The sequence below is a fragment of the Anomaloglossus baeobatrachus genome, chromosome 1, assembly GCF_048569485.1.
Source record: "Anomaloglossus baeobatrachus isolate aAnoBae1 chromosome 1, aAnoBae1.hap1, whole genome shotgun sequence".
NCBI classification, from domain to species: Eukaryota; Metazoa; Chordata; class Amphibia; order Anura; family Aromobatidae; genus Anomaloglossus; species Anomaloglossus baeobatrachus.
Window position 1 is genome coordinate 901177136 of NC_134353.1, and position 144179 is coordinate 901321314.

General features: G+C 49.1%; 3 protein-coding genes and 6 non-coding genes across 12 annotated transcripts in view; all 9 read left to right on the forward strand.

Moving 5' to 3' along the window:
• Nucleotides 1-21554: 21554 nt before the first annotated feature.
• On the forward strand, nucleotides 21555-21623 carry LOC142258749 (small nucleolar RNA SNORD58). The gene has a single exon (XR_012727862.1). It is a non-coding gene; the product is annotated as a small nucleolar RNA SNORD58 (small nucleolar RNA).
• A 35-nt stretch (nucleotides 21624-21658) lies between these two features.
• RPL17 (ribosomal protein L17) lies at nucleotides 21659-69924 on the forward strand. 2 transcript variants are annotated; one of them, XM_075327212.1, is made up of 7 exons: nucleotides 21659-21752; nucleotides 21912-21952; nucleotides 23194-23328; nucleotides 31515-31613; nucleotides 41862-42053; nucleotides 62647-62718; nucleotides 69839-69924. In XM_075327212.1, exons 1-6 carry the CDS (start codon nucleotides 21713-21715, stop codon nucleotides 62692-62694), a joined length of 555 nt encoding a protein of 184 aa, XP_075183327.1. In that variant the 5' UTR covers nucleotides 21659-21712; the 3' UTR covers nucleotides 62695-62718; nucleotides 69839-69924. The 2 variants fall into 2 exon arrangements, with proteins under 2 accessions (XP_075183327.1, XP_075183332.1); XM_075327217.1 differs by having other exon boundaries at nucleotides 62647-62703.
• On the forward strand, nucleotides 21988-22052 carry LOC142258742 (small nucleolar RNA SNORD58). The gene has a single exon (XR_012727860.1). It is a non-coding gene; the product is annotated as a small nucleolar RNA SNORD58 (small nucleolar RNA).
• Nucleotides 23417-23484, forward strand: LOC142258713 (small nucleolar RNA SNORD58). The gene has a single exon (XR_012727850.1). It is a non-coding gene; the product is annotated as a small nucleolar RNA SNORD58 (small nucleolar RNA).
• Nucleotides 41629-41695, forward strand: LOC142258720 (small nucleolar RNA SNORD58). Its single transcript, XR_012727853.1, has one exon. It is a non-coding gene; the product is annotated as a small nucleolar RNA SNORD58 (small nucleolar RNA).
• LOC142258728 (small nucleolar RNA SNORD58) lies at nucleotides 62426-62492 on the forward strand. Its single transcript, XR_012727856.1, has one exon. It is a non-coding gene; the product is annotated as a small nucleolar RNA SNORD58 (small nucleolar RNA).
• LOC142258735 (small nucleolar RNA SNORD58) lies at nucleotides 69618-69684 on the forward strand. The gene has a single exon (XR_012727859.1). It is a non-coding gene; the product is annotated as a small nucleolar RNA SNORD58 (small nucleolar RNA).
• Nucleotides 69925-96735: 26811 nt separating the features above from the next.
• On the forward strand, nucleotides 96736-108318 carry C1H18orf32 (chromosome 1 C18orf32 homolog). The gene is made up of 3 exons (XM_075343060.1): nucleotides 96736-96813; nucleotides 104724-104908; nucleotides 108008-108318. The coding sequence occupies exons 2-3, from the start codon at nucleotides 104729-104731 to the stop codon at nucleotides 108080-108082; spliced, it is 255 nt and encodes an 84-aa protein (XP_075199175.1). The 5' UTR covers nucleotides 96736-96813; nucleotides 104724-104728; the 3' UTR covers nucleotides 108083-108318.
• A 21864-nt stretch (nucleotides 108319-130182) lies between these two features.
• DYM (dymeclin) overlaps nucleotides 130183-144179 on the forward strand; it is a 363276-nt gene continuing 349279 nt past the window's right edge. For 2 of the 3 annotated variants that reach the window (XM_075327226.1, XM_075327240.1), the window contains exon 1: nucleotides 130183-130279. The gene's annotated coding sequence lies outside the window, so the exon portion shown is untranslated. Of the gene's footprint in view, nucleotides 130287-144179 lie in introns of all 3 variants that reach the window. The other variant, XM_075327233.1, reaches the window with a different exon arrangement.

The following is a 144179-nucleotide window of genomic DNA, read 5'->3' on the forward strand; positions in this document are numbered from 1 at the left end:
AATTTTCATATCCAGCACAGGAACAGGCTGCAACCCTCAGCTGTCTCTTTGCTGGTTATCCAAAATAGAGGGGATCCCATGCTTATTTTATTAATTATTTGAATAAATATTTTTTTAAAAAAAGGTGTGGGGTCCCCCATTTTTCAAAAACCAGCCAAGATACAGCAGACAACTGGGGGCTGATATTATTATTATTATTATGGGACATGATTACTTGGCCCTTCCCAGCCTAACAATAGCAGCCCACAGCCATCCCAAAAGTGGCGAATCCAATGTTCCAATTCTTGTGCTATACTTGGCTCTTCCTGTTGCTCTGAGCATTGGCAAATGAGGTAATATATGGGGTTGAACCCAGCTGTGAATGGCCAGCTGGCATCAAGCCCTGGTATTAGTAATGCGTGGGCGTCTAGTAGATGCACCCCATTACTAATTCCAGTTGGAGTTAAAAAAAAAAAAATATTTGGACAAACAAAACCCCGACTCAAGTCCTCCCTCACCAATTTATTACAAAAAAATCCCCCAAAATTTCCAACATAATCCATAGCGACGTCCCACAACCCACGACAATTCATTAGGTAATCCCTAATTTTTCGGGAACCTAACCTTAATGCCTCTCTAATGTTTATTATCTTTATTATAGTCATGTATTTTAAGCTAGCACCTAATTCACAGATATAGGTGTTCCAGTCAGTCTTTTTTCTGAGTAGCATGCAGTTTCTTCTGATTGAGAACCCAGAACCCCGCCCTATTACCAGACCGTATTCATGATCCTATATAGCCAGGAGCCTGTCTGCCCATACTTGCAGATTTTTAATAGCACATAGAGAGGCATTAAGGTTATGTTCCCGAAAAATTAGAGATGACCTTGTTGTTGGTGTTTGGTCTCATTTGCATTGATCCATACATTTGCTAAACATCTCTACTACTTTCAAATATTCATAGCAGTTTTGCAATACCATTTTTCATGTATTTCATTTTTTCCAGATAGCTAAATGTATTTTTCATTGTTCATAGTATCCCTATAGCAGTAATGCTTTACCATTTTTCATGTTTATATTTTTATAGTGGTTAGTGTGCAGGTGATTCTGCTGTCAAAGAGGAGAGGTAGGATCACTGTTCTGTATTTCCAATGCCGAAGTGATGAGAGGTCAGTGCTGAGCTGACAGCCAATGAGTGTGCAGAAGGCGGGGCTGGACAGTGAGGCCGGGCGGTGCCAGCTCTGACTGTGAAGTTCGGCAACCAAGCACAGGAAGATATCATGTTTGCTTGAGCTGCAGGTAAATAAAGTGATAATTCAAGAGGAACCAAAGTCAGAAACAAAAAATAAAATGTGGGGGTGTTGTATATGATAATACAGCAAAGATTAGCTTAAAAAAAATGTTGGAGTTTATGATCGGATAACTCCTTTAAATAAACAAAACTATACATGTTTGGCATCTGTGTACTTGTACCGACCTGGAGAATCATATTGTCCAATTAGTTTTACCATAAAGTGAACATGGTAAAAAAAAATATATATATATGTATGTATGTGTATATATATATATATATATATATATATATATATAATGTGTATATATATATATATATGTATATGTGTGTATATATATATATATATATATATATATATATATACATATATATATATATAATCTATATATAGTGGAATTGCACTTATTCTTTTTTTTGCAATTTCAGCGCATTTGGAATTTTTTCCCGCTTTCCAGTGCGTCACATGATAAAATGAACGGTGTCATTCAACAGCCTACAACAACACACAATGGTGGTTACAATTGCACCCATTACTCAGGATAGAAGACATGAAAACCCCTAGTTAACATACAACTCAAGCAAACAAGTGCTAATTACTTAGCCTGAGGCTGAGCAAGAAAGAGACCATTTTTTTTTTCTTCTACTTGATAGGAGACATGCTGAAGGCTATCTCTGCAATTTTGGATCCTTTTTTACCCAATGTGTTTGTGTCCCTCAATTTCTATGTACAATACTCCCCCCACCCCCGCAAACACCCTCAGTTTCACAACCTGTGAACTTGTCCCTTGGGTTGCGGGTCATTTCCACACATTTATTGTGTGTTTCTGGACTGTGTACTATGAGAATCTGGTCCCTTGGCTCTATGAGCCCTGTGGCATATACAAAGGGTGAAATATGTATTGAACACATCACCAATTTTCTAAGTCTATTTCTAAAGGTGCTTATGACATGAATTTCTCACCAGATGTCGGTAACAACCCATCCAATCTACACAGGCAAAGAGATCAAATCATAGATGTCCGTAAATTTAGTAATTGTTTAAGGCTGCAGTCACACTTGGATAGAAATACATGCAGCTGCACACTCCTGCCGGGTGATACGACTCGAGCCTTGCGTGAGTCACTCACAAGTGTCACTTCAGCCTAAAAAACAGAAATGACACAGGGAAAAAGTATTGAATACATGGGAAAAAGAGAGGCGCAAAAAGCCATGGAAAATCATGACACCAGCTGAAATCTATCAGTAATCAGAAAACAATCCTGACATTTAGAGAAAAATATCAGCTGATTCAACTGGAGACCTATAAAAATTTGTCTCATTACCAATGTGCCACACAAGAAACATCTCATGATGGTTAAAACCAGTGAGCTGTCTCAAGACCTTTGCAACCTTATTGTTGCAAAACATAGTTATAGCATTGGTTAAAGAAGGATTTCTATACTATTGAAGGTGCCAATGAGCAATGTTCGGGCCATAATCCGGAAGTGGTAAGAACAACATTTCACCATAAACCATCCACGACCAGGTGCTCCCTGCAAGATTTCAGACAGATGAATGAAAAGAATTATCAGAAGAGTTGTCCAAAAGCCAAGGACCACTTGTGGAGAGATACAGAAAGACCTGGAATGAGCAGGTACAATTGTTCCAAAGAAAACAATAAGTGATGCAGTCCCCCTCCATTACCTGTATGTATGCTCCTGTCTGCATGCTCCTGTCTGCACACTTCTACTTGAGTGTGCACTGACCTTCAGTGAGTGAGGAATTCGTTGAGTATCAGTAATCCAGGTGATACGAACGCCAGAGCCCAGACTGTTAGACTAAACCCCTCTCCTTGGGGGACACATTTAGTCAATCTGCAATGGATCCCGCGTGTCACAGTCGCAGGGGTGACCCTTAGGGTCAGAATCTTCAAATTGGGTTTCTTGTCAGTAAATCTCCTCAGGGACTCTCCTACCCCCTCCCCATTGTCTCTTACCCCTTTCCTCCTCCTAGTACTACTCTTTCCCTGCCACCCAGGTGCCAGGACAACTGTGCTGCAACACTGCCACCTGGTGGTGATATTACACAAGGCATTTACTTTTTTGTTTTGTTTCACAGGACATCAGTGTGTCGGCTACCAGGGCTGTGGAGTCGGTAAGCCAAACCTGCAACTCCGACTCCTCAATTTCCCTTGAACCGACTCCGACTCCTCGACTCCGACTCCCACATATATTGCTTATATTTAAGTGAAAAATGTATTGTAGTACAATGTGAACATCAGACATTTAATCATTTTTATGATACAATAATCAAGATATTTAGAAAAAAATATATCTATTGGAATACAACTTTAGAACACAAAAAACTGTCATAAATTGTAAATTTGTAATACACTATGTACTATAGATTTTATATATATATATATATATATATATATATATATATATATATATATACTGTGTGTGTATATATATATATATAAATATAAATAACACTAAGTAATAGACTATGTAAGTGGCAAAAAAACAGTTTTCAACAAAAACATACTAAATAACATTTGTGCAGTCTATGAATTTGTTGTAAGAAATAGAATTGCCTCCATCAGATCCACCTTCGCAGATGAACTCAAATCTGACCTCATACTTTTAGGGGTACTTTGCACACTACAACATCGCAAGCCGATGCTTGCGATGCCGAGTGCGATAGTCCCCGCCCCCGTCGCAGCAGCGATATCTTGTGATAGCTGCCGTAGCGAACATTATCGCTACAGCAGCTTCACATGCACTCACCTGCCCTGCGACGTCGCTCTGGCTGGCGACCCGCCTCCTTCCTAAGCGACGTCACATGGCAGGCGGCCAATAGAAGCGGAGGGGCGGAGATGAGCGGGACATAAACATCCCGCTCACCTCCGTCCTTCCGCATAGCCGGCGTGAGCCGCGGTGACGCAGGTAAGCTGATGCTCCTGCGGCTTCTCACACAGCGATGTGTGCTGCCGCAGGAACGAGGAACAACATCGTACCATCGCTGCAGCTAAATTATGAAAATGTCGGACACTACACCGATGATACGATTACGATGCTTTTGCGCTCGTTAATCGTATCAGAAAGGATTTACACACTACGATATCGACAGCGACGCCGGATGTGCGTCACTTTCGATTTGACACCACCGACATCGCAGCTGCGATGTCGTAGTGTGCAAAGTACTCCTTAAGGCTAGAGAACAACCTCTCTACACTAACTTGGGTTGGAGGCAAAGCCGTAACCACATGGGCAATATCGCTAACAATTTCCAAGTATAAAGTAATTGCCTCATGCACAGTCAGTTTTGATGAATGGTTGAATTTTTCTATTTCTTTGAGAGCAAGTGAAAAACTTTGCTGAAATCTGGTCAATCTGCTGCTATAGGAGACGGAGTGAAATCTTTTTCCTTGTAGCAACGTTTGCCTGCTCCATGTTATCCAAATAGTTGTCAAAAGTTAAACTCCTCATCTGATGAGGATGAAGATATGGCAGCAGTAGCACTGTCAGGCCCCAAGTCCTCTTGCGCCTGGCAATCTTATAGGCCACTCATCCTAACTGCTACCTCAGTCAGAGCTTCTTTTCCTTTAGTAAGCTGTTGATCATCAAGCAGTATACAATAACTTGGGTCCACATAAACAGCTGCCAGAAGAATGTTATTTTCCAATAGCTTTGTCTCTCTCTGTTTCATTGAAGCAGAAATGCCATCTGCGATTAAACCTCCTCTTTAAGATAGGCAAAATAGCAAGTTCTTCTACTCCCTTATGAAAATGCCAGGAGTTAAATCCTCAGCTTGTAATTTTTTAGTCACGGTAAATGGGTGATTAAGCAATTCCTTCAATTCTGCCACCTGTGTCCATTGACCTTAATTTAGGGTTACCTGAGGGTTCGCCATATCTATAAGAAACGGTTTTAGTTCAAGCAATCGCTCAATCATTAAATAAGTGCTGCCCCACCGAGTGTCTTGATCGACAATTGCCCCTTTCCCAGCACGTCGCTTCAAGATGGAATCAATTTTAGGGGTTCTGGCGGCAATAACCAATTTCCTCACTTTTCCAATTAGATTTCCAGCATGTCCCTCTTGGAGACTCTCTCTTATTGCCAGCTGCAGCGTGTGCACAACACAGCACATGTGATGAATATGAAAGTGTTTTGAAGCAGCTTCAACAAGATCATCTAATCCTAAAGTATCATTTTGCTGTTCTTCTGATGTAATATCTGTTTGTTCCTCAGTTACATGAGCAGCGCTGTGGCTCCATCTCACACATACTGAATCCTAAATGTTCTTCTAGCTGTTGCTCATTACTCTCATTCATCAGTTTAATTGTACTTATCATGTTTGAAGCATTGTCCGTTATTTTTCTAATCTGCTTTTGCTATTGAAAACATTATTTATGAGCTTAAAAACCTTTCAGGTGATGCGGTTTTTTAAAAAGCTGATCTGCTTTTGGAGCTGATATCCTCAAAAAATGCAGCAAAAACGCTGTGTGTGAATGCAGCCTTAGATCAGGAATAGAACAGCCATTTATAGGACATTTCATACCTTTCCCAAATTCCTATGAAAAAATATCCAGCACATTCTGCATTGCACTACTGTCCCCAATTTATTATATATTTGAGGAGTCGGAGTCGGTCCATTTTATACCGACTCCACCAAAATGAACAGAACTCCGACTCCACGACTCCGACTCCACAGCCCTGCCGGCTACACATGCAGGGGTGGGCCTAACCCTAACCCCCCCTACACAGCCATGTTTCCGCTCATCTTTACGCTTTTGAAAAGCGGATTCTGGAAGCTCTCTCTGCACCAAAACTTCCTATCCAAGACAAATGTCTCTATCCCGACCTGTCCAAGCTTCACTTAACCCTGCTGTTCTGTTCGCATTTGCTATACTCTTGTACTGTTCCCGGGTCAATATGACCCGACCTATTAATTCTTGATTTTTAGCTACTCCAATTGTTTTATTTGAATACTTTTTTCATTGAAATACTGTATGTGAACATGGTTGATCATAAACAAATGAAAAATTTAAATTCAAACTTAATTTTTTTTTTTTTTCATAAAAAGGTTACACAGGCTTTTTGCAAATATCTTCGATTCTTGATATTCTGCACACAAATAATAAAGAAGCTTTACATTACTATTACTAAAACATGAAATTTAACTTTTTGAAAACAAATTTTATAAATCAATAAATGAAAAATCATAAAAACTTCAACCTTTTTAGAAAGAAAAAACTGAACATGTTCATGCGTTTTTACACTGAACACAATAATAAGACACATGTCCTTTACACAGATATTTTGAACATCCAGCACATGTCAGATTAGTCTTATTGTCACAGGAAGATGGACAGAAGCTACATCTCTTTTTTTGCTGGTAGCTGTGCTGGTGGAGGCCGTGGATGTGGACTCTCTTTCTTGAGCATGCTGGACACTTTTTACAATGGCTGTTGCTCCATCACTTCTGGGGGTCACTTTTCTGCTCCCAATATATGGCCTCACCAGGGAGTTTCCCAATTCCTCAAGAAATAATCTTCTTTTATGCAGCTTATTCCGGTTCCAATCGGGGTCGATTTCTCTCCATGAGACAAATGCATTGTATGCAGAAACGTCCAGTATAAAATAAAATAATTGGCCACCGATTGGTTTTGCGTTTGCGTGTATATGTTGATATTGCTTGGTCTAAAGTATCAACTGCTCCCTTTGTGGCATTATAATCCAAAATAATGTCAGGCTTTCTGTCTTCTCTATCACTTACGGCATTGCCATGGTGCATTGTGCTCATTAGAATTACCTGTTTGGGTTTTTTTGGAACATAAGATACAACAGTTGTATTTCCAGAAAAATAAAAAGTAGAACTGTACACCTCTCTCTTGCTAAGGCTAAATTGCGGTAGTTCAGGTTTGTTTTTTGTCATAGTACCCAGCATGGTAAGTTGTTTTTTCTTCAACATCTGGCCTAGTTGATAGGATGTAAAAAAGTTGTCACATGTGACATTTTGTCCTTTTAGTCCATGAGTCAAATCTAGAACAACACGCATACCCTGATTTTTTTCAGGTCTTTCATCAGGGGTTTTTCCTGTATACACCATTTTGAGATGAAGTACACATAAAAAAACATAACTTTTGCAGTCAGAAATAATCAGAGACCTGTAGAACAGTATAAAATGCTATCGGGTCATATTGACCCGAACAGTACAAGTGTAATAATCAGCGTGTAGCAAAAAGTAAACAAAAAAAAAAAAACAAAAAAAAAATGTAGAGCTCCACAAATGAGGAGAGGTCAGGGAACCACTAGTTTCAAATCCTCATTAAAAAAAATCTGCAGGGTCTCAAAAATCATTTCGGGTCATAGTGACCCGAACAGTACAGCAGGGTTAATGGCCTGGAAGCACACTGTCAAGCTGTATTATAGGGTTTGGATGATATTCAGTTCTGTGTGTAACTCTAAAACTTCCCCTCCCGATGTCACAGTCTTCTGTCTGTTGTAGAGTTTAGTGACACGTTCTGGGTCAGAGCCTCACTTTACCTTGTGAGACTCTGCTGATTAAATGGATTGCCTTTCCTTTGGGGAGAAGAGGGTTAATTTCAGTTTACCTTCCAGCAACTCCTGACTCCTGGTCACGTTTTTCCGGTTTGGACCACTCCCAGGTCCTATATATACCCTCTGCTTTCAGCAGAGGGTGCCGGTTATTTTCAATCAGTTGGAAGCTTGGCCAGGAGGTGTAAGGAGCTGGAGAGACCCACTCACTCTCTGTTATGCTTTTTGGCTGCAGCAGTTTGTGGTGTGCTTTTTACAGTATATAAGTTACCCAGTAGTCTATTTACTTCCCCCTTTCATGTTTCCCCTTGTGCACATTTACTGCTCCATTGGGTGTGGATTTGTGTGTACGAGATGTCGCTGTTACTCCTGTTAGTCCTTATTTGTCGGAGGGGTTGTTTACTTCTGCTCTTGCCCCTTCCAGCTGGGTGGTGAGTTGTGGAGGGGGGCCGGTCTTATCATCAGGGACAAGGAAAGGAGATAGGGCCAGGTTGGAGGCACGGACCTCCCTACCTTCAAGGGTACTTCCAGGTGTGAGGGTGAGCGCAGGTGGCCAAGCCTTAGGGAGCTGGGGCCCCTGTTCCCCGGTTCCCTGTGACATCAAACTCGATAGTCTCCATTCTGCAATATAGTCTTGATAAAGGTCTTAGAGCTAACACTTTAAAATCTCAGCTTTCTGCCATTAATGCTTTTCTGCCGGGGAAATATTAAAGTCATGCGCTAATAAAGATGTTTTAGGGCGGTCAATCTTAAATCTGCTTTCCATGCTCCAGTTCCCTCTTGGGGCCTCTCCATAGTCCTGAATTATTGTCTGTTCTCACCATTTGCAGAAACTGCCTCAATCAAACATATTTCTTTCAAGAACATCAGAAAAGAGCAAAGTCCTGCACTACACATGCACTCATACCGCACCATAGGCTCATTCCTCACTGGGATAACACGATCCAGCTGTCAGGTCAGGAAACCGGTTCAGTGTGCAGGTTGGCACAGGAACAGTCAGTCCCAATAATACCAAAGAAGAAGAATACGACCGCACCAACTGTGATTTTTCATCCGGTGAATCTTTATTCCATTTTAACGGTGTGCTATGCAGGCGGGTGGAGGAGACCTGGATGCAGCCCCTCGCTGCGGACGACGGCCGTTTCGCCTCTGAATGGGCTTCTACGGGTCCACATGTGGGGTGAGGCAAGCTCTCTTTAAATAGGAGTGCACATCCAGGTGTCCTCCCCGCACATACATTGTAATCAAGTGAAGTGTGTAATACAATAAAAGATACTATGCCTCCAACAATCGGCTACATAATGTATCATATTAAAACCAATCTTACAAGTAAACCAGAATCGGATTATACACAAAAGTACAGAGTATCTTACTGCTCCTTCAATACATTAATTTGTACATAATTTTTTTATACATATATATGCATTCTTTTTATGTGCAAACCACAATATATATACATCTTAATTTTTTTTCTTTTTTTTTTCTTCCAAAAAGGTCACATCATCGACATACCTTAAATAATGCCTAATATGTTTTAAATAGAGGTTGTCGGTAGTGTACACATATTTTCTTTCAAAATACCCCAAAAAAATGTTCGCCATGGCGCACGAGACGGGGGTACCCATCGCGGTACCCCCGCATTGCACATACCATTTCTCCAAAAACATAAAGGCATTTTTTGACAAAACAAAATTCAGTGCCTCACCCACAAATTCACAGAACAGTGTACATTATTTAAGGTATGTCGATGATGTGTTCATGGTGTGGGATGGAACAGATGAGGATTTTTCCAACTTTGTTTCCTACCTTAACACCGCCAACACCATGAACATGTCGTTCACCTCTACCTATGGGGGCAACTCCATTCATTTTTTGGACGTTGAAGTTGGAATAATTGATGGGGTGATAACCACCAGGGTTTATAGAAAACCCACAGCTTCAAATTCGGTCCTACATTATGACAGTGCCCATCCACAACACACAAAAACAGCCTTGCCTTACTCCCAATTTTTGAGGGTAAAAAGAACTAATAGTACCTGTGTGACCTTTTTGGAACAGGCGGGAGAATTAAAACAGAGATTACAAGAACGGGGTCATCCTGACACCATCATTGATGCAGCATATAAAAAAACTGTTACTTGTTAGTTACTTGCCCTTGCGGGAGATTTTATATAGGAAAAACTATCAGATGCCTATATATTCGGTTTAGGGAGCACTATAATTCCATTACAACAGGGAAGGGCTCCCCTAGACTGATAGAACATGTACGAGAAATGCATAATGCTTGTCCTGACATCCTCAATTTTGCTGGTTTAGAAAGGGTCTCACTCCCCCCACAGGGAGGGAACCTGCACAAATTATTGTTACAGATGGAAGCAAAATTAATCATTAAATATGGAGCACAAGGAGCATTAGGAACGAATGACCGTAATGATTTGTCAGTATTTTTATAATATAGAAGGTTCTGTTACTGCGGTATTTATAATAATAACATGAAAAAATATACAACACAAAAATATAAATATATATAAAAAATGGATTTATATTGTTAAAGTGAATTCGGACTAATAATTAGTCATAGAGAAGAAAAAAAAAAAAAATTAAGATGTATATATATTGTGGTTTGCACATAAAAAGAATGCCTATATATGTATAAAAAAAATTATGTACAAATTAATGTATTGAAGGAGCAGTAAGATACTCTGTACTTTTGTGTATAATCCGATTCTGGTTTACTTGTAAGATTGTTTTTAATATGATACATTATGTAGCCGATTGTCGGAGGCATAGTATCTTTTATTGTATTACACACTTCACTTGATTACAATGTATGTGCGGGGAGGACACCTGGATGTGCACTCCTATTTAAGGAGAGCTTGCCTCACCCCACATGTGGACCCGTAGAAGCCCATTCAGAGGCGAAACGGCCGTCGTCCGCAGCGAAGGGCTGCATCCAGGTCTCCTCCACCCGCCTGCATAGCACACCGTTAAAATGGAATAAAGATTCACCGGATGAAAAATCACAGTTGGTGCGGTCGTATTCTTCTTCTTTGGTATATTTCTTTCAAGACTTTATTGCATTACATCCGCCAAAAGAATAAGTGAACTTCAAGACTTTTCTTCTAAGGAACCCGATGTCAGAGATGGTACTAACCACTTAGTTGTTAGATTGATGCCGGTTTCCTTCTAACCGTCAATTCTTCTATCTATATAAATCAAGAAATGTATCTTCCTGTTTTCTTTCCTGACTCTCAGAATGTAGAACAGGAGAAAGTCCATCTTCTAGATGTTTGAAAAATCATTCTCATATATATATTAACAGGAATCTTCCATTCAGAAACACAGAAGACTTATTTTTTCAGTTCTCAGATCTGAGCCATCTGAGGATTCACATTCAGCTAAAATGTATTGTGGCGCAGAGACCGCCGGGTTCCTGCACTGCAAAACACACTGCTGGCCAATCAGAGACAGGCAGCTGACATCAGCGTGCCGGTCACAGGTGGCGCATGGCATTGGCATCACGTGCTTCCTATCACGGGCACGCTGAAGTCATTTGACTTCTGTTCTGCAATGCCTATAGAGGAGCACCTTGCTCGTCATGCAAGTGGGGGAAGGTAAGAACAATCGTATATATATTTTTTTTTCACATTTGTTGGAGAAGAGTGGCAGAACAGGGACATTATTGCTGGAAGGGGCTCTGGATAGAGGACATTTTACCAGGAAGGAAGACATTGTACTAGGTTGGGGGACATTATACTAGGATGTGAGACATTATACCAGGATAGGGGATACTATACTAGAAAAACACCCAGAATGGGGGATATTATTACTGAAAGGGACACAATACAGGAGAGTATACCAGGAAGGGGCACAGAATTTTGGAAATATTATTACAGGAAGGGGCACAGGATGAAGGCATTATACCAGGAAGGGGCAAGGATGGAGCACATTATACCTGAAAGGGGCAAGGATGGAGCACACTATACCTGGAAGGGGCCAGGATGGAAGACATTATATCTGGAAGGAGCCTGGATGGAGAATATTATACCAGTAAGTGGCCCAGGATCAAGGACATTATACCATGAAGGGGCCAGGATGGAGGAAATTATACCAGGAAAGGGCCAGGATGGGGTACATTATACTAGGAAGGGACCAAGATGGAGGACATTACATCTGGAAGGACCCCGGATGGAGAATATTATACCAGGTAGGGGCCCAGGATCAAGGATATTATACTATAAAGGGGCCAGGATGGAGGACACTATACCAGGAAAGGGCCAGTATGGGGTACTTTATACTAGGAAGGAACCAAGATGGAGGACATTATACCAGGAAGGGGCCTAAGATTCGGGAAATTATAACAGGAAGGGGCCCAGGATGGGGAACATTATTACAGGATAGAGATTATTATTACATAAGAGCGAACACGTGTATTTTCATAGGATCTGGAACTCTGGGAGGGGCCAGGATGGAGGACAGGGGATAATTATAGGTCTTTTGCACTGCTAGGGGCAAGAAAAAGCAGAAAAATTACACTATACACACTGATATGACTCTGTATACATCTGAGCTCTACAGTTACGCCCTGGTTTGTGAGGAAGACGCCATACTACCGTGTTTTTTGTAAATAAACCCTCCCTGGTTCTAGAGTCACTTTTTTCCTTTTGCATACTTGAAATGGTAATTTGCTAGAGTCAGTAGACAGCACACAATGAGGGCGAATACTGGACCCTTAAGGCCCCGTCACACTAAGCAACATCGCTAGCAACATCGCTGCTAACGAACAACTTTTGTGACGTTGCTAGCGATGTCGCTGTGTGTGACATCCAGCAACAACCCGGCCCCTGCTGTGAGGTCGTTGGTTGTTGCTGAATGTCCTGGGCCATTTTTTAGTTGTTGCTGTCCCGCTGTGAAGCACAGATCGCTGTGTGTGACAGCGAGACAGCAACAACTAAATGTGCAGGCAGCAGGAGCCGGCTTCTGCAGAGGCTGGTAACCAATGTAAACATCGGGTAACCAAGAAGCCCTGTCCTTGGTTACCCGATATTTACCTTTGATACCAGCCTCCGCCGCTCTCACTGTCAGTGCCGGCTCCTGCTCTGTGCACATGTAGCTGCAGGACACATCGGGTTAATTAACCCGATGTGTGCTGTAACTAGGAGAGCAAGGAGCCAGCGCTCAGTGTGCGCTGCTTCCTGCTCTCTGCACGTGTGGCTGGACACTGGTTGCTGGTGAGCTCACCAGCAACTCGTGTAGCCACGCTCCAGCGATCCCTGCCAGGTCAGGTTGCTGGTGGGATCGCTGGAGCGTCGCAGTGTGACATCTCACCAGCAACCTCCTAGCAACTTACCAGCGATCCCTATCGTTGTTGGGATCGCTAGTGTGACTGGACCTTTACTCAGGATAGAAGATATGTAACTAAACAGTGAAAACACTTAATTAACATAGCAATCAAGTTAACAAATGCTGATTGCACAACATAAAAAGGCTGAGGAGGAAAGAGACTATGTATGATAAGCAGCAAAAAGAATTCCTGAAAGTTGGGAAAACTGGTGCTGCCTGCGGACTCCAGGATATTAACATTTCAGATAAGTAAATTTTCTTCTTTTCTGGACATTCTAGAGCAGAACAGAATGGTACTTGAAAAGCAATAAAACAAGGGTGTGTAAACTAACGCTGGGTTCACACACAACGACGTCGCTGTTATGTCACCATTTTCTGTGACGCAACAACGACCTAGTAAGTCGCTGTTATGATCGCTGTTTAGCTGTCAAACACAGCAGACGCAGCAGCGATCATAACGACACGCGTCGCTGTGGAAGCCATGCTGCACTTGGTAACTAAGGTAAATATCGGGTAACCATTACCCGATATTTACCTTGGTTACCAGCGCACACGCTTAGCGCTGGCTCCCTGCTCTCCTAGCCAGGGTACACATCGGGTTAATTACCCGATGTGTACTCTGGCTCCGGCTACGTGTGCAGGGAGCCAGCAGTGTGCTCTCACGCTGCCAGTGCCGGCTCCCTGCTCACGTAGCTGGAGTACGCATCGATTAATTAACCCGATGTGCACTGTGGCTAGGAGTGCAGGGAACAGGGAGCCAGCACTGGCAGCGTGAGAGCGGCAGTGCTAGTAACTAATGTAAATATCAGGTAACCAAGGAAAGGGCTTCTTGGTTACCCGATGTTTACCTTGGTTACAGCTTACTGCAGGCTTTCCAGAGATGCTAGAGAAGGTCTAGTCTCAGTGGCGTAACAATAGTCCAATGGGCCCAGGTGTAAAATTTGGATCTGCATGTTTTATGGGCCCTTATAGAGATAAAGATCCTATGAAGATATATGTGTAATAATGATCAACATCTTTTAATAATGTCCCCCATCCTGGCCCTTTCCTCTAATAATGTCCTTGATTATGGGCTCCTTTCTGGTATAATGTCTTCCATCCTGGCCCCTTCCTGTAATAATGTCCTTGATGAAAACCCAAAAGTCTTTATCTCAGAAAATTAAAATCTATATATATAATTGTCTTATTCTGTCTGTCTATCTGTCTGCCACCAAAATGACGTCATTACAGTGACAACCGTCGCATTGGCCGCTGGGCTCGGCCTGGCCCTGCCCCCCCGCACGGATTGGCCGCTCAGCTCGGCCTGGCCCCACCCCCCCGCACGGATTGGCCGCTCGTCCAGGCCCGCCACCCGCACGCATTGGCCGCTTGGCCAGGCCCCGCCCCCTCACGCATTCCCCGACCCCACACGGAGCCCTGACTCCCAGGTGACTGCTGCACCCCCGGAAGCCCACACCGGCAAGACAAAGTGGAGAAAAGGCCAAATGTGTGAAACCACTAGCTTACCCCGGCTCCCGGCACACGTGTGCCGGAGCCGGCGTAGGCTGATAACTATGGTACACATCGGGTAACTATAGAAACTGCTTTCCTTAGTTACCCGATGTATAACATGGTTACTAGCTTACCCCAGCTCCCTGCACACGTGTGCCGGAGCCGGCGTACACTGGTAACCATGGTACACATCGGGTAACTATGGAAACCGCTTTGCATAGTTACCCGAGCCCCAACCCCGTATGGATTAGCCGCTCAGCCAGGCCCCGCCCCCGCACACATTAGACGCTCGTCCTGGCCCTGCCCCCCGCACGCATTAGACGCTCGTCCTGGCCCCGCCCCCCGCACGCATTCCCCGAACCCACGCGGAGCCCCAACTCCCAGGTGACTGCTGCACCCCCGGAAGCCCACACCGGCAACTCAGTAGAGACATACCGTTGCGTTGCTGGGATCGTGCCGGAGCCGGCATACGCTAGTAAACATGGTACACATCGGGTAACCATGGAAACCACTTTGCTTAGTTACCAGATTGTGTACCTTGGTTACCAGTGTATGCCGACTCCCTGCCCATTATGATCGTTGCTCTCCCACTGTCAAACACGCCAATGCGTGCTGCACAGCAGGAGACCAACAAACAAAAATGAACCAGCACTGTCACTTTGAATAGTTACCCGATGTGTACCATGGTTACTAGCTTACCCCGGCTCCCGGCACACGTGTGCTGGAGGCGGCGTACACTGTTAACCAATGTAAACATCGAGTAACTATGGAAACCGCTTTGCATAGTTACCCGATGTGTACCATGGTTACTAGCTTACCCCGGCTCCCTGCCCATTCAGATCGTTGGTCTCCCGCTGTCAAACACGCTGATGTGTGCTGCACAGCAGGAGACCAACAAGCACAAAATTAACCAGCACTGTCGCTTTGCATAGTTACCCAATGTGTACCATAGTTACCAGCTTACCGACGTACGCTGGTAGCTATGGTACACAATCCTGTAACTATGGAAAGCGCTTTGCTTACTTACCCGAATGTGTACCATGGTTACCAGCTTACCCCGGCTCCGGGCACACGTGTGCTGGAGCCGGCGTATACTGGTAACCATGGTACACAATCAGGTAACTATGGAAAGCGCTTTGCTTAGTTACCCGATTGTTTACCATGGTTACCAGCGTACGACGGCCTGCTAACCTACATACACATTCTAGACTACCCGATACGTTAGAATCGGGCCACCTTCTAGTATTATATAAGACCAACTGAAAAAATGATTTTACACTCAGAAATGTTGGCGCCTACTGAAATGTCTGTATAGTAAATGCCTCAATACTTGGTCGGGCTCCTTTTGCATGAATTACTGCATCAATGAGGCAATGTAGCATGGAGGTGATCAGCCTGTGGCACTGCTGAGTTATGGAAGCCCAGGTTGTTTTGATAGCAGCCTTCAGCTCGTCTGCATTGTTGGGTCTGGTGTCCCTCATCTTCCTCTTGACAATACTCCATAGACTCTCTATGGGGTTTAGGTCAGGAGAGTTTGCTGGCCAATCAAGCCCAGTGATTCTGTGGTTAGTAAACCAGGTATTGGTACTTTTGGCAGTGTGGACAGGTGTCACGTCCTGCTGGAAAATGAAATGTCCATCTCCAAAAAGCTTGTCGGCAGAAGGAAACATGAAGTGCTTTAAAATTTCCTGGTAGACGGCTGCGCTGACTTTGGTCTTGATAAAACACAGTGGAGCTACACCAGCAGATGACATGGCTCCCCAAACCATCACTGATTGTGGAAACTTTACACTAGACCTCAGCAGCTTGGATTGTGGCCTCTCCACTCTTCCTCCAGACTCTGGGACCGCGATTTCTAAATGAAATGCAAAATTTACTTTCATCTGAAAACAACACCTTGGACACTGAGAACAGTCCAGTTCTTTTTATCCTTGGCCCAGGTAAGACACTTCTGGTGTTGTCTATTGGTCATGAGGAGCCTGACACAAGGAATGCGACACTTGTAGCCCATGTCCTTGATACGTCTGTGTGTGGTGGCTCTTGCAGCGCTGACTCCAGCAGCGTCCACTCCTTGTGAATCTCCCCCAAATTTATAAATGGCCTTTTCTTAACAATCCTATTAAGGCTGCAGTTGCTTGTGCACCTTTGTCTACCACACTTTTTCCTTCCACTTAACTTTCCATTAATATGCTTGGATACAGCACTCTGTGAACAGCCAGCTTCTTTAGAAATGACCTTTAGTGGCTTACCATCCTTGTTGAGTGTGTCAATGACTGCCTTCTGGACATCTGTCAAGTCAGCAGTCTTACCCATGATTGTTTAGCCTACTGAACCAGACTAAGGGACCATTTTAAATGCTTAGGAAGACTGTGCAGGTGTTTTGTAGTAATTATTCTAGTTTTCTGAGATAATGACTTTTGGGTTTTCATTGGCTGTAAGTCATAATCATCAACATTAACAGAAATAAATACTTGAGATAGGAGGTGCAGGTGAGGAAGTCACTAATAGGACGAAACGCACGTCGGGGTCAGCAGCATACAGGTTCCACTGACCATTTACTTAGGTAAAGCAATATGGATCCGTATCTTACAACTATATAATCTTGTTCACATCAGCGCATTTACTAGCTGCTATCATGTGTGCTTTTTAACAGCCTACTTGAATTTGTGTTCTCTTCGGGTACATATCCCCTGCACTAGCACACTTTATATTAAATGTACTTTTCCTAATATTATTTTGCTACATTCAGTACTAGCATTAGAAAAAAGTATAAAATAATTTAGGCAGGTGCATTTTTTATGCCTTTATATATATATATGTTCGGATATAAAATTTAAATTGCCTTCTAATTATATTATATGGTCCTTTTTGCACTGCTATTTATACCTGCTTCGCTGTACATAGGGTACATATCTATCTTTTATTAAGCATGGATTTACCGTATATATTTTTTAAAAAAAAAATCTATTCTAATAAAATGTAATATTTTATCATATACAATCTTTCTTTACACTATGTCCTCATCAAGGTGATCTTGCCTACACCAATCTTGGGGATTTTTTTGATTTGTCATATTTCTAAGTGACCGCACATGGAGTTTTTTGATTCTTTGTTGTTTGTACACCCCTTTTTTTGCCACATTAAAATTTTGAATATTCACTCTTGCAAATTTGAGTGCCGGATTCTTTGTATGCTTATAGTGCGGAATTGGATCCTCTCCGGGCACCACACCATACCAAGAGTGCTGTAATTTGATCTACACAGCTCTTTCTCGCTCTCTCTCTCTCTCTGCCTGTCTCTGTCTCTCTATGTCTTTCTGTCTGTCTCTCGATATCTCTGTCTTTCTGTCTGTCTGTTTCTCTGTCTGTCTCTCTATGTCTCTCTATCTGTATCTCTATGTCTGTCTGTCTCTACATCTCTGTCTGTCTCTACCTCTCTGTCTCTCTATGTCTCTCTGTCTGTGTGTCTGTGTCTGTGTGTGTCTGTGTCTCTGTGTGTATCTCTGTCGCTGCATGTCTCTGTGTGTATCTCTGTCGCTGCATGTCTCTGTGTGTCTCTGTCTCTCTATGTCTTTTTGTTTGTCTCTCGATATCTCTCTGTCTTTCTGTTTCTCTGTCTGTCTCCACCTCTCTGTCTCTACCTCTCTGTCTGTCTCTCTATGTCTGTCTGTATCTGTATCTTTGTTTCTGTGTCTGTCTGTGTGTCTGTCTCTGCATGTCTCTATTTCTGTGTATCTCTGTGTGTGTCTGTCTCTAATGATATCATATTACCTCACACATAAGCTTCTTATACTAAGAATGTCCTTCTTGCCTATAGCAACCAATCACAGCTCCTATTAATAACGTGTAGCTCCCAGCTCCATTCACTGTAATGTAAGCAGGTTTTTTGGCAAATAACTGTAAAGCGCAGGGTTAAATTTTCCCCTCAAAGCATAGTCTATGATGTTCCCTGAGTCAAATGAGGTGTTTGTGCAAAATATCATGACACACACATTTTCTCAGCGTTATATATTACACTAGCTGTAGAACCTGGCATTGCCCGGGATAGTAACTAAGTGTCTTTCTATCTCTCTCCCATGCCCTCTCTTTGTCTATCCGTTTCTCTCTCTCCTTGTCCGCCTCACTCCATGTCCACCTCTCTATCTCTTTTTGTCTCTCTGTCTGTATTTGTCTCTCTCTCTCTGTCTATCTCTCTATGTCTCTGTCTTCGTCTCTATTTCTCTCTGTCTGTGTCTCTCTCTGTATGTTTCTGTCTGTCTCTGTCTCTATCTTTGTGTCTGTCTCTGTCTCTTTGTCTGTCTGTATGTGTCAATCTCTCTCTGTCTCTCGATGTCTTTTTGTCTCTCTGTCTGTCTTTCTGTCTCTATTTCTGTGTGTCTCCCTCTCTGTCTGTCTCTGTCTAATTAATTCTCTATCAGTTTCTGTCTCTATTTCTCTCTCTGTCCATGTCTCCACCGATTATCATATTACCTCACACATAAGTTTCTTAGACTAACAATATCCTTCGTTGCCTATAGCAACCAATCACAGCTCCTATTAATGACCTGTAGCTCCCAGCTCTTTTGACTTTCATGTAAGCAGGTTTTTTAATGTAAGCCACAGTAAATCCTGAATATGATGAAGCCGCAATGTGACGTGTTGGGATACTAAGGCTATGTGTCCACGGTAGAATGTACCTGCGGACTTTTCTGCCTGAAAATCCGCGACTTTCGCGGCAAATCCGCACCCGCGGATTTACCGCGGATTTGCCGCGGATTTTGATGCGGATTTTTTTTTTTTTTTCCCATTCTATACCCAAATCCGCACCAAAATCCGCAACAAACAATTGACATGCTGCAGATTTTTCCGCATCAAAATCCGCGGCAAATCCACAGCGGAAAAATCCGCAGCATGGACACAGCATTTCCAAAATGCCATTGAAATGGCTTGGAAGTGCCGCTGCTGCAGATTTTCGGCAAATCCGCGGTAAATCCGCGGCTAATGTCCATTTTTAGTAGGTGATTATGGATCTACCTTATGTCATCCAGACGGAATAATTGGAAATGACCTGGACCTTTTGTGGGTCATTCCCGGTCTGTGATTTCACCCAGGATGTCAATGGGAAACACTATGAATTCTGGTTACTGGACTTTTCATTAACCCTTTTCACTGACATCTTGGGTGAAATCATAAACCGGGCAAAACCAAAATTGGATCCGGATCATTTCCAATTATTCCGTCTGGACGACATAAGGTAGATCAATAATCATCTACTGCAAATGGACGTCAGTATCCCAACTCGTCACATTGCGAGTACACGGGATCTGTGGGGGCTTCACATCATCTGATCGCTCCACTGAATATGTATTTTTTCATTTCTTTTTATTGGTGGTCTTATCTGCAAACACATAATAAAGATGCAATACTGCAGATGTAGCGTTATGGGGGGTATAAATGTCTTATATGAAGAGCTTATTAGTAATTTAACTCTTTGAGTGCTGGATCATTATTCCATCATTCATAAAGGGACCCGGTCACTTTGGAAAATGCTATGACCTTGCAGATATGGGGCCGTCAGCTCATTATAACCACACAGTCAATATCATAACACAAAACCCGAAAAATAATGGCGGAATTGTGTTTTTATTTCTTTACCATATCAGCGCACTTGGATTTTTTTTTCTTATTTTTCACAAGGTTAAAATGTAATTACGAAAAAACCCTCTACAACTCATTTTGCAAAATAAACAAGCCCCCATAAAGAGATGTAGAAGAAATATATGCAAAAAAAAGAAAAGTGATGGCTCTTGGAGGAAAAAGGGCAAGTTGTGGCGTAAATCACATATCAGACGATGGTTGGTTGGCGCAGTGGTTGGCAAAGTGGCCGCCGCTTTCCACGTGCACTGCTCAGACGTCGCTTGGTTGGCGCCGTGGTTGGCAAAATGGCCGCCGCTTTCCACGTCCACTGCTGCTCTCGCGAGATTTGGCGGCGCAATACCACTCCCAGAATCCTTTGCCAGTCCTCTTCCTGCGCGGCCTGAGGTGAGTGAGACATGGTTGTTGAGAGCGGCTCCGGGATCCGGCCTAGATCTCCGCCATCCTGCCCCGGGTTGGGGCTTCTCGGTGACGGGGAGTGGGAGGAACGCGCTTGGGTGCGGGAAGTGGAGGTATGAGGCGCCTCAGGGGGTGTGAAGGCTCCCGGCCAGAGGCCTGAGGAGAGGCCGGGGCTCCGGCCTGTAGTCCGGGTGCCATGGTGGACAGGTGGCGGGGGAGGACTACTACGTCCAGTAGTGCACCCGCTGTGTACGGTGAGGAGCGGGCTCTGCAGGCAGGTGCTGGTGGTGACGTTCCCCCCCGTGTGTGTTGAATGGTAGTGGCTCTGCCATACTTTAGACCTGTGTTCTGGACTGATCCATTCCTGGAATGGGGGTGCTGCATGTCTGTTTGGGTGCTGGATCTGCAGGGCTGGCAGCCTCTTGTGTATATAGGGCAGATGTGTTCGACCTGTGTACAATGCAGACATAGACCACATACCAAGGGTGCCAGCTGTGTTACACAGCCCACACCTGAGCAAAACTGATCATCCAGTCACAGCAGATGACTGCTTGCATGCTGTGGCATGTGAGGTTGTGTATAATCCAGGCGGTACGTAGTGGTATATACCCTGGAGAAGCCTCATGTTTTTGTAGTTAATAAGGGGGTGTCTGCTCTGTAGAGCCCACTTCTGACCAGTGTTAACCGGATGTATCTCCATTTTTGCCTCTAGCAGCGGACACCCCTGTAGTTGGCCCGTTGGGTGAGCCCTGGCTATAAAGCACTACTAGTCCCTGACCTGCTAGGACTGTACCATGATAAATATTGAGTGGGGGGGGGTAGTTGCTTGAAGTGTGCCACTTTCTATGGTGCAGGGACTTGTTTAGGATTCCAGCTGCGGTGATGACTTCTTAGGACACCTTTGGAAATAAAAAAATGAAAATACCTTTCAGATCTGAGCAGCTGTGATACGAGCCGGGCCGACTACTTAACACGTTGCTTTACAAAGTCTAAATGATGTTTTCTTTTTTTTTCTCCAGGTAAAATCTCAAAATGGTCCGCTACTCACTCGACCCGGAAAACCCCACAAAGTGTAAGTGACGTGTTATTCGGCTGCATAGATGGGTCATTGCTCCTTAGGGGTTTTGGAACTACATCTACTAAGCTGCTGGGAGTTGTAGTTTCTCAGCCCCTCGGGGATCCACATGTTAGAGATTATTAACATAACTAACTTCTTGCTTGTCTTTTGCAGCATGCAAGGCCCGGGGCTCCAACCTGCGAGTGCACTTCAAGGTAAGCACCAGGCGTCTCAGGTTCCTGCTTCTTCGCTGCTGTGATGTTTTCTTAGGACACCTTTGGATCAACCATGAAACTAACAAGAATTTTGAGCAGCCAACATTTGTGTTCTGTTTTATTACCAATGTGATGTTTATATGATGTGTATGGGTTGCAGACATTTAAGCACACTGCCGGGTGGCTGCCGGCCGCACACTGCCGGGTGGCTGCCGGCCGCACACTGCCGGGTGGCTGCCGGCCGCACACTGCCGGGTGGCTGCCGGCCGCACACTGCCGGGTGGCTGCCGGCCGCACACTCCGCCGTACCCTTGCGTGTTCTCTAGGAGAAAGCTGCCGATTAATGCATCGGCTGACGGTTTATCTTAGGGAAAACCGTGCAGTTGGCAGTTCAAAATCAGACACCTATGATCCATATCTCCCCCAGCCAGTGCCCCCATACACATTGGACAGTCGTCCGAACCCGTCAATATTGGTCCATTTTTTATGGAGGCCATTAGGCTTGGCGTTCTGTGGGTTTATTTTAATGGGGGATATGTTTCTGTTAAACCCCGGGTGGCGGTTTATCTTCCATGGAAACAGGGTTCATCCCATATACAAAGATTGGTGACTGATACAAAAGTTGCCATGTTCTGACTGCCGATGTTTGGTCAGCTCTAGGGGTGCACTGGTTTGGTAGATTAGTAAATATTCCCGTATTTGTCCTCGCAGTCACACGTGCTCTGTTCACATTTCATCTTTTTACTTTTCGTTATTTTCTAAGTAGGTAAAAAAAAGCAATCATGATTGTGTACCTCTGTGTGCCCACATAATGGCATAAATCAGAGGCCTTGCTATAGGGATATACGTCTGATGTACTGCAAAGTGTGAACAGACCCTACTACATGCACGGGTTCACTTTAGGCTTTTATAGACTGTTGTGACGGTACAGTAGTGGTTTATGGCATAGTGTGGGCTTATAAGCTACAAGAATTGTTTTCTCCATCTGATGTATTTGAGTCAAATTTGCACCATCTCCATATCACTCTGTACCTAAAAGGTCTGCAATGGTTGGGTGTTGGTGGCTGTTATATACTAGAGCCCTCGATATTGATATTGTTGGTTATATAGTGGTCACACAGTTCGTTGGCTTAAACCAGTCCGGCATTGGTTCTGATGGCCGTTGTGGGTTATTCTTAATTTGTATAGTTCTGTATTTGTCCTTTTTAGATTGGATGTGACATGTATTTTTCTCTTTGCAGAACACTCGTGAGACTGCTCAGGCCATTAAGGGCATGCACATCCGCAAGGCCACCAAATACTTAAAAGATGTAACCGTGAAGAAGCAGTGCGTCCCCTTCCGTCGTTACAATGGAGGCGTTGGCCGCTGTGCTCAGGTCGGTATAAGCACGTTGTATATGGCGCTCCCAATACAATATTACAGGTTTTGCAGGAGGATCACAGTGTAGTCAGGTTTTTTAGGAGTTGCAGTGATGACCATCTTAGGACACCTTTGGAATAACCATGAAAACAACCATAATGTTCTGAGCAACTCAAGAAGTTTACAAAGTGTGACCTCACAATGTCTGAAGTGTCCACGGCTGTGAAATCTGCACCAAACGGCAGGCATTTAGCTGGGCAATGTGGTGCATTTACTGCAGATTTACACGGATTGTCCACCTTCAATGACTATTCTTGAATGCAATCATCTTTATCATTGGGTTTAATTAAGAACTTTACACTTTTTTGCTTTCTAAAGACCTTTTTATGCCTGTACATTCAACTTTGATGCGGTCTGTAGTCCTAAATCAGCTGCGAAGAGGTCAGGAAAAAAACAAGGGTTACAAACGTTGTCATACTGTGATAGCAAGCTCACTGACAGATTCTCTGTCAACTCCTTCTACAGCCGGCAATAGATGGTATGGTGCAATACAAAGAAGCTTTCGAAAGCAAAATATGTAAAGTTTTTAACCAAACCCAATTGTAAAAAAACGTTTTGGGTTGTTTTTAGCCTCAATTACATGCACTTAAAAAAAAAAGCGCTATCATAAAACTTCTTGGCTAGGATGTATATGTAGGGTAGGTGCGGTAATATACTCACCCATCACCGCTTTCCAGGTCCTCTCCTCACTTGTTTAATTTCTATTCCGACTTCCAAAATCTGGCAAGTCGAAAAAGAAGTCGTGTGACCCAGAAAAGGACCGGACCGGTGCTGGGGAACCACGAAGACCGCAATGGGAGAGTATGTTACTGCACCTACCCTACATATACATCCACACAGGTTTAGGCAATAAAGTCTTGTGGGGTAGAAAAAATGTCTAAGGAAAATGGACAACTTCTTTTAAGCCTTTAACACTAGATGTCCCAGAGAGGGGTCATTTAACATTTCTTCAGCGCTCTATTGGGAGACCCAGACGATTGGGGTATAGCTACTGCCCTCTGGAGGCCACACAAAGCACTACATTAAAAGTGCAAGGCCCCTCCCCCTCTGGCTATACCCCCCCCGTGGTATCACGGGTTCTCCAGTTTTAGCTTTGTGTGCGAAGGAGGTCAGACATTCCATGCATAGCTCCACAGATTTTAGTCAGCAGTAGCTGCTGACTATTTCGGATGGAAGAAAAGAGGACACATATAGTGTCCCCAGCATGCTCCCTTCTCACCCCTGGATGGTGTTGTAAGGTTGAGGTACCTATTGCTGGTACAGGGCTGGAGCCTGACATGCTGTTTTCCTTCCACATCCCCTGGTAGGGCTCTGTGGAAGTGGGATCCTGCCGGCCTCTCAGCTCTGACGCCGGGCTCCATCCACAGACCCATTAGAACCTGATGGAGACGGAGCAGGAGTACGATCAGGGACAGGCCCTGCATCATACAGGTACTCTGTGTCCCCGGCAGGCACAGACACACTCCGGGCTGGCTGGGTGTTGTAGTGCGCCGGGGACCGCAACGTTGGAGTTAGTGTCCCTACAGATTACTGGGGGATTTTTTGTGTATGGGAACGCAGCGCCGACCCCCTCTGGACCGGGCGGCGCTGCTGTGACTTGTGGTGCGCCGGGGATCCGCCGTCCGCGCTTTTACGGCGGCGGCGGTTATAAATTGAGTCCCCGGCTTTTTGGGCCTAGGACGCCGGCAGCTCCGATTCGTTCCCGCCCCCACCCTGTCATTCAGGGTAGGGGAGAGACGCTGTTCGCTAGCAGCGACGAGGGCTGGAGCCTGATTTACATGCTCCAGCCCTCACACTAGGCACAGAGGGAAGCAGGCTTCCCGCTCTTAGCCAGGAACGCCCAGGGCCCGCCCCCCTTCTCTCTCAGGACGCCGGCAGCCATTACATGCAGTCTGGCTGGAGGAAGGACGCAAGGCTCTGGGAGACCTGGACTAGGGGCTATCTGGCGACCACACACCCGCTTTTTAAGCGGGCGGTAAGCGATTTTTCTGTGCTGGTCCCTCTAGTGCCTCACGGTGTATCGGTGTACTGTGTAGGATATAGAGATATTGTATTTCTTGCACTGTGAGGTCGCTTCTGGCTGCATCTCCCAGATCCCTCTGTGGAAGCAACAACATGCCATCCTCAAAACGCAAGGCTGCCAAGGCTAGGGCTGTGTATACTGCGTGTGCTGCATGTGGGGCTAATCTACCAGCAGGCTCCGATGACCCCCATTGTGTGCAATGCTCCGACCCGGTGCTGCTTCGCCAGCCGGAGTCAGGAGAGGTAGTGACCCAGGCTGAGACGCTTGTAAGTCCTGCCCCGGTGTCAGGGACAGACTTTGCAGTTTTTGCTGATAATATGTCTGTGTCTATGGCAAAAATCCTTGAAACCTTGCAATCTATGCATGGGGCTCAGTCTTTGGGCACGGCGAGGCCTCTGTCCTCAGGTCCCCCTCACTTGGAATTAATCCAGCCCACAGGGGGGTCCCCGGCTTCACAGGCCGAGGATTATGACTCAGATGATAGCCCCAGCCACCCTAAGCGAGCTCGCTGGGAAAGACCCTCGACGTCATCACACTGCTCAGGGTCTCAGCGCAATCAGTCTCCCTGTGATGTGTCTGATGAGAGTGATCAGGAATCCATTCCTGGAACCCCTCTCAACCTGGATACCCCTGATGGGGATGCCATGGTAAACGACCTTATCTCAGCCATCAATAGGCTGTTGGATATTTCTCCCCCAGCCCCTTCAGCAGAAGAGGCGGCTGCGGAGCAGGAGAAGTTTCGTTTCCTTTATCCCAAGCGTAAATTGAGTGCTTTGTTGGATCACGCTGACTTCAGAGAATCAATCCAGAAGCACGACGCTCACCCAGAAAGGCGTTTCTCTAAACGATCTAAAGATACGCGTTTCCCTTTCCCCCCTGAGGTGGTCAAGCGCTGGACACAGTGTCCAAAGGTAGACCCCCCGATTTCCAAACTCGCAGCTAGGTCCATAGTTGCAGTGGAGGATGGCGCTTCACTTAAAGATGCCAATGACAGACAGATGGACCTTTGGTTAAAATCTGTCTATGAAGCTATCGGCGCGTCGTTTGCTCCGGCATTCGCAGCCGTATGGGCACTCCAGGCTATTTCAGCTGGCTTAGCAAAAGTGGATGCTATCATACATCCAGCAGTGCCGCAAGTGGCGCACCTTACCACGCAGATGTCGGCGTTTGCGTCTTACGCTATCAATGCGGTCCTAGAATCTACCAGTCGCACCTCAATGGCGTCCGCCAATTCGGTAGTTTTGCGCAGAGCCTTGTGGTTAAAGGACTGGAAAGCAGATGCTGGTTCCAAAAAATGTTTAACCAGTTTGCCTTTATCTAGAGATAGACTGTTTGGCGAGCCATTGGCTGATATCATTAAGCAGTCTAAGGGTAAAGACTCCTCTTTACCACAACCCAGAACAACCAAACCTCAGCAGAAAAAGTGGCAGCAGAGGTTTCAGTCCTTTCGAGGTTCGGGCAAGACACCGTTTACCTCGTCCAAAGGGACTCAGAGGACGCAAAGAAACTCAGATTCGTGGCGGGCTCACACGCGCCCCAAGAAAGCAAATGGAGGTACCACTTCCAAAGCGGCTACCTCATGACTTCCAGCCCCCTCCCTCCGCATCGCCGGTCGGGGGCAGGCTCTCCCGCTTTTCCGGCATTTGGATGTCACAGGTCAAAGACCGGTGGGTGACGGACATTTTGTCTCGCGGGTACAGAATCGAGTTCAATTCTCGTCCTCCAGCTCGGTTCTTCAGAACCTCCCCACATCCAGACCGAGCAGATGCTCTGCTGCAGGCGGTGGACTCCCTAAGAGCGGAAGGAGTGGTGATCCCAGTCCCTCCTCAGGAACAAGGGCAAGGGTTTTACTCCAATCTCTTTGTGGTTCCAAAAAAGGACGGCTCGTTCCGTCCTGTTCTGGACCTAAAACGGCTCAACAAACATGTGCACGCCAGGAAGTTCCGGATGGAAACCCTGCGTTCTGTCATTGCCTCAATGTCCAGAGGAGACTTCCTTGCCTCAATAGACATCAAAGATGCTTATCTCCACGTGCCAATTGCTACAGAACATCAACGTTTTCTACGTTTTGTGATAGGAGACGACCATTTTCAGTTCGTAGCTCTGCCATTTGGTCTGGCGACAGCCCCACGGGTCTTCACCAAGGTCATGGCGGCGGTGGTAGCAGTCTTGCACTCTCAGGGACACTCGGTGATCCCTTACCTAGACGATTTATTGGTCAAAGCTCCCTCTCAAGAGGCATGTCAGCGCAGCCTGAATGCTACGCTGGAGACCCTACAGTCTTTCGGATGGATCATCAACTTTCCAAAGTCGATCCTATCACCGACTCAATCACTAACGTATCTTGGCATGGAGTTTCATACTCTAGCAGCGATAGTGAAGCTTCCGCTGAACAAGCAGCGGTCACTACAGACAGGGGTGCAATCTCTTCTGCAGGGCCAGTTGCATCCCTTGCGGCGCCTCATGCATTTCCTAGGGAAGATGGTGGCAGCCATGGAAGCAGTTCCCTTTGCGCAGTTTCATCTGCGCCCACTTCAATGGGACATTCTCCGCCAATGGGACGGGAAGTCAACGTCCCTGGACAGGAAAGTCTCGCTTTCCCAGACGGCCAAGGACTCCCTACAATGGTGGCTCCTTCCCACCTCATTGTCTCAGGGAAGATCCTTCCTGCCCCCATCCTGGGCAGTAGTCACGACAGATGCGAGTCTGTCAGGGTGGGGAGCAGTATTTCTCCACCACAGGGCTCAGGGGACGTGGACTCCGCAGGAGTCCACCCTTCAGATCAATGTTCTGGAGATCAGAGCAGTGTATCTTGCTCTACTGGCCTTCCAACAGTGGCTGGAAGGAAAGCAGATCCGAATCCAATCGGACAACTCCACAGCGGTGGCATACATCAACCACCAAGGAGGGACGCGCAGTCGGCAAGCCTTCCAAGAAGTCCGGCGCATTCTAATGTGGGTGGAGGACAGAGCATCCACCATATCCGCGGTTCACATCCCAGGCGTAGAAAACTGGGAAGCAGACTTCCTCAGTCGCCAGGGCATGGACGCAGGGGAATGGTCCCTTCACCCGGACGTGTTTCAGGAAATCTGTCGCCGCTGGGGAGTGCCGGACGTCGACCTAATGGCATCCCGGCACAACAACAAGGTCCCGGCATTCATGGCGAGGTCGCGCGATCAAAGAGCTCTGGCGGCAGACGCCTTGGTTCAAGATTGGTCGCAGTTTCAGCTCCCATACGTGTTTCCGCCTCTGGCGCTCTTGCCCAGAGTGCTACGCAAGATCAGATCCGAGTGCAGCCGCATCATACTCGTCGCTCCAGACTGGCCGAGGAGGTCGTGGTATCCGGATCTGTGGCATCTCACGATCGGTCGACCGTGGTCACTGCCAGACCGACCAGACTTACTGTCCCAAGGGCCGTTTTTCCATCAGAATTCTGCGGCCCTGAACCTGACTGTGTGGCCATTGAGTCCTGGATCCTAGCATCTGCAGGATTATCTCAAGGAGTCGTTGCCACAATGAGACAAGCTAGAAAGTCGAATTCGGCTAAGATCTACCACAGAACGTGGAAGATTTTCTTATCCTGGTGCTCTGCTCAGGGAGTGTCTCCCTGGCCATTTGCATTGCCCAAGTTTCTTTCCTTCCTGCAATCGGGGTTAGAAAAGGGCTTGTCGCTCAGCTCCCTTAAAGGGCAAGTTTCGGCACTATCCGTGTTTTTTCAGAAGCGTCTAGCACGTCTTTCTAAGGTGCGCACGTTCCTGCAGGGGGTCTGTCATATTGTGCCCCCGTACAAGCGGCCGTTAGATCCATGGGATCTGAACAGGGTACTAGTTGCTCTCCAGAAGCCGCCCTTCGAGCCTCTGAAGGAAGTTTCCTTTTCTCGGCTGTCACAGAAAGTGGCGTTTCTTGTTGCGATCACATCGCTTCGGCGAGTGTCTGAGCTGGCAGCTCTGTCATCCAAGGCTCCCTTCCTGGTGTTCCACCAGGACAAGGTAGTGCTGCGCCCTATTCCGGAGTTTCTCCCTAAGGTCGTATCCTCTTTTCATCTTAATCAGGATATATCCTTGCCTTCTTTTTGTCCTCATCCGGTTCACCGGTATGAAAAGGACTTACGTTTGCTAGATCTGGTGAGAGCACTCAGAATCTACATTTCCCGCACGGCGCCCATGCGCCGTGCCGATGCACTTTTTGTCCTTGTCGCTGGTCCGCGCAAGGGGTTGCAGGCTTCTAAAGCCACCCTGGCTCGATGGATCAAAGAACCAATTCTAGAGGCCTACCGTTCTGCGGGGCTTCCGGTTCCTTCAGGGCTAAAAGCCCACTCAACCAGAGCCGTGGGTGCGTCCTGGGCATTACGTCACCAGGCTTCGGCTCAACAGGTGTGCCAGGCAGCTACCTGGTCCAGTCTGCACACTTTCACCAAGCATTATCAGGTGCATACCTATGCTTCGGCGGATGCCAGCTTAGGTAGAAGAGTCCTGCAGGCGGCAGTGACACCCCCGTAGGGGAGGGCTGTTTTACAGCTCTAACATGAGGTATTTCTTTACCCACCCAGGGACAGCTTTTGGACGTCCCAATCGTCTGGGTCTCCCAATAGAGCGCTGAAGAAGAAGGGAATTTTGTTACTTACCGTAAATTCCTTTTCTTCTAGCTCTTATTGGGAGACCCAGCACCCGCCCTGTTGTCCTTCGGGATGTTTTTTGTTGTTTGCGGGTACACATGTTGTTCATGTTGAACGGTTTTTCAGTTCTCCGATGTTATTCGGAGTTAATTTGTTTAAACCAGTTATTGGCTTCCTCCTTCTTGCTTTGGCACTAAAACTGGAGAACCCGTGATACCACGGGGGGGGTATAGCCAGAGGGGGAGGGGCCTTGCACTTTTAATGTAGTGCTTTGTGTGGCCTCCAGAGGGCAGTAGCTATACCCCAATCGTCTGGGTCTCCCAATAAGAGCTAGAAGAAAAGGAATTTACGGTAAGTAACAAAATTCCCTTCTTCTACCATTGGAACCCTATGGAGCTCGAAATTCCTGGGACTTCTAGTGTTAAATAGGTTTTGCAGGGCCAGACAATTTTTGCTTTGCTTTTTCTTACAATCTAACCCACAGTGGTTTCTGCAGCCGATTTCTTGACTGAAAGACGATTACATAGACCTAACCTAAGGGTCCTGGGTTCAAATCCCACCAAGGACACCATCGGCAAGGAGTTTGTATGTTCTCCCCGTGTTTGCGTGGGTTTCCCCCGGGGTCTCCGGTTTCCTCCCACACTCCAAAGACATACTGATAGGGACTCTAGATTGTGAGCCCCAATGGGCACAGTGTTGCCAATGTATGTAAAGTGCTGTGGAATTAATAGCGCTATATAAATGAATATTATTATTATTATTATTATACATGGTTCCTTATAGTTTTTGCTTGGTTTCTCCTGTAGTGATATCCATTGTAAGGGTTTTCCCATTAATATGTAGCTGTTGTGCTGCGGTCTGTACTCGCTGCTGTTTGTTTGTAGTAAGTGCACCATGCGGCGTCTCCTCATAGTAAGGCCGGGGCCACATGGGGGACTAATGCGATCCTCGCATGACACTCGGCTCACACTCTCAGCACAACGGGAGCCGAGTGTCACTGCGACTGAGGTTTGATCAAGCGATCAGACCTCAGCTGCGGGGGGCAGGCCGGTGCTGCGGAGGGGAGGGAGCGATTTATCTCCCTCTCTCCTCCGTTGCTGGCTATTGAGATTCTCGCCCTGCACTTGCGGAACACCGGTGTACTGCGAGTGCAGTACGATTTTTCTCTCGCCCCATAGACTTGAAGGGTGCGAGAGAAACTAGGATCGCAATAGTCACAGCATGCTGCGATTGTTTTCTCAGTCAGATTAGGGCTGAGAAAATAATCACTCGTGGGTGCTGGGACACAGGCTAATATTGGTCCGAGTAGAATGTGATGTTTTATCGCACTCCACTCGCTCCGATTTTCATGCCGTGTGTCTTAGGCCTAACACTTAGCCGTGGAGACTTGTGAACCTGAAAAGTTCTTGACGGTCACTTGTTAGCAGACCATTGCTGATACTTATTATACTTTAGGTTATAAATCTGAAGGATGTACACTACTATTTTCCTATTTCTCCTGCAGGCCAAGCAGTGGGGCTGGACACAGGGACGTTGGCCCAAGAAAAGCGCAGAGTTTCTCTTGCACATGTTGAAGAACGCAGAGAGCAATGCAGAACTGAAGGTGAGCCGCACTTTGAATCTTATCAAAATCTGCAACGTAAGGTTTTGTTCACACTTGCAGGAGGCGCCATCATAGGTTCCAATTCCTACAGGAAGAGTAGGCACTTGGGTTTCCATTTCGATGGAAAATCCAACAAACATCCAATCGACCCGATTATAGTCAGTTTTGTTCATCAGGACATGCAAATGATTACTGTATTTTTCTCGTTTTATAAGACACCCTAAATTTATACAAAAAAGGGGGGAAAAATGGGGTCAGTCTTATAAACCGGTGGTGTCTTACTGGGGGCGATGGTGGTGGAGCGGAATTACAGGAGGCACAGGCGGTGATGCAGCAGGGCGATGCCGCCGCCAGCGGGTGTCCCGGATGCTCTCTGTGGGCACTGTAAAGCAGTAACTTCCAGAAACTATTGGCGGTGCGGGCTTCAAAGAAATGGTGCCCATAGTCTGCACTTGCACAGATTGAGCAATCTGCTCAATGACGAGCCAAGATCTCATCTGCGCACGCGCCATTTTCTTTAAGTCTGCTGCTGGGAGATCATTAGGCCAGAGGCGGCGTGTGTGCAGATGAGATCTGGAGCCCAAGTTCTCAGTCTGCACACACACCGACTTTAAGCGCCGTTATTTGAAGCCCGCACCACCGACCTTTTCAGGATGGCCCCTGCTTCACCACCCGCAGTGACCACTAGCACTGCACACAGTGCACAGCATTGTTCCTGCCTCCTGTGACCATTCTCCACCAACCTCTGGTAAGCTGCATTCCTCTAAGACTCGCCACTCATTTCTTTTTCGCTCCTAATTGGGAGACCCAGACAGTGGGTGTATAGCTACTGCCCTCTGGAGGCCGCACAAAGAACTACACTTAAAAGTGTAAGGCCCCTCCCCTTCTGGCTATACACCCTCCCGTAGGAGTACAGATTCCTCAGTTTTAGCTTTGTGCGCAAGGAGGTCAGACACGCACGCATAGCTCCATTGTTTTTAGTCAGCAGCAGCTGCTGACTATGTCGGATGGAAGAAAAGAGGGCCCATAAACAGGGCTCCCAGCATGCTCCCTTCTCACCCCACTGTATGTCGGAGGTGTTTGTAAGGTTGAGGTACCCATTGCGGGTACGGCGGCAGGAGCCCACATGCTGATTCCTTCCCCATCCCTTTTTACAGGGCTCTGGGTGAAGTGGGATTTACTGGTCTCCAGGCACTGAGACCGGGCTCCATCTACAGCCCCTGGAGAAGATGCTGGATGGAGCGGAGTACATCAGGGACATGGCCCTGCTTCCTCAAGGTACTCTGTGTCCCCGTGCATTTGGCGCTCACACCGCAGCATGCTGGGTGTTGTAGTGCGCCGGGGGACATCTGCGCTACGGCGCTTGTGCCATGGCCTCATTCAGCTTAGCTGAAGCAGGCACACTTCCAGGAATCGGTCGCGCCGGCCGCTGGGACTGCGGCGCGGCTGGCACTTGTGGTGCGCCGGGGACTTCAGCGCGGCCCGCGCTTTTACGGCGGCCGCGCTGATAACTCGAGTCCCCGGCTTTTGCGGCCTGCTTCCGTTCGTTCCCGCCCCCGGACCTGCCAGTCAGGAGAGGGGCGGGACGCTGGCCACGTTTAGGATTCGGTCATGCCGGCCGCTGGGACTGCGGCGCGGCTGGCACTTGTGGTGCGCCGGGGACTTCAGCGCGGCCCGCGCTTTTACGGCGGCCGCGCTGATAACTCGAGTCCCCGGCTTTTGCGGCCTGCTTCCGTTCGTTCCCGCCCCCAGACCTGCCAGTCAGGAGAGGGGCGGGACGCTGGCCAGTGCATCAGCGCTGAGGGCTGGAGTCGTTTTTACATACTCCAGCCCTCCCAATCGGCACAGAGGGGACACTGTTTCCCGCACTTTTGTTTGGGAACTCCCACGGACCGCCCCTCTCCACAGACGCCGGCAGCCATTCCTGCTGACACGCTGAGCTGCAGAGGGGAGCCGGGGAGACCCAGACAAGGAATTCTGCAGCCTCTTACCCGCTATTCAGCGGGCGGTAAGCAGCCCTCAGGGCTCACCCCCTCTTGTGCCAGTACTATTCTTAGTATTTTGTTGCTACAAATACTTTGTATTGCATAGCGCTGGTCGCCCTTTGGCTATAGACTCTCTCACATTGCAGAGAGCCAGCAGCATGTCGTCCGCAAAACGCAAGGGTGCCAAAGCACAGACATTATATGCTTCCTGCACCGCATGTGGGACTTTTCTACCGGCAGGCTCCACGGACCCCCATTGTGTGCAGTGCTCGGCCCCTGCGGCGCTTGCACAGTCGGGACCTCTGCTGGACGTGACCCAGGGTGTACCACCTGTGAATGCTGTCCAGGTGACAGGAACTGAGTTTGCAGCTTTTGCTGACAGAATGTCTCTCACTATGTCACAAATTCTTGACACATTGCGAGCTAGGCCTGTACTTCAGGCCACGGACACTGTGCAATCATTGCCCCCTGGTCCCCCTCAGCTCCAAGCTCCGGGACGGGCATATACACCTCAGGGTGAAGACTCTGACTCGGATGATGGCCCCGGGCAGCCTAAGCGGGCTCGCTATGACGGGCCTTCACATTCATCTCAATGGTCAGGATCCCAGCGAGATGAATCTATGGGTGATGAGGCGGACGTAACTGATCAGGATTCTGATCCTGGGACCGCTCTCAATCTAGATACACCAGATGGTGACGCCATAGTTAATGATCTTATATTTAACATCAATAAGATGTTAAATATTTCCCCACCAGCTCCTCTTGTGGAGGAGTCAGCTTCGCAGCACGAGAGAATCCATTTCAGATACCCTAAGCGTACTTTAAGCACTTTTCTGGACCACGCTGACTTTAGAGACGCAATCCAGAAACCCCACGCTTATCCTGAAAGGCGTTTTCCTAAACGGCTTAAAGATACACGCTATCCTTTTCCCCCTGAGGTGGTCAAGGGTTGGACCCAGTGTCCAAAAGTGGATCCTCCAATTTCCAGGCTTGCAGCTAGATCCTTGGTTGCAGTTGAAGATGGAGCGGCACTTAAAGATGCCACTGACAGGCAGATGGAGCTCTGGCTGAAATCCATCTATGAAGCGATTGGAGCGTCATTGGCGCCTTCTTTTGCAGCCGTATGTTCACTCCAAGCTATCTCAGCCGGGCTTGCGCGAGTTGACTCCGTCACACGTGCATCTGCCCCGCAGGTAGCACCATTGACCTCGCAAATGGCGGCATTCGCGTCGTACGCGATTAATGCTGTTCTTGACGCTACAAGCCGCACGGCAGTGGCGTCAGCCAACTCCGTTGTTTTGCGTAGGGCCCTGTGGTTGAGACATTGGAAAGCAGATTCTCATTCCAAGAAGTGCTTAACCAATTTGCCTTTTTCTCGTGACCGATTGTTTGGAGAGCGTTTGGATGAAATCATCAAACACTCCAAGGGTAAGGACTCATCCTTACCGCAACACAGACAAAACAAACCCCAACAGAGGAAGGGTCAGTCTGGTTATCGGTCCTTTCGAGGACCGGGCAGGTCCCAATTCACCTCGTCAAAAAAGACTCAAAAGGACCAGAGACGCTCAGATTCTTGGAGGTCTCAGTCACGCCCAAAAAGGGCAGCCGGAGGAACCGTTGCCAAGACGGCGTCCTCCTGACTTGCGGTCTCCGATTCCCACACCCGCGGTCGGTGGGAGGCTTTCCCACTTTGGCGACATCTGGCTGTCACACGTCAAAGACCGTTGGGTGAGGGATATTCTGTCTCACGGGTACAGGATAGAGTTCAGTTCTCGTCCGCCAACTCGTTTCTTCAGAACTTCTCCCCCACCAGACCGAGCCGATGCTCTGTTGCAGGCGGTGGCCGCTCTAAAAGCGGAAGGAGTGGTGACCTCCGTCCCTCTTCAGGAACAAGGTCACGGTTTTTACTCCAATCTGTTTGTGGTCCCAAAAAAGGACGGATCGTATCGGCCCGTCCTGGATCTAAAGTTGCTCAACAGACACGTAAAAGTCAGGAGGTTCCGGATGGAATCCCTACGCTCCGTCATAGCCTCAATGTCTCAAGGAGATTTTCTAGCATCAATAGATATCAAAGATGCGTATCTCCACGTGCCGATCGCACCAGAGCATCAGCGTTTCCTACGCTTCGTCATACACGACGAACACCTGCAGTTCGTAGCGTTACCTTTCGGTCTGGCAACAGCCCCCCGGGTCTTCACCAAGGTCATGGCAGCAGTAGTAGCTGTTCTGCACTCGCAGGGTCACTCGGTCATCCCGTATCTAGACGACCTGCTTATAAAGGCACCCTCTCAAGAGGCATGCCAACACAGTCTGAAGGTGGCACTAGACACTCTCCAGAGTTTCGGGTGGATTATCAACTTTCCAAAGTCTCATCTAACCCCGACCCAATCTCTGACTTATCTTGGCATGGAGTTTCATACTCTCTCAGCGATAGTGAAGCTTCCACTGGACAAGCAGTGCTCGCTACGGACTGGAGTGCAATCTCTCCTTCAGAGCCAGTCGCACTCACTGAGGCGCCTCATGCATTTCCTAGGAAAGATGGTAGCAGCAATGGAGGCAGTCCCGTTCGCGCAGTTTCATCTGCGCCCTCTACAATGGGACATTCTACGCCAATGGGACGGGAAATCGACGTCCCTCGACAGGACTGTCTCCCTCTCTCAGACTGCCAAGGACTCTCTGCGTTGGTGGCTTCTCCCCACCTCATTGTCACAGGGAAAGTCGTTCCTTCCCCCGTCCTGGGCAGTGGTCACGACGGATGCGAGCCTATCAGGGTGGGGAGCGGTGTATCTCCACCACAGGGCTCAGGGGATGTGGACTCTGGAAGAGTCCACCCTGCAGATCAATGTTCTGGAAATCAGAGCAATCTATCTTGCCCTGCGAGCCTTCCAACAATGGCTGGAAGGCAAGCAGATTCGGATTCAGTCGGACAATTCCACGGCGGTGGCGTACATCAACCACCAAGGGGGAACACGCAGTCGCCAAGCTTTTCAAGAAGTCCATCGGATTTTGACGTGGGTGGAAAGCAGAGCGTCCACCATATCCGCAGTTCACATCCCAGGCGTGGAAAACTGGGAAGCAGACTTTCTCAGTCGCCAGGGCATGGACGCAGGAGAATGGTCCCTTCACCCGGACGTGTTTCAGCAGATCTGTTGCCGCTGGGGGACGCCGGACGTCGATCTGATGGCGTCACGACACAACAACAAGGTCCCAGTTTTCATGGCACGGTCTCACGATCACCGAGCACTGGCGGCAGACGCCTTGGTTCAGGATTGGTCGCAATTCCGACTCCCCTATGTGTTCCCACCTCTAGCATTGTTACCCAGAGTTCTCCGGAAAATCAGGTCCGACTGCCATCGAGCCATACTCGTCGCTCCAGATTGGCCAAGAAGGTCGTGGTACCCGGATCTGTGGCATCTCACGGTAGGCCAACCGTGGGCACTACCAGACCGTCCAGATTTGCTGTCTCAAGGGCCGTTTTTCCATCTGAATTCTGCGGCCCTGAACCTGACTGTGTGGCCATTGAGTCCTGGATCCTAGCGGCCTCAGGTTTATCTCAAGAAGTTGTTGCCACAATGAGACAGGCTAGAAAACCATCCTCAGCTAAGATCTATCACAGAACGTGGAAGATATTCTTAGCGTGGTGCGTGGCTCAAGGGTTTTCTCCCTGGCCATTTGCATTGCCAACTTTTCTTTCCTTCCTGCAGTCTGGGTTGGAAAAAGGTTTGTCGCTTAGCTCTCTTAAGGGTCAAGTCTCCGCGCTATCCGTATTCTTTCAGAAGCGCTTGGCACAGCTTTCTAAAGTACGCACGTTTCTCCAAGGAGTTTGTCATATTGTTCCTCCTTACAGACGGCCATTGGAACCCTGGGATCTGAACAAGGTTCTCATTGCTCTCCAGAAGCCGCCTTTCGAGCCTTTGAAAGAGGTTCCCCTTTCTCGGCTTTCACAAAAGGTAGTTTTTCTTGTGGCGGTCACGTCTCTTCGAAGAGTGTCCGAGCTAGCGGCGTTATCTTGCAAATCTCCCTTCCTGGTGTTTCACCAAGACAAGGTAGTACTGCGTCCAATTCCAGAGTTTTCTCCCAAGGTGGTTTCTTCCTTTCATCTCAATCAGGATATCACTTTACCATCTTTGTGTCCGCATCCAGTTCACCAATTTGAAAAGGGTTTACATCTGTTGGACCTGGTGAGAGCACTCAGGATTTACATTTCTCGCACGGCGGCTCTACGCCGTTCTGATGCGCTCTTTGTCCTAGTCGCTGGTCAGCATAAGGGATCGCAAGCTTCCAAATCCACCCTGGCGCGGTGGATCAAGGAACCAATTCTTCACACATACCGTTCTGCTGGGCTTCCGATTCCATCTGGACTGAAGGCCCATTCTACCAGAGCCGTGGGTGCGTCCTGGGCATTGCGGCATCAGGCTACGGCTCAGCAAGTGTGCCAGGCGGCTACCTGGTCGAGTCTGCACACGTTTACCAAACACTATCAAGTGCATACCTACGCTTCGGCAGATGCCAGCCTAGGTAGACAAGTCCTTCAGGCGGCGGTGGCCCACCTGTAGGAAGAGGCTGTCTGACAGCCCGTTCATGTGGTATCTTTTTACCCACCCAGGGACTGCTTTTGGACGTCCCACTGTCTGGGTCTCCCAATTAGGAGCGAAAAAGAAGAAGGGAATTTTGTTTACTTACCGTAAATTCCTTTTCTTCTAGCTCCAATTGGGAGACCCAGCACCCGCCCTATTTGTTCTTAGGGTTTCGTTTTTCGGGTGCACATGTTGTTCATGTTGTTTCTTAAGTTCTCCGATCATGTTATCGGATTGAATTTGTTTTTGAAACTGTTATTGGCTTTCCTCCTTCTTGCTTTGGTACTAAAACTGAGGAATCTGTACTCCTACGGGAGGGTGTATAGCCAGAAGGGGAGGGGCCTTACACTTTTAAGTGTAGTTCTTTGTGCGGCCTCCAGAGGGCAGTAGCTATACACCCACTGTCTGGGTCTCCCAATTGGAGCTAGAAGAAAAGGAATTTACGGTAAGTAAACAAAATTCCCTTCTTTCCTCCCAAATTTTTGGGAGGAAAAGTGCGTCTTATAATCCGAAAAATATGGTAGCCTGAGTTCAGCTTATCTGGATATTCTATCCTCAGCATGTCAATTTATTTTGTGAATTTTCACTTCTTGCAATGCGAAGAATGAAATCCTATTCACGATTTGTCCCTGAGGCTCTTCCCTTTCTTTGTCGCTCCATTGGGAGACCCAGACAATTGGGTGTATAGCTTCTGCCTCCGGAGGCCACACAAAGTATTACACTTAAAAGTGTAAACCCCTCCCCTTCTGCCTATACACCCCCCCGTGCATCACGGGCTCCTCAGTTTTTATGCTTTGTGCGAAGGCGTGCCGATTGCACCAGAGCATCAGCGCTTCCTGCGTTTCGCCATAGGGGACGAACGCCTGCAGTTCGTGGCACTGCCTTTCGGCCTGGCGACAGCCCCACGGGTCTTCACCAAGGTCATGGCAACAGTGGTAGCAGTCCTACACTCTCAGGGACACTCGGTGATCCCTTACTTAGACGATCTGCTTGTCAAGGCCCCCTCTCAGGTGGCATGCCAACACAGCCTGAACATTGCTCTGGAGACTCTCCAGAGATTCGGGTGGATCATCAATTTCCCAAAGTCAAAACTGACACCGGCCCAATCACTGACATATCTCGGGATGGAGTTTCATACTCTCCCAGCGATAGTGAAACTTCCGCTGGACAAACAGCGTTCACTACAGACAGGGGTGCAATCTCTCCTTCATGGTCAGTCACACCCCCTGAGGCGCCTCATGCACTTCCTAGGGAAGATGGTGGCAGCAATGGAGGCAGTTCCTTTTGCGCAGTTTCATTTCGTCCACTTCAATGGGACATTCTCCGCAAATGGGACAGGAAGTCGACGTCCCTCGACAGGAACGTCTCCCTTTCTCGGGCAGCCAAGGCCTCCCTTCAGTGGTGGCTTCTTCCCACTTCCGTTGTCGAAGGGGAAATCCTTCCTACCCCCATCCTGGGCGGTGGTCACGACGGACGCGAGTCCTGTCAGGGTGGGGAGCGGTTTTTCTCCACCACAGGGCTCAGGGGACCTGGACTCAGCCAGAGTCCCTCCCCTTCAGATCAATGTTCTGGAGATAAGGGCAGTGTATCTTGCCCTAAAGGCGCATTAGACGCATTAGTTCAGGATTGGTCGCAGTTTCAACTGCCTTATGTGTTTCCTCCTCTGGCACTGCTGCCCAGAGTGTTACGCAAGATCAGGTCCGACTGCCGCCGTGCCATCCTCGTCGCTCCAGACTGGCCGAGGAGGTCGTGGTACCCGGATCTGTGGCATCTCACGGTGGGCCAACCGTGGGCACTACCAGACCGACCAGACTTACTGTCTCAAGGGGCCATTTTTCCATCTGAATTCTGCAGCCCTCAACCTGACTGTGTGGCCATTGAGTCCTGGATCCTAGCGTCTTCAGGGTTATCTCAAGAGGTCATTGCCACTATGAGACAGGCCAGGAAACCAACGTCCGCCAAGATCTACCACAGGACGTGGAGGATCTTCTTATCCTGGTGCTCTGATCAGGGTTTTACCCCCTGGCCATTTGCCTTGCCCACTTTTCTGTCCTTCCTTCAATCCGGATTAGAAAAGGGTTTGTCTCTCGGCTCTCTTAAGGGACAAGTCTCGGCGCTCTGTGTTTTTTCAAAAGCGCCTAGCCAGACTTCCACAGGTACGCACGTTCCTGCAGGGGGTTTGTCACATCGTCCCTCCTTACAAGCGTCCGCTAGAACCCTGGGATCTGAACAGGGTGCTGACGGCTCTTCAGAAACCACCTTTCGAGCCAATGAGGGATATTTCTCTTTCACGCCTTTCGCAGAAAGTGGTCTTCCTAGTGGCAGTCACATCACTTCGGAGAGTGTCCGAGCTAGCAGCGCTGTCATGCAAAGCCCCCTTCCTCGTGTTTCACCAGGACAAGGTGGTTCTGCGTCCGGTTCTGGAATTTCTCCCGAAGGTGGTATCCCCTTTTCATCTCAATCAGGATATCTCCTTACCTTTTTTTTGTCCTCATCCAATTCACCAATGTGAAAAAGATTTGCACTTGTTAGATCTGGTGAGAGCACTCAGACTCTACATTTCTCGTACGGCGCCCCTGCGCCGCTCGGATGCACTCTTTGTCCTTGTCGCTGGCCAGCGTAAAGGGTCGCAGGCTTCCAAGTCAACCTTGGCTCGGTGGATCAAGGAACCAATTCTTGAAGCCTACCGTTCTTCTGGGCTTCCGGTTCCCTCAGGGCTGAAGGCCCACTCTACCAGAGCCGTGGGTGCGTCCTGGGCTTTGCGGCACCAGGCTACGGCTCAGCAGGTGTGTCAGGCGGCTACATGGTCGAGCCTGCACACTTTCACGAAACACTATCAGGTGCATACCTATGCTTCGGCAGATGCCAGCCTAGGTAGGCGAGTCCCTTCAGGCGGCGGTTGCCCACCTGTAGGAAGGGGCCGTTTTACGGCTCTATTACGAGGTATTATTTTACCCACCCAGGGACTGCTTTTGGACGTCCCAATTGTCTGGGTCTCCCAATGGAGCGACAAAGAAGGGAATTTTTGTTTACTTACCGTAAATTCCTTTTCTTCTAGCTCCAATTGGGAGACCCAGCACCCGCCCCCTGTTCCCTTCGGGCTGTTGTTCTTTTGTGTACACATGTTGTTCATGTTGAATGGTTTTCAGTTCTCCGAACATCCTTCGGATTGAATTTACTTTAGACCAATTTATAAGTTTCCTCCTTCCTGCTTTTGCACCAAAACTGAGGAGCCCGTGATGCACGGGGGGGGGGGTGTATAGGCAGAAGGGGAGGGGCCTTACACTTTTTAGTGTAATACTTTGTGTGGCCTCCGGAGGCAGAAGCTATACACCCAATTGTCTGGGTCTCCCAATTGGAGCTAGAAGAAAAGGAATTTACGGTAAGTAAACAAAATTCCCTTCTTTTGATCTTTCCTTGTCCAGCTTACCAGAAACAAATTTTGTATATTGGCAGCAATGATGACCATCTTAGGACACCTTTGGAATCAAACATGAAACCAACCTTTGTTCTGAGCTGCCAGTGTCCATGTTTTATATTCAGTTATGGTCTTTCCCTTCCTTTATACTGCAGATGCATTACTTGTTGTGTATGCAGATGCATTACTTGTTGTGTATGCAGATGCATTACTTGTTGTGTATGCAGATGCATTACTTGTTGTGTATTCACTTTCTTCTGGTTTCCAGGGGTTGGATGTCGATTCTCTGGTCATCGAGCACATTCAGGTGAACAAAGCCCCCAAGATGCGCAGACGAACTTACCGCGCTCATGGCCGCATCAACCCTTACATGAGCTCCCCCTGCCACATTGAGATGATTCTGACCGAAAAGGAGCAGATCGTCCCCAAACCAGAGGAGGAGGTCGCTCAAAAGAAAAAGGTGAGGCTTGGGTTCCCTGCTTTAGGCTGCCAAAAAGTTCATTACTGGGATGGGACAGTGCTAGGTGGCTTCCATGTAGTTTAGTATACACCTTCAGATAAGTGCGTGCGTTACAGTGAGGATCCAGCGAGTTGCAGTTCTTTAACTTTTTTCAAAAACGCTACTTGTAGCGTTTTTGAGCTGCGTCCAAATACTGCAAATCACTGGATCCTGACTAAACAGCACGCAAACGCATGTGAACGCTGGCATGCTGATAGGCAGGATCCTGCTTGCTCTACTGAGCGTGCCCAGAAGCCAGCCTCGCGTGATCAGTCTCCCTCTCCCCCCCCTCCCCCTTCTCCTCCCTCTCCCCCCCCCCTTCTCCTCCCTCTCCCCCCCCTTCTCCTCCCTCTCCCCCCCCTTCTCCTCCCTCTCCCCCCCCTTCTCCTCCCCTCTCCCCCCCTTCTCCTCCCTCTCCCCCCCCCCTTCTCCTCCCTCTCCCCCCCCTTCTCCTCCCTCTCCCCCCCTTCTCCTCCCTCTCCCCCCCCCCTTCTCCTCCCTCTCCCCCCCCTTCTCCTCCCTCTCCCCCCCCCTTCTCCTCCTCACCCCCCCCCATCTCCTCCCTCTCCCCCCCCCTTCTCCTCCCTCTCCCCCCCCCTTCTCCTCCTCTCCCCCCCCCATCTCCTCCCTCTCCCCCCCCCTTCACCTCCCTCTCCCCCCCCCATCTCCTCCCACTCCCCCCCCTACTCCTCCACTCCCCCCCCCCTTCTCCTCCCTCTCCCCCCCCTTCTCCTCCCTCTCCCCCCCCCCTTCTCCCTCTCCCCCACCCCCCTCTCCTCCCTCTCCCCCCCCCTTCTCCTCCCTCTCCCCCCCCCCCTCTCCTCCCTCTCCCCCCCCTTCTCCTCCCTCTCCCCCCCCCTTCTCCTCCCTCTCCCCCCCCTTCTCCTCCCTCTCCCCCCCCCTTCTCCTCCCTCTCCCCCCCCTTCTCCTCCATCCCCCCCCCCCCTTCTCCTCCCTCTCCCCCCCCCATCTCCTCCCCACTCCCCCCCCCTTCTCCTCCCTCTCCCCCCCCCTTCTCCTCCCTCTCCCCCCCCTTCTCCTCCCTCTCCCCCCCCCTTCACCTCCCTCTACCCCCCCCCCTTCTCCTCCCTCCCCCCCCCTTCTCCTCCCTCACCCCCCCCCCCTTCTCCTCCCTCTCCCCCCCCTTCTCCTCCCTCTCCCCCCCCCTTCTCCACCCTCTCCCCCCCCTTCTCCTCCCTCTCCCCCCCCTTCTCCTCCCTCTCCCCCCCCTTCTCCTCCCTCTCCCCCCCCTTCTCCTCCCTCTCCCCCCCCTTCTCCTCCCTCTCCCCCCCCTTCTCCTCCCTCTCCCCCCCCTTCTCCACCCTCTCCCCCCCCTTCTCCTCCCTCTCCCCCCCCTTCTCCTCCCTCTCCCCACCCCCCTTCTCCTCCCTCTCCCCCCCTTCTCTTCCCTCTCTTCCCCCCCCTTCTCTTCCCTCTCTTCCCCCCCCCCCTTCTCCTCCCTCTCCCCCCCCCCCTTCTCCTCCCTCCCTCCCCCCCTTCTCCTCCCTCTCCCCCCCCTTCTCCTCCCTCTCCCCCCCCTTCTCCTCCCTCTCCCCCCCTTCTCCTCCCTCTCCCCCCCCTTCTCCTCCCTCTCCCCCCCCCTCTCCTCCCTCTCCCCCCCCCTTCTCCTCCCTCTCCCCCCCCCTTCTCCTCCCTCTCCCCCCCCTTCTCCTCCCTCTCCCCCCCCCTTCTCCTCCCTCTCCCCCCCCTTCTCCTCCCTCTCCCCCCCCCCCTTCTCCTCCCTCTCCCCCCCCTTCTCCTCCCTCTCCCCCCCCTTCTCCTCCCTCTCCCCCCCCCTTCTCCTCCCTCTCCCCCCCCTTCTCCTCCCTCTCCCCCCCCTTCTCCTCCCTCTCCCCCCCCTTCTCCTCCCTCTCTCCTCCCTCTCCTCCTCTCTCCTCCCTCTCCCCCCCTTCTCCTCCCTCTCCCCCCCTTCTCCTCCCTCTCTCCTCCCTCTCCCCCCCTTCTCCTCCCTCTCCCCCCCTTCTCCTCCCTCTCTCCTCCCTCTCCCCCCCTTCTCCTCCCTCTCCCCCCCCCCTTCTCCTCCCTCTCCCCCCCCCCCTTCTCCTCCCTCTCCCCCCCCCCCTTCTCCTCCCTCTCCCCCCCCCTTCTCCTCCCTCTCCCCCCCCTTCTCCTCCCTCTCCCCCCCTTCTCCTCCCTCTCCCCCCCCTTCTCCTCCCTCTCCCCCCCCTTCTCCTCCCTCTCCCCCCCCCTTCTCCTCCCTCTCCCCCCCCCTTCTCCTCCCTCTCCCCCCCCTTCTCCTCCCTCTCCCCCCCCCTTCTCCTCCCTCTCCCCCCCCTTCTCCTCCCTCTCCCCCCCCTTCTCCTCCCTCTCCCCCCCCTTCTCCTCCCTCTCCCCCCCCTTCTCCTCCCTCTCCCCCCCCTTCTCCTCCCTCTCCCCCCCCTTCTCCTCCCTCTCCCCCCCCCTTCTCCTCCCTCTCCCCCCCCTTCTCCTCCCTCTCCCCCCCCTTCTCCTCCCTCTCCCCCCCCTTCTCCTCCCTCTCCCCCCCCTTCTCCTCCCTCTCCCCCCCCCTTCTCCTCCCTCTCCCCCCCCTTCTCCTCCCTCTCCCCCCCCCTTCTCCTCCCTCTCCCCCCCCTTCTCCTCCTCTCTCCCCCCCCCTTCTCCTCCCTCTCCCCCCCTTCTCCTCCCTCTCCCCCCCCTTCTCCTCCCTCTCCCCCCCTTCTCCTCCCTCTCCCCCCCCTTCTCCTCCCTCTCCCCCCCCTTCTCCTCCCTCTCCCCCCCCTTCTCCTCCCTCTCCCCCCCCTTCTCCTCCCTCTCCCCCCCCCTTCTCCTCCCTCTCCCCCCCTTCTCCTCCCTCTCCCCCCCCCTTCTCCTCCCTCTCCCCCCCCCTTCTCCTCCCTCTCCCCCCCCCTTCTCCTCCCTCTCCCCCCCCTTCTCCTCCCTCTCCCCCCCCTTCTCCTCCCTCTCCCCCCCCCCTTCTCCTCCCTCTCCCCCCCCCTTCTCCTCCCTCTCCCCCCCCTTCTCCTCCCTCTCCCCCCCCTTCTCCTCCCTCTCCCCCCCCTTCTCCTCCCTCTCCCCCCCCCCTTCTCCTCCCTCTCCCCCCCCCCCCCCCTTCTCCTCCCTCTCCTCCCCCCCCCCTTCTCCCTCCCCCCCCTTCTCCTCCCTCTCCCCCCCCTCCTCCTCCCTCTCCCCCCCTCCCTCGAGCTGCGGGGGCTCGTAACCAAGGTAAATATCGGGTAACTTGCTTGGATACCCGATGTTTACCTTGGTTACGTGTGCAGGGAGCCCGGCTCCTAGCGGCTGCAGACGCTCGTAACCAAGGTAAATATTGGGTATCCAAGCAAGTTACCCAATGTTTACCTTGGTTACGAGCCTCCGCAGCTGTCAGATGCCGGCTCCCAGTCTATCACGTTCAGTTCCACTGAATCCCGATCACATAACTCCAATGCCCGCCTATAAACTTCAAGTGACAGGATCCTGCAAAATAACACATGTGTTTTTCTCTCCAAAAACAGGATCCGCTTTTGCAGCAAAAAAACGGTCATGACGCATGCTAAAAAAATGTAGTGTGAAAGCCGCCTTATGCATATAGTTTCTATTGATGGCAGCAGTTGTAGTTTCAGTAACCTGACGACTGCTGGTGCATAGCTTGTCCTGATGAGGTTGATGTACGTACTTTGAAAATCCACATCTAAAAATGGAGCAGTCTCCTTGATGTTAAAATGAGCTACATTCATTGATCAGTTTAATGATCATATTTTACTCCCATTCAAAGCCAGCACATCGGCCTCATCAGGTCTAAGATTTATTAATCAATGTAGTTTGTATTGTAACTCAGTCTATTAACGGGACGCAGTCGCTGACGATCATGCACGTGGCTTAGCTGGTGTATGTGGTAACAGGATCGGGAGGCAGCGGTGATACAAGACTCGGCCGGACTTCATCTCCAGCTTTGCCGGGCTCATGGCTGGCCGAGTCCTACGTCACCGCTGCCTCTCTGTGGCATGCGATGTGGGCCAATGAAGCTGGTGATGCTTTTCTGGATCCTGTCAGTTACTCTCCACTGTAATGTGATAAGTTCAGGGAAAATCGCTACCCCCTTGACTGGTCACCCACTGATTTCCATATTGCAGGCCAAGTTACAAAAACAATCTGATAGGCAAGCAATGAGCCATTGAAAGTGGCCAGTGTGAAAGTATACTAAGGGTTAAAGAAATTGAAGGTGGTTCGGGGGACCCAGTGTAGCTAAGTTCCCTTGTAACTTTATATATGACTTCCACATAGGGGCTGTGTCCCTGCAGAGCTGTGAGTAGCAGAGCATTGAGTGCAGCTCTGAAGGTGACTTGAATGTAAATCCATCCACAGACATTTTTTCAGTTCCACAGCTTTAAGGCTGTGTGCACACGTTGCTGTTTTGCGTGCTTCTTTACTGCACAGAAAGCATATTTTGGCAGGAAGAAAAGCAGCTGAAAAATTATGTACATTTTCTTCGGCGCTCCATTGGGAGACCCAGACGATTGGGTGTATAGCACTGCCTCCGGAGGCCACACAAAGCATTACACTAAAAAGTGTAAGGCCCCTCCCCTTCTGGCTATACACCCCCAGTGGGATCACTGGCTCACCAGTTTTCTGCTTTGTGCGAAGGAGGTCAGACATCCACGCATAGCTCCACTGTTTAGTCAGCAGCAGCAGCTGACTATGTCGGATGGAAGAAAAGAGGGCCCATACTAGGGCCCCCAGCATGCTCCCTTCTTACCCCACTTGCGGTTTGTAAGGTTGAGGTACCCATTGCGGGTACGGAGGCGGGAGCCCACATGCTGTTTTCCTTCCCCATCCCCCTGAGGGGCTCTGAGGAAGTGGGATCTTACCGGCCTCCAAGCCCTGAGGCCGGGCTCCGTCCACAGACCCATTGAACCTGCTGGATAAGGAGCCGGGGTACCGTTCAGGGACAAGGCCCTGCAACATTCAGGTACTCTGTGTCCCCCTATGGACTGGCCGCGCACACTCCAGACTTGCTGGGTGTGCTAGTGCGCCGGGGACAGTAGCGCTGCGCGCTGGGGTATGAGTCACTGCAGCTTGGCTGAGTGACTTTATGTGTTGGGAACTACCGCGCCGGCCGCTCCGGGAGCGGCGGCGCGGCTGGGACTTGTAGTGCGCCGGGGAGTTAGCGCCGACCGTGCTTTTACGACGGCGGCGCTTATAAATCTAGTCCCCGGCTTTTGCGGCCTAGCTCCGCTTCGTTCCCGCCCCCTCCCTGTCAATCAGGGAAGGGGACAGGCGTTGTGCAATCGTCAGCACCGAGGGCTGGAGCCTTATTTACATGCTCCAGCCCTCTCACTGGGCACAGTGGGACGCAGGTTTCCCGCTTTTTGTCTGAGCACACCCAGGGCCCGCCCCCCCTCCACAGGACGCCGGCAGCCATTCCTGCATGCAGTCTGGCTGGGGAACGGACACAGGCTCTGGGAGACCCAGACAAGGGATTTCTGGCGACCACACACCCGCGTTAAGCGGGCGGTAAGCAGCACATTCGTGCTGGCCCCACTAGTGCCACAGTGTTATTTGGTGTACTTTTTCCTGTACCAGATATATCTATATATATTGCACTGTAAGGTCGCTTCTTGGCTGTATACCCCTATTGCTCTGAGGAGACGACAACATGTCATCTGCAAAACGCAAGGGTGCCAAGACACAGGCTGTGAACGCTGCTTGTGCCGCTTGTGGGGCTAATCTACCGGCAGGTTACAATGACCCCCATTGTGTGCAATGTTCGGTCCCTGTGCCACTTCGTCAGCCGGAGCCTATGGTGGTAGTGGCCCAGGCAGAGTCGCCGGTGAACCCTGTCCCGGTGACGGGGACAGAGTTTGCTGTTTTTGCTGACAGGATGTCTGTCACTATGACAAAAATCCTAGAGACCTTGCAGGCCAGGCCAGTTACTCAGTCCATGGACACTGCTGCGGCAATGTTCCCCGGTCCCCCTCAGTTGGAGTTAATCAGTGCTTCAAGGGGGTCCCAGGCATCTCAGCCTGACGGCTCTGATTCAGATGACAGTCCCAGGCAGCCTAAGCGTGCTCGCTGGGAGAGACCCCCCACGTCATCACGCGGATCAGGGTTTCAGCGAGAAGAGTCTCTACATGATGAGACAGAGGAGGGTGATCAGGAGTCTAATCCTGAAACCGCTCTCAATCTGGATACTCCTGATGGTGACGCCATGGTAAATGACCTTATAGCGGCCATCAATAGACTGTTGGATATTTCTCCCCCAGCCCCTTCTGCAGAGGAGGCAGCTGCACAGCAGAAGTTCCATTTCAGGTATCCCAAGCCTAAACTGAGTACTTTTCTGGACCACGCTGACTTCAGAGAATCAGTCCAGAAACACCATGCCTACCCAGATAAGCGTTTCTCCAAACGTCTTAAGGATACACGTTATCCCTTTCCCCCTGACGTGGTCAAACGCTGGACCCAGTGTCCAAAGGTGGATCCCCCAATCTCCAGGCTTGCAGCTAGATCCATAGTTGCAGTGGAAGATGGGGCTTCACTTAAAGATGCCAATGACAGACAGATGGACCTTTGGTTAAAGTCTGTCTATGAAGCTATTGGCGCGTCGTTTGCTCCAGCATTCGCGGCCGTGTGGGCACTCCAAGCTATTTCAGCTGGCCTGGCACAGGTGGACTCTATCATATGTCCAGCAGTGCCGCGAGTAGCGTCCCTAACCTCGCAAATGTCTGCGTTTGCGACTTACGCTATCAACGCTGTCCTGGACTCTACAAGCCGTACCTCAATTGCGTCTGCCAACTCTGTTGTCTTGCGCAGAGCCTTGTGGTTAAAGGAATGGAAAGCGGATTCTGCTTCCAAAAAATGTTTAACCAGCTTGCCGCTATCTGTAGATAGACTGTTTGGTGAACAATTGGCTGAAATCATTAAGCAATCCAAGGGTAAGGACTCCTCCTTACCCCAGCCCAGATCAAGCAAACCTCAACAGAGGAAGTGGCAGTCGAGGTTTCGGTCCTTTCGAGGCTCCAGCAAGACCCATTTCTCCTCGTCCAAAGGGACTCAGAAGGAGCAAAGGAGCTCAGATTCCTGGCGGGCTCAGTCACGCCCCAAGAAAGCAACCGGAGGAACCGCTTCCAAGGCGGCTGCCTCATGAGTTTCGGCCTCAGCCCTCCGCATCCTCGGTCGGTGGCAGGCTCTCCCGCTTTTGCGACATTTGGCTGCCACAGGTCAAAGACCGGTGGGTAGCAGACATTTTGTCTCACGGGTACAGGATAGAATTCAGTTCTCGTCCTCCGCCTCGGTTCTTCAGAACCTCCCCACATCCCGACCGAGCAGATGCCCTTCTGCAGGCGGTGTGCTCACTAAAAGCAGAAGGAGTGGTGATCCCTGTTCCTCTGCAGGAACAAGAGCAAGGTTTTTACTCCAATCTCTTCGTGGTTCCAAAAAAGGACGGCTCGTTCCGTCCTGTTCTGGACCTAAAGCTGCTCAACAAGCATGTGAACGCCAGGCGGTTCCGGATGGAATCCCTCCGCTCTGTCATTGCCTCAATGTCTCAAGGAGATTTCCTTGCATCAATAGACATCAAAGATGCTTATCTCCACGTGCCGATTGCTACAGAGCACCAACGTTTCCTACGTTTCGTGATAGGAGACGACCATCTCCAGTTCGTAGCTCTGCCATTTGGTCTGGCGACAGCCCCACGGGTTTTCACCAAGGTCATGGCGGCAGTGGTAGCAGTCTTGCATTCTCAGGGTCATTCGGTGATCCCTTACTTAGACGATCTACTTGTCAAAGCACCCTCTCAAGAGGCATGCCAACACAGCCTGAATGTTGCGCTGGAGACTCTCCAGACTTTCGGGTGGATCATCAACTTTTCAAAGTCAAACCTGGCACCGACTCAATCACTAACGTATCTTGGCATGGAGTTTCATACTCTCTCAGCGATAGTGAAGCTTCCGCTGGACAAGCAGCGGTCTCTACGGACAGGGGTGCAGTCTCTCCTTCAGGGTCAGTCGCACCCCTTAAGGCGCCTCATGCACTTCCTAGGGAAGATGGTGGCAGCAATGGAGGCAGTCCCGTTCGCGCAGTTTCATCTGCGTCCACTTCAATGGGACATTCTCCGCCAGTGGGACGGGAAGACAACTTCCCTAGACAGGAAAGTCTCCCTTTCTTCAGCGCTCTATTGGGAGACCCAGACGATTGGGGTATAGCTACTGCCCTCCGGAGGCCACACAAAGCACTACACTAAAAAGTGCAAGGCCCCTCCCCCTCTGGCTATACCCCCCCGTGGTATCACGGGTTCTCCAGTTTTAGCTTTGTGTGCGAAGGAGGTCAGACATCCACGCATAGCTCCACAGATTTTAGTCAGCAGTAGCTGCTGACTATTTCGGATGGAAGAAAAGAGGACACATATAGTGTCCCCAGCATGCTCCCTTCTCACCCCTGGATGGTGTTGTAAGGTTGAGGTACCTATTGCTGGTACGGCGGCTGGAGCCCACATGCTGCTTTCCTTCCACATCCCCCTGAGGGGCTCTGAGGAAGTGGGATCCTGCCGGCCTCAAAGCTCTGACGCCGGGCTCCATCCACAGACCCATTTGAACCTGCTGGATACGGAGCTGGAGTACCGTTCAGGGACATGGCCCTGCATCATACAGGTACTCTGTGTCCCCGTACACACAGGCACAGCACACTCCAGACTTGCTGGGTGTGCTAGTGCGCCGGGGACAGTAAAGGGTTACAGTCACTGCAGCTTTGCTGAGTGACTTTGTGTTTTGGGAACTACCGCGCCGGACGCTCCGGGAGCGGCGGCGCGGCTGGGACTTGTAGTTCGCCGGGGACTGGGCGCCGACCGCGCTTTTACGGCGGCGGCGCTTATAACTCCAGTCCCCGGCTTCTGCGGCCTAGTGCCGCTTCGTTCCCGCCCCCTCCCTGTCACTCAGGGAAGGGGACAGGCGCTGAGCAATCAGCAGCGCCGAGGGCTGGAGCCTTTTTACATGCTCCAGCCCTCTCACTGCACTCTGTCGGACGCCGGATTCCCGCTCTGCCTTGGGGGCACGCCCACGGCCCGCCCCTACTCACACGAGCTGGGGAAGAAGCCGGCAGCCATTACTGCAGTCCGAGCTCGGACTTTCAGCAACCAGGCAGGACGGTGGCGATCATACACCCGCTTATAGGCGGGCGGTAAGCGGCACACATAGTGCTGACCACATATAACTGCAGTGTATACATGTGTTGTTTTTAACTGCATAGGTCGCTATATGCCCGCTTGGGGAGCGACACATCAGCAGCAGGAAAGCAGGTGTGCTAAAGCACAGGCTTTCTAGGCTGCTTGTTTTGCACGACTGAGGTGTTCATTTGTGTTTATGCTGATATGCTATACATTGCACTGTACAGTCGCTAGTCTTAGCTATATTCTTCTGGAATGGCTAGACTACAGCAGCAGAAAACCAAGGGTGCTGGGCACAGGTTTTTTTCTATGCTGCTTGTATTGCATGGGCTGCAGTGTGCATTTGTACTTGTGCTTGTATGCTATACATTGCACTGTATGGTCACTCTTCTGGGCTATATTCCCCTAGATGACCAGTCTACAGCAGCAGAAGAGCAGAGGTGCCAGGGCACAGGCTTCTATGCTGCTTGGATTGCATGTGCTGCAGTGTTCATTTGTACTTGTGCTTGTATGCTATACATTGCACTGTAGGGTCACTCTTATGGGCTATATTCCCCTAGATGACTAGTATACAGCAGCAGAAGAGCAGGGGTGCCAGGGCACAGGCTTCTATGCTGCTTGTATTGCTTGTGCTGCAGTGGTCATTTGTACTTTATGCCTGTATGCTATACATTGCAATGTACGGTCACCAATCTTGGCTATATACTTCTAGATAGCTAGTCGGCAGCGGCAAAAAAGCAACACAGATTTCAGTGCTGTTTTTACTACATGGGATGCTGTTCATGACACCGTCCCATTGTGTGCATGCTCCCCTGTAGCACGTCGTCTGCCGGGGTCTCTAGCACTTCGTCTGCCGGGGCTCTACTAGTTGTGGCCAAAGAAACCTCCTGTCAACCCTGTCCATGGACAGGGACGGAGTAGTCATAATATAGAGACTTGCACCCATGGGCAATCTACTTGACCAAAAGGCAGCTCTTCAGGGCTTTGATACTGACATCGCTCTCAATCCGGATACACCGGGTGGTAACGCCATACGGAATGATCCTATACCGTCCATCAATGGAAGGTTGGATCTTTCTCCCTCAGCTCCCCCAGTGGAGATAGGAGACGAACAGGAGAAGTTCCTTTTCAGTGTCTCACGCAGATATTGAGTATTTTTCTGGCCACGCTGACTTCAGAGAAGCAGTCCAGGAACACCACGCTTACCAGATAAGCGTCTTCTCCAAACGTTTTTAGGATACACGTTATCCCTTTTTTCCCCTGACGTGGTCAGCGCTGGATCCAGGGTCCAAAGGTGGATTCTCCAATCTCCAGGCTTGCATATAGAGCCATAGTTGCACTGGAGATGGGGCTTCACTTCAAGGTGCCATTCACAGACAGATGGACTCTGGTTGAAATCTGTCTAGGAGGCTATCGGCGTGTCGGTTGCTCCGGCATCCACAGCCGTATTGGCAACCTAACCTTTTCTGCTGTTCTTGCGCAGCTGACCTTGAGCAGGGACATCTGTACCGCAGAGGCGTCCGTAACCCCGCAATGTCTGCACTGCGACTTACCCTGTTAATACTGTCCTAAAAGTACAGTCGAGGTTTCGGTCCTTCCCAAGCTCCGGCAGGTCCCAATTGTCCTCGTGCAAAAGGGCTACAAAACCTCAGACGGGCTCAGATTCCGGCCGGGCTCAATCTCGCCCAAGGAAGGCAGTCGGAGGAACCGCTACCAAGGCGGTCTCCTCAGGACTCTCGGCTCTCTCTCTCTCTCTCCGCATCCGCGGTTGATGGCAGACTCCCCCGCCTTTGGCGACATTTAGCTGCCACAGGTCACTGACCGGTGGGTGACGGACATTGTGCTCACGTGCACAGGACAGTGTTCTGTTCTCGTCCTCCGACTCCATTCTTCAGAACGGCCCCACCTCTCCACCGAGCAGATGCCCTGCTGCAGGCGGTGGACGCTCTAAGAGCAGAAGGAGTGGTGATCCCTGTCCCCCCTCAGGAACGAGGGCGAGGGTTTGTACTCCAATCTCTTTGTGGCTCCAAAAATGGACGGTTCCTTCCGTCCTGTTCTGGTTCTGAAACTGCTCAACGAGCATGCGAACGCCAGGCGGTTCCGGATGGGATCCCTCCGATCCGTCATTGCCTCAATGTCTCGAGGAGACTTCCTTGCCTCAACAGACATCAAAGATGCCTATCTCCACGTGCCAATTGCTACGGAGCACCAACGTTTTCTACGTTTTGTGATAGGAGACGAACATCTTCTGTTCGTAGCTCTGCCATTCAGTCTGGCGACAGCCCCACGGGTGGGCACCAAGGTCATGGCAGCAGTGGTAGCAGTCTTGCACTCTCACGGACACCCGGTGATTCCGTACTTGGACGATCTACTCGTCAAAGCAATCCCTCGAGGCATGCCAACGCAGCCTGAATGTTACGCTGGAGACTCTCCAGACTTTCGAGTGGATCATCAATTTGGCAAGGTCAAATCTGTCTCCGACTCAATCACTAACGTATCTCGGCATGGAGTTTCATACTCTATCAGCCATAGTGAAGCTTCCGCTGAACCAGCAGCGTTCACTGCGGACAGAGGTGCAGTCTCTCCTTCAAGGCCAGTCGCACCCCTTAAGGCGCCTCATGCACTTCCTAAGGAAGATGGTGGCAGCCATCGAGGCAGTTCTCTTTGCGCAGTTTCATCTGCGCCAACGGCAATGGGACATTCTCCGCCAATGGGATGGGCAGTCAACCTCCCTGGACGGGAAGTCTCCCTTTCCCTGACGGCCGAGGACTCTCTGCAATAGTGGCTTATTCCCACCTCATTGCCATAGCCCCCATCCTGGGCAGTGGTCACGACAGATACGAGTCTGTCAGGGTGGGGAGCAGTTTGTCTCCGCCACATGGCTCAGGGGACGTGGACTCAGCAGGAGTCCACCCTTCAGTTCGATGTGCTGGAAATCGGGGCAGGGTATCTTACCCTATTAGCTTTCCAAAAGTGGCTAGAAGGGAGCAGATCCGAATCCAGTCGGACATCTCCACAGCGGTGGCATACATCAACCACCAAGGAGGGACACGCAGTCAGCAGCCTTCCAGGAAGTCCGGCGAATCCTCATGTGGGTGGAGGACACAGCATCCACCATATCCGCAGTTCACATCCCGGGCGTAGAAAACTGGGAAGCAGACTTCCTCAGTCGCCAGGGCATGGACGCGGGGGAATGGTCCCTTCACCCGGACGTGTTTCAGGAAATCTGTTGCCGCTGGGGGGGGGCTGGACGTCGACCTAATGGCGTCTCGGCACACCAACAAGGTCCCGGCATTTATGGCACGATCGCGCGATCACAGAGCTCTGGCGGCAGACGCCTTAGTGCAAGATTGGTCGCAGTTCCGGCTCACATATGTGTTTCCACCTCTGGCACTCTTGCCCAGAGTACTGCGCAAAAATCAGATCCGATTGCAGCCGCGTCATACTCGTCGCACCAGACTGGCCGAGGAGATCGTGGTACCCGGATCTGTGGCATCTCACGGTCGGCCGACCGGGGTCACTACCAGACCGACCAGACTTACTGTCTCAATGGCCGTTTTCTCCATCGGAATTCTGCGGCCCTGAACCTGACTGTGTGGCTTGTGTGTCCTGGATCCTAGCGTCTTCAGGATTATCCCAAGGGGTCGTTGCCACCATGAGACAGGCTAGGAAGCCCACGTCTGCTAAGATCTACCACAGAACGTGGAAGATTTTCTTAATCTGGTGCTCTACTCAGGGAGTGTCTCCCTGGCCATTTGCATTGCCTATCTTTCTTTCCTTCCTACAATAGGAGTTAGAAAAGGGCTTGTCGCTAGACTCCCTCAAAGGGCAAGTCTCAGCACTATCCGTGTTTTTTTCAGAAGCGTCTAGCACGTCTTTCTAAGGTGCGCACGTTCCCGCAGGGGGTTTGTCATATCGTACTCCCGTACAAGCGGCCGTTGGATCCATGGGATCTGAACAGGGTTCTAGTTGCTCTCCAGAAGCCGCCTTTCGAGCCTCTGAAGGAAGTTTCCTTTTCTCGCCTGTCACAGGAGGTGGCGTTTCTCGTTGCGATCACATCGCTTCGGCGAGTGTCTGAGCTGGCAGCTCTGTCATCCAAGGCTCCCTTCCTGGTGTTTCACCAGGACAAGGTAGTGCTGCGCATCATTCCGGAGTTCCTCCCTAAGGTAGTATCCTCGTTTCATCTTAATCAGGATATCTCCTTACCGTCCTTTTGCACTCATCCGGTTCACCGGTATGAGAATGATTTACGTTTGCTAGATCTGGTGAGAGCACTCAGAATCTACATTTCCCGCACGGCGCCCGTACGCCGTTCCGATGCCCTTGTCGCTGGTACGCGCAAGAGGTTGCAGGCTTCTAAAGCCACCCTGGCTCGATGGATCAAAGAACCAATTCTGGAAGCCTACCGTTTTGCAGGGCTTCCGGTTCTTTCAGGGCTGAAAGCCCATTCAACCAGAGCCGTGAGTGCGTCCTGGGCGCTACGACACCAGGCTTCGGCTCAACAGGTGTGCCAGGCAGCTACCTGGTCGAGTCTGCACATTTTCACCAAACATTATCAGGTGCATACCTATGCTTCGGCGGATGCCAGCTTAGGTAGAAGAGTCCTGCAGGCGGCAGTGACATCCCCGTAGGGGAGGGCTGTTTTGCAGCTCTAACATGAGGTATCTCTTTACCCACCCAGGGACAGCTTTTGGACGTCCCAATCGTCTGGGTCTCCCAATAGAGCGCTGAAGAAGAAGGGAATTTTGTTACTTACCGTAAATTCCTTTTCTTCTAGCTCTTATTGGGAGACCCAGCACCCGCCCTGTTGTCCTTCGGGATTTCTTGGTTGTTTGCGGGTACACATGTTGTTCATGTTGAACGGTTTTTCAGTTCTCCGACGTTATTCGGAGTTAATTTGTTTAAACCAGTTATTGGCTTCCTCCTTCTTGCTTTGGCACTAAAACTGGAGAACCCGTGATACCACGGGGGGGTATAGCCAGAGGGGGAGGGGCCTTGCACTTTTTAGTGTAGTGCTTTGTGTGGCCTCCGGAGGGCAGTAGCTATACCCCAATCGTCTGGGTCTCCCAATAAGAGCTAGAAGAAAAGGAATTTACGGTAAGTAACAAAATTCCCTTCTTCTCAGACGGCCAAGGATTCTCTGCTATGGTGGCTCCTTCCCACCTCATTAACGCAGGGAAGATCATTCCTGCCCCCATCCTGGGCAGTGGTCACGACAGACGCGAGTCTGTCAGGGTGGGGAGCAGTTTTTCTCCACCACAGGGCTCAAGGGACGTGGACTCAGCAGGAGTCCACCCTTCAGATCAATGTTCTGGAAATCAGGGCAGTGTATCTTGCCCTATTAGCCTTCCAGCAGTGGCTGGAAGGAAAGCAGATCCGAATTCAGTCGGACAACTCCACAGCGGTGGCATACATCAACCACCAAGGAGGGACACGCAGTCGGCAAGCCTTCCAGGAAGTCAGGCGAATTCTCATGTGGGTAGAGGAAAGAGCTTCCACCATATCAGCAGTTCACATCCCGGGCGTAGAAAACTGGGAAGCAGACTTCCTCAGTCGCCAGGGCATGGACGCAGGGGAATGGTCCCTTCACCCGGACGTGTTTCAGGAAATCTGCCGCCGCTGGGGGGTGCCGGACGTCGACCTAATGGCGTCTCGGCACAACAACAAGGTCCCGACCTTCATAGCGCGGTCTCGCGATCAAAGAGCTCTGGCGGCAGACGCCTTAGTGCAAGATTGGTCGCAGTTCCGGCTCCCTTATGTGTTTCCACCTCTGGCACTCTTGCCCAGAGTGTTACGCAAGATCAGATCCGATTGCGGCCGCGTCATACTAGTCGCCCCAGACTGGCCGAGGAGGTCGTGGTACCCGGATCTGTGGCATCTCACGGTCGGCCAACCGTGGGCACTACCAGACCGTCCAGACTTACTGTCCCAAGGGCCGTTTTTCCATCGGAATTCTGCGGCCCTGAACCTGACTGTGTGGCCATTGAGTCCTGGATCCTAGCGTCTTCAGGATTATCCCAAGGGGTCGTTGCCACCATGAGACAGGCTAGGAAGTCCACTTCTGCTAAGATCTACCACAGAACGTGGAAGATTTTCTTATCCTGGTGCTCTGCACAAGGAGTATCTCCCTGGCCATTCGCGTTACCTGTCTTTCTTTCCTTCCTGCAATCTGGGTTGGAAAAGGGCTTGTCGCTCGGCTCCCTTAAAGGGCAAGTCTCAGCGCTATCGGTATTTTTTCAGAAGCGTCTAGCACGACTTTCTCAGGTGCGCACGTTCCTGCAGGGGGTTTGTCATATCGTACCTCCGTACAGGCGGCCGTTAGATCCGTGGGATCTAAACAAGGTCCTTGTTACTCTCCAGAAGCCGCCCTTCGAGCCTCTGAGGGATGTGTCACTTTCTCGACTCTCACAGAAAGTGGCCTTTCTGGTAGCGGTCACGTCTCTTCGGAGAGTGTCTGAACTAGCAGCGCTGTCATCCAAAGCTCCTTTCCTGGTGTTCCACCAGGACAAGGTAGTGCTGCGTCCCATTCAGGAGTTTCTCCCTAAGGTGGTATCCTCTTTTCATCTTAATCAGGATATCTCCTTGCCTTCCTTTTATCCGCATGGAGTTCATCGGTATGAAAAGGATTTACATTTGTTGGATCTGGTGAGAGCACTCAGAATCTACATTTCCCGCACGGCGCCCCTGCGCCGCTCGGATGCGCTCTTTGTCCTTGTCGCTGGTAAGCGCAAAGGGTCGCAGGCTTCCAAAGCCACCCTGGCTCGATGGATCAAAGAACCAATTCTTGAAGCCTACCGTTCTGCTGGGCTTCCGGTTCCATCAGGGCTGAAGGCCCATTCTACCAGAGCCGTGGGTGCGTCCTGGGCATTACGACACCAGGCGACGGCTCAACAGGTGTGCCAGGCAGCTACCTGGTCGAGTCTGCACACTTTCACCAAACATTATCAGGTGCATACCTATGCTTCGGCGGACGCCAGCCTAGGTAGAAGAGTCCTGCAGGCGGCAGTTGCCTCCCCGTAGGGGAGGGCTGTCTTTGCAGCTCTAACATGAGGTATTTCTTTACCCACCCAGGGACAGCTTTTGGACGTCCCAATCGTCTGGGTCTCCCAATGGAGCGCCGAAGAAGAAGGGAATTTTGTTACTTACCGTAAATTCCTTTTTCTTCTAGCTCCTATTGGGAGACCCAGCACCCGCCCTGTTGTCCTTCGGGATTTTTGGTTGTTTTTCGGGTACACATGTTGTTCATGTTGAATGGTTTTCAGTTCTCCGATGTTACTTCGGAGTGAATTTGTTTAAACCAGTTCTTGGCTTTCCTCCTTCTTGCTTTTGCACTAAAACTGGTGAGCCAGTGATCCCACTGGGGGTGTATAGCCAGAAGGGGAGGGGCCTTACACTTTTTAGTGTAATGCTTTGTGTGGCCTCCGGAGGCAGTGCTATACACCCAATCGTCTGGGTCTCCCAATAGGAGCTAGAAGAAAAGGAATTTACGGTAAGTAACAAAATTCCCTTCTTTTTTTTATTGCATTTGTGCATTTTTCCTACGTCTTACAGCATCTCTGGCCGGAGATACTGCCATGGGTGTACTACGTTACTGTGTGACTACACCAGCCAGCGCCAATGATTGTGTGTGAATTGTTTTCACTGTGGACAACACTTTAAGCCTGATTCACCATTGCATTTCCGGCAGGTTTATTGATGTGATTGTGTGCCCGATTCATCAAGATCAGTGTCGTTCACACCAGTCTTGGTGAAGGGCCGTGCTGAAGTCAGACGCACCTGATCTTATGAATTTGGCACAAAAAAGCAACAAAAAAAAAAACGGAATCTGACCCTACAATTTAACCCCTTCACATGAGGTTTTTTTTTGTTTTTCCTTTTTCCTCTACTTCTAAGACCCGTAACTTTTTTTTTTTTTTAATTTTTCTGCCAATCTTGCCGTATAAGGGCTAATTTTTTTGCGGGATGGGTTGTACTTTTAAATGAAACCATTTCGTTTTACCATATAATGTACTGGAAAACGGCAAAATAATTCTAAGTGCAAAAAAATTGTTAAAAAAAAAAAAGTGTGACTGCCCGGCTGTTTTTGGGATATTTTATTCACCATGTTCACTATATGGTAAAACTGATCTGTTGATGTGATGTCTCAGGTCGGTGCGAGTTTGAAGACACCAGACATGTTTACTTTTATGTAAGGGATTAAAAAAAAAAAAATTCACCAGTTTGTCCAAAATAGGCGCACTTTTTGTGCCATTTTCTGCGTTCCATAGCGTTCTCATTTTTCGGGATCTATGGCTCAGTGATGGCTTATTTTCTACATCTCAAGCTGACGTTTTTAATTGTACCATTTTTGCGCAGATGCTACGTTTTGACCGTCTGTTACCGCATCTTGCGCGAAATATGCAGCGACCAAAAAAACGTAATTTTGGAATTTGGATTTTTTGCCGCTAAGCCACTTACCGATCAGATTAATTGATTTTATATTTTGATAGGGCATTTCTGAATGCAGCGATACAAAATGTGATGGTTTTTTTTAACCCTTTTAATTTTCAATATGGGGTGATTTAAAATGTTAGGTGTTTTTTATTTTAATTTTTAAACTGTTTTTAACTTTTTTTTTTAAATTTTATTTTACTAGACCCCCTAGGGGTCTATAAGGATCAGCAGTCTGATCGCTCATTCTTTTATGTTGATCACAGCTACACAGCTGAGACCAGCAGAAAAGCTCACGTCTTGTCAGTGGCAGCAGCCGGCCAAGTGACTCATGACCCTGTGCTACCATCAGATCCTCGTGATCACATCACGTGACCTTCCAATGGCGCTGGGTAAGTGCTGACCACGGCACGCTGTTTCATCTAAGTGTCACATTTTGCTAGCGAGATCCAAAGGGTTAAGAGGCGCGAGTGTAGAGCGAATTGACTCGTGCTTGATAGCTGCACATGTCAGCTGTTCAAATCAGATCGCTGCCGGCTGTTTGTGGGAGCAGATGGGGATTAACTTGATGCGATGACTAGTGCGACCGCACTTAGAATACTGTGTACAATTCTGGTCACCGATATATAAGAAGGACATAGCTGAACTGGAGAGGGTGCAGAGAAGAGCGACCAAGATTATTAGAGGAATGGGTGGGCTGCAATACCAAGACAGGTTATTAAACTTGGGGTTATTTAGTTTGGAAAAACGAAGGCTTAGGGGGGATCTAATCACAATGTATAAATATATGAGGGGACAGTACAGAGACCTTTCCAAAGATCTTTTTACACCTAGGCCTGCGACTGGAACACGGGGGCATCCGCTACGTCTCGAGGAAAGAAGGTTTAATCATAATCACAGACGAGGATTCTTTACTGTACGAGCAGTGAGACTATGGAACTCTCTGCCGCATGATGTTGTAATGAGTGATTCACTACTAACATTTAAGCAGAGCCTGGACGCCTTTCTTGAAAAATTTAATATTACCAGTTATGTATATTAGATTTTATGACAGGGTATTGATCCAGGGAACTAGTCTGATTGCCGGATGTGGAGTCAGGAAGGAATTCTTTTCCCTATTGGCGTTTGTTTGCCACTTTTTTTTTTTTTTGCCTTCCTCTGGATCAACATGTTAGGCTACGGGTTGAACTAGATGGACTTGAAGTCTCCCTTAAACTATGAAACATACCCAGTACGTCATGTCGTGAAGAGACTAACGCCCTATGATGCACATTTTCCTAAGGAACTTTTTTTTTTTTTTATTTTTAGTTGATGGCCTGTCCTTACAATAGGTCATAAATATGTCTGATCAGATGGAGTTCGATACCCCGCACCCCTGCCGATCAGCTGTTTGTGGGCTGTTTCACATCTCCCCTGTCAACTGGTGAATGGTTACTGCATATCCCATTCAGATAAATAGGAGGCGGATGTGCAGTACCCGGCCACTATCAGGAGACGGAGCAGCTCTGGATCTGAGGTTTTCTGGCCAGCCCCAACAACAGCTGATTATGGGGGTGCCGGGTGTCTAACACCAACCAATCACACTATGATGACCTATCCCTAAGGACAGGCCATCAATGTAACAGTAGTGGATAACCCCTTTAAGAAGATAAAGGATATTGACTAAAGCCTGCTTTACATGTTAAGATTCTGCATACGATATCGTATGCAATTTGCAACGCCCCCATCGTATGTGCGGCATGTTCAATTTTGTACTGCGATGTGTGCTGCCCCGGGTACAATGAACAATCTGACGTTCAATTCATGAGGAATGAACGACGTGCGTGCGATGAACATTTTACCGTTCAATCGCATGTAGCTGTTACACACTACAATGTACCTTACGATGCCGGATGTGCGTCACTTACGACGTGACCCCGCCGACACATCATAAGATACATTGTAGTGTGTAAAGCGGGCTTAACTCGAAGAACCACCTCTCAATCACCATCCCCCCCTGCCCCCCTTATATAATAACACCTATCTCCTCGTTAGCGCCGATCCAACAATATTGGTCCATTTCAAATTTCTTTTGCATTAATAAAACCCACATTTAATATATTAAAAAAAAAAACAAAACACCTTTATCAGTGATTTTGCTGAACTAAATGTGTTTTGCGGCTTTTGGCATGCTGGGAATGTTAGTTCTTATAAATGCAGATATACAAGTTGCCTTTTCAGAGAGGATGGGGACTTGAACTCTAGCGCCACCTACTGGAAGTATGGTAGTAATCCTAAAAGTCAATATCGACACATTTTAACGAGACTTGGGATATAAACCAAAGCAGAATCTCAATTTGCAGACTGTGTTTTGGGGAGTTGACGCTTGTTGGTGCAAAGTATCTGATTTTTCTGGGTGAGGGCCAAAGATGGGGGTCTAAGGGGTAAGGTTTCCCCTTGTATGGGGCATACCAGACCTGGCATGTCACTCTACAGAAGCATATACCTTGCCCCTGACCAACCACTACAGATCCCCACATGCCCTGAGGATTGCTGGGCGTTGTTGTTCCACAACAGCTGACTGGCTGATTGGACAGTTCTAATTTGTAACCTTGTTGAGACTTGTGCTTGCTGTCAGTGAATGGCAACATTACCATTTTTCCTAACGCTCTATACGGCTCCTATGATGGCAGGAACACATTGGTGAACTGCTGTTTTACACTTCTTCCTATTACTTTAGCTAATAAGTGGGAAGTTTAGTCTAAAATCCCCCCCCCCCCCTCCCCGGCAGATCCGGTGTGAATCCTGGCGGCAATGATGACCATCTTAGGACACCTTTGGAATCAAAGATGAAACCAACCTATGTTCTGAGCCGCCAGTATTCATCCGATCCGGTTATGGTTCTGTCTGGAGAGGCGGAGGTGACACTGGACCGTCCCTACCCCGAGCAGATGACTTCAATATGGTGCACACTTGTCTTATGATGTTGTGAATTAGTAGTTAATCATAACTTTATTTTTTATATTCCAGATCTCTCAGAAGAAGCTGAAAAAGCAGAAGCTCATGGCTCGGGAGTGAAAATAAAATGTACAGAAATAAAAAGTATTGTCCTTCTATATCCCGCCTGATTTTTGGTGCCACTTTTAAAACTTTACACCAACGTGTTGCCAGCTGGGAACTAAGCCTAAGAAATGGAAACAGGGCTATGTTTCTTGTTTGAGGATGATCATAAAAAGGACAAAAACTAGGAACCCCAGAATGTACCAGAGTGGTTGGCATCTTAGCGAACTGCAGGCTTGCCACTAACACACAACTAGAAGTAGCCGTGGGACGTGCCTACGATGACCTGGTTGCCTCGACACAGCCGGAGATCTAATTATTCCTACAGAGAAAAATACAGGAAAGGCTAATCTTCCTCGGAGCAGTTCCCTAAAGATATAGATAGCCCTCCACATATTAAGATAACAGTGATGTAGGAATACACAAAACACAGGTAGAAAACAGATTCAGCAAAGATGAGGCCCAAACTATCTAAATAGGAAAGGACAGAAAAGAGCACTGTCTGCAGCCGTGCAATACCCTAGAAAAAGAACTAACACGCCTGATAGGGAAAAATACTGAACCCACACGGACTTTCCCCCACTGTATCAGTACTCTGGTGTTACTGGGACCCAAACAAACACTAATATAGTGGAGGGACTGAAATTAGTACCAAGCATGACAAAACAAAGAACGTAGCAGAATATTTAGCAAGGTACACACATTCCCAGCAGGGAATAATCCAACTCCACACAGGCAAAATAGGAATAAGCCTTAGTATCTAAACAGAAAAAACAACCAGAATGTGGAAACCACCAGCAGAGGTACAAGGACCAAACTTATATGAAAGGAGTTCTGGTAGACACAGAAGGAAGGGCTGGCTTCAAAATATCCATAGCACACAGGAGACAACAGTGGGCACTGGCTAGGAACAAGAAAACACTACTCAGTTATATAGGCCCAGTCAGAAGAACCTGATTGCCAATCATCCCCAGCTGTCTGGTTTCTATTCAGCAAGCAAACTTCACTACCAGCACTGACCACAAGAGGGAGCCCCAAACCGGAACCTAGTCCAAATGTATTCACAACAGTTTCTATTTTTTCCTATATATGCAGATTACATGACTGATTTGGTGCAAACTTCATCCATTTGGAGAAGAGAAAAATCCACTATAACTTGGTACAAAGAATAGATTTGCTGCAGTTTCCATGCAGAAAATAGCGGCAACCTGTAGGTGAAATTTACATTTAGCTGGCACTGAATTATGCTGCAGATTTTCTGCAGCAAATATGCAATGTGTGAATTTAGACTAAATGTTGCTACAGCCATAAATAGGGCGTCATGAGTACATAAATAGGTAAAATCTCAAAGTGCTTGTAAAGACAGGAAACTATATAAACTTTACCTCTGTTCTTAATAGGATATTTAATAAGGGGTAAATTACGGTGTACATCAGGTTGCCTAGCTTACCGACCACCATGTAGTGCAGGTCCAGCAGATTTAATGCTTTATTCATATTAATTGGTCCAATAAGGTAGGAACGACTAGTAAAGTGAAAAAAACAAAAGTCCCCCAAGGTATGCATGTCTTTACATGTAAAGCTGAGAGCAACAACTGCGTAATTAAGAGTATAGAGATCAAAAATCGCTTAGAGCAGTGATCCCCCAACTCCAGTCCTTAATAGCCCCCAACGGTGCATGTTTTCAAGATTTCCTTTGAATTATCACCAGTACATTACTATCAGCTGTACAATACTAAGGAAATCCTGAAAACATGCACCGTTGGTGGCGCTAGAGGACTGGAGTTGGGGAATACTGCCTTAGAGGTTAGATGACGTCAAATGCGACCAAATCTCACAGCCAGCGTCCCCCCACACCTCGACTCACGTTTCGCCCTAGCTTACTCTAGGGGTGTTGCCATGATGAATTCTGTGGCCAGCCTATAGGGAGAATGTGAAGTGACTTGAGGTCAGCTGAACATGTCTGTACATGTGGCTGTAACATAATCATGGGTGGTAAAGTGATTTCTTCGGCGCTCCATTGGGAGACCCAGACGATTGGGTGTATAGCACTGCCTCCGGAGGCCACACAAAGCAATTACACTAAAAAGTGTAAGGCCCCTCCCCTTCTGGCTATACACCCCCAGTGGGATCACTGGCTCGCCAGTTTTCTGCTTTGTGCGAAGGAGGTCAGACATCCACGCATAGCTCCACTGTTTAGTCAGCAGTAGCTGCTGACTCTATCGGATGGAAGAAAAGAGGGCCCATATAGGGCCCCCAGCATGCTCCCTTCTCACCCCACTTGCGGTTTGTAAGGTTGAGGTACCCATTGCGGGTACGGAGGCTGGAGCCCACATGCTGCTTTCCTTCCCCATCCCCCTGAGGGGCTCTGTGGAAGTGGGATCTTACCGGCCCCCAAACCCTGAGGCCGAGCTCCATCCACAGACCCAGAGACCCTGCTGGAGGAGCTGAGTACAGTCAGGGACAAGGCCCTGCAACGTTCAGGTACTCTGTGTCCCCGCACAGACAAGCCACGCACACTCCAGGCTTGCTGGGTGTGCTAGTGCGCCGGGGGCACTAGCGCTGCGCGCTCGGGTTAGAGTCACTACAGCTTAGCTGAGTGATTTTATGTCTTGGGAACTACCGCGCCGGCCGCTCCGGGAGCGGCGGCGCCGCTGGGACTTGTAGTGCGCCGGGGACTCGCGCTGCCCGCGCTTTTACGGCGGCAGCGCTCATAAATCTAGTCCCCGGCTTTTGCGGCCTAGTTACGGTTCGTTCCCGCCCCCACCCTGTCACTCAGGGAAAGGGAGAGACGCTGTGCAATAGGCAGCGCCGAGGGCTGGAGCCTTATTTACATGCTCCAGCCCTCTCACTGGGCACAGTGGGGACGCAAGTTTCCCGCTCTTGGTCTCAACACGCCCAGGGCCCGCCCCTCTCCACAGGACGCCGGCAGCCATTCCTGCATGCAGTCTGGCTGGAGAACGGACACAGGCTCTGGGGGACTCAGACAAGGGACTCTGGCGACCACACACCCGCGTTTATGCGGGCGGTAAGCTGCACATAAGTGCTGGCCCCACTAGTGCCACAGTGTTATTTGGTGCATTTTTTCCCTGTACCATATATATTTATATTGCACTGTACAGTCGCTTCTTGGCTTATACCCTCATTGCTCTGAGGAGACAACAACATGTCATCCGCAAAACGCAAGGGTGCCAAGGCACAAGCGGTATGCACTGCTTGTGCCGCATGTGGGGCTAATCTACCGGCAGGTTCCAATGACCCCCATTGTGTGCAATGTTCCATCCCTGTGCCACTTCGTCAGCCAGAGTCTATGGTAGTAGTGGCCCAGGCAGAGACGCCTGTGAACCCTGCCCCGGTGACGGGGACAGAATTTGCAGTTTTTGCTGATAAGATGTCTGTGACTATGACATGAGGTTTATTGATGTGATTGTGTGCCCGATTCATCAAGATCAGTGTCGTTCACACCAGTCTTGGTGAAGGGCCGTGCTGAAGTCAGACGCACCTGATCTTATGAATTTGGCACAAAAAAGCAACAAAAAAAAAAACGGAATCTGACCCTACAATTTAACCCCTTCACATGAGGTTTTTTTTTGTTTTTCCTTTTTCCTCTACTTCTAAGACCCGTAACTTTTTTTTTTTTTTAATTTTTCTGCCAATCTTGCCGTATAAGGGCTAATTTTTTTGCGGGATGGGTTGTACTTTTAAATGAAACCATTTCGTTTTACCATATAATGTACTGGAAAACGGCAAAATAATTCTAAGTGCAAAAAAATTGTTAAAAAAAAAAAAGTGTGACTGCCCGGCTGTTTTTGGGATATTTTATTCACCATGTTCACTATATGGTAAAACTGATCTGTTGATGTGATGTCTCAGGTCGGTGCGAGTTTGAAGACACCAGACATGTTTACTTTTATGTAAGGGATTAAAAAAAAAAAAATTCACCAGTTTGTCCAAAATAGGCGCACTTTTTGTGCCATTTTCTGCGTTCCATAGCGTTCTCATTTTTCGGGATCTATGGCTCAGTGATGGCTTATTTTCTACATCTCAAGCTGACGTTTTTAATTGTACCATTTTTGCGCAGATGCTACGTTTTGACCGTCTGTTACCGCATCTTGCGCGAAATATGCAGCGACCAAAAAAACGTAATTTTGGAATTTGGATTTTTTGCCGCTAAGCCACTTACCGATCAGATTAATTGATTTTATATTTTGATAGGGCATTTCTGAATGCAGCGATACAAAATGTGATGGTTTTTTTTAACCCTTTTAATTTTCAATATGGGGTGATTTAAAATGTTAGGTGTTTTTTATTTTAATTTTTAAACTGTTTTTAACTTTTTTTTTTAAATTTTATTTTACTAGACCCCCTAGGGGTCTATAAGGATCAGCAGTCTGATCGCTCATTCTTTTATGTTGATCACAGCTACACAGCTGAGACCAGCAGAAAAGCTCACGTCTTGTCAGTGGCAGCAGCCGGCCAAGTGACTCATGACCCTGTGCTACCATCAGATCCTCGTGATCACATCACGTGACCTTCCAATGGCGCTGGGTAAGTGCTGACCACGGCACGCTGTTTCATCTAAGTGTCACATTTTGCTAGCGAGATCCAAAGGGTTAAGAGGCGCGAGTGTAGAGCGAATTGACTCGTGCTTGATAGCTGCACATGTCAGCTGTTCAAATCAGATCGCTGCCGGCTGTTTGTGGGAGCAGATGGGGATTAACTTGATGCGATGACTAGTGCGACCGCACTTAGAATACTGTGTACAATTCTGGTCACCGATATATAAGAAGGACATAGCTGAACTGGAGAGGGTGCAGAGAAGAGCGACCAAGATTATTAGAGGAATGGGTGGGCTGCAATACCAAGACAGGTTATTAAACTTGGGGTTATTTAGTTTGGAAAAACGAAGGCTTAGGGGGGATCTAATCACAATGTATAAATATATGAGGGGACAGTACAGAGACCTTTCCAAAGATCTTTTTACACCTAGGCCTGCGACTGGAACACGGGGGCATCCGCTACGTCTCGAGGAAAGAAGGTTTAATCATAATCACAGACGAGAATTCTTTACTGTACGAGCAGTGAGACTATGGAACTCTCTGCCGCATGATGTTGTAATGAGTGATTCACTACTAACATTTAAGCAGAGCCTGGACGCCTTTCTTGAAAAATTTAATATTACCAGTTATGTATATTAGATTTTATGACAGGGTATTGATCCAGGGAACTAGTCTGATTGCCGGATGTGGAGTCAGGAAGGAATTCTTTTCCCTATTGGCGTTTGTTTGCCACTTTTTTTTTTTGCCTTCCTCTGGATCAACATGTTAGGCTACGGGTTGAACTAGATGGACTTGAAGTCTCCCTTAAACTATGAAACATACCCAGTACGTCATGTCGTGAAGAGACTAACGCCCTATGATGCACATTTTCCTAAGGAACTTTTTTTTTTTTTTATTTTTAGTTGATGGCCTGTCCTTACAATAGGTCATAAATATGTCTGATCAGATGGAGTTCGATACCCCGCACCCCTGCCGATCAGCTGTTTGTGGGCTGTTTCACATCTCCCCTGTCAACTGGTGAATGGTTACTGCATATCCCATTCAGATAAATAGGAGGCGGATGTGCAGTACCCGGCCACTATCAGGAGACGGAGCAGCTCTGGATCTGAGGTTTTCTGGCCAGCCCCAACAACAGCTGATTATGGGGGTGCCGGGTGTCTAACACCAACCAATCACACTATGATGACCTATCCCTAAGGACAGGCCATCAATGTAACAGTAGTGGATAACCCCTTTAAGAAGATAAAGGATATTGACTAAAGCCTGCTTTACATGTTAAGATTCTGCATACGATATCGTATGCAATTTGCAACGCCCCCATCGTATGTGCGGCATGTTCAATTTTGTACTGCGATGTGTGCTGCCCCGGGTACAATGAACAATCTGACGTTCAATTCATGAGGAATGAACGACGTGCGTGCGATGAACATTTTACCGTTCAATCGCATGTAGCTGTTACACACTACAATGTACCTTACGATGCCGGATGTGCGTCACTTACGACGTGACCCCGCCGACACATCATAAGATACATTGTAGTGTGTAAAGCGGGCTTAACTCGAAGAACCACCTCTCAATCACCATCCCCCCCTGCCCCCCTTATATAATAACACCTATCTCCTCGTTAGCGCCGATCCAACAATATTGGTCCATTTCAAATTTCTTTTGCATTAATAAAACCCACATTTAATATATTAAAAAAAAAAACAAAACACCTTTATCAGTGATTTTGCTGAACTAAATGTGTTTTGCGGCTTTTGGCATGCTGGGAATGTTAGTTCTTATAAATGCAGATATACAAGTTGCCTTTTCAGAGAGGATGGGGACTTGAACTCTAGCGCCACCTACTGGAAGTATGGTAGTAATCCTAAAAGTCAATATCGACACATTTTAACGAGACTTGGGATATAAACCAAAGCAGAATCTCAATTTGCAGACTGTGTTTTGGGGAGTTGACGCTTGTTGGTGCAAAGTATCTGATTTTTCTGGGTGAGGGCCAAAGATGGGGGTCTAAGGGGTAAGGTTTCCCCTTGTATGGGGCATACCAGACCTGGCATGTCACTCTACAGAAGCATATACCTTGCCCCTGACCAACCACTACAGATCCCCACATGCCCTGAGGATTGCTGGGCGTTGTTGTTCCACAACAGCTGACTGGCTGATTGGACAGTTCTAATTTGTAACCTTGTTGAGACTTGTGCTTGCTGTCAGTGAATGGCAACATTACCATTTTTCCTAACGCTCTATACGGCTCCTATGATGGCAGGAACACATTGGTGAACTGCTGTTTTACACTTCTTCCTATTACTTTAGCTAATAAGTGGGAAGTTTAGTCTAAAATCCCCCCCCCCCCCCTCCCCGGCAGATCCGGTGTGAATCCTGGCGGCAATGATGACCATCTTAGGACACCTTTGGAATCAAAGATGAAACCAACCTATGTTCTGAGCCGCCAGTATTCATCCGATCCGGTTATGGTTCTGTCTGGAGAGGCGGAGGTGACACTGGACCGTCCCTACCCCGAGCAGATGACTTCAATATGGTGCACACTTGTCTTATGATGTTGTGAATTAGTAGTTAATCATAACTTTATTTTTTATATTCCAGATCTCTCAGAAGAAGCTGAAAAAGCAGAAGCTCATGGCTCGGGAGTGAAAATAAAATGTACAGAAATAAAAAGTATTGTCCTTCTATATCCCGCCTGATTTTTGGTGCCACTTTTAAAACTTTACACCAACGTGTTGCCAGCTGGGAACTAAGCCTAAGAAATGGAAACAGGGCTATGTTTCTTGTTTGAGGATGATCATAAAAAGGACAAAAACTAGGAACCCCAGAATGTACCAGAGTGGTTGGCATCTTAGCGAACTGCAGGCTTGCCACTAACACACAACTAGAAGTAGCCGTGGGACGTGCCTACGATGACCTGGTTGCCTCGACACAGCCGGAGATCTAATTATTCCTACAGAGAAAAATACAGGAAAGGCTAATCTTCCTCGGAGCAGTTCCCTAAAGATATAGATAGCCCTCCACATATTAAGATAACAGTGATGTAGGAATACACAAAACACAGGTAGAAAACAGATTCAGCAAAGATGAGGCCCAAACTATCTAAATAGGAAAGGACAGAAAAGAGCACTGTCTGCAGCCGTGCAATACCCTAGAAAAAGAACTAACACGCCTGATAGGGAAAAATACTGAACCCACACGGACTTTCCCCCACTGTATCAGTACTCTGGTGTTACTGGGACCCAAACAAACACTAATATAGTGGAGGGACTGAAATTAGTACCAAGCATGACAAAACAAAGTACGTAGCAGAATATTTAGCAAGGTACACACATTCCCAGCAGGGAATAATCCAACTCCACACAGGCAAAATAGGAATAAGCCTTAGTATCTAAACAGAAAAAACAACCAGAATGTGGAAACCACCAGCAGAGGTACAAGGACCAAACTTATATGAAAGGAGTTCTGGTAGACACAGAAGGAAGGGCTGGCTTCAAAATATCCATAGCACACAGGAGACAACAGTGGGCACTGGCTAGGAACAAGAAAACACTACTCAGTTATATAGGCCCAGTCAGAAGAACCTGATTGCCAATCATCCCCAGCTGTCTGGTTTCTATTCAGCAAGCAAACTTCACTACCAGCACTGACCACAAGAGGGAGCCCCAAACCGGAACCTAGTCCAAATGTATTCACAACAGTTTCTATTTTTTCCTATATATGCAGATTACATGACTGATTTGGTGCAAACTTCATCCATTTGGAGAAGAGAAAAATCCACTATAACTTGGTACAAAGAATAGATTTGCTGCAGTTTCCATGCAGAAAATAGCGGCAACCTGTAGGTGAAATTTACATTTAGCTGGCACTGAATTATGCTGCAGATTTTCTGCAGCAAATATGCAATGTGTGAATTTAGACTAAATGTTGCTACAGCCATAAATAGGGCGTCATGAGTACATAAATAGGTAAAATCTCAAAGTGCTTGTAAAGACAGGAAACTATATAAACTTTACCTCTGTTCTTAATAGGATATTTAATAAGGGGTAAATTACGGTGTACATCAGGTTGCCTAGCTTACCGACCACCATGTAGTGCAGGTCCAGCAGATTTAATGCTTTATTCATATTAATTGGTCCAATAAGGTAGGAACGACTAGTAAAGTGAAAAAAACAAAAGTCCCCCAAGGTATGCATGTCTTTACATGTAAAGCTGAGAGCAACAACTGCGTAATTAAGAGTATAGAGATCAAAAATCGCTTAGAGCAGTGATCCCCCAACTCCAGTCCTTAATAGCCCCCAACGGTGCATGTTTTCAAGATTTCCTTTGAATTATCACCAGTACATTACTATCAGCTGTACAATACTAAGGAAATCCTGAAAACATGCACCGTTGGTGGCGCTAGAGGACTGGAGTTGGGGAATACTGCCTTAGAGGTTAGATGACGTCAAATGCGACCAAATCTCACAGCCAGCGTCCCCCCACACCTCGACTCACGTTTCGCCCTAGCTTACTCTAGGGGTGTTGCCATGATGAATTCTGTGGCCAGCCTATAGGGAGAATGTGAAGTGACTTGAGGTCAGCTGAACATGTCTGTACATGTGGCTGTAACATAATCATGGGTGGTAAAGTGATTTCTTCGGCGCTCCATTGGGAGACCCAGACGATTGGGTGTATAGCACTGCCTCCGGAGGCCACACAAAGCAATTACACTAAAAAGTGTAAGGCCCCTCCCCTTCTGACTATACACCCCCAGTGGGATCACTGGCTCGCCAGTTTTCTGCTTTGTGCGAAGGAGGTCAGACATCCACGCATAGCTCCACTGTTTAGTCAGCAGTAGCTGCTGACTCTATCGGATGGAAGAAAAGAGGGCCCATATAGGGCCCCCAGCATGCTCCCTTCTCACCCCACTTGCGGTTTGTAAGGTTGAGGTACCCATTGCGGGTACGGAGGCTGGAGCCCACATGCTGCTTTCCTTCCCCATCCCCCTGAGGGGCTCTGTGGAAGTGGGATCTTACCGGCCCCCAAACCCTGAGGCCGAGCTCCATCCACAGACCCAGAGACCCTGCTGGAGGAGCTGAGTACAGTCAGGGACAAGGCCCTGCAACGTTCAGGTACTCTGTGTCCCCGCACAGACAAGCCACGCACACTCCAGGCTTGCTGGGTGTGCTAGTGCGCCGGGGGCACTAGCGCTGCGCGCTCGGGTTAGAGTCACTACAGCTTAGCTGAGTGATTTTATGTCTTGGGAACTACCGCGCCGGCCGCTCCGGGAGCGGCGGCGCCGCTGGGACTTGTAGTGCGCCGGGGACTCGCGCTGCCCGCGCTTTTACGGCGGCAGCGCTCATAAATCTAGTCCCCGGCTTTTGCGGCCTAGTTACGGTTCGTTCCCGCCCCCACCCTGTCACTCAGGGAAAGGGAGAGACGCTGTGCAATAGGCAGCGCCGAGGGCTGGAGCCTTATTTACATGCTCCAGCCCTCTCACTGGGCACAGTGGGGACGCAAGTTTCCCGCTCTTGGTCTCAACACGCCCAGGGCCCGCCCCTCTCCACAGGACGCCGGCAGCCATTCCTGCATGCAGTCTGGCTGGAGAACGGACACAGGCTCTGGGGGACTCAGACAAGGGACTCTGGCGACCACACACCCGCGTTTATGCGGGCGGTAAGCTGCACATAAGTGCTGGCCCCACTAGTGCCACAGTGTTATTTGGTGCATTTTTTCCCTGTACCATATATATTTATATTGCACTGTACAGTCGCTTCTTGGCTTATACCCTCATTGCTCTGAGGAGACAACAACATGTCATCCGCAAAACGCAAGGGTGCCAAGGCACAAGCGGTATGCACTGCTTGTGCCGCATGTGGGGCTAATCTACAGGCAGGTTCCAATGACCCCCATTGTGTGCAATGTTCCATCCCTGTGCCACTTCGTCAGCCAGAGTCTATGGTAGTAGTGGCCCAGGCAGAGACGCCTGTGAACCCTGCCCCGGTGACGGGGACAGAATTTGCAGTTTTTGCTGATAAGATGTCTGTGACTATGACAAAAATCCTGGAAACCTTGCAGTCCAGGCCAGTTTCTCAGACCATGGACACTGCTGTGTCTATGCTCCCCGGTCCCCCTCAGTTGGAACTAATCCGTACTTCAAGGGGGTCCCAGGCATCACAGGCTGAAGACTCTGACTCGGATGACAGTCCCAGGCAGCCTAAGCGGGCTCGCTGGGAAAGACCCTCGCCGTCATCACACTGGTCAGGGTCTCAGCGAGACGAGGCTCTGTATGAGGAGACAGAGGTGGGTGATCAGGAATCTACTCCTGACACCGCTCTCAATCTAGATACCCCTGATGGTGACGCTATGGTAAATGACCTTATAGCGGCCATCAATAGACTGTTGGATATTTCTCCCCCAGCCCCTTCAGCAGAGGAGGCAGCTGCACAGCAGGAGAAGTTCCAGTTCCGGTATCCTAAGCGTAAATTGAGTACTTTTCTGGACCACTCTGACTTCAGAGAATCAGTCCAGAAACATCATGCTTATCCAGATAAGCGTTTCTCCAAACGTCTTAAGATTACACGTTATCCCTTTCCCCCTGACGTGGTCAAACGCTGGACCCAGTGTCCAAAGGTGGACCCCCCAATCTCCAGGCTTGCGGCTAGATCCATAGTTGCAGTGGAAGATGGGGCTTCACTTAAAGATGCCAATGACAGACAGATGGACCTTTGGTTAAAGTCTGTCTATGAAGCTATCGGCGCGTCGTTTGCTCCAGCATTCGCGGCCGTGTGGGCACTCAAAGCTATTTCAGCTGGCCTGGCACAAGTGGACTCTAAAGCAGGAGAGAAGCAAAGTCCTGCACCACCGCAGATTACCTGCAATATCGCTTGCGGTACCGCCTGTGCCTGTGCTCGGGTGGAGAGCCTGGAGGGTCCGACAATCCAAAAGCGGGGTGCTGGTCATAAGACAAAGTCCATTGATGAAGCGTGAGAGTAGAAAGAGACCGCACTCAATCCGCTGTGAAGGATTTCTTTATTCAAACACGTGCAGAGTGGAGGGCTGGAGACACACTGTGAGCTGGCTCCTCAAGAATGGACGACAGCTGTCTGTCCACAGGTGGACCTGTGGAAGCCCAATTTGGGCGAAACAGCTGTCGTCCATTCTTGAGGAGCCAGCTCACAGTGTGTCTCCAGCCCTCCACTCTGCACGTGTTTGAATAAAGAAATCCTTCACAGCGGATTGAGTGCGGTCTCTTTCTACTCTCACGCTTCAACAAGTGGACTCTATCATACGTCCAGCAGTGCCGCGAGTAGCGTCCCTAACCTCGCAAATGTCTGCGTTTGCGACTTACGCTATCAACGCTGTCCTGGACTCTACGAGCCGTACCTCAATGGCATCTGCCAACTCTGTGGTTTTGCGCAGAGCCTTGTGGTTAAAGAAATGGAAAGCAGATTCTGCTTCCAAGAAATGTTTAACCAGCTTGCCACTATCTGGAGACAGACTGTTTGGTGAGCAATTGGCTGAGATCATTAAACAGTCCAAGGGTAAGGACTCCTCCTTACCCCAGCCCAGATCGAGCAAACCTCAACAGAGGAAGTGGCAGTCGAGGTTTCGGTCCTTTCGAGGCTCCAGCAAGACTCAATTCTCCTCGTCCAAAGGGACTCAGAAGGAGCAAAGGAGCTCAGATTCCTGGCGGGCTCACTCACGCCCCAAGAAAACAACCGGAGGAACCGCTTCCAAGGCGGCTGCCTCATGAATTTCGGCCTCATCCCTCCGCATCCTCGGTCGGTGGCAGGCTCTCCCGCTTTTGCGACATTTGGCTGCCACAGGTCAAAGACCGGTGGGTAGCAGACATTTTGTCTCACGGGTACAGGATAGAATTCAGTTCTCATCCTCCGCCTCGGTTCTTCAGAACCTCCCCACATCCCGACCGAGCAAATGCCCTTCTGCAGGCGGTGTGCTCACTAAGAGCAGAAGGAGTGGTGATCCCTGTTCCTCTGCAGGAACAAGGGCAAGGTTTTTACTCCAATCTCTTCGTGGTTCCAAAAAAGGACGGCTCGTTCCGTCCTGTTCTGGACCTAAAGCTGCTCAACAAGCATGTGAACGCCAGGCGGTTCCGGATGGAATCCCTCCGCTCGGTCATTGCCTCAATGTCTCAAGGAGATTTCCTTGCATCAATAGACATCAAAGATGCTTATCTCCACGTGCCGATTGCTACAGAGCACCAACGTTTTCTACATTTCGTGATAGGAGACGACCATCTCCAGTTCGCTCTGCCATTTGGTCTGGCGACAGCCCCACGGGTTTTCACCAAGGTCATGGCGGCAGTGGTAGCAGTCTTGCATTCTCAGGGACACTCGGTGATCCCTTACTTGGACGATCTACTTGTCAAAGCACCCTCTCAAGAGGCATGCCAACACAGCCTGAATGTTGCGCTGGAGACTCTCCAGACTTTCGGGTGGATCATCAACTTTTCAAAGTCAAACCTGGCACCGACTCAATCACTAACGTATCTTGGCATGGAGTTTCATACTCTCTCAGCAATAGTGAAGCTTCCGCTGGACAAGCAGCGGTCTCTACAGACAGGGGTGCAGTCTCTCCTTCAGGGTCAGTCGCACCCCTTAAGGCGCCTCATGCACTTCCTAGGGAAGATGGTGGCAGCAATGGAGGCAGTCCCGTTCGCGCAGTTTCTTCTGCGTCCACTTCAATGGGACATTCTCCGCCAATGGGACGGGAAGACAACTTCCCTAGACAGGAAAGTCTCCCTTTCTCAGACGGCCAAGGATTCTCTGCTATGGTGGCTTCTTCCCACCTCATTATCGCAGGGAAGATCATTCCTGCCCCCATCCTGGGCAGTGGTCACGACAGACGCGAGTCTGTCAGGGTGGGGAGCAGTTTTTCTCCACCACAGGGCTCAAGGGACGTGGACTCAGCAGGAATCCACCCTTCAGATCAATGTTCTGGAGATCAGGGCAGTGTATCTTGCCCTATTAGCCTTCCAGCAGTGGCTGGAAGGAAAACAGATCCGAATTCAGTCGGACAACTCCACAGCGGTGGCATACATCAACCACCAAGGAGGGACACGCAGTCGGCAAGCCTTCCAGGAAGTCAGGCGGATTCTGATGTGGGTAGAGGAAAGAGCATCCACCATATCAGCAGTTCACATCCCGGGCGTAGAAAACTGGGAAGCAGACTTCCTCAGTCGCCAGGGCATGGACGCAGGGGAATGGTCCCTTCATCCGGACGTGTTTCAGGAAATCTGCCGCCGCTGGGGGGTGCCGGACGTCGACCTAATGGCGTCTCGGCACAACAACAAGGTCCCGACCTTCATAGCGCGGTCTCGCGATCAAAGAGCTCTGGCGGCGGACGCCTTAGTGCAAGATTGGTCGCAGTTCCGGCTCCCTTATGTGTTCCCACCTCTGGCACTCTTGCCCAGAGTGTTACGCAAGATCAGATCCGATTGCGGCCGCGTCATACTCGTCGCCCCAGACTGGCCGAGGAGGTCGTGGTACCCGGATCTGTGGCATCTCACGGTCGGCCAACCGTGGGCACTACCAGACCGTCCAGACTTACTGTCCCAAGGGCCGTTTTTCCATCGGAATTCTGCGGCCCTGAACCTGACTGTGTGGCCATTGAGTCCTGGATCCTAGCGTCTTCAGGATTATCCCAAGGGGTCGTGGCCACCATGAGACAGGCTAGGAAGTCCACTTCTGCTAAGATCTACCACAGAACGTGGAAGATTTTCTTATCCTGGTGCTCTGCACAAGGAGTATCTCCCTGGCCATTCGCGTTACCTGTCTTTCTTTCCTTCCTGCAATCTGGGTTGGAAAAGGGCTTGTCGCTCGGCTCCCTTAAAGGGCAAGTCTCGGCACTATCCGTGTTTTTTCAGAAGCGTCTAGCACGACTTTCTCAGGTGCGCACGTTCCTGCAGGGGGTTTGTCATATCGTACCTCCGTACAGGCGGCCATTAGATCCGTGGGATCTAAACAAGGTCCTTGTTGCTCTCCAGAAGCCGCCCTTCGAGCCTCTGAGGGATGTGTCACTTTCTCGACTCTCACAGAAAGTGGCCTTTCTGGTAGCGGTCACGTCTCTTCGGAGAGTGTCCGAACTAGCAGCGCTGTCATCCAAGGCTCCTTTCCTGGTGTTCCACCAGGACAAGGTAGTGCTGCGCCCCATTCAGGAGTTTCTCCCTAAGGTGGTATCCTCTTTTCATCTTAATCAGGATATCTCCTTGCCTTCCTTTTATCCGCATGCAGTTCATCGGTATGAAAAGGATTTACATTTGTTGGATCTGGTGAGAGCACTCAGAATCTACATTTCCCGCACGGCGCCCCTGCGCCGCTCGGATGCACTCTTTGTCCTTGTCGCTGGTAAGCGCAAAGGGTCGCAGGCTTCCAAAGCCACCCTGGCTCGATGGATCAAAGAACCAATTCTTGAAGCCTACCGTTCTGCTGGGCTTCCGGTTCCATCAGGGCTGAAGGCCCATTCTACCAGAGCCGTGGGTGCGTCCTGGGCATTACGACACCAGGCTACGGCTCAACAGGTGTGCCAGGCAGCTACCTGGTCGAGTCTGCACACTTTCACCAAACATTATCAGGTGCATACCTATGCTTCGGCGGACGCCAGCCTAGGTAGAAGGGTCCTGCAGGCGGCAGTTGCCTCCCTGTAGGGGAGGGCTGTCTTTGCAGCTCTAACATGAGGTATTTCTTTACCCACCCAGGGACAGCTTTTAGACGTCCCAATCGTCTGGGTCTCCCAATGGAGCGCCGAAGAAGAAGGGAATTTTGTTACTTACCGTAAATTCCTTTTCTTCTAGCTCCTATTGGGAGACCCAGCACCCGCCCTGTTGTCCTTCGGGATTTTTGGTTGTTTTTCGGGTACACATGTTGTTCATGTTGAATGGTTTTCAGTTCTCCGACGTTACTTCGGAGTGAATTTGTTTAAACCAGTTATTGGCTTTCCTCCTTCTTGCTTTTGCACTAAAACTGGCGAGCCAGTGATCCCACTGGGGGTGTATAGCCAGAAGGGGAGGGGCCTTACACTTTTTAGTGTAATTGCTTTGTGTGGCCTCCGGAGGCAGTGCTATACACCCAATCGTCTGGGTCTCCCAATAGGAGCTAGAAGAAAAGGAATTTACGGTAAGTAACAAAATTCCCTTCTTCTTTGTCGCTCCATTGGGAGACCCAGACAATTGGGTTGTATAGCTATGCCTCCGGAGGCCACACAAAGCATTACACTAAAAGTGTAAAGCCCCTCCCCTTCTGCCTATACACCCCCCGTGCTCACGGGCTCCCCAGTTTCATTGCTTTGTGCGAAGGAGGCAGACATCCACGCATAGCTCCACAGCTTAGTCAGCAGCAGCTGCTGACTATGTCGGATGGAAGAAAAGAGGGCCCATAACAGGGCCCCCGGCATGCTCCCTTCTCACCCCACTCTTGTCGGCGGTGTTGTTAAGGTTGAGGTACCCATTGCGGGTACGGAGGCTGGAGCCCACATGCTGTTTTCCTTCCCCATCCCCTTTAGGGCTCTGGGTGAAGTGGGATCCTAATCGGTCTCCAGGCACTGAGACCGTGCTCCATCCACAGCCCCTGGGGATTCTGCTGGACAAGGAGCCGAGTATCGTCAGGGACAAGGCCCTGCTACTTTGAGGTACTCTGTGTCCCCGTGGGGACCGCGCATGGAGCGCTGGTGCCATACACATTACAGCACTGCTGGGTGTGTTAGTGCGCCGGGCATGGAGCGCTTGTGCCAGACACTTTCCAGCTCTGCTGGGTGTGTTAGTGCGCCGGACATGGAGCGTTTGTGCCACACACTTCCAGCTCTGCTGGGTGTGTTAGTGCGCTGGACATTGAGTGCTTGTGCCAGACACTTTCCAGCACTGCTGGGTGTGTTAGTGCGCCGGGCATGGAGCGCTTGGGCCAGACACTTTCCAGCACGGCTGGGTGTGTTAGTGCGCCGGACATTAGTGCCAGACACTTTCCGGCACTGCTGGAGGTTTTAGCGCCGGGGGACCACCGCGCGGCCGCGCTTATTGCCGGCCCGCTTATAACTTTAGTCCCCGGCTTCTGCGGCCTAGTGTCGTTCTTTCCCGCCCACAGGCCTGCCAGTCAGGGGAGGGGCGGGACGCTGCACGGATCGTCAGAGGAGGGCTGGAGCATACATTAGTATCCTCCGCCCTCCTCAATCAGTACAGTGGGGCACTGGATTCCCGCACTTTTCTTGGGCACGCCCACAGTCTCCTCCTTCCCACAGAACGCCGGCAGCCATTCCTGTCGGCGATTCAGACGCTGGAGAGGAGAGACCCAGGCAGGGAATCTGGTGACCACACAACCGCTCTGAGCGGTCGGTAAGCAGCACCTGTGGTGCTGGCCCCACTGAGTACCGAAGTGTATATATATATATAGGCTTATAGGCTATATATTGCACTGTACGGTCGCTCTGCTTGATTTTTGGCTATATACCCTCCTGGTTGTTCTCAGAGGAGACAACATGTCATCTGCAAAAAGCAAGGGTGCCAAAGCACAGGCGTACTTTGCAAACTGTACCTCATGTACAGCTGTACTACCGGCAGGTTCCACTGACCCTCATTGTGTGCAATGCTCGGCCCCTGGGGCACTTGCTCAGCCGGAGCCTCTGCTGCAGGTGGCCCAGGTGGATCCACCTGCTACCACTGTCCAGGTGACAGGGACGGAGTTTGCAGCCTTTGCTGACAAACTGTCTGAGACTATGGATAAATGGTCTGCTAAAATACTGGAAGCATTGCAGTCCAGACCGGTGAACACTGTCCAATCCTTGACCCCAGGTCCCCCTCAATTGGAACAGCAATGTGCCCCGGGGGTAACCCACAGGTTCCAGGGTGAGGTTTCTGACACGGACCGCAGTCCCCGGCCGCCCAAGCGGGGTCGCTGGGAAATTCCCTCCACTTCATCACACTGTTCAGGGTCCCAGCAGGGGGACTCTCTGGAGGATGAAGCGGAGGTATCAGATCAGGATTCTGATCCTGAAGCCGCTCTCAACCTAGATACACCTGAAGGTGACGCAGTAGTGAATGACCTTATAGCGACCATCAATCAGGTGTTGGATATTTCTCCCCCAGCTCCTCCAATTGAGGAGTCTGCTTCTCAGGAGAAATTCCGTTTCAGGTTTCCAAAGCGTACATTAAATATGTTTCTGGATCACTCTGACTTCAGAGAGGCAATCCAGAAAAACCGAGACTGTCCAGACAAGCGTTTTTCCAAGCGCCTTAAGGACACACGTTATCCCTTCCCCCCCGAGGTTGTCAAGGGCTGGACTCAGTGTCCTAAGGTGGATCCTCCAATCTCCAGACTGGCGACTAGATCCATAGTTGCAGTGGAAGACGGGGCTTCACTCAAAGATGCCACTGACAGACAGATGGAACTATGGTTGAAATCCATCTATGAAGCTATAGGAGCGTCTTTTGCACCAGCATTCGCAGCCGTATGGGCACTCCAAGCTATCTCAGCTTGTCAGGCGCAGATTAATGCAGTAACACGTGGGGGCGTGGCCTGGACGGCAATGTGAAGAGACTTGTTTGTGGAGCTCTCCTGCAAACTCCCTTGATAAATCCCTGAATACCGCTGTTATCACTGCCTCAGCCGGCTGTCAGGAAGATAAGGTGGTGAGGACTTATCTGGAGTGAGTCTGGTGGATGCAGAGAGGTGCCATGGTCCGTCACAGGCAAAAAGATAATGGAGGCGGGAAAGTCCCCAGCTCTCAGGATGGTGCCATGATAAGGCAGGAAGCTGAGAAAGTGAATGCAGCCTGTCAGGAGAGGATGCAGGTCGCGGCAAGGCTGGAGAAATTTGCCCGGACTTCAGAGAAATCACATCAGCATACAGATAACAGAGGTGAGGAGGGAGAAGACAATGCCAGCTCTGATGAGATGGGGGATGGTGAACAGCAGCAAGATAAGACAGGAGAAGTAGAGGAAGCACATAGTGCAGACCAGGCTCCAGAAAACCCCACTTTAAAGGACATTTTTGCAGTGGTGTCTTTTTGTAAAGAGGCTCTGACTTCCCTGACGAAGCAAGTTAAGGGATTACAGGCAGAGGTTGCTGACATTAAGAAAGACCTCAAGAAAGCAGACCTGAGAACAACGGCTGTAGAGGAGAGAGTGGGGATAACAGAGGATCATATTACAAAACTACAAAAGTCTGAAAAAACATTTGCACAGCAGATAGCTGAAATCACGGCAAAAAATGATGATTTAGAGAACCGCTCTAGAAGAAATAACATCCGAATTGTCGGCATCCCTGAGAAAGCGGAAGGAAGAAACCCCACTGAATATGTAGAAGACTGGCTCAGGGGGAAAATGGGTGCTAATGTCTTATCCAAGCTCTATGCTGTGGAACGTGCACACAGAGTCCCGATGCAGCCACAACCAGCAGGCAGGGGCCCTCGCACTATGCTAGCCAAGCTCCTCAACTACAGAGACAGGGACACTATACTGCGAAAGGCAAGAGACATGGAGGATCTTATGATTGACGGCCAGAGAATTTCCATATACCTGGACTACTCCATTTCTGTTCAAAATCTACGTATGACTTTTACAGGAGTAAAGAGGCGCCTGCGAGAGATGGGGGTGCAATACTCAATGATGTTCCCGGCAAAGCTAAGAGTGACGGCGTTGGAGCGGGTGCACTTTTTTACAACTCCAGAGGAAGCCATGCAGTGGTTGGACGCAAACGAAAAGCGGATCCGTTTGAAGGAATGAGCTGACTGTCTGAATCTGCAGTGTGTTGGAGAAGGCCGGCTGAGGCTCTACAACATCCTTAGGAGCTTACAGGGGACCCTTCTTGTTTTTCCCTTTTTTTTTCTCCTTCCCTTTGGGATTGAGGTAGTATGCAGGGGGAATGCGAAGGGTTTGATGTGAGCTTCGCAGGACATGGGGACTGCCTAATTTGGCGCGGTGGGGGTATTTACAATTTGAGATTCCAGTTTAATTACTGTTCGCCATTTTACTGTTATATTGGTTGAGTGGAATATGATTATACATAGAAAGGGGGGGAGTGGAGAATTGTTGGAAAAGGGACGAGTTTTAAAATGTGTCTAAGAGGGGAAGGCGAGGGAGGTAGGGGGGAATTTAGTAGGGATTATGGACCAGGTTTGGAAAACCCGATGCTTCACGGGAGTACTCGAAAACAGGAAGTGGTGGGGAGTAGGAGGGGAGGGGAGCAGGGGGGGAGGGGGGAAAGGGGTAGGGTAGAGGCAGCATGGGGAGATACTACAAGGTTTGATGGTTTTACTGGGTGGGATAATGGGGGATAGAATTAAGGTGTTGAGTTGGAATATTAGAGGGTTATCAGATAGGTCTAGGAGAGCGGCAATAATTAAATATGTTCAAGACCAGAACCCGTCAGTAATATGTCTACTAGAAACGCATCTAACAAAGGAGACAACACATGTTTTAAATAGGAGATGGGTGCAGAAGGCCTATCACTCCACCTTTTCCAACTATGCAAGGGGTGTATCACTGCTGATCCATAACTCTGTGCAATATGAAGAGATAGAAGTGTATGTGGATAAAGAGGGACAGTGTGTGGCCGTCAAGTGTAAAATATTTGGCAGACTCATGTGTATAGCTGCAATATATATACCACCTCCATATAAGTGCACCAAACTAAGGGAGATAAGGGAGTTCTCTGAGAAGGGGGGAGTAATCCCTTTTTTACTGGTGGGGGACTTCAATAATGTGATAGATCTGTACTGGGATAGGAGTAGTAGACCTCCAGGTATCCAGGATAGTTGTATGACTTCGTTTGGCACTCTTATTGGGGAACTTGGAATGGTGGATGCCTGGCGAGTGAGGAATGGGAGGGTATCCTGCTTCTCTTGTTATTCGGCTTCACATAACACTCTGTCCCGCATTGACATGGCTCTAGCTAGTGATCTGATGGATGCAATGATAAGCGACGTGCAATATCTGACAAGAGTGATTTCAGATCATAGCCCAATTCTAGTGTCCATACGACGGGGAACCCTGACAGGGGGAAGGAGGGGAGAGTGGAAGCTTCATCCAGCATGGATCCGTCATATTAATATGGGGAATATAGAACGGGATCTTGGGGATTTCTTTATCCACAACGAGGGTAGCACTGGTCCGCTGGTGGTATGGGATGCGATGAAGGCATACCTCAGGGGGCTCCTGTTCAGGGATATCTGTAAACGTAAAACACAGACGAGGCAGGATGAGAAAGATAGCCTGGAGGCCTTAGATAAGGCAGAGCTGGAAGCAATCCGGAGTACTACTACGGACGCGAAGCAAAATCTTAGGCAGGCGCATGAACAGGTTAATAAGATGCTTTTGGAGAAGGCGGTAAGGAAGCAGGCATTCCAAAAATTGCATTTTTATGAGGAGGGGGAAAAAGTTGGTCATCTATTATCGGTCATAGCTGCAGCTCAAAGGAGTAGTTCATTTGTGCATGGTATGGACACGGTGGAGGGGACACAGGTCACTGAGGTTGAGGCGATCCTTGAGGTCTTTAAAGATTTCTATCGCACGCTATATTCTTCTAGCGGAGAGATGAGGGTGGAAGAGGTGGACTCATTTCTTGAGCGAGGTGAGCTTCCTGTGTTGTCTGTGGTGGATAGAGATAAACTGGAGTCACCTATTACTATTGATGAACTGGAGGGCGCTCTGCATGGCATGAGCAATGACAAGGCACCGGGAGCAGACGGGCTACCAGTTGAAATTTATAAACAGTTAGAAGAAATCCTATTACCCAAACTATTGAAAGTCTTTGAGGTGGCGGAGGGGGAAGGTGTATTGCCTGAATCTATGAGAGAAGCAATAATAGTAGTAATTCCTAAGGAGGATAAAAATCCGAGGCTTCCAGACTCATATAGACCCATCTCGTTATTAACAGCGGACGTGAAGCTTCTGGCTAAGGTGTTGTCAAACCGGCTGACTGGAGTTATATCTAACCTAATCCATATGGACCAATCAGGGTTCATGGCCAATAGGTCGACAGCTGCTAATATCAGGAGATTGTACCTTAATCTACAGTTGCCGCCTGACAACCCTGGCCGGAGGGTGATCGCTTCGTTAGATGCCCAGAAAGCGTTCGATAGTGTTGAGTGGGGGCATCTGTGGAAAGTGTTGCAGCATATGGGTTTTGGCCCACGGTTTGTAAAGTGGGTGCAGCTGTTGTATAATAGGCCTACTGCTAAAGTTAGAGTTAATGGTATGACCTCCTCAGCGTTTGAGTTGCACCGGGGAACGAGACAGGGCTGCCCACTATCGCCGCTCCTATTTGCTATTGCAATAGAGCCTCTGGCGGCGGCCATTAGGAAAACAAAGGAGATCCATGGATTTAAGTATGGGCATTTAGAGGAGAAAATAGCTCTTTATGCTGACGATTTATTACTTTTCTTGGGGGATCCATCAGCCTCATTGGATCATGCCATGCAGATAATAGAGAAATTTGGAGAAGTTTCGGGACTGACCATTAATTGGTCTAAATCGAGCCTCTTTAAGGTGGATGGGGAAGTAGCCTGGACAAATGAGGATACTGGGGCTAACAAATTGAAGAATGTGGACAAATTTAAATATCTAGGTATCCAGATATCTCTGCCAGTAGAAAAATACATACAGGTGAACTTATGGCCGCTCCTTAAAAAATTGAGAACCAAGGTGGATGCCTGGAACAAGCTACATTTGTCAGTTGTTGGAAGGGTTAATTTACTAAAGATGGTAGTAATGCCTAAACTCCTATACATACTGCACAATGCCCCTGTTTGTATTTCAAGGAAAAGATTTAAAGGGATAAACTCGCTGTTTAGGGACCTGGTGTGGGGTAAAAAGCAGCCTAGGGTGCGATTAGAGACTTTACAAAGGCCGAAGGATGAGGGGGGTCTAGCAATCCCAAATCCGGAATTGTATTATATAGCGGCGCAATGTCAACACCTCAGGGGTTGGTCTGATCGAGAGAAAGATGGGGGCATTAAAGAAGTACTGGAATACATAGTGGGTAGAAGTCCATTGGTAATGGGACTAGAGGATGGTGCGGTGGGGCTCCTGGGTAGAACATCTCCTACAATGGCACTTATAAATAAGACCTGGGATAGGCTGAAAAGGGTGAGAGGGGTGACCCGGTTAACCAAGTTTACACCTATCTGGAATAACAGTAATCTCCCGGAGATTCAGAAAATGGGGAATATTGAGGAGTGGAGACGCAAGGGTGTAATATACATGCATCAGATATTGGACGGAGGAATTGTGAAATCGTTCCCGCAGTTACAGAGTGAGTTTCAGTTACCGGCGTCCGGCTGGCTCCACTACAGACAATTAAAACATGCGATTGCAGCCCAAGCGGCTAAACAAAGTGTGGCCATACAGACTGACCTGGTACTGGAGTATGTGTGTAAGGGCGGAGGAAGCACTAAAGGGATCATTTCTGGCACGTATAAAGATATACTACATACCTTTCTGTTAGACTACCCAATTAAAGCTAAATCTAAATGGGAGGAGGAAGTTGGGCCGATAACGGAGGAGGTGTGGGAGAGTATCCTGGCGTATGTCCCTAAACTTTCCATGAGCGAACCGGCCAGACTGTCTCACCTATACGTGATTCACCGGGTATATAGGTCTCCCTTACTGATGTTTAAAATGGGGTTGAAAAGGAATTCGGAGTGTCCAAGGTGTCAGGGATCTGACGCAGGTATTTTTCACATGATGTGGTCTTGTCCGAGACTGGTCTCCTTTTGGACTAAGGTTATCCACAAGATAGGAAGAACATATGGGTGTGTCCTCCCCAGGGAACCAGTGATATGCCTATTGGGATATGTTGAGGAGCTTGGGGTGGAAAATACTATGAAAATTGTCATTGCTAGGCTGCTATATGCGGCAAGAAAGCTAATCGCCAGGTCCTGGATTAAAAAAGACCCCCCGACCAGGGGAGAGTACATTAAAAGGGTGAAGTGTATTCTTCAGCTGGAACGGGGAGTATATGAAAGAAGGGGGAATGTTAAAATGTTTGAGAAGCTCTGGTCTCCTTGGCTGCAATGCGGATAGGACGAGGGATGGACCAGTAAACTGATATGGGACGGGGATAGCCGTCTGAGACCTCTGATGTGTATGTTTTGTTTTATTTGTGTTACTAGTTGTTCCTCCTGCACAACGGGATGATTGCTATACTGCAGTTGAAGGGTATTATAAGTGTGTACTATATGGGATGTAGTATTGGGGAGAAGTGTTGCTGCCGGGGTGGGGGAGGGGGCGGGAGGGGGAGTTAAAGGGGTAATAGATGTGATAAATTTAATTTGGATGCCGATTTGTTATTCTGTTGTATGTACTCTGTTTTAATAAAAAAGTATCTGATTTAAAAAAAAAAAAAATGCAGTAACACGTACATCTGCCCCGCAAGTGGTGTCCTTCACCAATCAGGCGTCGGCGTTTGCGTCCTACGCCATTAATGCTATCCTGGACTCTGTGAGCCGTACGGCGGTGGCATCCGCCAACTCGGTGGTACTCCGCAGGGCCATGTGGCTACGTGAATGGAAGGCAGACTCTGCTTCCAAAAAGTTCTTAACTGGTTTGCCATTGGCTGGTGACCGCTTGTTTGGTGAGCGATTGGATGAAATCATTGAACAATCCAAGGGAAAGGATTCATCCTTACCCCAGTCCAAACCAAACAGACCTCAACCACGGAAGGTACAATCGAGGTTTCGGACCGCGGGCAGATCTCAATTTTCCTCGTCCAAAAGGCCTCAGAAAGATCAGAGGAACTCCGATGCATGGCGGTCTAAGTCACGTCCTAAAAAGACCGCCGGAGGAACCGCTCCTAAAGCGGCCTCCTCATGACTTTCGGCCCCCTCAAACCGTATCCTCGGTCGGTGGCAGGCTCTCCCGCTTTTGTGACACCTGGCTGCCACAAGGAAAAGACCGATGGGTGAGAGACATTCTATCTCACGGTTACAGGATAGAGTTCAACTCTCGTCCTCCGACTCGTTTCTTCAGAACATCTCCACCCCCCGACAGAGCCGAGGCTCTTATGCAGGCGGTGGGCACTCTGAAGGCGGAAGGAGTGGTGATCCCGGTTCCTCTTCAGCAACGGGGTCACGGTTTTTACTCCAACTTGTTCGTGGTGCCAAAAAAGGACGGATCCTTCCGTCCCGTTCTGGACCTAAAGCTGCTCAACAAGCATGTGAAAACCAGGCGGTTCCGGATGGAATCGCTTCGCTCCGTCATCGCCTCCATGTCCCAAGGAGATTTCCTGGCATCAATAGACATCAAAGATGCTTATCTCCACGTACCGATTGCGCCAGAGCATCAGCGCTTCCTGCGCTTCGCCATAGGGGACGAACACCTTCAGTTCGTGGCACTACCTTTTGGCCTGGCAACAGCCCCACGGGTCTTCACCAAGGTCATGGCAACAGTGGTGGCAATTCTACACTCTCAGGGACACTCGGTGATCCCTTACTTAGACGATCTACTTGTCAAGGCACCCTCTTGAGGGGCATGCCAACACAGCCTGGACATTGCTCTGGAAACTCTCCAGAGTTTCGGGTGGATCATCAATTTTCCAAAGTCAAATCTGACACCGGCCCAATCACTGACATATCTTGGCATGGAGTTTCATACTCTCTCAGCGATAGTGAAGCTTCCGCTGAACAAACAGCGTTCACTACAGACAGGGGTGCAATCTCTCCTTCATGGTCAGTCACACCCCCTGAGGCGCCTCATGCACTTCCTAGGGAAGATGGTGGCAGCAATGGAGACAGTTCCTTTTGCGCAGTTTCATCTGCGCCCACTTCAATGGGACATTCTCCGCAAATGGGACAGGAAGTCGACGTCCCTCGACAGGAACGTCTCCCTTTCTCGGGCAGCCAAAGCTTCCCTTCAGTGGTGGCTTCTTCCCACTTCTCTGTCGAAGGGAAAATCCTTCCTGCCCCCATCCTGGGCTGTGGTCACGACGGACGCGAGCCTGTCAGGGTGGGGAGCGGTCTTTCTCCACCACAGGGCTCAGGGGACTTGGACTCAGACAGAGTCCTCCCTTCAGATCAATGTTCTGGAGATAAGGGCAGTGTATCTTGCCCTAAAGGCGTTCCAGCCGTGGCTGGAAGGCAAACAGATCCGAATTCAGTCGGACAACTCCACAGCGGTGGCATACATCAACCACCAAGGCGGGACACGCAGTCGGCAAGCCTTCCAGGAAGTTCGGCGGATTCTGCTGTGGGTGGAAGCCACAGCCTCCACCATATCCGCAGTTCACATCCCAGGCGTGGAAAACTGGGAAGCAGACTTTCTCAGTCGCCAGGGCATGGACGCAGGGGAATGGTCCCTTCACCCGGACGTGTTTCAGGAGATCTGTTGCCGCTGGGGCATGCCGGACGTCGACCTAATGGCGTCCCGGCACAACAACAAGGTCCCGACGTTCATGGCACGGTCTCAAGATCACAGAGCTCTGGCGGCAGACGCCTTAGTTCAGGATTGGTCGCAGTTTCAACTCCCTTATGTGTTTCCTCCTCTGGCACTGTTGCCCAGAGTGTTACGCAAGATCAGGGCCGACTGCCGTCGCACCATCCTCGTCGCTCCAGACTGGCCGAGGAGGTCGTGGTACCCGGATCTGTGGCATCTCACGGTCGGCCAACCGTGGGCACTCCCAGACCGACCAGACTTGCTGTCTCAAGGGCCGTTTTTCCATCTGAATTCTGCGGCCCTGAACCTGACTGTGTGGCCATTGAGTCCTGGATCCTAGCGTCTTCAGGATTATCTCAAGAGGTCATTGCCACCATGAGACAGGCTAGGAAACCAACGTCCGCCAAGATCTACCACAGGACGTGGAAAATATTCCTGTCGTGGTGCTCTGCTCAGGGTGTTTCTCCCTGGCCGTTTACCTTGCTCACTTTTCTGTCTTTCCTTCAATCCGGATTAGAAAAGGGTTTGTCACTGGGCTCTCTTAAGGGACAAATCTCCGCGCTCTCTGTCTTTTTTCAGAAGCGCCTAGCCAGACTTCCACAGGTATGCACGTTCCTGCAGGGGGTTTGTCACATCGTCCCTCCTTACAAGCGTTCGTTAGAACCCTGGGATCTGAACAGGGTGCTGATGGTTCTTCAGAAACCACCGTTCGAGCCAATGAGGGATGTCTCTCTCTCACGCCTTTCACAGAAGGTGGTCTTCCTAGTGGCAGTCACATCACTTCGGAGAGTGTCTGAGCTAGCAGCGCTGTCATGCAAAGCCCCCTTCCTGGTGTTTCACCAGGACAAGGTGGTTCTGCGTCCGGTTCCGGAATTTCTCCCTAAGGTGGTATCCCCCTTTCATCTCAATCAGGATATCTCCTTACCCTCTTTTTGTCCTCATCCAGTTCACCAATGTGAAAAGGATTTGCACTTGTTAGATCTGGTGAGAGCACTCAGAATCTACATTTCTCGTACGGCGCCCCTGCGCCGCTCGGACGCACTCTTTGTCCTTGTCGCTGGCCAGCGTAAAGGGACACAAGCTTCCAAATCAACCCTGGCTCGGTGGATCAAGGAACCAATTCTCGAGGCTTATCGTTCCTCCGGGTTTCCGGTTCCCTCAGGGCTGAAGGCCCATTCTACCAGGGCCGTGGGAGCGTCCTGGGCTTTGCGGCACCAGGCTACGGCTCAGCAGGTGTGTCAGGCGGCTACCTGGTCGAGCCTGCACACTTTCACGAAACACTATCAGGTGCATACCTATGCTTCGGCAGATGCCAGCCTAGGTAGGCGTGTCCTTCAAGCGGCGGTTGCCCACCTGTAGGACGGAGCCGGTTGCGGCTCTATTCTGAGGTATTATTTACCCACCCAGGGACTGCTTTTGGACGTCCCAATTGTCTGGGTCTCTCAATGGAGCGACAAAGAAGAAGGGAATTTTGTTTACTTACCGTAAATTCCTTTTCTTCTAGCTCCAATTGGGAGACCCAGCACCCGCCCCTGTTTTTTTGTGTACACATGTTGTTCATGTTGAATGGTTTCAGTTCTCCGATATTCCTTCGGATTGAATTTACTTTAAACCACAGCAGCTGAGAGCAGGGTTCTGATAAAATTCTTGTTTCTGCAAGGAAAATCCATGAAGGATATTCATGGCGATATGTCGCAGACATTGGGGATCAATGCCCTTCATATTCCACAGTTAAGAACCAGATTACCAAATTTAAAACGGGCCACTTCACCACCGATGATGAGAAACGTCCTGGATGACCGAGAGTGGTTGTTGTTCCGGAGATCGTCGATGCTGTGCACAATCTCATACTGGAAAATCCACCAATTTCAGCTAAAGCAATAGCAGACATCATGGGGATTTCCTGTGAACGTGTTTGTGTCATTATCCATGAACATTTGGACATGAGGAAGCGATCTGCAAAGTGTGTCCCCAAATGTCTGACAACAAATCAGAGAAGCAGCGAGTGAAAACATCCTGGTCCATTTGTCAGCGTTTCCAGACTGATAAGAACTTCCTGGATCGACTGGTCACTATGGATGAGACCTGGATTTATTTGTATGACCCTGAAAACAAGGAGCAGTCAAAAGAGTGGAGGCACAGTGGTTCTCTTCATCTAAAGAAGTTCAGGGTGCAAAAACCAGCCACTAAGGTGATTGATGGCGTCTGTGCTCTGGGATAAGGAGGGTGTGCTGCTAGTGGACTACCTTCAAAAGGGTTCCATCATCAATGCAAGGTACAGTGGAATCTTGGTTAACGAGAACAATCTGTTCTGGGACTGTGCTTGTTAACCAAGTTATTCGTTCAGCAAAGCAAGATTTCCCATAGAAAATCATTGCAATGCAGACAATTCGTTCCACAACTTGTTAAATGTCCCATCCTGGTGCCCTATTGTGCCATTCCACACACGCACGCACATATGCTCACCTTACCTTCCGGTCCATCGCCGGTCTCCTGGGACTTGCTGTTCTCTGGTACGGGCTGTGTATCGGGTAACCATCACGACGAGGGAGGAACTTCCGCTGCCAGAGCGCTGACGTCAAAGGCAGGAGATGCTTGCCTCTGATTGGCTAGCGCGCTGCCTTTGAGTAGCGGTGACAGGAAGTTCCGTCGCTATGGTTGCCGATGCACAGCCTGGAGTGGAGCGGCGAACTACAGGACCCAGGAGGCCGGCGATGGAACTGAAGGTACACATATTATGCTCACCTTACCTTCCGTTCCATCACCGGCCTCCTGGATCTTGTAGTTTGTTGCAAGGACGCCGCGATGTACCCGAGAACTACAAGACCCATGAGGCCGGCGGTGGAACGGAAGGTAAGGTGAGCATAATACTGTGTGTGTGTGTGCTTGTGTGGACTGCAGGAGCGGTCAGAGCGCAGTGGATGTACGGAACTGAAAGTGTGTGCGGTGAGAATTTTGCTCATACAGCAAAGCTTTCTCGTAAAGCGGGTTACACATTTACAGAAAGCTTTGCTTGTTAAGCGAAATTCTCGTTAAGTGGGTTACTTGTTAAGCGAGGTACCACTGTACTACATTGAGCTATTGGACCAATTGAAGGCAGCTCTGAAAGCCAAAAGGCACAGTAAGCTGTCCAAAGGAATCTTGTTTCTGCAAGACAATGTCTCCGCTCACACTGCACAAGCTTCCAGCTGGTGACCACCCACCTTATTCACCAGATCTAGCTCCCTCCGACTACCATCTGTTTCCAAACCTGAAGAAACACCTCAAAGTACCACATTTCACACCATTTCTGATGCCATGGCTGCTACGGATACTTGGTTTGAGGCACAACTGAAATCCTTCTTTTTGCTAGGCTTACAGAACTTGGCATACCGATGTAAGAAGTGACATCAGTGGAGAGTATGTGGAATAAATGTAAAGCTTCATCATCCTATCTCGTTTTTGGGTAAAGCCAAAGACTTAGTAGCAGCCCCTCGCAATATACACTACTCAGAAAAGTTAGGGATATATGGCTTTCGGGTAAAGTTTCAGGATGATCCTTAAATGCCCTCTGACCTTTTCAGGTGATCTTAATGCAGGGGTCTCAAACATGTGGGTCGCTTGCAGTCCCTTAGGCTTCTTCTTGTGGCTGGTGCCAGAGGCCGCAGTAGTCAGTGGTTTATTTCATTTGAATGAACTGCTGGCACTGCGCAGAGAAGCTCTATGCAGTGCAGAACTGTATCTAAGGCAGCCGCTGGCCAATCACAGGCCAGCAGCTGACATAGTGATATGTCAGCTGCTGCCATCGGTTTAGGGCTGTGGAGAGCTTTGTGCGGCGACAGTTGTGTATAAAAAATTAAATAAAGCACTGACTCCTGCGGGTAACGGCAGTGATCGTCATGGGGTCTATAAACTAAAATTAAAAAAAAAAATAAAAAATTTAAAAAAGTGATCCTAAGGTGTATAGAAAAAAAATTAAATGGTATTACTAAAAATGTAACCTTATCCTACAAATAATGGTTCCCCAAATATTTTTTTTTTCTATGTGTGACCCATCTACTGAGACTCCTGCCTTAATGTGACCTCTACCCTTTTGGGTGCTCATGTCCAACTTTTCAATGTTTCAGGACTTTTTGCACAACTTGCTGTTCACTAGCAACATGCTTAATAGCAAAATTCACAACAGGTGTTTGAATTGCACAATAAATTTTGGGGTTCAATTAGGATTGGTATTAAACAATCATCATGCTGTTCACAGTTTGACATTCTGAGACAAAGACGATACCTAACAATTAGCAGCATCGCGCCATTGTAAGGCTTAAAGCAGCATTTTTCCCAGATGGAAGTGGCCACTGAGCTTAGAGTGTCACCAGCAGGTTGTACAGAGCTACAGAGAGACTGGAAGAGTCACAGAATGGCAGAGAAGTGGATGTCCTTTGACCACATCCCACACTTAAAGACTAATTTCTTGTGGACAATGCTCTTCAGAGCCAGATGATGAATGTCGCACAACTCCAGGCACACAAAAGGGATGTAAGAGGCACCCAAGTGTGATGTCAGACCATTTGAAACCATTTACAGCAGTGTGGTTTGCGTGCTAGATGACCTTCAAGGTACTTGACCGTACCACCAGAGACAGGCGTCATCTACCCTGGACGAGGGACCAGTGGCCTCAGTGCTCTTCACTGATGAAAGTCTATGCATGCTGAGCAGAAGTAATGGCGACCAACGATGCTGGAGATGTCAAGGTGCGCGCTGCATCAGCAACTAGTGTCACCAGATGAGCCTTTGGTGGTGGTGGTGTTAGGGTATGTGCGCACGTTGCTTTTTACCTGCTTTTTACCTGCTTTTTTGCTGCTTTTTCTTCTGCGCTGTTTAATGCCAAAATGGATGTGTTCTTCTATTCAAGCAAAGTCTATGGGAATTTGGGTTTCTTGTTCACACTATGTTGTTCAAAATGCTGCCTTTTTGTGGCAGAACTTTGGTCAAAAACTCAGCTTTTCAAAGAAGCAACATGTCAATTGTTTTTGCCATTTGGGTTTTGCACTGAAAAGCTGAGTTTTTGACCAAAGTTCTGCCACAAAAAGGCAGCATTTTGAACAACATAGTGTGAACAAGAAACCCAAATTCCCATAGACTTTGCTTGAATAGAAGAACACATCCATTTTGGCATTAAACAGCGCAGAAGAAAAAGCAGCAAAAAAGCAGGTAAAAAGCAGGTAAAAAGCAACGTGCGCACATACCCTTACAGTGTGGGCCGGTGTGTCTGGTCAGTACAGAATGGCCCTACACTGTGAATGGTGCGGTGACAGCCCATACTACTGAAATAACATAATTAATCATTAGTCATTGTGCCTCTGCATGGACAACACTGGCCAAGTTTCATCTCTATTGGTGGCAATGCTCCACCTCAATGAGGTCACATCATTAGGGAACGGCTGCACTTTCTCCAGACCTAAATCCCATAGAAAACCTACGGGATCAGCTGAGTCACCGTGAAGAGGCCATAACTCTGTACCTCAGAACCTCAATGACCTGAGGGCCGTCCTTCAAGAAGAGTGGGACGCCATGCCTCCACAGACAGTAACTCAACTTGTGATCAGTAGGAGGCGTCGTCAGCTGGAATTGATGCTCTTTGTCATTTCTGTTTACATCACATTGAGGTATAGTTTGGTTATAGCGGGTATCGGGTTTTATTTGTTGTACTCTGCCTGCGCCACCCTGAAGTGACATACGAGTATATACGGGATCTCACCAGCCGTCCCCCTGTTCTTCTCTCAGAGGCAAAGCTTCTGTGCTACCAGAGCGCAAGGCTCTGCCAAATCACACACGGCAGGTCCAAACTGACAACCCTCACTTTATGGCTATGTTCACATGCAGCTAAAACCTCTATCATGGCAGGAAAAACGCTCCATTCAAAATGCTTGCCATTGTTGGGTGTATACTACATGTGTGCTTTGTCTACAGTGCATATTCACCGAAGATCCTCAAAAACATTATTTACATAATTTTTTTTTCGGTTTCTAATTGCTTGCTGTGGGTGAAGAATCTGACTGCAGATTTCAAAAACACTGCAGACCCGTCTCACACTGGGGCAGAAGCTCCCGGCCGAGCCCTTCACACGTTACATCCTGTACTATACTCCAGAGCTGCACTCACTATTCTGCTGCTACATACATTACATTACTAATCCTAAGTTACCTCATGTATTATACTCCTGAGCTGCACTCACTATTCTGCTGGTGCAGTCACTGTGTACATACATTACATATCCTGAGTTACATCCTGTATAAGGCTATGTGCGCACTTACCGGATTTTGCCGCGGATTTTCCGCGGATTTGCTGCATGTTTCGCTGCAGAAAATGTTCATAACATCTCTGCAGTGAATCACCAGCAAATCCTATGGAGAAAAAAAATCCTGTGCGCACTGGGCGGAATTTGACAGCTGCATGTTTTGTTGTGGGAATCCCGCAGCAAAAACAAGTGCATGTCACTTCTTTTCCGCACATCGCTGCGGGATTTCCCTCCATTGACTCCAATGTTAATCATGAAATCCCGCAGGGAATAACGCAGGCAGCAAATTCTGTGCGGTTCACTGCGTTTTCCTGCGTTATTCCCTGCGGTATTTCGCGGTTTACCTCCGGTAATGTGCATCGCCTGTCTGCGGTTTGCAGGGAAGTGATGTCATTACAGGAAGAGGAAGCCGTGCAGAGAGTAAACACAAACACATCACACTCACATCACACACACAGATCACACACAGACATCACAGACACAGAACACATCACAGACACACACACACACATCACAGACATAGAACACACATAGAAAGAAAACGGAAATATAGAAAACAAAGAACGTGGGCTCCGCTGCATATTCACCGTCCAGCCGAGGTAAGCACACAGCGGCGGCCCGGTATTCTCAGGCTGGGGAGGGAGAGGGGCAGGGATAATGTCCCCCGCCTCCCTCCCCCCTCCCGCAGCCAAGAATATCAGCCGCAGCTGCCCCGGCACTGTCGCATGCATTATGCAGCAATACCGGCGTGTCCTCGGCTCTTCTTGCCACCGTGTAGCAGTGGCAGCAAGGTAATACAAGGGGTTAATGGTGGGGGATCACCGCCATTAACTCCAGGCTTGATCATGGCAGCGTCTATGTGACAGCTGACATGATCAACCCATAAGTAAAGTGAAAAAAACACAGACACCGAAAAATCCTTTATTTTAAATAAAACAAACAAGCCTCGTTCACCATTTTATTAACCCTCCCCAAACAAAGCTCCGGCATAATCCACACAGCTCCGGCTCCGGCGTCCTGCGCGGCTTCCATCCAGCCGCGACTGACACAGACACAGGCTGAATGCAGCAGACAGCAGAGGTAATTACCGGTCATTTCCCACGGCCGGTAATGTGAACTCACTGCCGACCGTGGGAAATGCAGCGATCTGTCCTCTATCTATCTATCCCTCTGTCTGTCTATCTATCCCTCTATCTATTCTTCTGTCTATCTACTATCTCAGAATTAAATGACTTTTTTTTTTTTTTTTTTCTTCAATGTGCTTTATTGCATTGAATGCAATAAAGCACATCCCAACCCGCACGCGGCAAAACCGCGGCAATACCGCGAGCAATACCGCGGCAAACCGCATGCGGTTTTCGGGTGCGGTTTCCCGCGGTTTTTTACCGCGGGTGCGGTAATCTTTGAGAGCATGCGGAATTTACGCAAGGAAATTTCATTTCCCAGTGCGCACATAGCCTTATACTCCAGAGCTGCACTCACTATTCTGCTGGTGCAGTCACTGTGTACATACATGTACGTTGGCGCTATAGAAATAAAGATTATTATTATTATTATTATTACATACATTACATATCCTGAGTTACATCCTGTATTATACTCCAGAGCTGCACTCACTATTCTGCTGGTACAGTCACAGATATGACACTGAGCGCTCTGGGGCCAGGAGTGGGTGATATGGACATACTGAAAGATATGGAGGGCCAGATCTGTGCAAGGAGAAAACTGAAGCCATCAGTAGCTAATGAGCTGAATGATGGTCGGACAATGCAATGACAGCTCACTGCAGTACTCACAGACCGCCGCTAGGGGAGCGCGCTCACTGCTGCAGCACAGAACGCTCTGGGTTATCTGACGTCACTGGTTACGTCAGTGCCAGTAACTTCCGGTATCAGATCTATTATTGGCGGTGGCGGTGGCAGTGGTCCCTGCGTTGTACCTGTAAGTACCGGAGGGGCTGATGGGGCGGGATTGTGAGGAGGGGGCGCATGAATATGGGGCTCAGTGTGTTATATATCACTATATGTGGGATACTACACTGAAATGGCCACATGGGGGCAGAATATTACTAATGGCCTCATAGTGCAGAGCAGCATAGCTTACTGTTGTATACAGGAGGCACCAGCTTGTACAGAGCGGCAGTGTACAGTCTGTGTGGCCGTGCAGGGCTATATGGGGCGGTGTGTGGGGATATACAGGTGCTGCTGGATACAGATGGTATATAGGAGCAGAAGGGAGCACGTCCAACACAGAGCATTAAAATAGGGAGCGCGTCTGGCTCAGCGCGTCCCAGAAGGGAGGGCGTCCGGCTCAGCGCGTCCCAGAAGGGAGGGCGTCCGGCTCAGCGCGTCCCAGAAGGGAGGGCGTCCGGCTCAGCGCGTCCCAGAAGGGAGGGCGTCCGGCTCAGCGCGTCCCAGAAGGGAGGGCGTTCGGCTCAGCGCGTCCCAGAAGGGAGGGCGTCCGGCTCAGCGCGTCCCAGAAGGGAGGGCGTCCGGCTCAGCGCGTCCCAGAAGGGAGGGCGTCCGGCTCAGCGCGTCCCAGAAGGGAGGGCGTCCGGCTCAGCGCGTCCCAGAAGGGAGGGCGTCCGGCTCAGCGCGTCCCAGAAGGGAGGGCGTCCGGCTCAGCGCGTCCCAGAAGGGAGGGCGTCCGGCTCAGCGCGTCCCAGAAGGGAGGGCGTCCGGCTCAGCGCGTCCCAGAAGGGAGGGCGTCCGGCTCAGCGCGTCCCAGAAGGGAGGGCGTCCGGCTCAGCGCGTCCCAGAAGGGAGGGCGTCCGGCTCAGCGCGTCCCAGAAGGGAGGGCGTCCGGCTCAGCGCGTCCCAGAAGGGAGGGCGTCCGGCTCAGCGCGTCCCAGAAGGGAGGGCGTCCGGCTCAGCGCGTCCCAGAAGGGAGGGCGTCCGGCTCAGCGCGTCCCAGAAGGGAGGGCGTCCGGCTCAGCGCGTCCCAGAAGGGAGGGCGTCCGGCTCAGCGCGTCCCAGAAGGGAGGGCGTCCGGCTCAGCGCGTCCCAGAAGGGAGGGCGTCCGGCTCAGCGCGTCCCAGAAGGGAGGGCGTCCGGCTCAGCGCGTCCCAGAAGGGAGGGCGTCCGGCTCAGCGCGTCCCAGAAGGGAGGGCGTCCGGCTCAGCGCGTCCCAGAAGGGAGGGCGTCCGGCTCAGCGCGTCCCAGAAGGGAGGGCGTCCGGCTCAGCGCGTCCCAGAAGGGAGGGCGTCCGGCTCAGCGCGTCCCAGAAGGGAGGGCGTCCGGCTCAGCGCGTCCCAGAAGGGAGGGCGTCCGGCTCAGCGCGTCCCAGGACGGAGGGCGTCCGGCTCAGCGCGTCCCAGGACGGAGGGCGTCCGGCTCAGCGCGTCCCAGGACGGAGGGCGTCCGGCTCAGCGCGTCCCAGGACGGAGGGCGTCCGGCTCAGCGCGTCCCAGAAGGGAGGGCGTCCGGCTCAGCGCGTCCCAGAAGGGAGGGCGTCCGGCTCAGCGCGTCCCAGAAGGGAGGGCGTCCGGCTCAGCGCGTCCCAGAAGGGAGGGCGTCCGGCTCAGCGCGTCCCAGAAGGGAGGGCGTCCGGCTCAGCGCGTCCCAGAAGGGAGGGCGTCCGGCTCAGCGCGTCCCAGAAGGGAGGGCGTCCGGCTCAGCGCGTCCCAGAAGGGAGGGCGTCCGGCTCTGCGCCAACACAGAGCATTAAAATAGGGAGCACTTCCGGCGTAGCGTGTCACCGAAGGGAGCACAGCCAATACAGAGCATTAAAATAGGGAGCGCGTCACCGAAGGGAGTGCGTCCGGCTCAGCGCGTCCCAGAAGGGAGCGCAGCCTAAGCGTCACGTCACAGAAGGGAGCGCAGCCTAAGCATTATAGAAGAGCAAATGCTCCCCTTGAAATACCAACTCTCTAGAGAAGGGGGCATGGCTGACAGAGATCATTACACCGCGTTCCAAATTATTATGCAAACTAGATTTGTGTCATAAACATCTAATTTTTGTTTTTTCAAATAAACTCATTGGTATTGTGTATCAGGACTCTCTGGACCATTGAAATCAATCTCAAACACCTGTGATTATTTTGCCAGGTGAGCCAAATTAACGGAAAACTGAGAAGGGCGTTCCACATTATTACGCAGCCACACATTTCAAGCAATATGGGGAAAAAAAGGGATCTCTCCGCTGCCGAAAAATGTCAAATTTTGCAATGCCTTGGACAAGATATGAAAACCTTAGATATTTCTCGAAAACTTAAGCGTGATCATCGTACTGTGAAGACATTTGTGGCTGAAAGAGAGCACAGACGGGCTCGGGCAGATAAAGGCAGAATGAGGACGGTTACTGCCCAACAAATTCATCAGATTAAGAAAGCTGCTGAAATACCATTTCAGAGCAGCAAAGAGGTGTTTGAAGCTGCTGGTGCCTCTGGAGTCCCGCGTACCTCAAGGTGTAGGATCCTACATAGGCTTGCCGATGTGGCTACTGTTCAGCCACCCCTAAACAATACTCACCAGGAAAAACGGTTGCAGTGGGCCCAGACATATATGAAGACTAATTTTAAAACCGTATTTTTTACTGGTACGTGTTGTGCCACCCTGGATGGTCCAGATGGATGGAGTAGTGGATGGTTGATGGATGGTCAGCATGTCCCAACAAAGCTGCAACTTCAGCAAGGCGGTGGTGGACTCATGTTTTGGGCCGGAATCATGGACAGAGAGCTGGTAGGCCCCTTTAGGATCCCTGATGGTGTGAAAATTACTTCGGGAAAGTATGTAGAGTTTCTGACTGACCACTTTCTTCCATGGTACACAAAGAAGACTTGTGCTATCCGTAGCAAAATCATCTTCATTCATGACAATTCACCATCTCATGCTGCAAAGAACACTTCCGAGTCATTGGCTTCTATCGGAATAAAAGGAGATAAACTCATGGTGTGGCCACCAGCCTCCCCTGACCTCAACCCTATTGAGAACCTATGGAGTATCCTCAAGCAAAAGATCTATGAGGGTGGGAGGCAGTTCACATCAAAACAGCAGCTCTGGGAGGCTATTCTGACATCCTGCAAAGAAATTCCAGCAGAAACTCTCCAAAAACTCACAAGTTCAATGGATGCAAGAATTGTGAATGTGATATCAAACAAGGGATCCTGTTAGGATGTTTTTGATTGGAAGAGCTTATGATTTCAGTAAATGTGACCTGTGCAAATTCAACACATGACCATTTTCAGTTCTTTGCAACATCTAAAATGTTTGGAATCTCTTCGAATAATTTAGAACAATGCATTTTGAGTTGTTTTTTTGTTTAAGTTTTGAACAAATATTGTTAACATTGGGAGATTTGTTCAATAAAATGTGAATTATATTCAGTTGATGATTTGAACGTTATACTGACACAACCATTTAGGAAAATCAGATAAAAAAAATAGTATTTGCATAATAATTTGAAACATGGTGTACAGTAGGGAGCACGGCCAGGACTAAACATTACAGAAAGGATCACGGCCGACACACAACATTACAGAAAGGAGCACGGCCGACACACAACATTACAGAAAGGAGCACGGCCGACACACAACATTACAGAAAAGAGCACGGCCGACACACATTACAGAAAGGAGCAAGGCCGACACACAACATTACAGAAAGGAGCACGGCCGACACACAACATTACAGAAAGGAGCACGGCCAGGACTAAACATTACAGAAAGGATCACGGCCGACACACAACATTACAGAAAGGAGCACGGCCGACACACAACATTACAGAAAGGAGCACGGCCGACACACAACATTACAGAAAGGAGCACGGCCGACACACAACATTACAGAAAGGAGCACGGCCGACACACAGCATTACAGAAAGGAGCACGGCCGACACACAGCATTACAGAAAGGAGCACGGCCGACACACAACATTACAGAAAGGAGCAAGGCCGACACACAACATTACAGAAAGGAGCACGGCCGACACACAACATTACAGAAAGGAGCACGGCCGACACACAACATTACAGAAAGGAGCACGGCCGACACACAACATTACTGAAAGGAGCACGGCCGACACACAACATTACTGAAAGGAGCACGGCCGACACACATTACAGAAAGGAGCACGGCCGACACACAAAATTACAGAAAGGAGCACGGCAGACACACAAAATTACAGAAAGGAGCACGGCCGACACACATTACAGAAAGGAGCACGGCCGACACACATTACAGAAAGGAGCACGGCCGACACACATTACAGAAAGGAGCACGGCCGACACACATTACAGAAAGGAGCACGGCCGACACACAACATTACAGAAAGGAGCACGGCCGACACACAACATTACAGAAAGGAGCACGGCCGATACACAACATTACAGAAAGGAGCACGGCCGATACACAACATTACAGAAAGGAGCACGGCCGACACACATTACAGAAAGGAGCACGGCCGACACACAGCATTACAGAAAGGAGCACGGCCGACACACAGCATTACAGAAAGGAGCACGGCCGACACACAGCATTACAGAAAGGAGCACGGCCGACACACAGCATTACAGAAAGGAGCACGGCCGACACAGCATTACAGAAAGGAGCACGGCCGACACACAAGATTACAGAAAGGAGCACGGCCGACACACAAGATTACAGAAAGGAGCACGGCCGACACACAAGATTACAGAAAGGAGCACGGCCGACACACAAGATTACAGAAAGGAGCACGGCCGACACACAAGATTACAGAAAGGAGCACGGCCGACACACAAGATTACAGAAAGGAGCACGGCCGACACACAAGATTACAGAAAGGAGCACGGCCGACACACAAGATTACAGAAAGGAACACGGCCGACACACAAGATTACAGAAAGGAGCACGGCCGACACACAAGATTACAGAAAGGAGCACGGCCGACACACAAGATTACAGAAAGGAGCACGGCCGACACACAAGATTACAGAAAGGAGCACGGCCGACACACAAGATTACAGAAAGGAGCACGGCCGACACACAAGATTACAGAAAGGAGCACGGCCGACACACAAGATTACAGAAAGGAGCACGGCCGACACACAAGATTACAGAAAGGAGCACGGCCGACACACAAGATTACAGAAAGGAGCACGGCCGACACACAAGATTACTGAAAGGAGCACGGACGACACAGAGCATTGCGGCATGGAGGACACAGAACATTACCGTAGGGAGCAGGGCCAACACAGAACATTACGGAAGGGTGCACAGACGACACAGAACATTACAGTAGGGAACATTGCCGTCCCAGAATATTACAGAATGTAGCACGGCAGGCACAGAATATAACCGAAGGGAGAATGGCTGGCACAGAACGTTACCAAAGGGAGCAGGGCCAATACAGAATTTTCCGGAAGGGAGCAGGGTCAACACGGAACATTACGGAAGGGAGCACGTCTGACATAAAATGTTACGGAAGGGAGCAGGGCCGACACAGAACATTACGGAAGGGAGCAGGGCCAACAAAAAACGTAACGGAAGGGAGCATGTCCGACATAAAATGTTACGGAAGGGAGCAGGGCCGACGCAGAACATTACGGAAGGGAGCAGGGCCGACGCAGAACATTACGGAAGGGTGCACAGACAACTCAGAACATTACAGTAGGGAACATTGCTGTCCCAAAACATTACAGAATGTAGCACGGCAGGCACAGAATATTACCGAAGGGAGAATGGCTGGCACAGAACGTTACCAAAAGGAGCAGGGCCAATACAGAATTTTCCGAAAGGGAGCAGGGCCGACACGGAACATTACGAAAGGGAGCACGTCCGACATAAAATGTTACGGAAGGGAGCAGGGCCGACACAGAACATTACGGAAGGGAGCAGGGCCGACACAGAACATTACGGAAGGGAGCAGGACCGACACAGAACGTTACGGAAGGGAGCAGGACCGACACAGAACATTACGGAAGGGAGCAGGGCCGACAAAGAACATTACGGAAGGGAGCAGGACCGACACAGAACATTACGGAAGGGAGCAGGACCGACACCGAACACTACAAAAAACATGGCCGACACAGAACAAGAACATTACAGTAGGGAGCATGGCCAACACAGAACATTACTGAAGGGTGCACAGACGATACAGAACATTACAGTAGGGAACATTGCCGTCCCAGAATATTACAGAATTTAGCACGGCAGGCACAGAATATTACCGAAGGGAGAATGGCTGGCACAGAACGTTACCAAAGGGAGAAGGGCCAATACAGAATTTTCCGGAAGGGAGCAGGGCCGACACGGAACATTACGGAAGGGAGCACATCCGACATAAAATGTTACGGAAGGGAGCAGGGCCGATACAGAACATTACGGAAGGGAGCAGGGCCGACACAGAACATTATGGAAGGGAGCAGGGCCGACACGGAACATTACGGAAGGGAGCAGGGCCAACAAAAAACGTAACGGAAGGGAGCACGTCCGACATAAAATGTTACGGAAGGGAGCAGGGCCGACGCAGAACATTACGGAAGGGAGCAGGGCCGACTCAGAACATTACGGAAGGGAGCAGGGCCGACTCAGAACATTACGGAAGGGAGCAGGGCCGACACAGAACATTACGGAAGGGAGCACAGACGACACGGAACATTACAGTAGGGAACATTGCCGTCCCAGAATATTACAGAATGTAGCACGGCAGGCACAGAATATTACCGAAGGGAGAATGGCTGGCACAGAACGTTACCAAAGGGAGCAGGGCCAATACTGAATTTTCCAGAAGGGAGCAGGGCCGACACGGAACATTACGGAAGGGAGCACGTCCGACATAAAATGTTACGGAAGGGAGCAGGGCCCACTCAGAACATTACGGAAGGGAGCAGGGCCGACACAGAACATTACGGAAGGGAGCAGGGTCGACACGGAACATTACGGAAGGGAGCAGGGCCAACAAAAAACGTAACGGAAGGGAGCACGTCCGACATAAAATGTTACGGAAGGGAGCAGGGCCGATGCAGAACATTACGGAAGGGAGCAGGGCCAACAAAAAACGTTACGGAAGGGAGCACGCCCGACATAACATGTTACGGAAGGGAGCAGGGCCAATACAGAATTTTCTGGAAGGCAGCAGGGCTGACACAGAACTTTACAGAAGGGAGCAGGGCCGACACACATCATTACGGAAGGGAGCATGGCTGTCACAGAATGTTAAGAAGGGATCATGGCTGACACGGAACGTTAAGAATGGAGAAGGGCCGACACGGAACGTTAAGAAGGGAGCAGGGCTGACACAGAACATTATGGAAAGGGGCAGGGGCTGACAGAACATTATGAAAGGGCGCATCGCTGGCATCGGGTGCTATCGACCGACTTATGGATGACATCCATTGACAGCCATGGGACTTCAAGACTGTGTGGTGCCAGCTATGCACCCTTTGATACTGCCTGTGTCCAGCTATGTGCCCTTCCATTCTGCCTGACTTATAGGCCCTTTATCCTGCTCCGCTTTAGCTATGCGCCCTTCAGCACTATGTGACATCAGCCATGCACCTTCTATAATGTTCTGTTGTGGCTATGCACTCTTCTGTAACATGCTGAATCTCTATACGGCTCCCTATCTGTTTGTAGCTGGCATCACTCCTTATGTCCCGCTATAACAACCTACCTGCCTACCTGCACTTCCATGTGCCCAGCTATACCCTACCTCTCCATATACCCATAAGCTATGATTCCGTGTACCCCCATATGGTCTAATGCACTGGCTGGTCCTAGGGCAGTACGGATGAGTATATTGTTGCACATGCTGCTATGGGTGGGCGTATACGGCATTGCTGGCCCCTATGTCAGGACATTTTAGTCTCTAGTGGCCATTACATCTGTATCATGTCTGTATGACTCAATGTCCTGTTCTTGCCTCCGGACCAGTGACCATGGTGTGCATCCCTTGCATCGTCATTCCCGTCCTCCTATGGGTCTACAAGAAGTTCCTGGAGCCCATCATCTACCCCGTCATCTCCCCTTTTATCAACCGACTGTGGCCAAGGAAAGCGGTGCAGAGCGACCCGGGCTCAGCGAGCAAGAGCAACACAGAAAGCAACGGCGGCACAAAGGTACGGATCCTCCGTGTAGCTGGAGAGAATGAACGGTATCTACGTCCTGCAATTTGTAGTCCATAAACCGATCATAATAAATATTGTTTTATACTAGGATCAGATATACAGACGTGTTCTCAGGTCACTACACCTTAATAGTTCTGCTTTCAGCACAGTCTCTGGTAATAACCCTTTCCGAGCCATGGGCAGTTTTCGGCACCAGTATTTCTGCTCTCATCCATGGGTTGTGGGTTTTCTGCTGCAGGTCTTAGCCCCTGTGTCAGCTTAAAGCACACCAATCACCAGGATTTTCCTATATAATCTAAAGCCAGTGCTATACTGGCACTATCAGGCTGATTCTATACATACCTGTAGTGGGCAGCTCGGATGTATAGTTTTTGAAACACAAGCAAGTAAAGCTTGTAAAATGAACAGCTTTTTGATTGCCAGCAGCTAATAGCTTGGGTGGGGTTTGGTAGTGATTCCCAACCCCTGCCTGTTCTTCCTCCCGCTATCTATTGTATGCTAATTTCATTATAGAGGCGTTTTACTAATGGTTGTGGCTATAAATTATGGTGGCTAGAAGGACCTTGCTGACATCATACCCATGTGACCAGAATGGGCGGGGCCTCAGCCAACATAGCTGATACCAGGAAGCAACATTATTTTTCTGTTGGCTGAGGCCCCGCCCCTTCTAGTCACATGAGTATGACCTCGGCAAGATCCTTGCTGACATCATACCCATGTGACCAGAATGGGTGGGGCCTCAGCCAACATAGCTGATACCAGGAAGCAACATTATATTTCTGCTGGCTGAGGCCCCGCCCCTTCTGGTCACATGAGTATGACCTCAGCAAGATCCTTGCTGACATCATACCCATGTGACTAGAATGGGCGGGGCCTCAGCCAACATAGCCGATACCAGGAAGCAACATTATTTTTCTGCTAGCTGAGGCCCCGCCCCTTCTGGTCACATGAGTATGACCTCAGCAAGATCCTTGCTGACATCATACCCATGTGACCAGAATGGGCGGGGCCTCAGCCAACATAGCTGATACCAGGAAGCAACATTATCTGTTGGCTGAGGCCTCGCCCCTGGTCACTTGAAGGACTTTGTTGAGGTCATACTCTAGTCACCATGATTTATAGCCACAACCTTCTATAATGGAATTAGCATAAATAACAGGGGGAGGAACAACAGGCAGGGGGGCAGGAATCACTATCAAACCCCACCCCAGCTATTAGCTGCTGCCAATCAAAAAACTGTTCATTTTACAAACTTTCCTTGCTTGTGTTTCAAAACCTATACATCCGATCTCACAACTACAGGTATGTATAGAATTACCACAATAGTTCCAGTATAGTACTGGCTTTAGGTTATATAGGAAAATCCTGCTGATTGGTGCGCTTTAAGTGATATGATTTGGGGGATTCTAAGACTCCTCTGTCTGAATTAAGAGACTACAGAGACATCTAGTTTACTTCCTTCAAAGTATAGACCCTATTCACCCGCTATAGAGTGAACTGCTCCACAGCCCCATTCATTGTGAAGGGAAACTGCTCGAAGGGTCCTCTGTCCTTTGTTCTCATGATGACTGGTAGTCCAGATGTCAGATGCCCAGCTATACTAGCAATCTGACATTGCTTCTCTTCATGGGAACATTACTGTAACTCGGGGGTTATGCAGATATAAAAGGGGTGGTCAGACTAGCAGAAGAGTTATAAGGCTTTTTCCAGGGCGTAGACGCTGATGACCTAGTCTTAGGATAGGTCACTAGAATCGGATTGGTACAAGTCTGACACCTCCCGACCAGATATACAGAGCCGCGTAGGATGGCATGATGTGATGGCCAGGATCAGAGATGCTGTACCCAAGAACGGCCATTGCAATGTGTGGAGACGGTGGTGCTCTGTCACTATATACTGTTTACATATGATCACTGCAGGAGCTGAAAGCAATTGATTGATGGAAGTGATAGGTGCTGGACCACCTCCGATTTGATAGGCCATCAATATCAAAGTCCTGGAAAACCCATTTAAAGGGAGCCAACCAACAGGATTTTCATATATAAAGTAAAGCCAGTGTTATACTGACGCCAGGATGCTGAATATATGCACACCTTTTGTTCAAAGATTGGATGTTTTATTTCAGAAATATGTGCAAGTAAAGTTCCAGGAATGCACTGCTATTTGATTGATAGGTGCAGCAGGAAGGGAATATGTAGCTCTGGTTTTGCTATCTATTCCCGCCCCTGTCTGTCTGCCTGCGCCGGAATTAACGTTTGACGGTATCAGGTGGAAGAAGGCCAGGCAGGCAGACAATGGTGTATGGGAGACATCATAGCAGCCAGGCTCCACCCACCAGCTCAGAAACAGAAGAGCAGGAATCCCTTATGTCTGTGTGTGCTGTGTATGGGAGACATCATAGCAGCTAGTCTCCATCCACCAGCTCAGAGACAGAAGAGCAGGAATCCCTCTTTTCTGTGTGTGATGTGTATAGGATACATCATAGCGGCTAGTTTCCACCCACCAGCTCAGAGACAGAAGAGCAGGAATCTCTCATGTCTGTGTGTGCTGTGTATGGGAGACATCCTAGCAGCCGGCTCCACCCACCAGCTGAGAGACAGGAGATCAGGAATACCTCATGTCTGTGTGTGCTGTGTATGGGAGACATCATAGCAGCCAGTCTCCACCTACCAGCTCAGAGACAGGAGAGCAGGAATCCCTTATGTCTGTGTGTGCTGTGTATGGGAGACATTATAGCAGCTAATCTCCACCCACCAGCTCAGAGACAGGAGAGCAGGAATCCCTTATGTCTGTGTGTGCTGTGTATGGGAGACATTATAGCAGCCAATCTCCACCCACCAGCTCAGAGACAAGAGAGCAGGAATCCCTCATTTGTGTGTGCTGTGTATGGGAGACATTATAGCAGCCAGTCTCCACCCACCAGCTCAGAGACAATTGGAAATTACAGGCAGATGCAAAGGGAAGAACTGATTAAAAAGTATTGTTTCTGTGTGTCTGGAGAAATCGCTGTGTAGCATGTGATGACTGTGTACATTGTGTTTCTTCTCTCCATCCACTTGTCCTCACGCCGGTTCTTACCTCTCTCCGCAGCTGGAGTGTAATGGGGCAGCGAATGAAAGCGCCGTTCAAGAACAGAATGGGACCGCGAATAAAAAGACGGACTGAGCTCATCTGAAAATATTGGATCCTGGACTAATCTCTCTGACCTTCACCTCCACCTTTCTGGGGACATGATGCAGTCTCCATCTCTCGCTCTGCTAATAAGGGATGATTTTATGAATTATGTTAAAATGTTGCGGATCAGATTCCTCGTGTACATAGTATTCTATAGCATTCCAGATCAGGTATAAGAAGAAATTCTTTATAGTCAAGTAACACGAAATAATAAATTATTATTCACAGTGCCGTCTACTCTGTGCTGGCAGAATACGCACGTTCTGTAACGCTTTATCAACGTGACAGTTAAAGGGATCGTCCACTACTTTGATGATGTATCCAGATTGATGAGTTCCTATACCTGCCCCCCCCCCCCCCACGTCAGCTGTGATCTACAGCATCGGGGGCCGGAAATGAACAGTGTATGGCGCCAGAACAGCACAGCGCCATACACTGTGTAGTGGCAGTTCTTGGTACTGCAGTTCAGCTCCTATTGAAGTGAATAGGATCTTAACTGCAGTCCTCCAGGGCAGCTGTTGGAGCAGATTACAGCTGATAGGTGGGGGTGCTGGATATTAGCCACACCCGATCTGGTTGCTCTATAAAGGACCAGGAGATTTTTCCTTTTTGCACTTTTGTTTTTTCCTACCCTTATTCTAAAAACCATAACTTTTTTTTTTTACTTTTCCGTCAATATAGCCTTGTGAGGGACTATTTTTTGCGGGACGAGTTGTACTTTTGAATGACACCATTCATTTTATCATATCATGTAATGGTAAGCGGGAGAAAAATTCCAAGTGTGGCGAAATAGGAAAAAAAATGAAATTCTGCAATTGTTTTTTTCGGTTTCTTTATTTACAGCAGAAGCGGAGAACCTTTTTTTTCTGCTGGGGGCCATCTGGAAATTTTCACCAACCTTCAGGGTCACACAAACTTATCAACTTGAAAATTACCCTGCTATATTGGGTCAAACAATTAACGCACCCCTACAGTGATGGCCGAAGCTGCTTCTCCTTGGTGCGGCTGTGATGTTTGGTGATATTGATCATGTTGCTTCTCACAACTGCTTTTCCAGGTTTGTCTTGGTCTGGAGCGCAGTCAGCTCTTTGTGATAATAAGTTTTGTAAACTATATACATCACAGGAGAGGCTGGGGATATATATATCACAGGAAAGGCTGGGGATATATACATCACAGGAGGGGCTGGGGGCATATAGATCACAGGAGAGGCTGGAGCATATACATCACAGGATAGCCTGGGGGCATATACAGTACATCACAGGAGAGGCTGGGGGCATATACAGTACATCACAGGAGAGGCTGGGGTCATATATATTACAGCAGAGGCTGGGGACATATACATCACAGGAGAGCCTGGGGGCATATACATCACAGGAAGGACTGGGGACAAATACATCACTGGAGAGGCTGGGGCATATACAATCCAGGAGGGTCTGCGGCATATATAGTTGAAACCAGAAGTTTATGTACACTATCTATAAAGACACATCTGCATGTTTTTCTCACTGACATGAAATCAGAATAATCCTTTCCTGTTTTAGGTCAATTAGGAACCAAAATTCTTCATATTTGCCAAATGCCAGAATAATGAGAGAGAGAGAATGTTTTAAGGCATTTTTTATTACTTACTGCAAAGTCAAAAGTTTACATACACTACGAGTACTATGCCTTTAAACACTGTGGGACAGCCCATATGATGTCATAATGTCATGTTATGTCTTTGGAAGCTTTTGATAGGTTTATCGGCAACATCTGAGTTAATTAGAGGCACACCTGTAGATGTATTTTAATACACACCTGAAACACACTCCTTTCTGTAGCATCATGGGAAAGTCAAAAGAAATAAGCCAAGATCTCAGGAAGATATCTGTGGCCTTGCACAAGTCTGGATCATCCTTTTTGTGCCATTTCTAGGTACCTGAAGGTGCCTCATTTATCTGTACAAACAATTATACACAAGTACAAACAAAATGGGAATGTCCAGCCATCATACCGCTCAGAAAGGGATGGGTTCTGTGCACCAGAGATGAATGTGCTTTGGTCAGACGTGCATATCAACCGAAGAACAGAAGCAAAAGACCTTGTGAAGATGCTGGCAGAAGCTGGTAAGATTGTGTCATTATCCACAGTGAAACGAGAACAGTATCAACGTGGGCTGAAAGGCCACTCTGGCGGGAAGATGCCATTACTCCAAAAGAAACATAAAAAAGCCAGATTAGAGTTTGCAAATACACACAGGGACAAATACCCTAATTTTTGGAGACATGTCCTGTGGTCTGACGAAACTAAAATTAACACTAGAAGCCCCAGAAATTTAGAACTCTATTGTTTCCAAAGGTAGAAATGTTAAATGACTCCTCTCTGGGACTTCTAGTGTTAAACTGTTTGGCCATAATAGCCATCGTTACGTTTGGAGGAAAAAGAGAGAAGCTGTGAAGCCCAAGGAACCATCCCCAACTATGAAACCACGGGGGTGGCAGCATCATGTTGTGGGGTTGTTGTGCAGCAGTAGGGACTGGTGCACTTCACAAAATAGATGGCATCATGAGGAAAGAAGATTATGTGGCAATACTGAAGCAACATCTCAAGACATCAGCCAGGAACTTAAAGCTTGGGCGGAAATAGGTCTTCCAAATGAACAATGACCCCAAGCTACTGCCAAACTGGTTATAAAGTGGCTTAAGGATAACAAATTCAATGTTTTGGAGTGGCCATCACAAAACCCTGATCTCAATCGTATACTAAATGTATGGGCAAAGCTGAAAAGGCCGGTGTGAGCAAGACGACCTACAAACATGGCTCAGCTACACCATTTCTGTCAGGAGGAATGGGCCCAAATTCCAATCAACTATTGTGAGAAGCTTGTGGAAGGAGATCCAAAACATTACACCCAAGTCATACAGTGTAAGAGCAATGCTACCAAATAAAAGGAGGGAAACTTTTGACTTTGCAGAAAGTTATACAAAAAGCATTAAAACATTCTCTCTCTCATTATTCTGGGATGTGGCAAATATAAATAAATTTGGTTCCTAATTGACCTAAAACGGGAAAGGTTTATTCTTATTTCATGTCAGAGAGTGACAAAAACCTCAGATGTGTCTTTGTAGAGAACGGAGGGAAAAACCTGCAGATGTGTCTGTATAGAGAGCGTAGGGAAAAGGCTGCAGATGTGTCTGTATAGAGAGAGGAGGGAAAAACCTGCAGATGTCTGTATAGAGAGAGGAGGGAAAAGCCTGCAGATGTGTCTGTATAGAGAGAGGAGGGAAAAACCTGCAGATGTGTCTGTATAGAGAGGGGAGGGAAACTAAGGGTTTCAACTGTACATCACAGGGGGGGCTGGGGGCATATACATCACCTGGGGGGAACAAATTACTGGGGGAGCCCAGACAGGAGTGGGGGACAAGGACAGCATTGGCAGGCATGGACAGCACTGGGTGGTACGGATAGGACTGGGGGAGCACAGGCATCATCAAGGGAGCACGGACAGCACTTGAGGAGCACTGAGATTTCTGGCAGGCAACATAGACAGTACTGGTGGTGGCACAGACAGCACTGGGGGGCATAGACAGTAGTAGGTGGATATACAGCACTGGGGGGCATAGACAGTACTAGGTGGGTACACAGCACTGGGTTGCATGCTCACAGCACTGAAGAGGCAGGAGTCACACAGATTTAGGAGGCATGAACAGCACGGAGGCCTGTAAACCTGCTGCTCCTCTTCTGTGGGACGGCAGTGCATCTCTCGCTTACCCCGCCCACAAAATAAGCCCTGAGTACACTGGCACAGGCCATCGGGAGACCCTAATGGTATGCGCATGCAACGTTCGATAGTGAACACTGCCTGCGCATGCTCACATCACTCACTGAGATTTAAAGGGCCGGCAGCTGGCATCACCGCGGCTGCTGCCCAAGCATCGCGGTCCCCATGGAATGTGCCCGGGGGCCACAGATAAAGTCCTCGTGCAGGCCGGAGGTTCCCCAGCCCTCATTTACAGCATTCATTTTAACATAAAACTAACCTTTTTTTTGTTTACTGATCGGATTAATTCATTTTACATTTTGATACATTGAACATTCCTGAACTCACTAATACCAAATATGTGTCTTTTTTATTTTTATTAATAGTTTTTCTTTTTTTTTTTTTTTAAAGGGGCAAAAGGGGGGTAATTTGAACTTGTGTTTTTTTTTTTGTTTTTTTTTTACTGTCGTGACAATCCATCGGCGGCCCTCGATCTCATCACGAGGGGAATGACGCGCTCCCCGCCGGTGTGTGTTAAATGCCGCTGTCTTAGCTTCTCAGCAGGATTTACATGGGGAGGGGGCAGCTAACTCTGGTGCCCATTGTCCATGTCCCAGGATGGGCACTGATCAGTCAGTGTCATACACAAGCTGAGATGCTCTGCATGTCCACACCTCATTTTCTGCAATTTGTACACATTTGTATGATCGGACCAGACGGGGACACCTCCATCAATGAGCCAAGTCACCAGTCATCATACCTTGAGCCACTTTTGATAGATATTATTCACTGTATACTAGGAAAACTGCACATGACCTGATGTTTCAGAGACGTTCTGACCCGGTCGTCTAGATATGACACTTGCCCATTTTTCCGCTTCTAAATAGTTTGTTCACTTGATTAACTATTTCCCAACATGTGACATACGTGTGGATGAAATGTTGGATGCAGCTGCTGAAGTGGGGAGGCGGCTGTCAGACACAGCCAGACTCCCCATAGAGAAGGCAGAGGCGGTTTATTACTGTCTTTGCCTTTTTAATAGCTGTACACACAGCATTTAACTGAGACAATGTACGGTATACAGTAATATGAAGCGTTCACGGCTCTTACTCCTACATATCCAGGTATCGTGTGATCTAGAGAGGGAGCAGGAGCTGCTGGATCCTAGGAGACATACAAGTGTATCTAAAAAAATTTGAATATCATCATAAAGTTAATTTATTTCAGTAATTCAGTCCAAAAAGGGAAAAACATGTATTATATAGAGTCATTACACACAGAGGGACCTATTCCTATATATTATATAGAGTCATTACACACAGAGGGACCTATTCCTATATATTATATAGAGTCATTACACACAGAGGGATCTATTCCTATATATTATATAGAGTCATTACACACAGAGGGATCTATTCTTATATATTATATAGAGTCATTACACACAGAGGGATCTATTTCTATATATTATATAGAGTCATTACACACAGAGTGATCAATTCTTATATATTATATAGAGTCATTACACACAGAGGGATCTATTCCTATATATTATATAGAGTCATTACACACAGAGGGATCTATTTCTATATATTATATAGAGTCATTACACACAGGGATCTATTTCTATATATTATATAGAGTCATTACACACAGAGGGATCTATTTCTATATATTATATAGAGTCATTGTGCACAGAGAGATCTATTGCTATATATTATATATAGTTTACACACAGAGTGATCTACTCCTATATATTATGTAGAGTCATTACACACACAGAGATCTATTGCTATATATTATATAGAGTCATTACACACAGAGGGATCTATTCCTATATATTATATAGAGTCATTACACACAGAGGGATCTATTCCTATATATTATATAGAGTCATTACACACAGAGGGATTTATTCCTATAATATAGAGTCATTACACACAGAGGGATCTATTCCTATATATTATATAGACTCATTACACACGGATCTATTTCTATATATTATATAGAGTCATTACACACAGAGGGATCTATTTCTATATATTATATAGAGTCATTACACACAGAGGGATCTATTCCTATATATTATATAGAGTTATTACACACAGAGGGATCTATTTCTATATATTATATAGAGTCATTGCGCACAGAGAGATCTATTCCTATATATTATAAATAGTCTACACACAGAGTGATCTACTCCTATATATTATATAGAGTCATTACACACAGAGGGATCTATTTCTTTATATTATGTAGAGTCATTACACACAGAGGCATCTATTTCTATATATTATATAGTCATTACACACAGGGGGATCTAGTTCTATCTATATATATAAAATTGCCTGTCTGTGTCTGTCTTGCTCCAAAATGACGTCATTACAGTGACAACCGTCGCCACAGCGCGTGCGCTAAAGAGCCTGCAACCAACGGCTTAGCTAAGTGAACAGCACGAACTACGGCGCAACACCTTTCCCCGAACCCACACGGAGCCCAAGTGAATGCTGCAGCCCACACCGGCAACTCAGCCGAGACATACCCTTGCGTTGCTGGGATCGTATCAGGAGCCGGTGTACGCTGGTAACCATGGTGCACATCGGGTAACTAAGAAAAGCGCTTTGCATAGTTACCCGATTGTGTACCACTCCTCCTCACTCTCCTTCGCTATCCCCCAACGTCAGCACTCGCCAAACAAATATTCATCTCCCCTTCCCTTTTACCTCCCCACCTGTCCTCATCTGCTGACCTGCTCCTAAATCTCAGGTCTCTCTTAATAACACGCAGACCATGCCGTCCACTCTCCTTCTCCCACCTGCTCTCTCTTTCTCTACTTCTCCTCACTGCTGGTGACATATCTCCCAATCCTGGACCTCCCCAGATGGGACACTCCTCTCTACCACCCCCCTATCGCTCCACCCTTACTAGTAACTACCGCAACCTCTCCAATATAAAACCCATCCCCCTCTCACCCACTCCACCGCCCACTCTCTCTGGAGCGCTGTGGAATGCCCGTTCGGTCTGTAACAAACTGCACATCATTCACGACCTCTTTACCTCTAGCAATCTATCCTTTCTGGGCATCACTGAAACATGGCTGACACCATCCAACACTGCCTCCCCTGCTGCGCTGTGCTACGGTGGCCTTCACTTCTCCCATACTCCTCGCCCTGGCAATAGACAAGGTGGAGGAGTGGGCCTCCTTCTTTCTAACAACTGCAGCTTTAATCCAATCCCACCCTTACCCTCCCTTGTCCTGCCTTCCTTTGAAGTGCACTCTGTCCGCATCTATTCTCCTTCCAACCTCCAAGTGGCCATCATATACAGACCCCCAGGCCCTACCACTTCCTTTATCGACCAGTTCTCTGCCTGGCTTCTACACTTTCTCTCTGCTGACATTCCCACTATTATCATGGGTGACTTCAACATCCCCACTGACACCCGCCAGTCAGCAGCCTCCAAACTACTCTCCCTTGCTTCATCTTTTGGTCTATCTCAGTGGTCCACCTCTGCCACCCATAAAGATGGACACACATTAGACCTTATCTTCACCCGTCTCTGCTCTCTATCTAACCTCACTACCTCCCCTCTCCCCTTATCTGACCACCATCTATTGACCTTCTCTGCCCTGTCCTCCTCACCTGCCCCTCCTGTCCAGCACGTATCACACCCTCGCAGAAACCTCGCACACGTCAACATACATACCCTTTCTGACTCTATCCTACCACTGTCCTCCATATCTTCAGTGCACGACACAAACAGTGCCACCACTTTCTACAACGCCACTCTCACATCAGCTATTGATTCAGTTGCTCCTCTTGTGCATGGCAGAGTGAGACAAATCAATAGACAACCCTGGCACAACAGCCTCACTAAAAAACTGCGGCAAGTGTCTAGGGCTGCAGAGCGGCGCTGGAAGAAAACGCACTCCCAGGAAGACTTCACCACATTCAAAAATGCAATTCACACATTTCGCTTGGCCCTTACCTCGGCTAAACAGGAATACTTCAGAAACCTCATATCCTCTTTAACACACAACCCCAAACAGCTCTTCAATACTTTCAACTCCCTCCTTCGCCCACCACTGCCCCCTCCAACCTCCCTCATTTCCGCAGAAGAATTTGCCACATATTTCAAAGAAAAGATCGACCAAACCAGACAAGTCTTTTCTGCTCAACCACCACAACCCCTTCATATAACAGACCACTGCTCCTCCCCCATAAACTTCCTCTCCACTATCACCGAAGAAGAGCTTGCACATCTTCTCTCAAAAGCGCACCTCACCACCTGCGCACGTGATCCCATCCCAACCCACCTCCTCCCCAACCTCACCACTATCCTAATTCCAGCCTTAACCCATCTCTTCAACCTATCTTTATCAACTGGTACCTTCCCTTCTGCCTTTAAACATGCAACAGTCACACCCATCCTAAAGAAACCTTCCCTCGACCCAACCTCTACTACCAGCTATCGCCCCATATCGCTACTCCCATTCGCCTCAAAACTCCTGGAACAGCATGTCCATGCTGAACTTTCCTCCCACCTCTCCTCTAACTCTCTCTTTGACAACCTACAGTCCGGCTTCCGTCCACATCATTCCACTGAAACTGCCCTGACAAAAATCACAAATGACTTACTTACTGCCAAAGCTAACAACCACTTCTCTATACTCCTACTTCTAGACCTATCCTCAGCTTTTGACACTGTTGACCACTCCCTCCTACTACAGATCCTCTCTTCCCTTGGTGTCAGAGACCTCGCCCTCTCTTGGATCTCTTCATACCTCTCCAACCGCACTTTTACTGTCTCCCACTCCCACACAACCTCTTCATCCCGTCCTCTCTCTGTTGGTGTCCCTCAAGGCTCTGTCCTGGGACCATTACTTTTTTCTATCTATACATTTGGCCTGGGACAACTCATAAAGTCCCATGGCTTCCAGTACCACCTATATGCCGATGACACTCAGATCTACCTCTCTGGTCCAGATGTCACTTCTCTGCTGTCCAGAATCCCGGAGTGCCTATCTGCTATATCTTCCTTCTTCTCCTCTCGCTTCCTAAAGCTCAATGTGGCCAAAACTGAGCTGATCATCTTTCCTCCATCTCCCCTACACTCCCCACCTGATCTATCTATTACAATAAATAACATCACGCTCTCCCCAGCACCCAAAGTTCGGTGCCTCGGAGTGACCTTTGACTCTGCCTTGTCCTTCATACCACACATTCAATCCCTCACTGTCACAAACCACCGGGGGGGTCACTCAGAAATCCCCCGCGCTGGCTACCAGTACGTCACAATCGGGGGGTAACAAGCAGGAGTCAACCCTCCTTTATACCTCCCGACCGACAGACAGAGCACGTGACGCGCTCTCTAGCGCCCCTCTTATAGTCAGGCCAATTATGGAATTGCCCGACAATAAGCAAGGAGGCCGCTATACTACTTATGCCGATTATTGAAGGGTCCCCGGTGAGAGGAGGGTATATATTCCCCCGACCTCCGCGGGCGGAATATATAATATCTTCCCGGATCTCACTGGCCTCCCCACAATAATCCTTGGCACAACTCGCTGCCACCAACCGATTTACGGTAACTATTAGCCGAACACACAGACGTGGGATTCAAGATCGAGATAACAGAACAGCCCAAGATTAATTATATAATTTAATCGCCTAAAGCACACTAGAAACTACAATATATACAATAGGGAATCTACAGAATATACAGTTATGTCAGAGTACAGTTACAGATAAAGCATGGTTTACAACAGGTATGCAATTCAATCAGTTACCTTGTGCGTCTGGCCACAGGGGGGCGCTGTAGACCAGGTTTCCAGGAACTCTCTCACAGGTCTGTCCCAACCAGGCCCCCGAGCAGAAGAACGCTGGAAAATGGCCGAAGTAGGGTTATCAACCTGGGCAAATCCAGGTCTCCTCCTACCTTAGTGACCTCACAGGGAAGCACTGCCACTCCCCCTGCATGGATCAGAATTATCCAGAAAAGGGGATTTTGGCCATAACTTTGCCTGGGAGCGTCGTAGGCGGACGCCAATGCTCTCATTGTGACAGTTATGAATTTAGCTGCAGAACGAGGGGACTCATGACCTGTCTACGAGTTCCCATATGGCTGATATCACGTTTGGTGTGTTTCCCAATGTCCTACTTCCATAAAAAGGGTGTGCCAGCATCGTCCACATGCGGAGACACCATTGTTATGGTTGCCATATTTATCGGAGATATGGCTTGCGAGATATGAACCATTTTTTACTGGAGTCGTTCTGTCTGGCTATTTCCATAGCCTTGCTAACTAGCTAGCAGCTCCTACTACAGGGTGACGGCAGGGAGTCATCCTGTATCCATTGTCCTAAAGCCACCTAATTTCCATATCACAGGACATGGCCATGGATTTGTTGCTAAACCAGTTGTGTGAAGGGAAGGGGGTAGTGACACCAGGAGAGGGCTTCCTGACATGACTTGAATGTCATGATTTATCGTCATATCTCCGGATTTACCTCACACCTCCCCCCTTTTGAGGGCGCTAGGGGGCAGCACACTCCGGTGTTCCCCCGTGCGCCCGTCCGCGACCTCTCCTTGTCGGGACAGCCCGTCTGCGTTACCGTGGTCACGGCCCCTTTTGTGGCGAATGGTGAAGTTGTATTGCTGGAGCGCAAGGCTCCATCGCAACAATCGCCCATTCGTCCCAGAGACGGTGTGCAACCAGCTGAGGGGATTGTGGTCCGTCTCCACGATGAAGTGGCGCCCGTATAGATAGGGTTGCAGACGCTGCAGGGCCCACACTATGGCCAGGCACTCCTTCTCCATCGTGGAATAGGCAACTTCCCTTGGTAACAGCTTCCTGCTCAGGTACAAGACTGGGTGCTCTTGGCTCGCAGAGTCCACCTGGCTGAGCACCGCACCGAGGCCGAAGTCACTGGCGTCGGTCTGTACTACAAACGGCCGCGTGAAGTCGGCTGCCTGTAGCACGGGCGGGCTGGACAGGGCGTCCTTTAGGGCCCGGAAGGCTGTCTCGCAGTCCATTGTCCAATCGACTGCAGAGGGCAGCTTCTTCTTGGTGAGGTCCGTCAAGGGCTTTGCCAGGCTACTATAGCATGGAACAAACCTCCTATAGTACCCAGCGGTCCCCAAGAAGGACATCACCTGCTTCTTGGTCCTGGGGGTGGGCCAGGATGCGATGGCCTCCACTTTCTCAGGCTCGGGCTTCAGCGTTCCCCCACCTACCCGGTGACCGAGGTACTGGACCTCGCTCATGGCCAGCTGACACTTTCCCGGCTTGATGGTCAAACCTGCCCGGTGGATCCGCCTGAGCACCTGTGCTAGATGCTCTAGGTGATCTTCCCAGGTGGGACTGAAGACGGCAATGTCATCCAGGTACGCGGCCGCGTACCCTTCAAGTCCCTTGAGCAGGGTGTTGACCATCCGCTGGAAAGTGGCAGGGGCATTCCTCATCCCGAATGGCATCACCGTGGACTCGTACAGTCCAAATGGGGTAATAAAGGCAGAGCGTTCCCTGGCCTTGCGAGTCAGGGGGATCTGCCAATATCCCCGGCTCAGGTCCATGATGGTCAGGTACTGAGCCCCGGCCAACTGATCGAGCAGGTCATCGATGCGTGGCATTGGGTACGCATCGGCGACCGTGACCGCATTGAGCCCCCTGTAGTCCACGCAGAACCGAGTGGTTCGGTCCTTCTTAGGGACGAGGACTACAGGCGAGGCCCAAGCGCTGTTGGATGCCTGGATCACCCCCAGCTCCAGCATCTCGTCAATCTCCTGGCGCATGTGTTGCTGCACCTCCAGGGAGACCCGATATGCTGAACGCCGGATCGGGGGATGATCCCCAGTGTCCACGTGATGGACAGCCAAGTCAGTCCTTCCGGGCTGGTTGGTAAACAACCCCCGGAAGGGGTGTAGGGTGGCCCACAGCTGGGACCGTTGGTCCTCCAAGAGCTGGTGGCCAACCTCCACATCCTCAATGGATCCGCCTGCCCTAACCTGGGCTAGCATATCCAAGAGGGTTTCCGCTTCTCCCTCCTCGGGCAGGTTGCACACGGGGAGCGCACATGCCTCCCGCTCATGATGTGCCTTCATCATGTTCACATGGAAGGGCTTCCGCCTTCCACGGGCAGGGTCCAGGGTGACCAGGTACGTCACAGGGTTGAGCTGCTGGTACACGAGGTATGGGCCTTCCCAGGCTGCCTGAAGCTTGTCCTGTGGTACGGGGACCAGTACCCACACCTCTTGACCCACTTGGTAGGTCCTCTCACAAGCGTTCTGGTCGTACCAACGCTTCTGATCGGCCTGGGCTTGAGCCATATTGTCGTGTACCAGTTGCGTCAAGGCCTGCATTTTGTCCCGGAAGCGCATGACATACTCGATAACCGACACTCCAGGGGTGGCCAAATCCCCTTCCCAAGCCTCTTTCACCAGAGCCAGGGGGCCCCGCACACGTCGCCCGTACAGGAGCTCAAACGGTGAGAATCCTGTTGAGGCCTGTGGAACCTCCCGGTAAGCAAATAACAGGTGTGGGAGATACCGCTCCCAGTCACGCCCATGGGAGTCGACCAACATCTTAAGCATCTGCTTTAAGGTGCCATTGAACCGCTCGCACAGGCCATTAGTCTGTGGATGGTACGGGCTGGCCACCAGATGTCGCACCTGGACTTGCTTACAGAGGGTCTCCATCAGCTGGGACATGAATTGGGTCCCCCGGTCAGTGAGCATTTCCTGGGGAAAACCCACTCGGGAGAAAATCTCCAGCAATGCGGTGGCCACCTTGTCAGCCCGAATGGACGACAAGGCCACTGCTTCTGGGTACCGGGTGGCATAGTCCACTACCGTCAGTATGAAGCGTTTCCCGGAGCTGCTGGGGATGGCCAGCGGGCCGACCAGATCCACAGCCACCCTCCTGAAAGGCTCATCGATGATTGGCAGAGATACTAGTGGGGCTTTGGGGTGTGGCCCCGCCTTCCCCACTCTCTGACAGGTTTCACACGAACGGCAGTAGGCAGCCACATCGGCCCCCATTTTTGGCCAGTAGAAATGCTGGTTTAACCTGGCCTTGGTCTTAGCGATCCCTAGGTGTCCGGCCATCGGAATCTCATGTGCGATCCGCAACAACTCCGTCCGGAACGGATAGGGTACCACCAACTGTCGGTCCCTGGGCCACGCCTCCGGTGAACCCTGCTGGACCGTGGCCCGGTACAGCCGTCCTTGGTCCCAGACCACTCGCTCCGGGTCCGAGTCCGAGGGAGGCTGTGCCGCCTGCTCCTTAAGAGCTTTCAGGCTGTCGTCAGCTTCTAACGCTGCCTGAAACCCCTGACTAGATGTGGCCAGAATCGACGAGACTGTCACATCTTCAGTCAGTACCCCGGGACCTGTGTCCTGGCCTCCACCTGACTCGGCTGCCACTTGGTCAGAAGGGGAAGAGCTATCGGACCTCCGGGAGGCCCCTTGGCTTCCAGCACTCCCACTGCGGGTGACAGCGGCCACAGCCGCTGCGACCGTGGGTCGTGCCTGCTCCTCCTCCGTTCCTGACCAAGTCGCCGGTTCAGGCAGACCTACCTGGCTTCCTGACACCCCGGTTGTGGGGGAACCATGCACCGAGATCTTACCTGGGAGCACTTCCGCTCCTGGACCGGCCCCAATCTCACCTGCCTGTTCCCCTCCTGCAGCAACAGAACCCCGCTGTGAAATCTCTGGGGACCCCACATTTGCTGTGGTAGCCCCCACCCCACACACTGGTCCTCCCCCTGCAGCACCCTGCTCTCTGCTTATCCCTGCAGAGGGCAACAGATCCCAGCTCACAGGCTGGTTACTTGTAGAGGCATTGTCACACCTGTCTCTGACCCCCTCCCCTGTCACAGCTGCAGCTGCGTGTGTGTCTATGGTGTCTGTGCAAGCAGAAATATCAGAGTTCACTCCCTCCTCCCTTACATCATTCATAGATAACACATTAACATTGTCAGGAGTCATGTCAGTACTGGCTGAAGGTTCAGCCTTTGGGGCGGGGCCAAACTGGGAGGTTATTTGCCCCAAATCTGTCCCAAGTAGCACGTTTGCAGGGATCCGATCAGTTACCCCCACCTCCCTCACCCCTCGCCCTGCGCCCCAGTCCACATAAATGTCAGCAACAGGCAGCGCCGGGTCAATGCCTCCAATCCCGGAGACAGCGAGGGTTTTTCCAGGGATCAAGTCTTGGGGGGACACCATCTCAGGCCGCACCAGAGTCACCTCCGAGGCGCTGTCTCGCAGTCCTATGGTCACAGACTGGCCGACGGTGACAGGTTGGAAGCTGTCCAGGGACCTACCACCACCCCCACCCACACAATACACCTTGGGCGGCCCTTGGGACGGGGACGGAGCCGGGGCCTTGGGACGCTGAGGGCACATGGCCTTGAAGTGTCCAGGTAGGTTGCACTGGTGGCACCGTCTTGGTTCTGCCACGGGCCTGGAGAGGGGAGTTGAGGGGGACACCCCCTGCAGTCTAGGGGCAGGTGGGGCAGTCGCAGAGTTCATCTTACCCCCTCTCCAGGTGCTGCTGGTGGCTGCTCTCCTGGCTTCAGGAGCCCGATTGTTGGTGTAGTCATCTGCCAGGGCAGCTGTAGCCGTGGATCCCTTTGGCTTCTGGTCTCGGATGAACTGGCGGAGATCCTCAGGGCAGTTCCACAAGAGTTGCTCCGTGATGAACAAGTCCAGGATCTCCGGTCCGGTGGAAAGCTGCAGGCCTTGGGTCCAGTGGTCGGCAGCTCGGGCAAGTGCCCGCCGGTGGTCAGCCCAGGAGTCCTTTGGTCCCTTCTGTAGGCTCCGGAACTTCTTGCGGTAGGACTCCGGGGTGAGGTTGTACTGTTGGATCAGGGCCCGCTTGATGGTGTCGTAGCCCTGATCTGCCTCAGCAGGCAAGTCCCCAAGGATATCCAGGGCCTTACCCCTTAAACGGGGGGTCAGGTATTTGGCCCACTGGTCCTTGTTCAGATGGTGCTGCAAGCAAGTCCGCTCAAAAGCAGTCAAGAAAGAGTCCAAGTCTCCATCCTTCTCCAGCACTGGGAAGTCCTCAACACGGACCTTTGGAAGTTTGGTGTCTTGAAGGTCACGTGTGGCTGATGAGGGCCGGAGCTGAGCTAGCTGCAGCTGGTAGTCACGCTCTGCCTGGCGCTCTTCACGCGCTGCCTGCCGCTCTGCCCTGCGCTCTGCCATGAGTATCTCGTAGGTATCCCGGTCTCCAGCCTGGAGAAGGGCCATAGCCATTTGAAGAAGGCTATCCGAGCCTCCCAGGCTCGGTGGAATGGCACGTGGTGATCTGCGGCCCGCTGCGGAGCCTGGTGCTTCACTGTCCATTGCAGAGCGGAGGGCTGGCATCTGGCTCGTTGAGGAACCTTGGGCGAGCTCCTCCTCATCTTGTCCAGCAGTCCCAGGTTGTGCGATGTCCTCTGCAGAGCTGTTCTCTGGCGTCGGGCTCCTGGAGGGCTCGTGGACAACCTCCTCATCGTCTCTGGCCTGAGCATCGGCCATTCCTTTGGCTTTGCTCCTGGTGCTATCAGCCATTGTTGCAGACTTTGGTCACTGACACAGAACTGACACCTGATGCCTCCACACACCTTACAGTATCTGCACTCTGACACTCTAGTGTTGAGCTAGTCTGAAGACCCCAGCAGCCACAGCTGCTGCAGGCAGTCTTTAGTGTCTGGGAGTATGGGTCTCACACTCACACACACTATTATCTCGATCCCACCGCTATGCCACCAATATGTCACAAACCACCGGGGGGGTCACTCAGAAATCCCCCGCGCTGGCTACCAGTACGTCACAATCGGGGGGTAACAAGCAGGAGTCAACCCTCCTTTATACCTCCCGACCGACAGACAGAGCACGTGACGCGCTCTCTAGCGCCCCTCTTATAGTCAGGCCAATTATGGAATTGCCCGACAATAAGCAAGGAGGCCGCTATACTACTTATGCCGATTATTGAAGGGTCCCCGGTGAGAGGAGGGTATATATTCCCCCGACCTCCGCGGGCGGAATATATAATATCTTCCCGGATCTCACTGGCCTCCCCACAATAATCCTTGGCACAACTCGCTGCCACCAACCGATTTACGGTAACTATTAGCCGAACACACAGACGTGGGATTCAAGATCGAGATAACAGAACAGCCCAAGATTAATTATATAATTTAATCGCCTAAAGCACACTAGAAACTACAATATATACAATAGGGAATCTACAGAATATACAGTTATGTCAGAGTACAGTTACAGATAAAGCATGGTTTACAACAGGTATGCAATTCAATCAGTTACCTTGTGCGTCTGGCCACAGGGGGGCGCTGTAGACCAGGTTTCCAGGAACTCTCTCACAGGTCTGTCCCAACCAGGCCCCCGAGCAGAAGAACGCTGGAAAATGGCCGAAGTAGGGTTATCAACCTGGGCAAATCCAGGTCTCCTCCTACCTTAGTGACCTCACAGGGAAGCACTGCCACTCCCCCTGCATGGATCAGAATTATCCAGAAAAGGGGATTTTGGCCATAACTTTGCCTGGGAGCGTCGTAGGCGGACGCCAATGCTCTCATTGTGACAGTTATGAATTTAGCTGCAGAACGAGGGGACTCATGACCTGTCTACGAGTTCCCATATGGCTGATATCACGTTTGGTGTGTTTCCCAATGTCCTACTTCCATAAAAAGGGTGTGCCAGCATCGTCCACATGCGGAGACACCATTGTTATGGTTGCCATATTTATCGGAGATATGGCTTGCGAGATATGAACCATTTTTTACTGGAGTCGTTCTGTCTGGCTATTTCCATAGCCTTGCTAACTAGCTAGCAGCTCCTACTACAGGGTGACGGCAGGGAGTCATCCTGTATCCATTGTCCTAAAGCCACCTAATTTCCATATCACAGGACATGGCCATGGATTTGTTGCTAAACCAGTTGTGTGAAGGGAAGGGGGTAGTGACACCAGGAGAGGGCTTCCTGACATGACTTGAATGTCATGATTTATCGTCATATCTCCGGATTTACCTCACACTCACCACCTCCTGTCGTCTTCAACTCAAAAATATTTCCAGAATCCGTCCCTTCATCAATTCTCAATCTACAAAAATGCTAGTGCATGCTCTCATAATCTCCCGCCTCGACTACTGCAACATCCTCCTATGTGGTCTCCCTGCTAACACACTCGCCCCTCTCCAGTCCATCCTTAATGCTGCTGCCCGACTGATCCACCTCTCGCCTCACTACCACCCCGCTTCTCCTCTCTGCATGTCCCTTCACTGGCTCCCAATCTTCCATCGTATCCAATTCAAACTACTAATACTGACTTACAAAGCCATCCACAAATTGTCTCCTCCATATATCTCTGAACTAATCTCTCGCTACACTCCAAAACGTAATCTCCGGTCCTCCCAAGATCTCCTTCTATCCTCCTCTCTCATTCGCTCCTCATGCAACCGTCTCCAAGACTTCTCCCGAACATCCCCAGTCTTCTGGAACTCACTGCCTCAACACGTCAGATTATCTACTACACTTGCAAACTTCAAACGGAACCTAAAGACTCATCTGTTCAGAAATGCCTATAACCTTGAATGACCTCACTGCCCCACCACCGTGCGGAGCTGCCGCCCCACCACCGTGCGGAGCTGCCGCCCCACCACCGTGCGGAGCTGCCGCCCCACCACCGTGCGGAGCTGCCGTCCCACCACCGTGCGGAGCTGCCGCCCCACCACCGTGCGGAGCTGCCGTCCCACCACCGTGCGGAGCTGCCGCCCCACCACCGTGCGGAGCTGCCGCCCCACCTACACCCCACCTACTGTCTCCTCCCCATAATCCTATAGAATGTAAGCCCGCAAGGGCAGGGCCCTCTTCCCTCTGTACTAGTCTGTCTACTGTAACTTGTACATGTATTTTGTATGTAACCCCCTTCTCATGTACAGCACCATGGAATCAATGGTGCTCTATAAATAAATAATAATAATAATAATAATGGTTACCAGCGTAACTCAGCTCCACTCCTCCCCCTCGCCTTCCGCCCTCTGCATGTATATACTGAACACACGTACACACGCACGCACGCACAGTCACCTGTCCACAGCCATGTAGTCCCTGACACTGATGTCCTCAGCGCCATGGGCCCACCCAGCTCCACACCCCCCCCGCAGTCCGCCCACCGCATGTATACACTGAACACACACCCCGGCACTACTGCACCCATGATACACACACACACACACACACACACACACACCCTGCACTACCGCTCCCATCATCCCCGCACACACGCAGGCACTACCGCTCCCATCATCCTCGCACACACCCCAGCACTACTGTTCCCATCATCATCCCCACACACCCCCGGCACTTTACTGTTAGTACAATAAACCTCATTTCAATCCAGAAATATTACTCAGTCCATCAGTTATTAGATATATGAAACTGAAATAGCTGCTGCAAAAACCCAAATTGTTCTAAAGAAAAAAGGTTAACATTAATAGGGGTGCCCAAACTTTTTCATATGACTGTATTCCTATATATTATATAGAGTCATTACACACAGGGGATCTATTCCTATATATTATTTAGAGTCATTACACAGAGAGGGATCTATTTCAAGTGTTTATTTCTGTTAATGTTGATGATTATGGCTTACAGCCAATGAAAACCCAAAAGTCATTATCTCAGAAAATTAGAATATTATATAAGATCAACTGAAAAAATGTTAAACTCAGAAATGTTGGCTCCTACTGAAAAGTCTGGACAGTAAATGCCTCAATACTTGGTCGGGGATACTTTTGCATGAATTATTGCATCAGTGCGGCGTGGCATGGAGACGATCAATCTGTGGCACTGCTGAGCTGTTATGGAAGCCCAGGTTGCTTTGATAGCAGTCTTCAGCTCATCTGCATTGTTGGCTTTGGTGTCTCTCATAGGTTCTCTATGGGGTTTAGGTCAGGCGAGATTGCTGGCCAATCAAGCACAGTGATACTGTGGTTAGTAAACCAGGTATTGGTACTTTTGGCAGTGTGGACAGGTGCCAAGTCCTGCTGGAAAATGACATTTACATCTCCAAAAAGCTTGTCGGCAGAGGGAAGCATGAAGTGCTCTAAAATTTCCTGGTAGACGGCTGCACTGACTTTGGTCTTGATAAAACACAGTGGAGCTACACCAGCAGATGACATGGCTCCCCAAACCATCACTGATTGTGGAGACTTCACACTAGACCTCAGCAGCTTGGATTGTGGCCTCTCCACTCTTCCTCCAGACTCTGGGACCGCGATTTCCAAATGAAATTTTATTTTCATCTGAAAACATCACCTTGGAGCACTGAGAACAGTTCTTTTCTCCTTGGCCCAGGTAAGACACTTCTGGGGTTGTCTATAGGTCATGAGTGGCTTGTCACAAACCCCCAATATTCTTCTATGACCTTCTTTGGGGCACAATCTGTTTAATAAATGAAAAAAAAAAGAAATAAAAAGAAAAAATTAAAATAAAGCCGCTGCCAATCCAAATCTCTGTTACTGTCCTCATCAATAAAAAATAAAAATGTGTCCAATATAAAAAAAAAATTAGTACTGAAAATTGAACAAAATTTACAGTTGATTTCATCCGTCCTCTGTAGTTATAAAAAAAAAAAAGGGAAAGAACGGGCGGGCGCATATTTCACCCAAGAAATGACAGAATGAAAATAGTATAAACATTTCTGCCTCCACATATCGGGAAAAAAAACTAAAACTATAAAAGATATTTGAATATTTGAATGAGCAAACATTTTACAACTTCAAATAAGGGAAAGAAAATGTGTCTGGTCAACAACTGGTTAAACATGATGAGAAATGTATTCAATCACCCTCCTTTCCCCCAAAATTCAGACATAAAGAAATGTAAAAAAATCAAAAAGTAAATGTCCCCGCTATGCCCAAAAAGTCCAATCTATAAAAGATGTAATATTAGCGCCGTAAAGAAAAGAAATATAAAAATACTTAAAAAAACAACAAAAAACAATAAAAAGTTATAAGAATGTTACATAAAGTGCTACAGGTAAAAAAATCTTCTAGAAAATGACGACATACAGTAATCTTTTTTTGATGTGTTTTTTTTTTCCTGAACCAGCAATCTAATATATAAAGATGAGTGTATGTATGTGTGTGCATCCGCTAAAGGAATTCACACTGGGAAAGGGATAAACAGGGAAAGAGACAGGGAAAGACACAGGCAGACAGGGAAAGAGACAGAGACAGGGAAAGAGACAGAGACAGACAGGGAAAGAGACAGACAGGGAAAGAGACAGAGAGAGGGAAAGAGACAGAGAGAGACAAACAGACAGGGAAAGAGACAGGGAAAGAGACAGACACATAGACAGGGAAAGAGACAGAGAGAGGGAAAGAGACAGAGAGAGACAAACAGACAGGGAAAGAGACAGGGAAAGAGACAGACACATAGACAGAGATAGGGAAAGACACAGAGACAGGGAAAGACACAGAGAGACAGAGACAGGGAAAGAGAGGGACAGGGAAAGAGACAGGGAAAGAGACAGACAGTGAAAGAGACAGAGACAGGGAAAGAGACAGACACAGAGACTGACCGGGAAAGAGACAGACAGAGACAGACAAACAGACAGGAAAAGAGACAGAGAGAGAAAAACAGACAAGGAAAGAGACAGAGACAGGGAAAGAGAGAGACAGGGAAAGAGACAGAGACAGACACAGAGACAGAGAGAGACAAACAGACAGGGAAAGAGACCGAGATAGGGAAAGACACAGAGACAGGAAAAGACAGAGAGACAGAGACAGGGAAAGAGACAGGGAAAGAGACAGACAGGGAAAGAGACAGAGACAGGGAAAGAGACAGACAGACACAGAGACTGACCGGGAAAGAGACAGACAGAGAAAGACAAACAGACAGGGAAAGAGACAGACACAGAGACAGAGAGAGACAAACAGACAGGGAAAGAGAGAGACAGGGAAAGAGACAGGGAAAGAGACAGACACAGACAGGGAAAGAGACAGAGACACGGAAAGAGACAGAGACAAAGAGACAGGGAAAGAGACAGGAAAAAAGACAGAGAAAGAGACACAGACAAAGAGACAGGGAAAGAGACAGGAAAAAAGACAGAGAAAGAGACACAGAGACAGGGAAAGAGAGAGACAGGGAAAGAGACAGGGAAAGAGAGAGACAGGGAAAGAGACAGGGAAAGAGACAGACACATAGACAGGGAAAGAGACAGAGACAGGGAAAGAGACAGAGACAAAGAGACAGGGAAAGAGACAGGAAAAAAGACAGAGAAAGAGACACAGACAAAGAGACAGGGAAAGAGACAGGAAAAAAGACAGAGAAAGAGACACAGAGACAGGGAAAGAGATAGAGAGACAATGAGACAGTTACTATCCCGGGCAATGCCGGGTGCTACAGCTAGTGCACTGCATATATACATATAAAAACAATTAAATAGATAAATTAACACAAGTTTGGTAGCATAACCATACCACCGCAGACAATCATATAGGCAAGTCATTTATACCGAGCAATAAATGCTAAAAAAATTCGCCCTCCCCCCCGCAAAAAAGGAGCGAACTCCACCCCCCCAAAAAAAAAAATATAGCTAGGAAAACAAAACAAAAGCGTGAAAGCAGAAAAGTTAGGTAGAAAAGGAGGAGGAAAAACAAAGCCAAAGAGGAAAAAAAGAAAAGCGCTAAATAAGAAAGAGGAGGAACAGAAGAGCAGGGCAAAACAAAAAAGGCTACAGAGGAAAAAAGAAAAACACACAAAAAAAGAAAAGTGCAAAAAAAACGAAGTTAAAGAGGAGGGGTAAAAAAAGTGCAAAAAAGCAAAAAAAAAAACAAAAGAGAAGGAATAAAAGAAAAGCACAAAAAAAGTAAAAGAGGAAAAAAGGAAAGCGCAAAAACAAAAAAGCTAAAGAGGAGGGGAAACAAACGTGAAAAAAGAGAAAGAAAAGGAAAGAAGAAAAGCACAAAAATGAAAAAAACAATTGCTATAAAAAGAAGAAAAAAACAAAAAAGTAGCTGGTAGGGGTTAAATTTTATTAATTTTTCTGCAATATAAATTATTCATGATCTCCGCCCACTTCCTCTGACCGCCGCACATAGCCACGCCCACTGTAGAAAGCGGCTTCCTCTTTCTACTTTCTGAAGCCCCACCCATCCATGCATGTTTTACATGACCACGCCCTCGCCGGTATACGTTGCCGCCCTTTTTCCCATGGCTCTGTCTCTTATTCCACAGCTCGCTGTATTTCTCTTCTACAGAGTGCTTTGCATAGCCACGCCCAGCTCCGCTGTTACGACACGCCTTTTCCCCGCCCACTATTTGTCGGCAGGGAGGCGGTCACGTGACGCTGGTGACGCAGCTGTCTGCAGCGACGTGGAGCGATGGCGGCTCCATCCCAGTGACAGGAGAGGCTGCGTGTGAGGTGCAGACCCCGAGGTGAGAGGTGAGGGGCCGGCACGCGGGCTGCTCCCCCACAGTGGGGGGCTGCTCCTTCAAAGTGGGGGGGCTGGGGCTTTACCCAATGGAGACCTGTGTATTGCTGATGTCGGTATCATCATGTACTGTGCCCTTAGCTTGGCTTGGAAACAGTCAGTAAGTAGGAGCTTTTACTGACAGGTCCCAGAAATGGTTGCAGTGGTGGAGTCCCTGAGATGCGGGGGGTAGTAGTGGATATTGTGGTGGTCCCTGAGTGACTGGGACCCCGGCTTACCCAGGGTCAGAGGTCAGCGCCCCCACTACTGGTTTCCCGGTGTCCGTTCACATTGGGTATACCGCAACTATACTCCTGTGCCTCGCGAATCTGCAACTACAACTCCCAGCATGCTGACTGTTGGGGGATGCTGGGACTTGTAGTGTCACCACAGCTAGAGGTCTGATTGGTGACATTTTTTGCTCATCAGTGTCTGACTGACAGTGTCAAGATCCGGAGCCGAGGGTCCACGGGGCTCCACGGTGCAATTGCAGGGTGCCAGTGTGTTGCCATGGCAGCCAGGGGCTCTCACAAGGCCTCAGTTGTCGCCCACCCCGCGTTCTCCAGTCGTCTTCGCCGTCGTCCCTGCACCCTCCCCATCCTCATGCCCTCCCGCCACGACCCCTCATTCTCCAATTGCCGACCCCGCGTTCTCCGGTAGCCGACCCCGCGTTCTCCGGTAGCCGACCCCGCGTTCTCCGGTAGCCGACCCCGCGTTCTCCGGTTGCCTCCCTGTCCTCTCCCCCTCCTCACGCCGCCCTGCCGCCGACCCTGCGTTCTCCCGCCGCCGACCCTGCGTTCTCCCGCCGCCGACCCTGCGTTCTCCCGCCGCCGACCCTGCGTTCTCCCGCCGCCGACCCTGCGTTCTCCCGCCGCCGACCCTGCGTTCTCCCGCCGCCGACCCTGCGTTCTCCGGTTGCCTCCATGTCCTCTCCCCCTCCTCATGCCCCCCTGCCGCCGACCCTGCATTCTCCCGCTGCCGACCCTGCGTTCTCCGGTTGCCGACCCCGCGTTCTCCGGTCACCTCCCTGTCCCCTCCTCCTCATCACGCCCCCCGCCGCCGCCCCTGCGTTCTCCGGTTGCCGACCCCGCCGTTCTCTGGTCACCGCGTTGTCCCCGTCCCCTACCCCTCCTCACGCCGCCCTTGCGTTCTCCCGCCGCTGACCTTGCGTTCTCCAGTTGCCGACCCTGCGTTTTCCGGTTGCCGACCCCACGTTCTCCGGTCACCGCACCGTCCCCTCCCCCTCCTCACGCCCTCCCGCCGCCGACCCTGCGTTCTCCGGTTGCCGACCCTGCGTTCTCCGGTTGCCGACCCTGCGTTCTCCGGTTGCCGACCCTCAGGGGGAAGAAAATAAAAAATACACAAAGTCTGAATCGCCCGTCCCCCTTATCCCATTTTAAAGATAAACCTATTTGTTATCACCGCACACAGCAGCTCAGTCTGTCAAATATAAAATTACAGTAAATAAAAAGAACAAAAGGAAAACACCAGAAGTGCCATTTTAGTCTCCCCTAAAGGAAAAAAAAAAAATTACAATAAAAGACGATGAAAACATCATGGATAGCCTGAAATGGTGACAATAAAGATGTCAGCTCCACACGCAAAAAACAAAACGGCAAAATGAGAGTTTCAGGATTCAGAAAACGGCAAAAAACAATACAAAAAAGTTCAGATATTTTTAATATTATTATTAATAATAATAATAATAATAATGTAAAAAAATACCTTCACAAATGTGCTATCGCCATAATCCTACTGACCCGGAGATGCCAGTTGCCAACATATTTAATAGTTTCATTCACCAAAAAAGCAGTGGTTGCGTTTTTGCACTTTCTCATTGACTTCTACGGTGAAAAAAAAAAACGCTGCAGATTTAAAAAAAAAAAAAAAAAAAACAAACACAAAAAACACATTTTTTCATGTCAGGAAAAAAAAGCGAGTGCAGGAGATTTCTGAGATCTCACAGCTTTTGTTGCTACTGTAAAAAGCAGCTTTTAGTTTGCATAAAAACAGAAGCAGCAGGAAAAAACCCCACAAAAGAAACCCCCAAAATGCTGGAAAAATGCATTGCGTGAACACGGCTTAAAACTTGCTAATATACTTTTTTGGTTTGGGCTCATCACCATTTTCATGATCTCTTCTTGCTTGCATTAGGTTTTCAGCTTATTGGATGTGAATACTGGGCACAGCTAAGGGTTTGCTACAATTGTGTTTTGTCTATACATACAGTACGACCAAACGTTTGGACACACCTTCTCATTCAAAGAGTTTTCTTTATTTTCAAGACTCTGAAAATTGTAGATTCACATTGAAGGCATCAAAACTATGAATTAACACATATAGAATGAAATACTTAACAAAGTGTGAAACAACTGAAAATATGTCTTATATTCTAGGTTCTTCACAGTAGCCACCTTTTGCTTTGATTACTGCTTTGCACACTCTTGGCATTCTCTTGATGAGCTTCAAGAGGTAGTCACCGGAAATGGTTTTCCAACAGTCTTGAAGGAGTTCCCAGAGATGCTTAGCACTTGTTGGCCCTTTTGCCTTCACTCTGCGGTCCAGCTCACCCCAAACCATCTCGATTGGGTTCAGGTCTGGTGACTGTGGAGGCCAGGTCATCTGGCGTAGCACCCCATCACTCTCCTACTTAGTCAAATAGCCCTTACACAGTCTGGAGGTGTGTTTGGGGTCATTGTCCTGTTGAAAAATAAATAATGGTCCAACTAAATGCAAACCTGATGGAATAGCACGCCGCTGCAAGATGCTGTGGTAGCCATGCTGGTTCTGTATGCCTTCAATTTTGAATAAATCCCCAACAGTGTCACCAGCAAAGCCCCCCCACACCATCACACCTCCTCCTCCATGCTTCACTGTGGGAACCAGCCATGTAGAGTCCATCCGTTCACCTTTTCTACAAAGACACGGTGGTTGGATCCAAAAATCTCAAATTTGGACTCATCAGACCAAAGCACAGATTTCCACTGGTCTAATGTCCATTCCTTGTGTTCTTTAGCCCAAACAAGTCTCTTCTGCTTGTTGCCTGTCCTTAGCAGTGGTTTCCTAGCAGCAATTTTACCATGAAGGCTGCTGCACAAAGTCTCCTCTTAACGGTTGTTCTAGAGATGAGAAGGTGTGTCCAAACTTTTGGTCTGTACTGTAAATAAATTAAATGTATAAACAAACAGTTGCCTGTGCCGTTTGCTACAATGTATCAGCCGGGAGTCCAGAATGTTTAGCTGAGGATTGTGAAGACTGGATACAATTGTAGCAAAGACTCAGCCGTGAGAAGTACAGTAGTGGGGTCTGGACAGGTTTCCGGCGTCTAAGGGTACGTGCCCATGATCAGGGTTACAGCATTTTGGATGTAGCGTGTTTCAACTGCGTCCAAAACGCTGCGTTGTACAGTACAAGCACAGTGGATGGGATTTCTAGGAATCCCATGCCCACTGTGTGAGTACTTCCCGTAGCGGTATGTAAATTCTTTGCTGAGGAGATGCGAGTGTTCTCCACAGGGAGAACACAGTGAGAGACTGCAACTGAGAAGGAAAAAAAGTGATCCAGCTCAACTGGGGCAAAGTCCGGCATGCAAGGATAACACTCTGGCAGTGCAAGGGTCCAATAGAAGAAAGAAAAATCCAGCTTCCGGAGTAGTAGTAAAACTGATGCAAAATTTTATTAAAGGACGTAAAAATTAATATGATGACAAAAATAGGGAGCCCATATCTGGCGTAAGGCTACGCGTTTCGAACGCTGCCTGCGTTCTTTGTCAGGCTTGACAAAGAACGCAGGCAGCGTTCGAAAAGCGTAGCCTTACGCCGCATATGGGCTCCCTATTTTTGTCATCATATTAATTTTTACGTCCTTTAATAAAATTTTGCATCAGTTTTACTACTACTCCGGAAGCTGGATTTTTCTTTCTTCTATAGAGACTGCAACTGCCTGAGCCCGGATCCTGGGCACGAGCATCTGCGGTCTCCTGCGGAGGAGACGTGCGGCCCCACAGATCAGGACCCAACCGATCCAGCACGCAGTGGATCCTGATTGTGTTCACATACCCTAAGGCTATGTCAGCACGCTGCAGTTTTGTGTCCGCCACAAAAACACATCCTGTGGCCCAGAAACCCATCCAAAAACGCATGCGTTTTCCACGCATTTTCAGATCATGTGTTTTTGATGCGTTTTTTGTTTATCACCAATGGGCCAAAACCAGTTCACCCTTTGGGGACCAGAATCAGGCGCTGAAAAATAGTCATAGAGGGTATAGGGGTATTGGAGCAAGCGTGTTCTACTTAGGCCTAAGCCACACGGCGAGAAAATCAGTGCGAGTGGAGTGCGATAAAACAATTCTAGCCTGTGTGTCAGCACACATGGGCGATTATTTTCTCAGCCCTAATCGGACCGAGAAAACAATCGCAGCATGCTGCGATTGTAAGCTGAGACTCTTTCTCTCGCACCCATTCAAGTGAATGGGGCGAGAGAAAAATCGCACTGCACTCGCGGTACACCGGTGTACTGCTAGTGCAGTGCGAGAATGGCAATAGCCGACTACGCAGGAGAGAGGGAGAGAAATCCCTCCCTCCCCTCCTGAGTGCCAGCCCGCCCCCCGCAGCTGAGGTCTGCTCGCACGAACGGACCTCAGTTGCAAGGACACACGCATGACACTCGGCTCTGCTGTACTGCCAGCACGAGCCGAGTCTCATGCAAGGGGATCGCAGTAGTCCCCGTGTGGCCCCAGCCTTACAGAGTCTCCGGCGCAGGTGTATCTGCTTCCACGGCCTCTCATTCTACTTCCCGGGCTGCTCATTAGTCTCATGCATATTCATTGCTTTCCCCGCCCACCGGCGTTTGTGATTGGTTGCAGTCAGACTGCGCCCCCCACCCTGAGTGACTGCATGTCTGACTGCTTTCAATCACAGACCCGGTCTGCAGGTCAATCATAGCACAAAAATAAATAAAAACTGGTATAGGGTCCCCCCATATTATGATAACCAGCACAGATAAAGCATACGGCCACAGGGTGCAGCCCCCAGCTGTGCGCTTATCTTGGCTGAAGACTGAGAAAATAAGAGATTTTAAAAATGAACATCACTGACCCAACAATGATGACACTCTGAAGAAATAACAGTAAATGAAAGTGACTCCTAATCATTGAATATCACAAAATGAATAAAAGGTATTGAATAAATACACAAACAAGTAATTAGAAAAGACACAAACTGGGAGATCTGATAATGTTTAGAAATTGATTCACTTCCTAAATTATCCGTCAAAATCTCCAGTCAGGTCAGTATTTCTAGGGGCGGCACGGTGGCTCAGTGGTTAGCACTGCAGCCTTGTGGTGGCTCAGTGGTTAGCACTGCAGTCTTGCAGCGCTGGGGTCCTGGGTTCAAATCCCACAAAGGACAACATCTGCAAGGAGTTTGTATGTTCTCCCCGTGTTTGCGTGGGTTTCCTCCGGGGTCTCCGGTTTCCTCCCACACTCCAAAGACATACAGATAGGGACTCTAGATTGTGAGCCCCAATGGGGACAGTGTTGCCAATGTATGTAAAGCGCTGTGGAGTTTATATAAATAAATACAATTATTATTAATTATTATTATTATATCTAAAAATATAAACAACATGATCTCCCTCGAGGTGATTGAGTCACCTGTTAATGAAAATGAATATTCCCCCTTCCCACACCCACCATTCTCTGCCGGTGTTGTTGATTGGAACGTGTGTTAATTGCAAATGAATATTCACCCCCTGCCCGTCTTTCTGTGCCGGTATAAGTGATTCAGTCAATCCACAGTATTATTTTTCGAGTATTGCAGCACAATAATTGCACTGGTCGGCGGCTCTCCTGACCTGAACATGTCAGCATTTATTTCTATGCAGATGGCACGCTCCGGTCAGAAGAGCCTCCGGCCAGTGTGAGTATTGTGGTGCGATCCTAGGGCGGTAATGACTGAATCACTGACGCCAGCACAGAGGGGTGGGCGGGAATATGGGCAGGGGAAGGGGGTGAATATTGATTTGCAAATAACACATGTTCCAATCACTGATGCTAGCACATAGGGATGGGTGAGGGAGTGGGTGAATATTCATTTTCCATTAACTAGCCGGCATGTGACTATAAACTTCCTTGGCTTACAGCAACACAACAGGGCAACATACACAAAAGTTCCACATCTTCAAGACACTATTCACGTGTGATAAGCAAACGCCAAAAAGGTTGAAAATCCTGGTAGGGCTTATTTTTCCGTCGCCACAACAGCACCACCAAAGTAGTGGCGCTGTCGCAGTTCTGAAAGAAACCATTACCGGTAAGTAATCATGATTTTTCCCGTTGTCACGACAGTGCCACTACTTTGGTTGCGCTGTTGTGGCTCTGGAAAAAACCATTACCGGTAAGTAATCATGATTTTTTCCGTCGCCACGACCGTGCCACTACTTTGGTTGCGCTGTCGTGGCTTTGGAAAAAAACATTACCGGTAAGTAATCATGATTTTTCCCATCGCCACGACCGTGCCACTACTTTGGTTGCGCTGTTGTGGCTCTGGAAAAAAACATTACCGGTAAGTAATCGTGATTTTTTTTGGGGGTGGGACTTTCCCTATATCTTTTTCGGGGGAAAACAGTAGTAGACAAGATTTTACAACGTTGCACGTTTTTTTTTGTTTGCAAAGAGGGAGCTACTTTTAAGAAAAAATGAAAGTTTCGATGTGTTGTAGTCACGGCTTAGTAGTCTTGATTGGTGCCGACCTGGATTCTGGGGCCCACACTAATGACTCATGAAAAAGCAGAAGCTTTCATAGCAGTGAGGAAGGCACAGAGGCCATCAGCCAGGCGGCAGGAGGTGGCATTGGGCAAGGAATAGAGCTGGAGTGACTGATGCTTCAGATCTGCCATAGCTCTTCTGCATCATTTATATTGATGCTGATTTCTCAGTAATAAAGGACCGGCCATGTAAAGGTATTACTGGACTTGTCTCTGAAAGAGCTACATGCTCATATAAAGCGTTTGGGGGTGAAATCCAGCGGACAGATTCTCTTTAAAGGGGTTGTCCGGTCTAAATCCACAAGTCTACAGTCACTCTCTGTCACTCTATGTGACTGCAGACTTGTAAATCCTCACATTGTATGCACTGCATGCTGTGAGGATTCTACGGTGTCCGAGCTGGGAATGGCGGTCACATGGCTACGAGTATGTGATATACAGACTCCCACCAGAATCCAACTACATGGACGCAGCCTTGCTTAATGCAAGTGTATGGCACGAGATAGATTCTGTCCTCTACTCGCTGCCACATGATCACTGCTCCCAGCTCTGACACCAGTGAATCCTGACAGTGCACAGTGTGCGCAATGTGAAGAGTTCCAAGTCTGCAGTCACATAGAGTGACACAGAGGGGACTGCAGACTTGTGGATTAAGACCGGAGAACCTGTTTTTGGAGTCGTGTGCTCCTGATTAACAGCCCAGCAGCATGGTTGCACCACTGACACTAGCTGTTATCTCCCAGGCTGCCAGCAAGGGAAGCTTTGTCTCCGCAGCATCGAGAGAGCACAGGGAAGCTGAAGTCGCTTGCTCCATTGATTCCTGCGGGCTTCAGGGCAGCACTTACAAACTCTATAGCAAAGAGCTTGTAAACACTGTGCTCCCTGCTCATAGAACTGACCACTTCTGATAGACTGTGTAGTGGTGGCCGGTAACCTGAGCATCAAGCAGTAAACACTAAAAATACAATAACTTTAGTTAAAAAGAGTTATAACGGCACTAATCTGTAGAGCTTTACTGCCGAGTGAACATTGTAACACTAAAGCCCAAAAATCAGAAAAATGTACGGTATGTTTATTTTTTTCTACAAACTTCATCCATCACAGAATTATTTTTAATTTTTTTTCCCCATTTTCCAGCACATTACATGAATAAATGGATGGTGCCATTCAAAACTAGATCTCGTCCCCACAAAAGTCCTCGTATGGCTGGTACCAAAAGAATAAAAAGTTATAGGAAGGCGAGGTAGAAGAATATAAAAAAAATAGCTGCAACTTCAAGGGGGGCTTAACCCTCGGATGGGATTAATGTGCCTGACAGGCTTTTACTTTCGTTTCTCCCTCCTCACCAGATTTTCAGGAAATCCCCTCTCTCCAGGTAGTCTCCTGGCTCTAGCTGCTGTGTGAAACCTGATACCAACTGCAGAGCTTCAGGAGGGCAGATATACCTGTGCTGGCTTCTCAGGCTCATTGTTCCCAAACACATCACACTTTATAAGGTTGCTCTTGCTCTTTGCTCTGCAAATGTGTTTTTTTCTGGGGATACTTCAGGATCTAATTCTGAATAATTATGTGTGTAATATTATTTTAGGTGCCTTGATATTATGTTTTTTTGCCAAATTTTTCTCTCTTTAATAACCGTTATGTGTTCGAACTGGGGGCTATTTGGTGGGAGTTTTGAAATGTGTATATTTCAGAGTTATTACTTTTATGTTGAGTAAATGGGTTTGTTTTGCACCTGATAATGTGTAGTCTCTTTTATTGCATCCCTATGAAGGTCACTGATCACTTTTAGAGCACTGAAATTGCAAAAATTAGATATCATAGGTATTTTTCTAGCCTGCGCCTGACAGGCACATTATTCCCAAACTCTGTATTAAAGATATTGTTCCCACCAGAGGGTTAAAGGGAATCTGTCACCAGGTTTTTGCCACCTAATCTTAGAGCAGCGTCACGTAGGGGCAGAGATCCTGATTCCAGTGATGTCACTTACTGGATGCTTAGTGTAGTGTTGATGATATCACTGATTAATCAGCAGTAGATTATCATTACAGGACTACTTGGTGTGCTGCAGGTAGTCTATCATATGTTGAGCTCTGTATAGCTGCTAGATCTGCAGCAGAGAAAATATTGATCTTATCAAAATGACAACAAACAGCTCAGTAAATGACACATCGCTGGAATCAGGGTCTCTGTCTCTACATTATGCTGCTTTCAGTTGGAGGAGCAAAAACCTGGTAATTAGCTTATATAAAGAAGAAAGCAGTGTGCGGGCTTTTCCTGATGGTGCAGGATGGGATTATCTCCCACTAAATATAATGCAGTAGAGTTGCATAGTTGGGGCTTATTCGCACATCTGTCTTTCACATACGTGTGCTATGTGTTTTTCACGGATAACACTGGTGCCTAGTGTAAATGTCTGGGATTTTTTTGCAAATCGAGTGGTCTGTGCAAAATAATGTCAGATGTTGACCTGAATGGCAGATCAAATTTGACAATGAAAGTGTATGGGTCTGTGAAAATTGGACAGCACTTGGATGTCATCCGAGTGCTGTCTGTTTTTTCACAGACTGATAAATGGGAGAATGTAGAGAAACTTTTTTTTTTTCTCTTTTCTAACAGTGAAAATCTAATGGCGCTTTGTCTGTGCTCCTGATGGTGCTTTGTTTGTGCTCCTGATGGTGCTTTGTTTGTGCTCCCGATGGCGCTTTGTTTGTGCTCCCGATGGCGCTTTGTTCTCTGTCGCTTTGTTGGTGCTCTAATGGTGCTCTGACAGTGCCCTGCTGGCATTTCTCTGATTCTCTGATAAAAATCACTGATGAAATTTGGTCTGAGAAACTTACTGATGTGTGCATGAGTCCTAAATGTGACCAGTAGATATGTCCAAGCACCCGACATCCAGCATTGTGCACATTGCTTGCTGACCCTCATATATTATTAGTGAAAATTTTTTTTCCAATTGGGTTTAGTGGTTCTCTAGATAGAATCGTTAATCATTATTTAATCAGTGGGCCCCGACACCCGTCACACCTCTGATCAGCTGCTATTGGCTCTTGCTGCAGCCGGATGTAAATTATATATAGAGCCCATTGAAGTGAATAAGATCCGAGCTACAGAGCTGTGGTGTCCTGACTCCGTACACCGGTAGCTGCTGATCAGTGGGGCTATCCTGAGGATAGGACGGCTCTATTAATAATATTGGAGCACTTGGCTTATTCAGCCTCAGTGTATCATAGTGTATAGCAGAGTGCAGCATGAGTTAGCAGAGAATCTGTCAGTGAGCACCTCCTGTCGCTCTGGTCATTACAAATTAGAAACTGTTGGTGAACCCACTAATTATAGCCCTGTTCTTGGGATCTTGAGGTTACCCACTGGTGGGATATCCCCTTCTTCCCCTGTGATCTGTGCACATGATGTGGATATGAGGATTTTTGCTGAGGGTTTGATTCAGATTCTGCTGCTGATTTGTGGATTTTAACTGCACAAGGTACGTCTGTAATGGTGCCCACACACGTTTTGTGCCAGTCTGTGCCTCCCTATAGGCAGAGCAGAGATATGGGGCCCTGTCTGTGGGTAGTCGCTGCCGTTTGCCCTCTTATAAGGACACTTGTGCCCTCGGCGGTTCCTATCCTCTGTGTAGTCTGCGCTCACACCTCCGCAGGATTTTTCCTCCTGTTTTCTGGGTCACCTCTCTGGCCGGATCGTCACCCTGGTGGAATCCTGATATTCCCGTCCTTCATACCTGACACTGCCGTTGTGACAACATTTAATTAGCAGGGAGTTGTCAGGGACAAGCCGGCTGTTTCGCTGTCATCTGGGTGTATAGTGTGACTAGTGACAGGGAAGTGATGACGACGGTTTCCATTACCATCTGTCAGAACTCCATGTGCCTTCTAACCTTAACATGAACGACCACTTTATAGGGTGGCACGGTGGCTCAGTGGTTAGCACTGCAGTCTTGCAGCGCTGGGGTCCTGGGTTCAAGTCCCACCAAGGACACTATCTGCAAGGAGTTTGTATGTTCTCCCCGTGTTTGCGTGGGTTTCTTCCAGGGCACTCCGGTTTCCTCCCACACTCCAAAGACCTACAGATAGGGACTCTAGATTGTAAGCCCCAATGGGGACAGTGTTGCCAATGTATGTAAAGCGCTGTGGAATTAATAGCGCTATATAAATGAATAAAATTATTATTATTATTTACTTCTCTATTTTGCTGTAGTGGTCTAATTTCCCCAAATCCCTGCAGAGTTGCCGCCGTCTGATAAAATAATGCCGCCTGCTGATCCTCGTGGAACATTGACGTGTATTGGATCATTATGTTGGGAGCTCCCCCTAGTGGTGACTGCAGGCAGAAAGGAATTAAGACATTCTTGGCTATCGTCACTTTTTCTGTTTTTTTCTTTTTTTTCTTTCTTTTAACCCCCTTATATCCACTAGCATTTTAAACACTATTTCTTATTTATTGCCAATTATTTTATTTTTATGTTGATGTATTCCTATGAAAGCTTGTTTTATTTGTGGGATAAGTTATTTTTAATTAGTTTTGGCATATGTAAAATTTCTTTAAGAAATAACTTTTTTCCTCATTTTGGATTTTATAAACCTTTTAGTTTGCCCAACTCTTAAATCTCTACTACCTGATCCCCGAAACTATAACAATGGCCAGGGGAATGCAACTCTTTCATATATATTGATGCAGTCGTCTTCTGAAGTGCTGCCATAAAACGTTGGCACGTGAGAAATCCTTAATCGTCAGTTGTAAAAGCACTATATAGTGCAAAATAAACTTTCTAAATTTTCTTCACTCAATATTTGTGTATACTATTTTACTGTTGTAGAGTCTGCGCCGCTCTTACATAGTCGGCTGTTCTGCTGCATCTGACAGTTATGGCTGCATATTGCTCCTCTCTGCTTTACCACTTTGTGCAGATGGGGAAAGCATGCAAGCATCAGGTAGAGCTGATCATACCAACGGTAGTATATCAAAGTGTAGAAAGGGAGGAAAGAACACACAATACAGTGAGTCTGAGACCGCACAAGCCATGGTCAAGCATTGGAGGAGAGCCCCGGTGGCACTCACAGCAGGGGAGACATACAACTGCATGCATGCCATAAATCAGTACGACATAGAAAGGGAAATCTGTGCAGGAATCAGGGCTGTGGAGTCGGTAAGCCAAAACTGCGACTCAGACTCCTCAATTTTCCTTGCACCGACCATGGCTCCGACTCCCACAGATATTGCTTCTATTTAAAGGGAACCAAACATCAGGATTTTCCTATATAAGGTGCAGCCAGTGCAGTACTGGCACTATCAGGCACATTGTGTACATACCATCAGGGGGCAGCTCGGATGTGTAGGCTGTGAAATCCAACTTTATAAAGTTTGAAAATTCATCTTTTTGATTGACGTGTGCACCTCGCTGCTAATGTCCGGGCGGGTTATGCACATGATTCCCGCCTCCCGCCCCTCCCCCGCCTTTTCCTCCCTCCCTCTGGCTGTATGTAAATTTCTAATCTTCAGTTACGCGACGTCGGCGTTAGCGCCTGTGCATAGCGCTCATCTCCGGCGCCATGTTTCTGAAGCCCACAGTATTATTGTACATGAGAGGGAGGTGCATCTTGTTGTGACAGCGGGAGCGCGCACGGTCACAACAGGACTGGAGAACAGCCGATCTTACCCCGATTAGCTGCAGCAGACGTCTGCTACGATATAGTCTGCTGCAGCTAATCGGTAAAATCAGCTGTTCTCCAGTTTTGTTGTGACACCGCGCGCGCTCCCGCAGTCACAACAGATCTGAAGAAGCGAGGGCGCATGCACCGCCCTCTCATGTACAATAATACTGTGGGCTTCAGAAACACGGCACTGGAAATGAGCGCTATGCGCAGGCGCTAACTCTGACGCCGTGTAACAGAAGATTAGAAATTTACATACAGCCAAAGAGAGGGAGGAACAGGCGGCGGGGGGCGGGAATCCACGTGCATAACCCGCCCGGACATTAGCAGCGGAGGTGCACACGTCAATCAAAAAGACGATGAATTTTCAAACTTTATAAAGTTGGATTTCACAGCCTACACATCCGAGCTGCCCCCTGATGGTATGTACACAATGTGCCTGATAGTGCCAGTACTGCACTGGCTGCACCTTATATAGGAAAATGCTGATGTTTGGTTCCCTTTAAGTGAAAAATGTATTGTAGTACAATGTGAACATCAGACATTTAATCATTTTTATGATACCATACTCAAGATATTTAGATAGAACAAAATATATTTATTGGATACAACTTTAGAACACAAAAACTGTAATAAAGTGTAAATATGTAATACACTATGTAATATAGATTACATATATAAATAAACACTATGTAATAAACTATGTAAGTGGCAAAAAACAGTTTTCAACAACAACATAGTACATAACATTTGTGCAGTCTATGAATTTGTTGTAAGAAATAGAATTGCCTCCATCAGACCCTCCTTCGCAGATGACCTCAAATCTGACCTAATAATTTTAAGGCTAGAGAACAACCTCTCTACAGTAACTTGGGTTGGAGGCAAAGCCATAACCACATGGGCAACATCTCTAACAATTGCCGGGTATAAAGAAATTGCCTCATGCACAGTCAGTTTTGATGAACGGTTGAATTTTTCTATTTCTTTGAGAGCAAGTGAAAAACGTTGCTGAAATCTGGTCAATCTGCTGCTATAGGAGACGGAGGGAAATCTTTTCCTTGCGGCAATACTTTGCCTTCTCCATGTCATCCAAATACTTGTCAAAGGTAAACTCCTCATCTGATGAGGATGAAGATATGGCAGCAGTAGCACTGTCAGGCCCCAAGTCCTCTTGCGCCTGGCAGTCTTGTGGCCGCTCATTCCAAAGGCCCCGTCACACACAGAGATAAATCTTTGGCAGATCTGTGGTTGCAGGGAAATCATGGACATATTGTTCCATTTGTACACAGCCACAAACCTGGCACTGATTGTCCACAATTTCACTGCAACCACAGATCTGCCAAAGATTTATCTCTGTGTATGACAGGGCCTTAACTGATACCTCAGTCAGAGCTTCTTTTCCTTTAGTAAGCTGTTGATCATCAAGCAGTA

Bases quoted from the DNA above. Each gene is read 5' to 3' on its own strand.
- C1H18orf32 (XM_075343060.1), top strand. From the start codon at position 104,729: ATGGTGTGCATCCCTTGCATCGTCATTCCCGTCCTCCTATGGGTCTAC. The intron at 104,909-108,007 runs GTACGGATCCTC...CTCTCTCCGCAG, and splicing joins AAAGCAACGGCGGCACAAAG to CTGGAGTGTAATGGGGCAGC.
- RPL17 (XM_075327212.1), top strand. From the start codon at position 21,713: ATGGTCCGCTACTCACTCGACCCGGAAAACCCCACAAAGT. The intron at 21,753-21,911 runs GTAAGTGACGTG...TGTCTTTTGCAG, and splicing joins CCCGGAAAACCCCACAAAGT to CATGCAAGGCCCGGGGCTCC. The intron at 21,953-23,193 runs GTAAGCACCAGG...TTCTCTTTGCAG, and splicing joins ACCTGCGAGTGCACTTCAAG to AACACTCGTGAGACTGCTCA.